The sequence below is a fragment of the Semicossyphus pulcher genome, unplaced genomic scaffold, assembly GCF_022749685.1.
Source record: "Semicossyphus pulcher isolate SPU_LCO1_2020_fin unplaced genomic scaffold, fSemPul1.0.p SCAF_13, whole genome shotgun sequence".
NCBI classification, from domain to species: domain Eukaryota; kingdom Metazoa; phylum Chordata; class Actinopteri; order Labriformes; family Labridae; genus Semicossyphus; species Semicossyphus pulcher.
The window spans coordinates 1,933,498-2,077,676 of NW_027211637.1; the positions used below are offsets into that span (position 1 = coordinate 1,933,498).

The window sequence follows — 144,179 nt, forward strand, 5'->3', positions numbered from 1 at the left end:
GATTTCTTCGTTTTTTATTTTTAATAAATTTGCTAAAATCTCAAAAAGACTTTTTTCACGTTGTCATTGTGGGATATTGTTTGTAGTATTTTGAGGAAAAAAATAATTTAATCCATTTTGGAATAAGGCTGAAACATAACAAAATGTGGAAAAAGTGAGGTGCTGTGAATACTTTCCGGATGCACTCTATATACACACTCTATGTATACTATGATGACAGCGAGGGTAATGACGACTCCTGGCTATCAGTATTATGACTATATATTTCACTGCTAAGGACACTAAAGACTGTAATAACTACCTCTTCAAATGTATTTACTTTTCATCACCACTTTTGTCATGAGTTTCTAGTTTAGTTCTGGTTTTTCTTGTATTTCGGTGTTCAGTTATTATTTCTTGTGTTACCTGTCACTTTGTCCCTTGTCATGAGTTCTCATCGTTTAGTTTTGTATTTACTTTATTCTGTGTTCTTGTCAGTAGTTAGTCTTGTTTAGTTTAGTATTTCACTTGTGTCTTTTTGATTAGATCATTTCGTGTTTTACTTTGTCACCTTGTCTCTCGTGTTGGTCCACTTCCTGCCTTTGTGTTTCCCGCTTGTTTGATGATGTGCCCTGCCCTGATTGTTTTCACCTGCCCCTTGATTGTCTCACCTGTGTCTGATTAGCCTCACCTCCTGAGTTTATTTAGTCTTTGTGCTCCCCTGTCTCGTTGCCAGTTCATTGTCGTCTATCCTGTGGAGTCTATGTCTTTGACCTTCCTGGTGTGTTTTTGTTCCTCGTGTCTCCTCTGGATTATCTTCGTGCCTCCCCTGATTTCCTCGTAGCTCCTCGTTCCCTTGGATTACCTGTTCCTGGTTTTGTTTGTACGTTTTTTGCTCTGTCTTTTGATTTTCCTTTTTGTCTTTTGTTGGAGTTTAGATTTTGTTTTTGCATTTTTGCCTTTTATTTAATTATATCCTTATATCTAAGTCTGCTTCTGGGTCCTCACCTTTTTGTTTAATCTGAAACTTTAGATTTTCTTCATCACTAACAGAATCACAAAGATTTTAAAAATAACTAATACGACAGTAAAGTTTAAAACATGAATAATCTCACAACACACGAGTTCACCCTCAGAATCTCACACTTATGGTGTCTAAGAAAGGCTACTTCTCCTCAGCATGGAGGAGACACGACTGCTCAAAAGAACTTTCACTAATACAAAGTATGACCCTACGAGAACATTAAGAATCTGAAAACACTTCATTCAATAGTCTATCAATCAATCATCATTAATCAAGCCAACAAATAACTTTGAAATGTTTGCAAACAGAACTCGTCCTTAAAGATTACAATATACTCTACTTGCTTTAACTCTCGCTGTGTGCAAGTGCAATGTGCCGTCAGCCTCAAAAGAGGAAGTCAGAGCTTCAGAGCCGTTACGATCGGTAACCAAATATCCAGAACATAATCTGAACATAAGAGTCAGACTGATCGAGTTTCAGCAGTAAAACAACATCAACTGACTTCAACAGAGTTTTATATTTACTGGGATTCTTTTTAAAGAAAATATGTCAAGACAAAGACGAGTACGCACCTTGTTCCCAGATACTGACTGCAGGAGTAACTTTAGTTTCATTTCCAGGCCTTTCACAATAAAAGCTTCCAAAGAAGTGTCTCGTAATTTACAGTATAATGTGTTAATGGTCAATCAAAACACTCCATATGGTTTGAAGACATTCTTATTTAAACTGAAAAACTAAACTAAAATTTAAAAAACACCGTTTATTGGAGGCATTTATAATTAGCTACATACATAATGTGCCATTAATGCTCTTGTTACATTTATCTCTGTTCCCAGCCACTAAAAAAACAACTATGAATATCATCATGTTGATGTAAATGTAGCTGTCAGAAGTGCGTGAATATGACAGATGGTTGATTGAAGGATTATTTTTCGATGGTCACTGAAGTAAACACACGTTACATATTGTGGCGAGCTTGCGTGGACAAGAGAAACGAGATTTTCTCACTTTAAACAACACCTGTGCCCCATACACCGCTTGACTACAGGTGGTGCTGTTTTAATCAAGCCAAAGCCATTTAATACATGGACACAGGTCATTAATCAACACACGAGTCATGGTGGCTACATTGCTAGATAGACTGTAATGCTTTCCTAGCCACACAAACACTGAAAACACATTATATAACACCAACATAACCACAACAATCAAACCATGAACACACTGTCTTTAAAACAACACTTTAAATGTGAACATCAACAGTCCCATAATGCTTTGTGCCTCACGCGACGGCCCCCCTCTGGTCGCTACATAACTCCCATCTGAGGGGTCAGTCGTCCTCGACGATCCCATCACCCAAAAGATAGTCCCTCAAATGTCCAGGATGTCTTCGCTGGCCAACAGGCCGCCTGGGGCCCACAGGAAATGCAACTGGAGGAGAGTCACACTGATCGGTGTGTAGCAGCATAGAAATATATTTATTACTTTGTGCAGTTTGCTGCTTCAATTAATGGAGCGCCACTGGTGGCCAATCATTGAACTAGGGGGAAGCATTTAAGCAGCGACTTCCCCCCTGCCTCTTTCTTTTGCGCTCCCGTCTGCTTCCGGCTGCGACAGAGCGACTGGTGTGCCCCTAACCCTTACGGATGGGATAATACACCCATACCTTGTCCCCAGGCATGAAAGCCTGTCCCCGACACCGTGTGTCGTAGGCCCTCTTCTGCCGCACTCCAGAGTTGGCTTGAGCCTGGTGGGTGTAGTCGTGGACCACTTGCAGGTGATCCTTCAGGCTACGAAAGTAGTCCATTTCTCGTCCCCCGGCAATCTCTGGCTCGGGTGGAGCCCCAAACACCAAGTCCATCGGTGTCCGGAGCTCCCGCCCAAACATGAGGGCAGCAGGTGTGCACTGACTGGACTCCTGAACAGCAGTTCGGTAGGACCACAGAACCAAGGGTAGGTGACGGTCTCAGTCCCGCTGCTGTTGGCTGGTGAGGATGGCGAGCTGAGTGGCTAGGGTGCGGTTGAAACACTCCACCAGCCCGTCGCTTTGAGGGTGGAGCTGTGTTGTCCTTGTCTTGTCCACCCCCAGCCGCCGACAGACCTCACCAAAGACCTGGTACTCCAAGTTTCGCCCTTGGTCGCTGTGGAGTTCAGCTGGGACCACAAAGCAGGCAAACATGTCCTCCACCAACCTCACTGCTGTCGTGGTGGCACTCTGGTCTGACACTGAATACACCTCGGGCCACTTAGTGAAATAATAATACAGAGCCACGAGGATGTAGCGGTTGCCAGCGTCTGTGACAGGGAAAGGCCCCAGGATGTCCACCCTTACTTGCTCCATTGGAGCCCCCACCAAGTACTGCTGCAGTGACACGTGGGAGCGCTGGGTTGGTCCCTTCTGGGCGGTGCAGGGGTCGCAGCATTGCACGTGCAGCTCTACGTCTCGTTGGCAGCCAGGCCAGTAGAACCGCCCCCTGAGGTGGTGAAGTTTCTTGGCATTCCCGTAGTGTCACGCCCCCACCGAGCCATGGACAATCTGGAGAATTTGGGGACGGAGCACACGAGGCACCGACAGCTGAAGCAGGTTGACCCCACGTCCTGGAGCTTGCCACTTCTGGTAGGCCAACCCGTTTTGAAGCTCGAAGTTGCCCCATTGAGAATGGTAGGCTTTTACCTCAGGCCCCAGCGCTGACACCTCTGTCCACTCGGGACGCTGCCCAGTCTCCAGCCAGCCTCTCACCAGTGCTAGGGTCACATCTGCCTTCTGTTGTTGTCTTAGCTGCTGCGTGGTCAATTGGAGCCACCCCTCCTCATGGCTGTCAGGCTGGACGACCGCCACCGTCGGTGTCATCTGGCCCCGTTCTTCTTGCCGCTGGCAGTAGCAGCACTCCAACACTGCACAGGGGCATCTAGAGAGTGCGTCAGCATTGCCATGGTGTTGCCCTGCCCGATGCTCAATTTCAAAGTCATATCCTGAAGGGCCTCCAGCCATCGGGCACCCTGACCTTCAGGGTATTTAAATTTCAGGAGCCAGGTGAGTGAGGCATGGTCGGTGCAGATAAGGAAGTGGCTGCCGTGCAAATACAGACAGAAGTGCCGTTATGCCTGGATCACTGCCAGCAGTTCACGTTGAGTGATGCAGTTGTTCTTTTCTGCCCGACTCAGGGCACGACTGAAGTAGGCCACAGCACGCTCCCCATCTCCTACCCGCTGGGAGAGGATAGCCCCGATCCCCATGTTGCTGGCATCTGTGTCCACGATGAAGGACTGTCCGGCATCGGGGTAGGCCAAAACTGGGGCTTCAGTGAGGGTCGCCCTGAACTGGGCGAAGGCTGCAGCACAGGTGTCATCCCAGTCAAATTGTCTGCCCTTGTCAGTCTGGCGGTGGAGTGGGCTGGCGATGGTGGCGAAGTTCCGGACGAAACGGCGGTAGTATGACGCCAGGCCATGGAAACTCCGCAGCTCGCTGACGTTGGCAGGGGTTGGCCAGTCTCGGACAGAATCCATCTTAGCTGGGTCTGTGGCTACACCACGAGCACTGACCACGTGGCCCAGGAATATTGTCTTGCTCGTCAGCAGGCGACACTTTGCAGGGTTCAGCCGCAGCCCGGCTTGGCGGATGGCAGTGAAGACCTCACAAAGGTTAGACAGGGCTCTGTCAAAATCGTTGGCGTGTACCAGCAGGTCGTCGAGGTACACAACACAACGACTCCGAGGGACATCTTTCAGCACTCTCTCCATCAACCACTCGAAGGTGGCTGGTGCATTGCAGAGTCAGAAAGGCATGATGCGGAACTGCCACAACCCATGCCCGATGGTGAAAGCGGTCTTTGGTCTTGCGTCAGGGGCTAGCTCAACCTGCTGGACCCAGTGATGTAGTCGAGGTGCGTCGTCAATCTAAGGGAGTGGGTAGGAGTCTATTTTTGTGATGGCATTAAGGCGTCGATAGGCCACAGAGAAACCGCCAGCGGCCATCCTTCCTCTTCACCAAGACCGCTGGAGCTGCCCACGGACTGTCAGAGGGCTCGATCACACCAGCTGCAGCCATCTCACAGATCATGTCCTCCGCCGCCTATCGTTTAGTGAAGGTCAGCTGCGTGGGGTGCAGTCGGATGGGCTGGGCAGAGCCGGTATCGATTGCATGTTGGACCAGCACTGTCTGCATGCAATCTTCATCTCTAGCTGCAAAGATGTCAACATAGTCATCGAGGAGGCATTTCAACTGGTGGCGCTGCTGTGGGTCGAGACCATCGCTGCTGCGTTGCCATAAGTTGTGTATGGCCTCAGTCTTCTCGGCTGAGGGAAGGACAGCAGGCTCAACTGTCGGGGCTTGGGCAGGCTGTGGTGGTTTAGGGCTTCTGGTGGTGGTGGTGCCGATGGGTGTGCTGGTGTGAAGCTTGGACGGTGGTCTGGGCTGCTGAGTTGCGTTGAAGCACAGGGGTTCTGTGCCTGCAGGGCTGGCGCCGCTTGGCGACTGGCACGGTGGTCTTTAGGTCTGGTCTTCTTCTCTTGACCGATCTCAAGTGCCAATGTCTCTGTGCCAAGCATGATGGTTTTCTTCTGCACATTAACTATGGCTCCCCAGCGGGTCAGCAGATCCAGACCAATGGTGCACGGGTCCTGGATTTAAGCGAGCCAGAACTCATGCACCAGCTCCTGGTCTCCAGCCTGGACTCGCAGTGACTTCTTCCCTCTCATGCCAGCCTTTTGTCCTGTCACTGTTGTCATCTGGGTGTGGGTTGAAGCCCATGCCCCTGAGAGTTGACCGGAGGATACCAGGTCGTACCAGGGAAATGGTAGCCCCAGAGTCTACCAGGGCCCGGCAGGGCTTACCGTCAAGTTGGCAGTTCAGATACAGTCCAGAGGTGTGACCTAAGCGGCCAACCTGTGTGTATTGACCTTGGAGGGGGACTGAAGACTGGAGTGGTGGGCCCCTCACTAGACCATCCTGCTGCCATTTCCCGCCAGCTGGGGGCTCTGGCTTTCGGTGCTGGTGCTGGGCAGTTGCAGGCTATGTGGCCAGGTTCATCACACCGGTAACAGCGATCGTTCTGCCGGGGTGAACGTCACCGGGATGGTGGAGGCCATTGCTGACACTGTCGTGGTGAAGGCTGAACCTGGCAAAGCTCTGCTGCCTCCTCCTCGTAGTCGACCAACCTGACAAGTGATCGGAGAGCAGGGGCCTTCTGCTGGGTAGGTCGAGTGGACAGTACAGCCTCGGCCCATTCAGCTTCATGGAGAGCCTCGCTGAGAGATTGGAGCATGGCGAGGTGAACATGCTGGCGCAGCGGCTCTGGTGTCATCCGCACATCTGCTGCGAAGGTGCCCAGGGTCTCTCCCTCTTGACAGTGGCGACTGGCTAGTTGCTCTCTGCTCTGCTCAGTGAGTCTTCGCCCAAATCGCCTCTCCAGCGCCATGGTCAGGGCCTCTAGATTCTGCTGCTCTGCTGGGGCTAGGTCGAGGAGCACCTGCAGCGCCTTGCCCTCAAAGGACAGAGCCAGGTGAACAGCAGCTTCTTCATTGCTCCAGTTGCTGTGCCATGCCGCTAGTTGGACTTGTGAGAGGTACAGCTCCAGCTGCGTCATCCCATTGTGGCTGGTGTTGTAGGCACAGCTGCAGGGTGCAACAGGCTGGGCATGGAGACCGGTGTTGATGGCAGCTCGTTAGCAGCAGCCGCAGCAATGGGCAGTTGAAGCTCAGCGTCGGCAGTAAGTAACAGCAATCCTCTGGTGTTATCATTTTCATCCTGTAGGGGGCGATGGAGCCGTGGTGCACTGGAGCCATCCGGACGTGCTGGGATACTTCCACCTCTGGTAGACTCCATCTGTGGTCTCCCCAGTTGCTGACGTGTCTGCTCAATAGCTAGCTCCAGGTCTTGAATTTCTCTCTCCATTCTGAAGTCTGACATGACTGAAATCCCACTTCTGACACCAATGTGGTGGGTTAGCGTGGACAAGAAAGTTAGAAGACAGAGATTTTCTGACTTTAAACAACACCTCTGCCCCATACTCTTCTCAACAACAGGTGGTGCTGTTTAAAACAAGACAAAGCCATTTAATACATGGACACAGGTCATTAATCAACACGAGTCATGGTGGCTACATTGCTAGATAAACTGTAATGCTTTCCTAGCCACACAAACACTGAAAACACATTATATAACACCAACATAACCACAACAATCAAACCATGAACACACTGTCTTTAAAACAACACTTTAAAACAATGTGAGCATCAACAGTCCCATAATGCTTTGTGCCTCACGCGACGGCCCCCCTCTGGTCGCTACAATATTTACATGGAGTACTTTAAGTATTCAGAAATACAGAATACGGAAATAAATGCAGACAGAATTAAATAAATAGGGAAATAATGAAAAACTGATATAAATTTAAATAGAAAGAATCAATTGTCAATCAAGTAAATATTGAAATAAATGAATACAAAAATAAGGATAAAATAAATAAAAACATTACATTTTTCAGATTTCTGAATATATTTATTTATTCTTTAATGAATATGAACATTTATTTGACAATTGAGGCTTTCATTTTTACATTTCTGTCTTTATTATTTTGTTTACTTATTTATTTATTTGAGATATTTATTTGTTTTTGATTATGGCAGTTTCAGTCCTTCATAGATCAGATCTTTTTACATTATAAAATTCTCTGTTATATATATATTATACCTGAACACTTCCCCCTCATGTGACGAATGTAAACGCACACTTCCTCATCAGCTTTGGTGCTGCCCTAATTTAGCCTCCTTCTGGTGCCTTGTATTCGACTATATATCAGCAGCGTTCAATAGAACTATTGATCCAGACCCACTTCTTGCCTTCTTTGGTTCAGTAGCGACAAACCCGTGTATTGACAAAGGACGAGCTGTTTCCCTCTGCACATCGCTGGCCAAATGCCTTATTCTTCAACTGTGGAGGTCAGAGGGCGGTCCTTCATTTCAGCGACGGCTCAGAGATCTGGGAAATATGTTACATTTAGAGAGAGTGTGTTACAAGCTGGACAACAGAGACATTCTTGAAGTATGGCAACCCCTGGTGGACAAAAAGACGACCACCTCCAACACAACTCTCTCTTAAGCCACGTCACTACGCATCTGAATTTAGGAGACTACTAGATATTGGTTCTGTAATTACACTTTATCTAAATAGAGCGGTCTTTGACCTCACTTTGTAATATGCTGACTTATTTTTTTATTCTTTATTACTTGATATTATTATTGCATCTATTATTAATGGTGTAGTAGGTTACATTATTAAAACTAACAAACTGTCACTTCAAATATGCAGTCGTACATGAGAGAGATAATCTGTGAAAAACATCATGTTCCTCTGGCTCCTCCGACTGCTCCTAATGGCATTTGCAAGAACCCAACACTCCCGAAACACAACAACCAATCAGAGCAGAGCAGTCAATCGGGCTGCTGTCAATCACACGCTGCGCAGCAGCACAGTCAAGATCAATTTCTTCAGTGTGCGCAGCGTCAGCCTGTTTGTGTCCACAAAGGCTGAAAAACAACCACCAGGAATGAAAAGCTGCCCATCCCTCCATCGCCAAATACGGCTTCTACTACAAGAACCTTTACACCGAAGAAGACAGAAGAGGAAAAGGCAAGGTAAAAAGAAAGAGTTGGACCGAGACAGAAACAAAACAGCGTTAACACTGGAGCAGCATTTCTGAGGTGGAGGGAGCTACGGGACCTGAGAGGATTATAAAGTGATGCTGAGTTAGACAGTTACCCCAGCTTGATTTATGCTGTATTTGCTTTCAAAAAACGTCTCCACAATCCTAAGATGTCTGCGGTTACTGTGACTTTACGTTGGTGTTGCAGTCGGGCTAACGTTAGCTTGTTCCCACTGGTGCTGCTGTATGGCGTTTTTTCATGGCAGAGTGGCTGAAAATATCTCTGTGAAGTGCCCAGGCAGGGTTACTTTCAGGTTACCAGGTTAGTTCTGTGTGCCTGTGCTCGCACAGCTAAATGTTCACAACATCAGTGAGTTACTGCTTAGTTGGCTCTGTTGTTTTTTCCACAGTCTCTGTTAGCAAACTAAGTGCTGCTGGTTTTGCCAAATAAAATTAGCTGTAGATTGCCAGTGTTTCCGCTAGGATTTTTTTCAGCAGCTGGGGGGGGGTAAATTAATTGATCGCAATTACTCGCATATATCAATGATTTCTGTGAGAAGCACACTTCCACACTCTAATTGTTCTCTTTTCTTCACTGTATTAAGTTTTAATTCACAATCTACTTTAATCTGATCCCTTTGCTTTGCTTCAGTCCCCCAACCCACCTGCACCTCTGCTCTCGGCATAGCTGCTGGCCCCGCCCCCCTCTTTCTGTCTGCTTTGTTGACTGCCTTCATCAGCAGTCTGTTTAATTAAGTTACAAAACTTAAATATTTTCTATCGCAATTCAAAACAGCACGTGAGCTGCGTGTGCACGAGGGAGGTTATTAATGACGTAGCGATCAAAAAGATCATCCATCGTTACCAAATGACATCGGCAAACGACTGTTTATTTGGAGCGGACATCTCCGTCGTTTAATTGCAACTTCAGGACACGTTATAGAAATCTGAAGCAGCGGCGGTAATAATTTTATTAATTATTTAATTTCAAAATGTATGTAGCGGAAACACTGGATTACCGTTCACAGTAAAAATACTGATTTCCGCTGGATTGATGTGTCTCTGCTTCGATTGTGTTGGTGGTGTAATACAGCGGCTGCACTTGTTGTCATTTCACGTTTTTATTGGTGTGTCCGCCATATTGTATATCTGGCTTATTCAGCTGCTGTGGTTACTAGCCTGCGCGCTCAACGGACAGTTCCTCACGTTGGTGACGATCAGCTGGAGGGTTCGTCCTGGTCGAGGCAGAGCATCTGGATAGAGAGACGAGAAGAGGAAAACATGAGAAAGAGTCAGGATGACACGATCGGACTCATTAAAGACAGATTAAAAGTCAGGATAGCTGCTCAGCGCTGACTTCAAAGTTCACTTCGTGTCACACAGAAGAACAGAGAGACTCACAGCAAAAACCTTCTTTAAGATGTTGTTCAGAACCAGCGTGAGTAACGTAAAGACTTTAAGACACAACGTGACATTAAACAGCTTTAAATCCAACTTCTGTTCATGAACAAGATGCTAACATTAAACAAGATCTGCTGCTTCAAAATAACAATGAAATGCAATTTAAACATTCTTCAGATTGACTGTCTGACAATAAAATCATTTGATATATTTCTCTATGTGAACACAATGTGGAAATAAGGGAACCAAATGGCTCACATGGAAAACCAACGTCTCTGAACGGTCACATTAATAAAGTCTGTTTGAGCCATGTTAGCATCACACCGTCTGTTTCCCATAATAACACTGAACATGACTATCCAGAGACACTTTTACATACAACGTAGTCTACTTGTTTCTTTACTCAACCAAATCAAATTCAACTAAAACATAAAAACACATCATAAATATTTAGCTCCGTGCGTACCTTCATTACTGTCAATCCCGAACAATAAAACATGCTAATCATGCTAACTCTGGCATCCACATACAAACAGCAGGCCCGGGTTGACCTCACTGACGTCAGACGTCTGTCTCTATGGCGCGTGCAACAACAACTTTTGCGTTTTTAAAAAAAAACACTGAACGGTCGCCATGTTTGACCAAAACTTTCAATTTTACACTTCACAAACCCCCAAAACATGAACAATTACACTTTTTACACACGTTTCTCTCAGTAAATTCTAAACACTGTATATAATATTATTTAGAAACAGTCTATCGTAAAATAATTGTCTATAAATATGATTATATGATTTTACATATAAATAGTGGACAAATATTTCGACTAACAGTGAAATTAACTTAAATTCACCTTTACACATACCGTAGTAATTTGCTATTACAGCACATCAGAATCTTGTGTTCTATGTAATATAAATACAGAGCGAACATGTGTCTTACCATAGCGCTCATCCAGCAGGCGGAAGATGTCGATGGTCAGCAGGTGCTTCTCTCGTCGGAATCCGGGGGCCATTTCTTCGTCTCCTGACAGCTTCTTGGAATCTTCCAGATGATGGTCGAAGTCTTCTTGATGAAAGTTTGTAATCTCCAAATAAATCTCCAAAAAATCGAGCTCGTTCAAGTGTCTCTTGTTCTGCGCTCAGGTTTGGAAAGGAATTAGAATTATTGTGACCTCTGCTTTTATAGGGGCCCCTGAACACGTCAGGCCTCACCATGACGACCAGCGATATGAAAAATAATAGCCCAATATTATTAATATTATTCATAAGAAAATACATTTCGTTCTACAAATAATACTTAATTAGATGATACTAAAGTAAATAAAACCTGATTATATTAGAACCAAATCGATTACGCTTACTCACTGGCCAATAGGCCTGGATTAATAAGTAATTGATTTGTGGGCGATCGTAATAACAAAACAAAATAATACAATCAAAATCATGATTTTGATCAAATTGTGTGTTGATGCTATATGTGTTGAATTAATAACATCGTCACTGTTTTTCTCTTATTATCATTGTGTGGGTCAATAGCTACATAGGCATCAATATGGAAATATGGAAAAACCTGACATCGGATGTAGAAGTTATATTCCTTTTATGGTTCAAATATTAGGCTGTGAGTATTTCTTAGCAGCGCCTTCAGGGGTCTGTAAAGAGTCATCAGAGCAAAGAAAGGCCTTCAGTTTAGGACAATAACCGTGTGAGATATGGAGCTGCTAATACTCAAATTTTAAACCTTAAAACGAAATAACTTTTACTTCTCTGTGATCACGTCATCTGATTTAAAAACGTAGAATAAAAGCGGAACGACAAACAAAACATGACTGAAGATGTTTTTGTGATTCCAGTGAAATGTTATCACCAACTCACCAAACCGGAAAAGGAAACATTATTTGGTGTATAAAGGCTCATATATTTTATCAGATGTATAAACGTCCTCTATTAGGTATTTTTTGAACGATAGCCTAATTTTTATAAGTACTGGATAAAATAAAAAAACCCAAACAAATCCATCCTCAATGTAACAGAGTTAGGAATAACCTTTATTGTGGAATTTCTGCAACATTGATGTGACTGTATTGTTGATGTTGCTCTGTCGCCACCTGGTGGATCAAAAGCGCAACTGCATGGGTAGGGCTCCGTGTTGTACTGTGAACAGTACTTACCTCAGCAAAGGAAAAATCTCATGAGCTGAAGGTGGGTGCGTGGTTGCAATGGTGCAGTCGGTGTTTAAATGTTTGCTTTAAAACAGTTGCATTGCTCAAACCCTGAATTGAAGCCAAAACGGCCCTTCTAATGTTTTCGGCTAATTCGGCTGGGAAGATAGGCCACTCCACCATGCAGGTCAGACCGCTGAGCCAGAGAGCCAGAGAGCCAGCGAGTAGCAGTAAGGAAGCGGCTGGGGCGATGGATGGATGTATAGATGGATGTATAGTTGGATGGATGGATGTATAGTTGGATGTATAGATGGATAGATGTATAGTTGGATGTATAGATGGATGTATAGATGGATGGATGTATAGTTGGATGGATGGATGTATAGTTGGATGTATAGATGGATGGATGTATAGTTGGATGTATAGATGGATGGATGTATAGTTGGATGTATAGATGGATGTATAGATGGATGGATGTATAGTTGGATGGATGGATGTATAGTTGGATGTATAGATGGATGGATGTATAGTTGGATGTATAGATGGATGGATGTATAGTTGGATGTATAGATGGATGGATGTATAGATGGATGTATAGTTGGATGTATAGATGGATGGATGTATAGTTGGATGAATAGATGGATGGATGTATAGATGGATGGATGTATAGTTGGATGTATAGATGGATGGATGTATAGTTGGATGTATAGTTGGATGAATAGACAGACAGACAGATGGATGTACTTTATTGGTCCCAAACTGGGAAATCAAAAATCAATTTTCTAGGCTACGACCAATAAAAACTTTGTTATATAAAACTAAAATAAATTAAAGCCAGATTATATTAGGACCAAATCGATTACAGTCACTCACAGACCAATAGGCCTGGATTAATAATTAATAATTAAATGGGCTTCATTTGTTTTTTAAAGTGGACTTTCGTTATAACAAAACATAATAATTAAATTAGTATAATAACATGATTATAAAATTGTGCTCTGATATGTAAAAAACGTAATAATGAATTGAATTGAATGATTTTTTTATGTCTTGCTATTTAATTATCAGCCCGTGTGGATCAATACATAGACCTATGTGTTTTACAGCACAAGTGAAAAATATGGTAAATATGGCAAATTTTATGGAAACATTATTATTTTTTTGTTCCTCAGTATCCTGACGTGTCTGATGAACACTGCAGCAGGTTGATGGCTCAAATATAGCTTAATAATACGTATTTTCACTAAGTATAGCCCAGTTTTAGCAACTCACTACGCTTCCGAGGCTGGCGACTAGCGCGCCGAAGCTAACAACCCACTGGATCGGTTACTGGACAGGCTGGTAATTCGGAAGCTCATGACCAGCCTAGCCAGTCGCCAAGCCAATGGGTTGCTATGTTAAACGCATGACTTGCCACCCTGGTCGAATGAACAGGCGGCCAGTTAACGGCCTGCACTGCGCTGACTTATCACTGGCCAGATCAATAGCTGGCTTCGGCAAGGACATAGCCTCCTTCGGCCTCTCAATAGTCTTAATTTTGTCCTTTTCCCTGCACCATACTGTTTAACACGAGGACTTGTTACCTTTCAGTCTGCAGTCAAACACACGATAAATCCACATCAGACACTTTTAAGATTCAAGAAAGAGACTTTTATTGATGCAGTGATATTTAAACACAGAGTGGACTCAGAGAGAGAAACACAGAGTGAAGAGAAGCATCAGAAAAACATTCAGAACAACAAAAACAAAGTGATATTAAAGTCTGTTCCTCACAAGAACTCAGTGACGGCTCGCTGCTCTGTTACACAACAGGTAAAAATCCTTTATTTCAAATAAGACATTTAATTTAACGTCCTCTCTTCCTCCGCGCTGTGTTTCTGATCATGCTTCAGTGTTTATGTCGTCTGTGTTTGCTGTTCATGCCTTTGTTTCTCTTTTCTTGCAGCACGTTTCCCTTCAGACTTTATGTGTTTTGGTTTCTGCATGGTTTCTGTTTCTGCTGCTGTTTTCCTCTGATGGAAGAGCTTCAGGCCGCTGGAGCACGTTTGCCCGTGTCGGCCTCTGTACAAATGTGCACTCGGACTCAGGTTTGAACTGATTTGAATTTGGGGTCAAAGGTCAAAGATTACTGTGACCTCTCAAATAGGATATAAACTTCAACTCGACTGGTTGATGATATTTGCAGCATAATATTACATCATATAAGATTGTAATAACTTGTAAACCACAGCAGCAGAGAGGATATATTTATAGATGCTGTTCTTGGTGTGGACGGCTCTTAAGGCTGGATTTTAAAGCTGCTATTTACAGAAGCCCTGAGCGAACATGCCTCGTACATTTCATTTACTCTGTTTTCCCGTGATAACGACTCATTTCAGTTGTTTCCTGGAGGTCACCGTAACGTCAGATGATCATAACTCGTATCACCAATCGAACATAGAAACAGGCTGAACTTCCCTCATCAGTGTGGGCGATGGCAGCATGGCATGTCCTGCTCTGTAATTATAGAAGAACATAAAAACAATCCCAGGTACCTTTTCAGCGCTGTAGCCAGGCTGACAGAGAGTCACAGCTCCATTGAGCCATGTTTTCCTATAGCCCTCAGCAGTGATGATTTCATGAGCTTCTTTAATGACAAAATCCTGAAGATTAGAGACTCTGTAACCTGCTGCCCTTAACTGGTGCAGATGTATCTTTGGAAACTGCTCAAAAACCTGATGTTTACACTGTTTGTCTCCAATTGACCTTCCTGAGCTAAATTCTCTAATCACTCCGTCTAAACCATCGACCTGTCTTTTAGACCCGATTCCAACCAAGCTGCTGAAGGAAGTCTTTCCCTCAATTAGCACCTCTTTACTAGATATGATCAATATGTCTTTATCGACAGGCGATGTACCACAGTCTTTTAAACTAGCTGTAATGAAACCTCTGCCCTAGATGGCATCATCCTGGCCTCCAGCACTACTGTTAGGAATCTGGGAGTTCTGTTTGATCAGGATATGTCCTTCATCTCCCACAGAAAACAAATATCAAGGACAGCCTTCTTTCACCGTCACAACAAACATCAGACACATCCTGTCTCAACACGATGCAGAAAAACTCGTCCATGCATTCGTTACTTCCAGGTTGGATTATTGTAACTCGTTACTATTAGGCTGCCCTAATAAGTCACTAAAAACTCTGCAGCTGGTACAAAATGCTGCAGCACGTGTGCTGACAAGAACTAGGAAGAGAGATCACATCTCTCCTGTATTAGCCTCTCTGCACTGGCTTCCTGTGAAATCTAGAATAGAATTTAAAATCCTTCTTCTTACTTACAAAGCTCTTAATGGTCAGGCACCATCATATCTTAAAGAGCTCATAGTGCCATATTACCCCTCTAGAACATTGCGCTCCCAGGATGCAGGCCTGCTTGTGGTACCTAAAGTCTGTAAGAGTAGTGTTGGAGGTAGAGCCTTCAATTACCAGGCCCCCCTCCTCTGGAACAATCTACCAGTCAAGGTCCGGGAGGCAGACACCCTCTCTTCTTTTAAGAGTTAAAACTTTCCTCTTTGATAAAGCTTATAGTTAGGGCTGGCTCAGGCTGGGACCAGCCCAGAGTTATGCTGCTATAGGTTTAGACTGCCGGGGGGATCTGACACACCGAGCTTCTCTCTCTCTCTCTCTCTCTCTCTCTCTCTCTCTGTCTCTCTCTCTCTCTGTCTCTCTCTCTCTCTCTCTGTCTCTCTCTCTCTCTCTCTCTCTCTCTCTCTCATATTAATGCAGCTCATTAACTCTGTGTCTTCTTGTCCCATTAACGTTACTAACCATATATCTTCCTGGGAGTTCTTGCGCTCCCTTGTCTCGTAGGTTCTGCTGCTGACCGGCTCGACTCAGTCTGCAACACCTACTAACATCAGACTTCCCCATAGTATCATTATTGTTGCTGCTAATGCTAATAGTAGACCTGCTGACTTCAAGTGTTACAATTACTATTATCAGCCTTTCATCATGTCTCTGCTGTTCTTGCTAATCTTCACACTAGTGTACCACTATTATTGGCATCATAACCATAAGTATGTATTAGCTGCTGTTGCTGTAACAAGGACATATGTTGTTGCTGCTCTCTCTGCCTGTCTCTATCCTGCATCTCCTTCTGTCCCATGTTCGTCCCATCCAGTCTCTTCAGATGTTCAACATGAGTCTGGTTCTGCTCGAGGTTTCTGCCTGTTAAAGGAAGTTGTTCTGCCACTGTGCTGGATGTTGCTACGTGCTGCTCATGGTGATTCATGTTGGGTCTCTCTCTAAATAACATAAAGAGTCGGTCTAGACCTGCTCTTCTTGTAAAGTGTCTTGAGATAACTCTGGTTATGATTTGGCGCTATACAAATAACATTTGATTTGAATTTGATTTAATATCACAGCGAGCAGCCTGTTGTTCTGTTTTCTACATCGACACTAAATGATCCGTTATCACGAGAGAACCAGCTTTGTTCTCTGGAGATAACCAGATAAAGAAGTCGAGATCTTCAGCAAACAACTGAAATGACTCGTCATCGTCTGTATGAGACGTGACTGTGGTTCATGTGCTGCTGACACATTAAAGCTGCTGCAGAAGGTGAAAAACAAGAAAGCAAAAGAACAAGAAAATAAACAGATGAATATAAAATAAGACTTTGTGTTTATAACAGACTGTTGAAGGACCCACTTTGTGTTTGTGTTTATAGTGTGTGTGTTTGTAGCATGAGTGACAACCTCAGCTGACGTCAGCTCAGCTTCATGGAGAGAAATGAAACAATTCTCTGCTTCACAAACACGAGAGCTGAACACTGAGTCTGCTGCACGACCTCTGCTTGACCTCTCTGATGGACCAATCACTGTGTGACGGTAAACTGTCTGCATGTTCAGGTTTGTTCTGTCACCTCCTGAGGAGAGAAGAGATTTATTTATAACAGGAACATTTTATAAAACCTGACAGAGTCAGTCAGTGAACATGTCAGAGGAACACTCTGCTGTCTCACCAGCTCTCTGATGATACGTCTGAGAAGCATCTGTTCCTTTAAGAGAAATATTAATGAGTGAGTGACATAATTTAATTATTTCACTGTTAAATGGATTGAGAGTAAAAAGAGAAGAAAACATACCTGTTCCAGAGTTTCTGCTTTTCTTTTGTTTTCTGTAATAAAACATAAACAATGAATAAAAACTTGATGATGTCACAGACAGTATTATCTATTAAAACATTTTTTTATTTTTTTATTGACCCAAAGAAAATCTTACTTTTGTTTCGAAGTCTTTTTATCTTCACTACGAGAGCCACGACAACTGCAATGAACAACAAAGTCCCGACTGTCACTAATATCCCGGCTGTATTCAGTCCTCCACATTGAGCATCAGTTGAATCAGTTCCTGGTTCCAGCAGCTGTCGTAACTTTGATTCACACCTGTAATGACAGAGGGACATTTATTAGAGGAACACCTGTAGGAGCTCATGGACTCATGAAGGTGTGTCCCTGTCTGATGTGAAGCTTCACTCACTGTGTGTGTGGCCGACAAGATGTAAACGTCCCATCTGAAAACACAGCACATTTATTAAAGTGAGATTTTGTCTCATGAATGTTTTAATATAATCATATCAGTGTGTCCAGTTTTATACCAGAGGATCTAAAAATGTGAGAATATCAGAACTCTTTCTGTGACAGTCGTCAACACCAGAGAGCAGAAGAAGTTTTCTTTGAAAGATAACTGACACAGAACTGATCTGAGAAACATGAACTCATTATGTATTTTATGGAGGACACTGACTGAGATTCAGCTTCTCCTGCTTCAGTCACACAATCACCTTCCACTGTTCTGAGCTCAGGCAGGAGCATGTTTGAAACATCACACACTGTTCAACCTGAAACATATCAGCTAACAGGGAAAGTTCACAGTCTGGGGAACAGTGTGTGTTTGCTTTGTTGCAGAGTGCAGAGCTGGTTAGCCTAGCTTAGCATAAAGACTGGAGTCAGTGACTAAATGGGGCCTTTTGGTTCCAACAGAGAATTCAAAGTTTGATGAAGTCTGATTTGTGCCTCTGGATGTTCTTCTCAACAGCGACACTGTGGGAGCTCCTGGTTATCGTGGTGTTTAAAGCAATCTGCTGTTTCACACTGAGATAAAAATATGTCTGAGAAATGAAGATTAACTGACGGTCTTATCAAACTCAAACTCACCTCTCTGACTGATGCAGTAAAATCCTTCCAGTGGTTCACAAACTGTGTCTGATGTTTGGGTACATGACGTCTTTATCCTCATACCAGAACCTGTCAGCACACACACAGAGGTTATTATGGACCGACTTGACCCATCAGCCAAACACACCTGGCAGATATCTTCTCTTCTATATAAGGTAAGGCTATGCTCAACTCAAATAGTTTCTGTGAATTTTATTTTATTTTATTTTACCAGGAAATTTTCCCATTGAGATGCAAGATCTGTTTTACAAGGGAGTCCTGGCCAAATCGGCAGCATAAAAAGTTTCACACAAAACAGAAACAGATTTAAGACAGCAACATAAAAGTTTCAAATACAGAACAATCAACTGACTGAAAACAGCAACATAAACGTTTCAAGTGCTGAGCAGGCAACTGACTAAGACAGGCAAGCAAATTCATCAACCAATAGCTCAATAGCATTCAGCACTAGGACATTTGCATTTACTGATCAAACGCTCCTTCATTCGGCTTTTAAAGACTTCCAAGTTAATTAATTTCTCCAGTTTGAGGTGACCCTGTAGCTGGAACCATGATGAGGGAGCAAAGACATTAAAAGCACTTTTACCAAAGACAGATCAAGTTCGAGGAATGACAAACATGACATGTCCATGTGACCGAAGGATGTGGCCACTGAAAGTTTTAGGAGACAGTAGAGAACATCAGTAAGAAGGCAGTTCATGTAGTATCGCCTTGTAAAGGAAGATGTACCAATGTTCCATCCTGCAATTATGTAATGAAGACAAGCCAACTTTCTCATACAAGATGCAGTGATGGTGCAGAAACCCAGACCACACACGAATCGCAACGCTGCATGATACACTGAGTCCAGCGTTTTCAGTGAAGATGAGGTAGCGTGCATATAAAGAATGTCACCGTGGTCAATAACTGATAAGAATGTTGCTTGAATGAGTTTTTTTCTTGCAACAAGAGAAAAACAGCTTTTGTTTCTATAGAAGAACCCTAATTTCACTCTCAGTTTTTTTGTGAGGCTCTCAATATGATTATTAAAAGACAGGTTTTCCTCTAGTAAGAAACCCAGATATTTATATGTTGTCACACGTTCAATAACCTCGTCCTTAGATGTCGTAATCTGATTCTGACCTTCTGTTCCAGTCCGTTTTGACCTTGAGAAGCACATCATCGTCTTATTTGGGTTAAGAACAAGTCTGAATTTCCAAAGATTTCTTTGTATAGTATTAAAAGCGGCTTGAAGTCATTAATTGCACAAGTTAAGGAAGACGAAGAAGTATATGCAGCAAACATCTGAGCTATAACTCAGATCATTCACATTTAGTTGTGGAACCAAAACAGGCTCAAATGTTTCAGAATATTGACCCAAAAAACAGCTCCTCTCGTATCTGAACACTCGTTGGACAGAGAACACGGATCTTTGATTCAGGCAGTCACAGCGTTTAGCTCAGCAGCTGCTCTTTAGCTCTCTGTCTGTTTAACCTGCTTTGTTTGGTGTCGCTTAGTGTTCCACTCAGGTTTGGAAAATATTATTATCATCATATTATATCATATTATATTATCAGAAATGTACCTGCATCACAGTCTCTACAGAAGAAGCACTGCATACGGTCAGTAGGCTGGTTCATGAAGGTTCCCTCAGTGCAGGGCAGACAGGAGGTGCTACTGGACTCTGAGCTACAATCAGTTTGAACTTCACTTCCTGTTAAAAAAAAAGAGATATAAATATATTTTTTAAGTCATAAGCATATATATATATATATATATACACACATATATATATATCCCTTTAATTTTCAGGTGGCTCTTACCAGGAGGACACTTGAGACAGCATCTATTTCCTATCTTATACTCAGATTGATCACATGTGAGAGCATGACCTCTGAAGACATTCAGCACGAGCATCTGTGAAGAGAAGAGAAGAGAAGAGAAGAGGAGAGAAGAGAAGAGAAGAGAAGAGAAGAGAAGAGAAGAGAAGAGAAGAGAAGAGAAGAGAAGAGGAGAGAAGAGAAGAGGAGAGGAGAGAAGAGGAGAGGTTTTCAAAATCCCTTTATTTAACCACTGCAGGGAAAAAAACAAAACACTGTCACCTCATCAAATGAGGTCCTCAAAAATACATTAAAACTTTCACTGAAATACCAAAATCAAAAATGAACCATCAGCTCTCCATCGCCCCCCACAGAGCAAAGAACCCCCCCAACAGCCCACATGTGCCTGAAGGCCTGCAGATTGTCCATCATGTGGTAGTAAGAGTACTCCACCCTCAGCCTGGCCTTCAACAGTCCCTTCAGAACCGGTACCAGCTCCACACTGCCAGCGCCCTCAGTCCGGTTCCTGCGAGTCAGCCAGATGGCCAGCTTGGCAGAACCAGAAACAAAGTTCAGCAGAGTACAAATGGTTTTCTTCCTGGCGCTGTATTTCGGGCCAAAAATAAACAAAACAAATGAGAAGTCCTCCCCGAGACCCTGAAACCACCTTTTTAAAAGTTCAAACAGTTCTGAAAGCCGAGGACACTGAACAAATAAGTGAGCCAACGTTTCCACCTGTGAGCAAAAAATGCACCCCTCCCCCAGCTCCGGATCAAGGTGCGCTCTGTATCTGTTCGTAGCTATTTGCCCGTGAACAATCCTCCACTGGAGGTCTGCTGTCCGCTTTTCAACGGGCAGCTTGTACAGGGACCGCCAGCTGCCCTTCGGGGAAATGTCTGGACCAAAAACCTCAGTCCACCTCGACTCCTTTAGACCTGCCAGAGAGCGCAGGTTCAGCACTTTGACACAGGCCTGGTACACAGCTTTCTTCCCCACATCTCAAAACTTGTCCAGGTGGGGGGTTGTGATAGAGAGCAGCTGGCCTCCTCCTTCCTGCCACTCTCCTACAGCTGGGGTGATGGAAAGAGAGGGGAAACAGTACTCGCTCTCCTCGCTCCATTGGTCATACAGAGTCCTGTCTCTTACAAACCTTCTGGAAGGCTGTGGCAGGGCAGCACAGACCTCCTCCACCACTCTTTTGATCAGCCTGACTGATGTGATGCTGCTGTTCCTCCTCAGTGTTTCAACAGATTCAGCCGTCATCTTCATCAGATGGCCCAGTTTGGTACAGCCGGCCTCTCTGAAACCAGCTCTCAGGCTGGCAGACTGCAGCGTTTCTGTTCATATGAGAGTGTTGAAGAACAAGGGTTCCTCAAACAGCCACATGCCCGGAATCTCATTTGTGGCACGTGTGATTTTAAAGATGTGCCACGCCTGCAGTACCGAGCTGTAAAAAGGTGTGAGTCGAGTAACGTCCACGTCCTTGGGTTGTAGGAGGAAAAGCTGCTTGTCATAACCCAAGCGCCCAGCTCTCCTCAGCAGTAATCGAGCTGTGCCAAACCAGCTTGGGCCACAGTCGTAGAGCAGCCTCTGTGCAGTCCGGAGTCTAAACGAAGCAATTTTTGCCTGGATGTTGATCAGTCCTTGGCCTCCCTCAACCACAGGCAGGTAGAGGGCTGCTGCTCGGACCCAGTGCCGTCCAGACCAGAAGAGGTCCAGGATGGCTCTCTGTATGTCCTCCACCAGTCCTTTTGGTGGCGTCAAAGCAACAAGTCTGTGCCAAAGAGTCGAGGCGACCAAGTTGTTGGCGACCAGAACTCTTCCCCTATATGACAACTGGGGTAGCAAATATTTCCATTTAGACAACCGAGCGCACACTTTCTCCTTCACTCCCTCCCAGTTCTTCATTTGGAGGCCCTCATTGCCCAAAAAAACTCCCAGCACCTTAAGCCCCTCCTTCCCCCACTCAAGTCCCCCAGGCAGACTGGGCACTGCCCGACCCCTCCACTGTCCCACCAACAACGCTTCACTTTTTGCCCAATTCACCCGTGCAGATGAGGCCTTCTCATATAGGGACAGGGTATCCCGCAAACACTGAACGTCCCCCTGGCTGGAGACAAAAACATAGACATCATCTGCATAAGCAGAGACAGTAGGAGAACAATCAAGAGTGCAGGACCCGGGCAGCGAGAGACCACTGAGTCGATCCCTCAACCTAACAAGCAAGGGCTCAATCGCTAAACTAAACAGTTGACCGGAGATAGGGCAACCCTGCCTTATCCCTCGCTGTACAGGAATTGGCCGACTCAGCCCTGCCCCCATCTTCACCATACACTGTGCACCACTGTACAATAGACCAACCCAAGCAAGGAACCCATCACCAATACCATAAGCCCTCAGTGCAGAAAACAAATACGTGTGATCCACCCTATCAAACGCTTTCTCTTGGTCTAAAGAGACAATACCACAGTCCACATCATACAATTTACAAACATCAAAAGCATCCCGAATAAGAAAAATATTATCCATGATCGTCCTGTCAGGAACACAATAAGTCTGATCAGAATGAACAATAATTCCAAGGATGTCTTTTAGTCTGTTTGACAACGCTCTGGACAGAACCTTGTAGTCTGCACATAGCAGGGCAACTGGCCTCCAGTTCCTCAGTAAGGCCAAGTCTCCCTTTTTGGGCAGCAGGGAAAGCACTGCTCGCTGACAAGAAACAGGGAGAGATCCTGTTTTAAAACACTCCATAAAAACACTGTGCAGATCAGGTCCAAGGGTATTCCAAAACCGCTGATAAAAATCAGTGGAGAGACCATCGATCCCTGGTGCCCGTCCTGATGACAGCTGACCGACAGCCACTGTCAGCTCCTCCAGAGTCAGCTCAAGGTCCAGGGCAGCTTTCTCCTCCGAGCTGAGCTGAGGAAGTCCTTCCAGGAGCTCCTCACGACACTCCATGTTGCACTGCTCTGCCCCAAAGAGGTCAGCGTAGAACTCCATGGCGTGGCTCCTCATCTCGCCCGGGCTGGTGGTCACTCTGCCTCCTGGAAGCTTCAGGCAGGTCATCTGCTTCCGCTGCGCCACCGACCTCTCCAGATTGAAGAAGAATGAACTTGGGGCGTCCATGTCTTTGAGCTGCAGGAAGCGAGACCTGACAAGAGCCCCCTTCACTCTCTCCTGCAGGAAGGAGCTCAGTTCCAGCCTCTTCTCTCGCAGCAGCTGACCAGTAGTAGGGTCTGAGTCTCTATGTAAACCCTTTTCAATGGTTTTAATGCTGGCTTCAAGACCCTGAACTGCTGCCTTGATCTTAGCAGTGGAATGAGAGGTATACTGCTGGCAAAACACACGAATTTGCGCCTTACCAACCTCCCACCACAGCTTCAAAGAACTAAAATCTGCTTTTTTAATTTTCCACTGCTGCCAAAAAAGCTCGAAGCTCTGACAGAAAAATCTGTCTTGCAGTAGCTGGTTATTAAAAAGCCAGTAGGATTTAACTCTTTCACCTGGCGAAAGAATCAAGGCAGCGCTGACAAGATGGTGGTCAGAGAAACCGACCGGACTAATGCTGCTATGTGCTAACCTCGAGCTGAGGCTTTGTGAAATGTATATCCTGTCTAATCTGGCTGCACTCACCCTGTTATTGCTGACCCTCACCCATGTGTACTGTCTGGACTGTGAATGTTTAACCCTCCATGTGTCGAGCAGATCCAGATGTGTTGTGATGTTTTTAAGGTTCTGAGATGACTGTGGATGGGGTTCCTCACCTATCCTGTCCATAGTGAAATCTAATGTACAGTTAAAATCCCCCCCCAAAATGAATTGATCCTGATGATAATTTGTGAGTTCATTTTTCAGTCGGTTAAAAAACTCTACTCTTTCTGCTCCTTGATTTGGAGCATGTAAGTTAACAAAGCACAAGACAGAGTCCTCTATCACTGCCCTGAATATTAACAGTCGACCCTTCACCACTTCAGTGGAGGATAAGATGGTAGCATTCACATTTGTTTTAAACAGAGTAGCTACCCCCGCACTAAGGTTAGTGCCATGACTAAGGAGACATGGACCCTCCCACCATGACCTCCACTCTGTCTCATCCCTTGGATTTGAATGTGTCTCCTGTAAAAACAACACATCAACCCTTTTTTGATTAGAGGTTTCAGAAACCAAAGCCCTTTTCTGCCCGTCTCTGCCACCGTTAATGTTTAGAGACCCTATTTTTAGGTTTCTCATGGAGAGGTCGAGAAGGAGAATAAGACAAGATGAAACAACCAAACAGTACAAAGAGGAAAACACCGTGCAATACATGATCATGTTAGCTGACCTCTTTTGGTCCTTAAACCAGTTCTTCCTTTTGTTGCCTTTCTCAGGGTTGTAATGTGTTTTTTAAGGCGGAAGCGCTTCTTTTCATCCAGCAGGTCAAAACCAACAAGCTTTTTCAATACATCAACAGACCTGATGAACTTACCAGTGTCACTGAAGTAATCACTCACTTTCACAGACTTTTTGAATGTTTCATCAAGAAATCTGTTTATCTCCTCTAATGAATAGAGTTCTACATTTCTGTTAGGCGTCTCAGCAATAGATACAGATTCTGACTCAGAGTCATACTCCATGTCTTCTCCATCACATGACGCCTGGCTGTTAAACACACTTTGTCCTTCTGTGGTAATCTCACTGTGACCTCCTTCTGCAACACTGGTAGAGGCTGCTTCCCTAACATGCACTGCTGACTGCAGCCTGCTCACATTCTCAGGAAGCGCCCGCCGCATCCGCGGGAACAGAGCCGCTCGCCGCATCCGCGGGAGCGGAAGCGCCCTCCGCGTCGGCGGGGACGGAGCCGCTCGCCGCGCCCGCGGGAGCGGAAGCGCTCACCGCGTCCGCAGGGACGGAGCCGCCCGCCGCGTCCACGGGAGCGGAAGCGCCCGCCGCGTCCGCGGGGACGGAGCCGCTCGCCGCACCGTCGGAGCGCACCTCCCCTCGCTGTTTATGCGGACAGGCAAAGCGTTTGTGTCCGACATCTCCACACTCAAAACACTTCATTTGTCCTGAGCTAGCGTACACCATACATGTACCATCACCGTGCTTCACTCTGAATGACACCTCCAGTGTTTGTGCAGGTGAATCCAGGAACATGAACACCTGCCTCCTCAGAGACTGGACATGCTTCAGCTTCGGATCTTTACATCCCAGAGTCACGGTTTTAAACACGCTCGCAAATTTGCCGAACCTTCGGAGCTCGTTCTCCAACAACACATTTGGTATGAACGGCGGAACACCGGAGACGGTGATCCGCGTGGAGGGAACTGACAGCGGGGAAACTTGTACAAAGATCTGCCTGATGAACACACCAGCTTCTATCAGTCGATATACAAGCGGCTCTTCCGTCAAAAATACAACCACCGCTTTATTCATTCTGGATGCGAATGACAGTTTGTCGTGGCCTACCTGCTCACCCACAGCCAGCAGAACCTCCTCCACTGCGGTGCTACTGTCCGGCGGGACGATCCGCACTCCCTGCTGGATAGACGGAGGTGGCGTCTCGGAGGACGCCATTCCTCCCGAAAAAAACACCTCACAAACAACTAATTCACTTACCCAACACTCGGTACAAAGTATCAAAATAAGCCGCCTACCTGACCATGCACATACAGATGGGAAACACAGGGAGACCCGAAAACTGGGACAGCAAACAATTCAAACTTTCTGCCACTCGCACTTCCTACCACCACCACCACTCACACTCACACACCACCGGAACCAGAAAGGAGAGGAGAGGAGAGGAGGAGAGAGAGGAGGAGGAGAGAAAAGAAGAGAAGAGAAGAGAAGAGAAGAGAAGAGAAGAGAAGAGAAGAGAAGAGAAGAGAAGAGAGGAGAGGAGAGTGTGGTGTCAGTGAAACATGAAAATCTGGATAGAAATCAGACCGAACTTAGTGTCTGTGTTGAACCCGTGCAGACACCCAGACAGTCAAATGGTCATTAAATGTACAGAAACACGTCCAGTACAGTTCAAATATCAGCTCAGCTCTATTCTACATTAAAGTCAGTAACTGTCATCATCACACCTTTGCAGGTGAGAGACAATGAGCTGCTCATCACTCAGTGTGTTGATGAAAAACACCTTCGGTTCTTCAGTTCATTTCTGTGTTTAACTTTCTTTGAACTTTAGATGGAAAAGAAAAAGATAAAAAAATCTCTGTAATAATAAAATCTTTTACCAGCAGTGATGCAGCTGACCAAAGAGTCCCTCTGAACATCGTTGTATCGTCAGGATCACAGTTTTCATGAAGACGTCTTCTCACTGAGATCTGAGACGGAGGGAGACGCTGATCACGACACCACCTGGGAACAGAGAGAGAAAATATTCATTCACACTTTTTTATTTAAGACAAATGAACTCTGAACTTTGGTCCGGTCCAAAGCCTGGAGGCTACAGTTCAGCCTGGCTTGGAGCAGCTTTCTGAGCTGTTGGTCATTAAATGTTTGTCCATTTTTCTCTTCTCCTTCCTTTGCATCCCAAATTGATGCAAAAGTAGTCAAAAAAAAATCAATTAATTAGATTCATTGTTGGAATCACCTGACAGCAACAGTTTTGATATGATGTGCACATGCGCACATACCTGGGTGGCACAACAAACCCTCTACCCTGCTGCTGAAAACAATCCTAGAGGAAACACTGCTTTCCCATGCGCCATTAGGCCTTTCTCATTTCTCTATTTTGTGCCTCCTCGCTCCTCGCTCCTCCTGCCTGTGACCCGGAAATCGATTTCAGCACGCCATCTTGAAGGATGTCTCAGTTCATAAAATGCATCTCGAGGAGAGAGGATCGAGGATCGAGGAACCGGCACCGTGACGTAAAAAGAGGCGTGAAACACAGCTGGAATATACAAACCACGGCGGGAGCCTGGGACACCTGTTCCGTCTGAGCAGGTATTCTCCGCGGCGTGTCTCACATTTAACAGAGTGCACACCAGACTAACTCACAGCATGTCCACAAGTTTCTATTTCTTCATCACAACCAGAAGACAAATTGTGTCCTACAAAATAAGGACAGGTGTAGGCCTGGGCTTTTTATTTTATTTTAAGCTTCCACAGCCTGATGTTCAGGCATCGACTGTTTTTGAGCAGAAACAAAACATTTTGGCGCGAGGCACAGCAGGTAACTCATTAATTATTTAAATCTGCAGACACGCCGTCAGGTCCGGACATGTTTATTAAAGTTCTGTGTGCTGACCATCAAAGAAAGGTCGGCTGTAAATGTTTATTTCCTTATTGTTGCTGCTGGATCACACGGCTGTATGCTCGCGGGTGCATAAAACAGACACTGGACAGTTAATATCTGTGGGCACGATTGTTGGTGCCACGTAGTTATGCTTGAGGGTTATAATAAATGTTCCTCTTATTTGTGTGAGTGTGTGTTAAATTAAAAAATAAACATGTATGACATCCGTACATTCGCGTCACATTCTGCCACTTTGTGAAGTGAATTAAAGGTAATTTGTCATAAACACTGTTCTGCTGACAGAGTCCTTCATTTTTGGCCCCCGGTTCATGACACCGTGTTGTTTTTGTAGGGTAAAACTTTTTGGCCCTGGCATCTCACCGGAACTACTTACTCTACGTTCGGAACCAGACAGAAGTCCGACCACGGCACTCGGTGAGTAAGCTAATAGTTTTGCATTCGCTACACTACTGGCAAGTATTTCATACAACTGGGGGTCAAAAAATCCCAACTATCCCTTTAAGCAACTTTCTGACTGCTAACATGTCAAGTTTGAAAGCTCTCTGAGCTTCTGTTATGAATCTATGAGTTTACATGTCTCAACTACCATACGACCAGGCTATACTTGGTGCTGTTTTTGGTGTATATAACAATATCTATCAATTTAAACAAAATATTTTTATACAAGAATCCATTTCATGTATGGGAGACCTAAGTCTGCTGCAACAGCCCGAATGATTTCGATCAGAAGAAAGGAGCTGCAAATTCAGAAACAATGTAAATGGGGCGGCTGTGGCTCAGTGGTAGAGTCGGTCGTCTTTCAATCGGCAGGTGGGAGGTTCGATCCCCAGCTCCCTCAGGTTCGATCCCCAGCTCCTCAGGCTACATGTCGAAGTGTCCTTGGGCAAGACACTGAACCCCAAATTGCTCCCGGAACTCATCCAGAAATCCAAGCCATCCACCTGTCAACTGGACCCCCTCCCTACACAACTTGTTAAAACGTGCCTCCCGTCTCTGGTCCCCCTCATTTCTGCCATCATCCGCTCCTCTCTCATCACTGGAACTGTCCCTACATCCTTCAAAACTGCTGCCATTACCCCAATTCTGAAAAAACCTGGCGCCGACCCCTCCAACTTCAACAACTTCCGTCCAATCTCCAATCTACCCTTCATCTCCAAAATCCTCGAAAAAACAGTTGCCTCCCAACTCCATTCTCACCTATCCCACAATAACCTGTATGAACAGTTCCAGTCCGGTTTCCGCCCACCCCATAGCACTGAAACAGCACTCATCAAAATCACCAATGACCTCCTTATGGCAGCTGATTCTGGACTCCTCACCATCCTCATCCTCCTCGACCTTAGTGCAGCCTTCGATACCATCTGTCACACCACCCTCCTCAACAGGCTATCTTCCATTGGCATCACCTACACTCCATTAGACTGGTTCACATCTTACCTCTCTGGCCGCACTCAGTTCATTCAACTCAAGTCCTTTAAATCCACTCCTTCCTCCGTCACTACAGGTGTGCCCCAGGGCTCTGTCCTGGGGCCCCTCCTCTTCATCATCTACCTCCTTCCCCTCTGCAATATCTTCCGCAAATTTAACATTCAGTTCCACTGTTATGCAGATGACACCCAGCTCTACCTCACCACTTCACCCTCGTCCACTCTCCCGCCGACCTCCCTCACTGACTGCGTCTATGAAACAAAAACCTGGTTCACCCTAAACTTTCTTAAATTAAACAGTGACAAAATCGAAGTTTTCCTCATTGGCACTAAATCCACTCTATCCAAAACCAGCAGCTTCTCCCTCACTATAGATAACTCCTCCATTTCACCCTCCACCCAGGTTAAGAGTCTGGGTGTCATCCTCGACAGCACACTATCCTTTCAATCACACATCAATAACATTACCCGGTCTGCCTACTTCCACCTACGAAACATCAATCGTTTCTGCGCCTCCCTCACCCCCCACACTGCCGCCATCCTTGTCCACAGTCTCGTCACTTCCCGTCTGGATTACTGTAACTCCCTCCTCTTCGGCCTCCCTCACAAATCCATCCATAAACTTTAACTGGTCCAGAATTCAGCTGCCCGTATCATTACTCGAACCCCCTCCATCCACCACATCACTCCTGTCCTCCAACAGCTCCACTGGCTCCCGGTTCAGTTCCATATTCAATTCAAAGTCCTCCTGTTAACATTCAAGGCCATCCACAACCTCGCCCCCCCATATCTGTCCGACCTAACTCCATGTTCCCACTCCCTCCCGCTCCCTCAGATCCTCTTCCTCCTTACACCTGTCTGTCCCCTCCGCCCGTCTCACCACGATGGGGAGCAGAGCATTCAGCCGCTCTGCTCCCCATCTCTGGAATTCATGACCACCCCAACTCAGAAACATCGATTCATTCCCCGATTTTAAATCACAACTCAAAACACATCTGTTTAACTCTGCCTATTCCACATGACGCTAATTGCTTTGTCACTTATTGTTTTTTTTGTTTTGTTTTTGTTTTTTTGTTTTTTTCTCTCTCTTTTAATGTGTATTTTGTGTGTATATATATATATCTATATATATCTATGTACGGTGTCCTTGAGTGCCGAGAAAGGCGCATTCAAATAAAATGTATTATTATATTATTGTTATAAGTCACTTGTTGGCTTAAAACAGTCAGGTTGAACTGGAATGCTATGTTACACACATGTTTGATTGAAAATGATTTTGCACAGAACCCTGCAGATCACTGTGTATACAAAAGAAAACCACGATGAAAAGGTAATACTGATCATAGCAGCTAGTAACGAGAATATACTGAAGAGTGTGTCATGTCTCCTCATTTTCCTTCAGTTAAGTTATTATTTTTGTCTCGTTCTTTCATGTTTTGTCATTTCCTGTTTTATTTTGAAAGTAACCCTGTTCCATCTTGTTTCAGATCACTTTACTTCCTGCCCCTGTGTTTCCTGCATCTGGTGATTGTCTGGCCCCTCCCTAATCGGTTTCACCTGTCATTCCCTTCCTCATTCCCTTCCTCATTCCCTTTAGTTTTGTTAGATATAGGTCTTTTGGTTTTGTTCTGTGTTTAATTCCTTTCATGTGAGATTTTCGGTTTATCAGAAGTCGGGTTTGATATCAGGGTTCAGAGTTCAGGTTTTCTTATTATTACCTTTGTGCTTTGGTCTGTGAATTAGTTGTAAATAAATATATTTTATTTACTTTGATTGCTGGTCTGTTGTCGTGCTTTTGGGTTCACATTTGTCTAGGCAGATCGTTACAGAGTGTAAAGAGCATGCTCAATGAAAGGTTTCAACATGAAAGACTTAGGACAGTTGAAACATTTTCTGGGAATAGATTTTGACCAAACAGAAGGTCAGGTCAAAATGTCACAAAAGAGATATGTGAGAAAGATATTGGAGAGGTTTGAAATGCAGGATTGCAGGTCTAGAGACCCCATGTGAGCCAAAACTTGAGTACACAGAAAATGCTGAGAAAATGAAAGATCCACGGAAGTATAGAGAAGCAGTGGGAATTTAAATTTACTTGTCCACATGCAGGAGACCAGATATATATTTTGTGGTCAGTAAACTATCTCAGCACTTTGCTGAACCAACAGAAGAACACTGGAACACAGTTAAACACGTGTTCAGATACCTCAAAGGTACTGCAGAACAGGAGTTATTCTTCAAAAGAGATTACACAGAGAAACTAGGTCTAAGAGTGTACAGTGATGCTGACTGGGCATCAGATGTAACAGACAGGCGCAGTACATCAGGATATTGTGTTAGTCTAAGTAAAGGGAGCTCTTTGATCTTATGGAAAACGAGGAAACAACCGACAGTAGCATTATCGACCTGCGAGGCAGAATACATGTCCCTAACGTCGGCTATACAGGAGTGTATTTATTTGGAACAGCTACTCAAAGGTAGTGACAAATACCAATATGCACAAACAAGTGTATGAAAACAACCAAGGTACTATATCATTAGCCAGAAACCCAGTGGACGGACAACGGTGCAAGCATATTGATATTAAGTACCATTTCATAAGGGAAACTGTAAACAATGGAAAAGTAATCTTGGAATACTGTCCTACTGAACAAAGGATTGCCGATTTAATGACAAAGCCAGCTACAAAGCGAAAACTAAAGAAGTCTGCTCAGGACATGTTTGGCACTTAAAAGTGCACAAAGAGTGTGTGTTCATATTGTTAAGGTAAAGGAGAAACTTTATTTCTGTTTTGTTTCTGTATAACCTCGTGAGCTAAGAGCGAGTGGGGGTGTTAAATGGTGTCACTAAATGGCGCCCTCGCTCAATGTATTGTACTGTTCTGTTTAAGATTACACATGTGCATGCAGATGTGATGTCACGTTCTGTGCCCCCCTGTTATGTTGATGAAGAGGAGAGCAGGCACGGCACCTGCAGTTCTGTTTTTATGCCAGTGTATTAAGATGAATCCTCCAGTACTGGCCCCAAATAAATATGCCAATGGCTAAAGAATAGAGACCGAGTTAAGCTTTGCTTATCCTCTACACGGAAGTCGACAGCTACACACTCCAATGCTCTACAACTTCAACACGTAGTGTCTTCAGTGCTCAGACGCTTACAGAGTGCTGTTAGGAGAAAAGGTGATGTCACACAGCGGTGAACATGCTCCTGTCCCAACTTTTTTGGAATGTGTTGAAGGCATCAAATTTAGAATGTGTGTATATTTAAAAAAACAAACAAAGTATATCAGTTTGAACATTAAATGTCTTTGTGTTGCATTCAATTGAATTAAGGGTTAAAAGGATTTGTAAATCACTTTATTCTGTTTTTGTTCTCATTTGTCATAAACGTTTTTGTACTCTTTACTGACTTTCACTCTTGCTGTGCACAAGTTTCAACAAGTTTCCACTCGACTTCACTCGACGAAGCTTTTTTTCCCACAGGTTTTCCACTTTAGACCCTGACTCATTCCAGATATCTTGTCCCATACAATCACAGTGCATGTTAACATATAATAAAACAAACAACTACTGACTTCAACAGAGTTTTATATTTACTGTGATTCTATTTAAAGAATATAAGGAAAGGAAAAGACGAGTACGCACCTTGTTACATGGAGGCTGACTGCCAGAGTGTCTTTCTTTCAGTTTTCTGTCCTTTCACAATAAAAGCTTCCGAAGAAGAAATTTGTAATCCAGGCTGTGATGTGATAATGGTGAATCAAAACAAACCGTTTAATGGAGGCATTTATACATAATATTACATATTAGTACTCATGTTACATTTATGTTACAGTGTTATTTATCAGATGCTTTTGTATTTAATACAACACGAGCAACGATCAAGACAGGAGAGAACAAAGTCAGTAAGAGCCAACAAACAGCTTCAGGTGTGATCGGACTCTGGTGCTGACAGGCAGAGCACAGGGCGTATATCTTTATCTTTTAAAATCATCATCAGGAACATCAACAAGGTCAATACAGTAATCATCAGCATCATGAATCTACTAATCAACAGAAACCACATCCTCAATGTCATCATCATCAATAGCATCAATATCATGAAGGTCAGAGGTGATGATGAAAGAGCTGGGCGAAAGGGACTCTGCAGACTCAATGGAGTTTGGTAACTCGTTCCACCACCGGGGGAATACTGAGAGAAAGAGTCTCGCTAGTGACTTAGATTTAGAGATGTCGGCAAGGCATGACAAGATCCGTCGTGTCGTCTGGTGGGAATGACAGGAAGAGCTGGGTATCGACTGCATAGCAATAGTATGAGAAACCATGGGAGCGCATGATTGCACCAAGTGAGGTGGTATATATTGAAAAGAGAAGGGGACTGACCCTTGAGGCACCCCTGTGGATAAGCTGTGGGGTTTGGACACTTCTCCTTTCCAAGATACTCTGAAAGATCTCCCTGAGAGGTAGGACATGAACCAGAGGAGGGCAGATCCTGAGATACCAAGCTCAGAGAGAGTGGAGAGGAGGATTTGGTGGTTCACTGTGTCAAAGGCGGCTGACAGATTTAGCAGCAATAGAGCCGAGGACTGTCCGGCAGCTTTAACCAGACGCAGTGATACTGTTACCGACAGTAGTGCTGTTTCTGTAGAGTGGCCCCGCTTAAACACAGACTAATTTGGGTCCAACAGATTGTTCTCGGACAGGAAGTCAGAGACTTGATTAAAAACTGTGCGCTCAAGTATTTTTGACAGGAAGCGTAGAAGTGAAACTGGTCTGTAGGGTTTTGGGCTGAGTTTGATAATAAGATACTTAGTTAATGTATTAAAACCTATTTTGAACAAAGCAGGATGCTTTTATTCTGAAGGCAGGGAAACTAGAAACTGTTTTGTTTTGTGTTTTTAGTAGATACAAGAAACTGTTTTTTTTAATTTGTCATGCAGAGCTCTGTGACATTTCCTCAGTCCTGTGAGGTGATATGATTTGTCAACCTTTTGGGGGAATATGGCTGCATTAAAACCATAGGCTGCAGAAACAGAAACTATTTGAAACAAAAAGAGGCTGAAAGATCAAAGAGGCATGACCACTTCCTGTATACAGTGTAAGGTAGGCGGGGCCAGTCTCAGCAGGCCGAGGGAACAAACACAGGCTGCAGGCGTCTTGTTCTTTGCTGGAACGGAAAAATAATCCATAAATAAAACTTGTGATGCTGATTTGGAAAATGGAGTTATTAATTTCTCTGTGTTGTTTGTTCCTAAAGTTTCTTCGTGGTTATTGTTCATTATTTATTCTGAGGACAAATCACCACTTCAGTGTTTAATGTTTAACCCTTTGCTTCATCTGTTGGTGGTCACAATGACAGGTCACTGTCAGTCCTCACAGAGACCTCTGGCTGTTAGAATCAGCTGACACTTTAATGTTTATCAGTGGGACTTACAACAATGATAGAAATCTATTCACTCTTCCATCTTAAATCATGTGCGCAGATATTTTTCCATGAATTCATAAACTTTAGTTTCACATCTCATAAAATGTAAAGATGGTCAGATTAAAGTTCAGCATGCTGCTGTTGGCTCTTTACAGTGGAGCAGGTCCATAATAACCTCTGTGTGTGTGCTGACAGGTGCTGGTTTGAGGATAAAGACGTCATGCACCAAGAAATCAGACACAGTTTGTGAAACACTGGAAGGATTTTACTGCACAGTCTCTGCAGAGGGCGGCTGTGCAGCAGCACAGAGACACAAGAGCTGCAGACCAGGACAACACATCAGTCAGAGCGGTTGGTGTTCATGTCTGATTAAGATTATTGGTGAAGTTTTCTCCTCACAGCTGCAGGTGGTGATTTCTGACGTCTGCAGCAGGAAAGAAGCACCAAAATAAATCTGTGCTAAAGATTAGTGCGGAGAAATTCATGGTTTCAAACATGAAGCTGGTTAGTTATTAAAAAGTGCATCTAGAGTCATATAAATATAATTTAAAGAGATTAAGTTGCAAAGAAAAACTAAACCTAAGATTCTACATTAGCTCCATGTTGGTTTTTCTTTGGCTCCGTTCAGTTAAAAATTCCTCCTGAGAAACGATGTGAAAATGAGCAGAGTTTGTGTTCTCTGTTGAGAAGGTGAAAAGAAATAACAGTCAGTGTGAAAGTGAACAAAAACCCTGATTTTATCTTGCATGAAGTACAACCCAAACAGGTCTGACCTGTCTATCCTTAAAACCAGTGGCGGCTGGTGAAAAATATTCTAGGTGTGGCTGTGCTGTGCCATACTCAGTTTTTAACAACCATCCCACTATGACAGTTTTAAAAAGTAAAGACGGGGAGCAAAATAGTGCATTAAATGGCTACATCCAGCTAGCCAAGCCTTTCTGGTGTACCAGTTGGGAGAAAATCCTCTGGTGTAGGTTTTACCTTTTTCACTCGCTTGTTGGTTGATTTTAGTATCTGGCTGATCCGGTCCAGTTTCTTTAATCCCTAATTTTTCACTTAAACTTCTCCTCTCGAACAGATTTTGAAGAGGAGAGTGTACAGAGTTGTTTGCGGTGTCAGCGTCCATCATTGTCATTTCCATCACTCATAGACTGATCAGACTTCAACCACCGAGACTAACCGAATTTACCCGAACCTCCGGGGATTATTTTCAATGACGCTGATTGGCCAAATTCACGTTCATATGCGCGTATCTTGCCCCAGCAACAGTCCCTGATTGGCTACTCGTCTCTGCTTTAGGGGCGCTGGAAAAAGCGCCCCTAAAGCAGAGATGACACACACTCTCCAATAGGGAGGCCGGCGCCCTAGCGCCCTCTATTGGCCAGCCGCCACTGCTTAAAACACAGGAGAGGTGGACTGAGAGCCGGAGGAGACTGAATGACGTTTAACAAACTGCTCCTGTCTCCCTCCCTCCTCTCACTTTGTTCCCCTTCATGCTGTGACCTCTCTCTGTCTCTGGCAGTAATAATAATATCTATAATAAAAACAGGCTGATATATGCCTGATGTTGAGAAGGTGTCATCATGTTGTTCATCCAGCAGGGGGCGCTCTGGCTCTGATATTCCCTCTCTGTAAACACATCTTTAATCTGTGAGTTTCTCCCCTTTAAACTGATTTGGTCTCAAAAATCTTTTATCAGTAGGGCTGTGATTTCTAAAGAGCTTTTTAATGCAATTTGTGTTTAAAGAAAAATCCTATAAAACCAGACAGGGCGGATAAATGTGGAGTAAAGACCATTAAATATCAGAAATATTCTCACGTTGATCATTTTTTTTGTGTTCTGATGCTGAACAAAAAGAGACTGTAGGGAAGCAAAATGTTTCAGACAAACTAAACTTTTAAGTCGTTTGCATTCAGTGACTCAGTGAACTTCTTTATTCTCACTTCTTCCCTGATTACTGTGTCCAGCTGTGCTGCGGCGCTCTTTACTTCCTGTTGAACACGACGACCTGTCACCTTTTTAGTCAAACACACGATAAATCCACATCAGACACTTTTAAGATTCAAGAAAGAGACTTTTATTGATGCAGTGATATTTAAACACAGAGTGGACTCAGAGAGAGAAACACAGAGTGAAGAGAAGCATCAGAAAAACATTCAGAACAACAAAAACAAAGTGATATTAAAGTCTGTTCCTCACAAGAACTCAGTGACGGCTCGCTGCTCTGTTACACAACAGGTAAAAATCCTTCATTTCAAATAAGACATTTAATTTAACGTCCTCTCTTCCTCCGCGCTGTGTTTCTGATCATGCTTCAGTGTTTATGTCGTCTGTGTTTGCTGTTCATGCCTTTGTTTCTCTTTTCTTGCAGCACGTTTCCCTTCAGACTTTATGTGTTTTGGTTTCTGCATGGTTTCTGTTTCTGCTGCTGTTTTCCTCTGATGGAAGAGCTTCAGGCCGCTGGAGCACGTTTGCCCGTGTCGGCCTCTGTACAAATGTGCAGACTCAGGTTTGAACTGATTTGAATTTGGGGTCAAAGGTCAAAGATTGCTGTGACCTCTCAAATATGATATAAACTTCAACTCAACTGGTTGATGATATTTGCAGCATAATATTACATCATATAATATTTTAATAACTTGTAAACCACAGCAGCAGAGAGGATATATTTATAGATGCTGTTCTTGGTGTGGACGGCTCTTAAGGCTGGATTTTAAAGCTGCTATTTACAGAAGCCCTGAGCGAACATGCCTCGTACATTTCATTTCGTTTTCCCGTGATAACGACTCATATCAGTTGTTTCCTGGAGGTCACCGTAACGTCAGATGATCATAACTCGTATCACCAATCGAACATAGAAACAGGCTGAACTTCCCTCATCAGTGTGGGCGATGGCAGCATGGCATGTCCTGCTCTGTAATTATAGAAGAAAATAAAAACAATCCCAGGTACCTTTTCAGCGCTGTAGCCAGGCTGACAGAGAGTCACAGCTCCATTGAGCCATGTTTTCCTATAGCCCTCAGCAGTGATGATTTCATGAGCTTCTTTAATGACAAAATCCTAAAGATTAGAGACTCTGTAACCTGCTGCCCTTAACTGGTGCAGATGTATCTTTGGAAACTGCTCAAAAACCTGATGTTTACACTGTTTGTCTCCAATTGACCTTCCTGAGCTAAATTCTCTAATCACTCCGTCTAAACCATCGACCTGTCTTTTAGACCCGATTCCAACCAAGCTGCTGAAGGAAGTCTTTCCCTCAATCAGCACCTCTTTACTAGATATGATCAATATGTCTTTATCGACAGGCGATGTACCCCAGTCTTTTAAACTAGCTGTAATGAAACCTCTGCCCTAGATGGCATCATCCTGGCCTCCAGCACTACTGTTAGGAATCTGGGAGTTCTGTTTGATCAGGATATGTCCTTCATCTCCCACAGAAAACAAATATCAAGGACAGCCTTCTTTCACCGTCACAACAAACATCAGACACATCCTGTCTCAACACGATGCAGAAAAACTCGTCCATGCATTCGTTACTTCCAGGTTGGATTATTGTAACTCGTTACTATCAGGCTGCCCTAATAAGTCACTAAAAACTCTGCAGCTGGTACAAAATGCTGCAGCACGTGTGCTGACAAGAACGAGGAAGAGAGATCACATCTCTCCTGTATTAGCCTCTCTGCACTGGCTTCCTGTGAAATCTAGAATAGAATTTAAAATCCTTCTTCTTACTTACAAAGCTCTTAATGGTCAGGCACCATCATATCTGAAAGAGCTCATAGTGCCATATTACCCCTCTAGAACATTGCGCTCCCAGGATGCAGGCCTGCTTGTGGTACCTAAAGTCTCTAAGAGTAGTGTTGGAGGTAGAGCCTTCAATTACCAGGCCCCCCTCCTCTGGAACAATCTACCAGTCAGGGTCCGGGAGGCAGACACCCTCTCTTCTTTTAAGAGTTAAAACTTTCCTCTTTGACAAAGCTTATAGTTAGGGCTGGCTCAGGCTGGGACCAGCCCAGAGTTATGCTGCTATAGGTTTAGACTGCCGGGGGGATCTGACACACCAAGTCTCTCTCTCTCTCTCTCTCTCTCTCTCTCTCTCTGTCTGTCTGCCTCTCTCTCTCTCTCTCTCTCTCTCTCTCTCTTATATTAATGCAGCTCATTAACTCTGTGTCTTCTTGTCCCATTAACGTTACTAACCATATATCTTCCCGGGAGTTCTTGCGCTCCCTTGTCTCGTAGGTTCTTCTGCTGACCTGCTGTAAAGTGTCTTGAGATAACTCTGGTTATGATTTGGCGCTATACAAATAACATTTGATTTGAATCTGATTTAATATCACAGCGAGCAGCCTGTTGTTCTGTTTTCTACATCGACACTAAATGATCCGTTATCACGAGAGAACCAGCTTTGTTCTCTGGAGATAACCAGATAAAGAAGTCGAGATCTTCAGCAAACAACTGAAATGACTCGTCATCGTCTGTGTGAGACGTGACTGTGGTTCATGTGCTGCTGACACATTAAAGCTGCTGCAGAAGGTGAAAAACAAGAAAGCAAAAGAACAAGAAAATAAAAAGATGAATATAAAATAAGACTTTGTGTTTATAACAGACTGTTGAAGGACCCACTTTGTGTTTGTGTTTATAGTGTGTGTGTTTGTAGCATGAGTGACAACCTCAGCTGACGTCAGCTCAGCTTCATGGAGAGAAATGAAACAATTCTCTGCTTCACAAACACGAGAGCTGAACACTGAGTCTGCTGCACGACCTCTGCTTGACCTCTCTGATGGACCAATCACTGTGTGACGGTAAACTGTCTGCATGTTCAGGTTTGTTCTGTCACCTCCTGAGGAGAGAAGAGATTTATTTATAACAGGAACATTTTATAAAACCTGACAGAGTCAGTCAGTGAACATGTCAGAGGAACACTCTGCTGTCTCACCTGCTCTCTTCTGATACGTGCGAGATACCTCTGTTCATTTAAGAGAAATATTAATGAGTGAGTGACATCATTTAATCATTTCACTGTTAAATGGATTCAGTCAGTGAACATGTCAGAGGAACACTCTGCTGTCTCACCTGGTCTCTGATGATACGTCTGAGAATCCTCTGTTCCTTTAAGAGAAATATTAATGAGTGAGTGACATCATTTAATTATTTCACTGTTAAATGGATTGAGAGTAAAGAGAGAATAAAACATACCCGGTCTCTTCTCCCTGTAATAAAACATAAACAATGAATAAAAACTTGATGATGTCACAGACAGTATTATCTATCAAAACATGATCAAGTTTTTATTGACACAAAGAAAATCTTACTTTTGATTTGAAGTCTTTTTATGAGAGCCACGACAACTGCAATGAACAACAAAGTCCCAACAACACAAACTATCAGTGCTATCCCAGCTGTATTCAGTCCTCCACATTGAGCATCAGTTGAAACAGTTCCTGGTTCCAGCAGCTGTAGATACTTTAATCCACACCTGTAATGACAGATGGACATTTATTAGAGGAACACCTGTACGAGCTCATGAACTCATGAAGGTGTGTCCATGTCTGATGTGAAGCTTCACTCACTGTGTGTGTGGCCGACAAGATGTAAACGTCCCATCTGAAAATGTTCCACCTCCGCAGTCAGAGCAATCAGTGACTCTCTGTGACGTTCCTGCACACAGCACATTTATTAAAACCAGTTCAAATGAGATTTTAGACGTGATTTTGTCTCATAATTTTATCATTAGAAATAAAACTCACCTTTCTGTTTGATGTATTGTCCTGGTCTGCAGCGTGTGTTACTCCGTGCTGCTGCACAGCTGTCCTCTGCAGAGTCTGTGCAGTAAAATCCTTCCAGTGGTTCACAAACTGTGTCTGATGTTTGGGTACATGACGTCTTTATCCTCACACCAGAACCTGTCAGCACACACACAGAGGTTATTATGGACCTACTCGACCCATCAGCCAAACACACCTGGCAGATATCTTCTCTTCTATATAAGGTAAGGCTACATCTATAAGGAAGGTAAGGACGTAGAGCAGGGATGCTTTAGCTCAACTCAAATAGTTTCTCACAGGACAAAAAGTTCCTACAAAGTCAAACAGACGGAGACAAACTGAGCTGCTGTGAATGCAGCAAACATCTGAGCTATAACTCAGATCATTCACATTTAGTTGTGGAACCAAAACAGGCTCAAATGTTTCAGAATATTGACCCAAAAAACAGCTCCTCTCGTATCTGAACACTCGTTGGACAGAGAACACGGATCTTTGATTCAGGCAGTCACAGCGTTTAGCTCAGCAGCTGCTCTTTAGCTCTCTGTCTGTTTAACCTGCTTTGTTTGGTGTCGCTTAGTGTTCCACTCAGGTTTGAAAAATATTATAATAATATTATATTATATTATATTATATTATGTTATATTATCAGAAATGTACCTGCATCACAGTCTCTACAGAAGAAGCACTGCATACGGTCAGTAGGCTGGTTCATGAAGGTTCCCTCAGTGCAGGGCAGACAGGAGGTGTTACTGGACTCTGAGCTACAATCAGTTTGAACTTCACTTCCTGTTTAAAAAAAAGAGATATAAATATATTTTTTAAGTCATAAGCATATATAAATATATATATATATATATATATATATCCCTTTAATTTTCAGTTGGCTCTTACCAGGAGGACACTTGAGACAGCATCTATTTCCTATCTTATACTCAGATTGATCACATGTGAGAGCATGACCTCTGAAGACATTCAGCACGAGTAGCTGTGGAGAGGAGAGAAGAGAAGAGAAGAGGAGAGAAGAGGAGAGGAGAGGAGAGAGGAGAGGAGAGGAGAGGAGAGGAGAGGAGAGGAGAGGAGAGAGTTTGGTGTCAGTGAAACATGAACATCATCCCTCAGTGTGTCGATGAAAAACACCTTCAGTTCTTCAGTTTATTTCTGTGTTTTATTTTCTTTGAACTTTAGATGGAAAAGAAAAAGACAAAAAAATCTCTGTAATAATAAAATCTTTTACCAGCAGTGATGCAGCTGACCAAAGAGTCCCTCTGAACATCGTTGTATCGTCAGGATCACAGTTTTCATGAAGACGTCTTCTCACTGAGATCTGAGATGGAGAGAGACGTTGATCACGACACCACCTGGGAACAGAGAGAGAAAATATTCAATCACACTTTTTTATTTAAAACAGAACAACTAAACAGAATTAATTTGTTTATCAAATAAAGTTAAGTATCAGCCTTAACTAATGAGGATGATGACACTTAAGAGAAGCCACTTAAAGGGGTTTCATTATTAAAGGGTTCATATTACCTGAAGTAAACACAACGTGACGAGGAGGGGCAGTTATCTTCATCACTAAACAGATTCACCCCTTCATTTTATCAGGTCCAACGGTGTTAAAAACCTCTTTAAGAAAAACTCGAGGCTGTCATGTGGGATATGATTTCAGATAAAAATGGACACAGACTCAAAAGTGCTAAAATAACTGTGTCCTACGCGCATGTAGAATACGGTCTGGCTGGGTGATTTGTTGCCTAACATCCATAACTTTACTTGTAAATGAGATGAAAAACTTCTCACATATCTCTTGAGAGGTGTAGCCCAGGTAGTCAGGGCAGCCATTGTTTAGTCATTATATTTATTTAATTTGAATAAAGATCAGTTTAAAAGAGTTAAACGTCTCTAACAGACATGACTTAGAATAAATACCCGTATTTTAGCACCATCTGCTGGCGTAACTTGGTAAGGGACCTAGTGTTCAGGATAACCTCAAACTCAATGGACCCGTCGTTTCCCGGCTGGGAAAGACCCGGGTAATTATCGCCTCGGCTCTGATCGGCATTGATGGGCACATAAAACCTGTGTCATCGTGCTAATCTCCGCCCCCGTTCTGGCGCGATGCTATGCTCTGCCTGTAACTTCTGTGACTCCTCGTCATCTCAGCTCGAAATTCCGCCCGTCTCCGTCCGAGCAGCGCTCGAACTTTGTTCCAAATTTTACCGTGCTGAGTTTGATACACAGACTGAATGAGTAATAGATACAATAAAGACCTAACCATCGTAACATCGTCGCACGGTGACGCATCAGAAAGGGACCGAAAGCAGTATACTCCACTGGCAATGGGAAAGAGACAATCAGCATTTATAAGCGCCGCTTACCCACTTATAAAGCGGGTCTTCCCGGGTCTGAAAAACTCGCATCAACGTGTTAATTTCGGTTGGAAAAGGGTTTCTGACACAGGTCGAGGGAGTAGGACACATAGATGACAGATCGTTGAGCTAGTAGCCATCATGATAGGAACTGAAAAGTGAGATTAAGATTGATTAACTCAGAATAAACACAGACCACGCTGTGGTTTTATGTAGACAGATGAGAGAGTGAAACATTTGCAGCAGGGAGTGGACTTCTCTGTATCAGCGGCGGACATATTGATTTTCCGGTGAGTTAGCTACTAGCCAAAACTGCAATTTAGGCCCGCTAGTGTGTTAGTATTTATGTAACTGTGACTTGAAGATTGTTAAATAAAAACCCATCGGGATGAGATAAAAATATCATTTAAGTTGGAGTGATAAACAAAAAGCCTGTTTCCACTTTATTAAGTCGAATTTCAAATGTAGCCTCAGAGTGTGAGTAAACGTCCCTATTAAGCTCACGTAGCCGACCATATAAGCAACTTCTGAGTCATCATCATTTTGTGCTGTGTCATGTTTCTTCATATTAAGCTGTTTTTTTACCTACATGCCAGTTGTATTTTTAAGCCAATCAGATTTGCTGATCTTGAGTTAGGGACGTTTATTAATTATGGCCCAATCCCAATCTCCACACTCTCGGACTCACAGACTTTGAGGTGCGTTCCCGGTAAGTGCGTGAGGTTCTCTGATGCCGACTTTTCAGCGGTAAATTACGGACTTTCCGTGAGTCCGCATTTCTGCTGGCTTTCCTGTGGGACTTACCCAGGGTTCATAGCGAACTTGGTGACGTATACAAACGTGATAGTCCAGCCCCCCACTAAATGTAAACAAATGTTCGTACATTGAAGTCGTATTCAATAAAGTTTGACCAAAAAATGATAATAAATGTAAACAATGCGAGCATGGACGGGAACCGCAAATACATTTATCTGTAAACAATTAGATAACATGAAAGCCTTTCTGACTTTTGATAGTTTGTTAAATAAAGCTTATCTTATCTTAAATATGTAAACACTGTAAGACACACACACACACACACACACACACACACACACATGCTGCAGGTCGCCTTTTTTTCTTATTAGATTTAATGGCCCATCTGGTTTACAGGCAATGTGATGCCATGATTGTGCGACCCATTCCTCATTTTTATGCTGTTCTCAAACCCTCACAGACTCACGCACTGCACGCCTGACGCCATTAAAGTCCGTGAGTGTTCAGTGCTCAGGCTTCAGGGAGGAGATTGGGATTGGGTCAATGTGTGACATGTGCCGGCTGAGCTGAGAAGAAGCTGCAAAAAACACGTTGGTCCTGTGGGTACCCTCAGAAAAACACATATTAAAAGAAATATTAATATTGTTTTATTTTGAAATCAAAATATGAGTTTTAGCATGCTAGCTAACCAACAACATAGTGCTGCCATGCAGGAGCTACACAGAATGGTTCATTGCAATGACATAAAGCATGACAAGCATGTATAGTTTCCATTTGTGTATGCAGTTGATATTATTATAATTAAATGTTTATTAAATGTGTATTTTTATCTTAGTTGTTTTTTAAATTAACATCATCATCATCATCATCATCAGGTGGGTTAAATGGGACACGAGCAGAACAATCACACTGGTTGGGGTGGATGTAAATGAGTGTAGTTAATTACTTCTCTGTATGATCCATTTTAAATGTTTATGTTATGTTAGTCCACCATATATAGATTATTATTATTATTATTATTATTATTATTATTATTATTATATTCATAACATTGTTTATTTAAGGTCATGTAGGGAAGATAAAATATTCAGTCTTTATCCATAAAATCACTGATGTACCCTTTAAGCCCGGCTGACTGTGTTTCAATGGGGATGTTCTTCCTCTTGTTCAGCTCAGTTCCCTAATTCAGATCATTGGCCTCATTTTTAAATCTTTACTTTCAGATCAGTTTTAGCAAGATGACTGAAACCAGGAGAAACTAAACCTACACACAGCGTGAAGCAGTCTATTATGAGGTTAAGCAGGCCAGTTAGATTAAGCTGTGTTTACTAGCTATGTTAAAAATAACTATTCTTTAATTGCTATTGAGAGGTAAGAGATTACAGATTTGATAGATCAAGTTTGTATTGTTACATTTAAAATATGTAATTATTTATTTATCAGTAAATCATGAAGTGGGCTTATTGGGAACACACATGGGCTCATTCGGTACCCATTAAGCCCATTCCAGACTTTGGACAGGTTTCCTTAAATTAAATAATAAAAACATTAAAAAGTTGTATAAATGATCTAAACTTCATATGAGAGATAAATGTTTCATTTCATCTGCAATTTTATTTCTTAAATTGTGGCAATATATATATGTATATATATATATATATATATATACGTATATATTTGCATATATAATGTCTGCAAACAGGTTTTGGTGGGCTTAAAGGGACGATTACCCTAATACAGGTGGTAAGCTAACTAAGCTAGCAGGTAATATTTCATGATAACTGTTGTTATTTCTTTGGATCAAACGGACTGATTGTAAATGAGTCCATATTTCATTTTCAAGTAATTCATGGTTAAAATGTGACGTTATTAACGATGAATGTAGTTTAAAAAACGTGAATTGTAGTGAATGTTGAGAGTTCAAATGTTTACTAAATGAAAAGATTGACGAACAGATTAAAGTGGGTAAATTTGAGTGACTGTTCTGCACATTTGTGAGCTGTTGTTTTCTGATTCAGAGCCCAGCAGTTGAGGTACGAGTCCCCGCCATTCTACGGCCTCCTGCTCATCAGCTTCATATATTTCATCACATCCACATCCTGCATCTTCTTTTAACATCTCTGAGAAATCTGGATGGACAGTCATCTGTTCTAATGGTTGGGTAGGAACTCATACAAACACATGGAGACTGAGTCAAACAGAAAAAGGAGAAACTATTTCATATTGTGTTTTTGGTTTAATAAGAGACGGTTTTACTCTCCTGGGTGTAATTTGTTTAAAATTTGTTCTAAAAAGAGTTTTTTAAAAAAGGAATACACTAGAGGACAAGAGGTGGTGAATGTGAAACTAAATATCACGGGTTGTTGTTCAAATAAATAAACACTAAGAGGAAGAATAAACTAGACTAAAATAAAGAAGAATGAACAAACAATACAGTAAGTGTATAAAAAAGAAGAAGAAGCTGAAACATGGTCTTTTAAATCAACCGTAAAACCTTCCTGACAGCCAGGGTAAAGGGAGGGCATGCACGGGGAGACAGGAGGGGGGGGTTTGGCTGTGGCCGTGTTTGTGCGCAAGTAAAGTCACGTGCGTGGAGAGGAACGGACCGTTAATATCTGATTATGATCCTACCAAAACATGTTGTATCTTACACTGAAAACACGTTCCATCTATTATTTATTCAATCATTTATAAACCAATTATCAATCATCTGCAAACAAAAAAGCCAACAAACAACTTGGTAACGTTTTTAAAGAGAACTTTTTCTCAAAGATCTTTGAAATGTCTCCTGGTTTTCACTGTGAGCGCTTCTGTTAACTAAAAGATCAACACCCAAGATTCTTTAACTGACTTTAAGGAAGCAACGATCTGACTCGACTTCTCTCGACGAAGCTTTTTTATGTTCTTCAGGATTTCCTCTTCAGACCCGGACTCATTCCAGATATCTTGTCACATAAACTGACACCGTCACAGTGCATGTTAATTTATAATAACGAGTATGACATAAAAAAACGTGACTTCAGACTTAAAAGAGAAACTCTGAGCGTTTCACAACTATTGTATGTTCTGCAACCGAATATCCAGAACATTTCTGACACATATCACACTCAGACTGTTTCAGCTTTTAAACAACAACGACTGACTCCAACAGTGTTTCATATTTACTGTGATTCTATTTACAGAAAAACTCAAGACAAAGACGAGTACGCACCTTGTTACTCGGAGGCTGACCACAGGAGTGACTTTAGTTTCTTTTTGAAAGGAAAGATCCTTTCACAACAAAAGCTGGCCAATCAGAACATTTTTCTGGTTTTACGTCATTTCAACTGGAGTGGAGGGAAAAATTAATAAAGACACTGTTTAACGAAGGAATTTATACGTGTCATAAGTTGTTACATTCATTTCCTGTTTTCAGCAGGTTTTAACAGAGCATTTATGGAACTGGTAATAATATGCTATAATATGATATGATACATAAAATAGGATATATTATAATATAATATAGATGATATCACACCGAACAGAAGTCACAGATGTACATGTATATTCTAGTTTCCAGGCAGTAGCACACAAAAGGCCAAAGAGTGAACAGTGCAAAGATAATACGTCCAGGTCAGTGTTTGTAGGTTTGTGCAGATGTGTTGTACAGTCTGACTGCAGCAGGTAAGAAAGACCTCCTGTGTCTCTCTGTGGAACAGCGAGGGTGGAGGAATCTGTGGCTGAAGTTTCTCCTCAGATTATCCAGCATGTTCCAGAGGGCGGGAGTCATTGTCCATAACGGTGAACTGTATCTCCAGTATTCTGGCCTCGACCACCTCTTCCAGTCTGACCATCTGCAGGCCCACAGCAGACTCAGCCTTCTTCATCAGTTTCTTCAGTCTGTTGGCGTCCTTTGTTGTGATGCTGAACCCCAGCACACAGCAAAGAAGATCGGGCTCGTAACAACAGACTGATAAACATGAGGAGCATTTCGCTGCAGACGTTAAAGAACCTGAGCCTCGTCAGGAAGTGAAGCTGACTCAGGCCCCTCCCATACACAGCGTCCGTGTTGGTGGACCACCCCAGTCTATCATCCAGGTGCACACCCAGGTACCTGTAGGACCTGACGATCTCCACGTCGTTCCCACTGATGCAGACTGGAGAAAGAGAGGTCTTCTTTTTGTCTGAGGTCCATCTCCTTTGTTTCCCACATTCAGCTGCAGGTGATTTTCCACACACCACCTCACAAACTGCTGCAGCGGTGCATAAATATGACACATGGTTGGTTGAAGGATTCATTTTCTGAAGGTGACCTGAAGAAGACACCTGTCCTGTCCCTGTGTTAAAGCTTTAATACGTGTTACATTTTTAGTTTGAAATGCTGCATATTGATGTATTTTCATTATTTTTGCAGAGTTTGATGATAAGTGAACAAATCAGCATGCTTTTATTGTGAAGGTGGGCATGGTGAAACCTGAAACTTCTGTCTGTCAAATTCTTCTAAACAAGAGGCTGCGACCACTTCCTGTATACAGTGTGAGGTAGGCGGGGCCAGTCTCAGCAGGCCGAGGGGAACAAACACAGTCTGCAGGCTTCTTTCTTCTTTTTGCTGGAACGGAAAAATAATCCATAAATAAAAATTGTGATTCTGATGTGGAAAATGGAGTTTTTATTTTCTCTGTGTTATGTGTTCCTAAAGTTTCTTAGTGGTTTTAGTTTCAGATTTCAGATCACTTTTGTATCCTTTTCAAAGTTGCTTGGACGCTCAACAAGTAGCTGGTTTAAAATGAGTCAAAAATCGTTCAGTGTGTGCAGGCACATCTGACAAGCTTATTGCCAGATATACTAACCCCTTCGAGAGTACCGGGTCACATTCTTATTTGTCTCGTCTTCCCTGTCTTTGTGTGGTGATCTGCTCAATAATTTGAACCCATCAGTGACATGAACTATGGACGACATTTCACCTATAAAAACAAAACAGATTCTGGTCAAATTAAAGCACCTTGGCTGAATATGGAAAGAGTGAGGATGTTACAATGTTACAATTTCATGTAGCAGACGCTTTTGTTCAAAGCGACGCACATCTGAGAGTTAATACAACACAAGCAACGATGGGGACAGGAGGGAACGAAGTCAGCAAGAGCCTACAAACAGCTTCAGTATGATCAGACACCGGTGCTGACAGGCAGTGTATAGGGTGTTTTTTAAAAAATGTTTTCATAGTAATCAGCATCAGCAACATCAACAAGATCAGTATAGTCATCATCATCATCATGAAAATCCTAGTCAACATAAACTACATCCTCAATGTCTTCAAGGTCAGAGGTGTTCATAAAGAGCTGGGTCTTTAGCTTCTTCTTAAAGGTGAAAGGGACTCTGCGGACCGACTGGAGTTTGGTAGCTCGTTCCACCACCGGGGGGCGACAGAGGAGAAGAGTCTAGTTAGAGACATAGGGCCCTGTTGTGATCACTCGCTTTCTAAAATCTCTTCACTGGCTCCCAGTAAAACAAACATTACGATTTTGAAATACTTGTCATTGTTTTTAAATCTATGCACGGCTTAGCTGCTTCCTACATTGGTCACTGAATACACACTGAACAGATCCCTTAGATCATCCAGTAACGGTCTCCTCATTACACCTAATTAACTCTAAATCTGCTCATGGCGCCTTCGGTCATTATGGTCCTACTGTGTGGAATTCTCTACCAGTTGAATTATGATTGACTAAAACTGTGCCTTCTTTTAAAAGTAGACTTAAAACTCAAAAGCTTTTCACCAGGTTTGAAGTAGACTCGTTGGGAAGGGTTCGGGTGTTTGTGTTTGGTTGATCGTGTGTCTGCTGATTGTTGCCGGTTTGTGTCATGTGGGTGGGTCTCGAGTGGGGTGTGCCGGGTTTTCCATTGTCTGTGCTTTTTGTATCTGTTTTCTGTGCATAGTGTCTTTTTGTTTTATTTTCCTGTTTTATATGCTTGTCATGTATGATTTTGACCTGTTTTTAATCTTAAGCACATTGAGTCCGTGCCTTTCGTATGAAATGTGCTCTATAAATAAACTTGATTTGATTTGATATGAATGTTTTAATCTACCCTTTGCTTCAGATCTCTGGCTGTTAGAATCAGCTGACACTTTAATGTGTAATTTCTTTAAACAATAATAAGACTTTTGTTTTTTCAGTGGGACTTGCAGTAATGTTAGAAATCAAATGTCATTCTGTGTACGAGTGACCAACCTCTTAAATCTTAAATCATGTGTGCAGATTTTTTTACATTAATTCAGAAAATTTAAAGATGGTCAGATTAAAGTTCAGCATGTTGCTGTTAGTTCATTAAACACAGTCAAAGTGGAGTAGGTCCATAATAACCTCTGTGTGTGTGCTGACAGGTTCTAGTGTGAGGATAAAGACGTCATGCACCAAGAAATCAGACAGTTTGTGAAACACTGGAAGGATTTTACTGCACAGTCTCTGCAGAGGGCGGCTGTGCAGCAGCACAGAGACACAAGAGCTGCAGACCAGGACAACACATCAGTCAGAGCGGTTGGTGTTCATGTCTGATTAAGATTATTGGTGAAGTTTAAGTTCAGGGGAACTTTCTCCTCACAGCTGCAGGAGTTGATTTCTGACGTCTGCAGCAGGAAAGAAGCACCAAAATAAATCTGTGCAAGAAGACATTCAACTAAATTACAAACCACTTCCTTGGTAAAGATAAAAAGTAGTTTATTTTGTAAAGTGTGAAAAAAACGTTCAGCATGATTTTTACAAACTCTGAAGAATCCTTTTGATTCATATTTAATGCAGCCTAAAAAAGATTAATTCACAATTGAGATTGTCAGAGGAACATTGTCTTCATCATCTTGGATCCTTTAAAGTTCAACAATGTCTCATATATATTTATGTACACACACACACACACACACACACACACACACACACACACAAAGACTATGAACACTACTACATAAACATCATAACGTGCTTTTTAAAGTGGTTCAAAAGAAGACAGTTTCTGCCCTGATCTCTAAAGGTGCTTTTCGACAGCAGGAACTTTCCCCAGAAACTAGGAACCTTTTTAGGAACTCTGTGCGTTTCAACAGCAGGAACCAGGGTCTAAATTTAGTTCCAGGGTAATTGACTTACCCCCTGAAAAGTCCCTGCTCAGGGGGTAGAACTTTCCAAAGGTCCAGGAACTTTCAGGGCGGGGCCTGCAGGGCCTGCAGTGCTGATTGGTTGAGTATTCACAGTTTTATTTAACCCACTAGGGCTGCATGATATTGGAAAAAACATACATAGCGATATCTTTTTGTTTGTTTTGCGATATTCATTGCAATATTGCGACAGGCAGAATCAAAAACAAAGTCAAAGCCGGAACAAAATTTCTGACAGACAGCTCGATGCTCCGCCTCTCAGTGTTTTGTGAGTAATCCTGACACTTCTTAAAGCAACAGGTGGTCAGTGTACAGAGGCCAGGATTAAAACATGTGATTAATGGTGGACATGTCTGAATAACTTCTCATGTGAAGTCTTGGTTTGTATGAAGACAGAAATGAAGACGTGGACCGTCCTGAACACGCAGGTCACACAAACATTCTGATGATGATCGAGCACATGAAGACATTTCTTTTACATGTCACTCTGTTCAAACGTTACGACAACAGACGCATTACTTTAACATTAAGTACAATGAAAGTTTCCTGAGTAAAGATAATTAATCTCAACATGTATTTACATAATTTACAGACAAAAAACTGAGTGACACCAAATAACCTCAGCTGACGTCAGCTCAGCCTCATGGAGAGAAATGAAACAATTCTCTGCTTCACAAACACGAGAGCTGAACACTGAGTCTGCTGCACGACCTCTGCTTGACCTCTCTGATGGACCAATCACTGTGTGACGGTAAACTGTCTGCATGTTCAGGTTTGTTCTGTCAGCTCCTGAGGAGAGAAGAGATTTATTTATAACAGGAACATTTTATAAAACCTGACAGAGTCAGTCAGTGAACATGTCAGAGGAACACTCTGCTGTCTCACCTCCTCATCTTCTGATACGTATGAAATATTTTCAGGTGTTGTCACGTTTGAATCCATCTGTGCTTTTAAGAAAAATATTAATGAGTGAGTGACATCATTTAATTATTTCACTGTTAAATGGATTGAGAGTAAAGAGAGAAGAAAACATACCTGATCATGAATTTCTTCTTCTCTTTCTCTCCCTGTAATAAAACATAAACAATGAATAAAAACTTGATGATGTCACAGACAGTATTATCTATCAAAACATGATCAAGTTTTTATTGACACAAAGAAAATCTTACTTTTGTTTCGAAGTCTTTTTATCTTCACTACGAGATGCAATACAACTGATGAAATGAACAAAAGAATAGAGACTATAATAATTATCCCGGCTGTATTCAGTCCTCCACATTGAGCATCAGTTGAAACAGTTCCTGGTTCCAGCATCTGTAGTAACTTTGATCTACACCTGTAATGACAGAGGGACATTTATTAGAGGAACACCTGTCGGAGCTCATGAACTCATGAAGGTGTGTCCCTGTCTGATGTGAAGCTTTACTCACTGTGTGTGTGGTCGACAAGATGTAAACGTCCCATCTGAAAATGTTCCACCTCCGCAGTCAGAGCACTCAGTGTCTCTCTGTGACGTTCCTGCACACAGCACATTTATTAAAACCAGTTCAAATGAGATTTTAGACGTGATTTTGTCTCATAATTTTATCATTAGAAATAAAACTCACCTTTCTGTCTGATGTATTGTCCTGGTCTGCAGCGTGTGTAACTCCGTGCTGCTGCACAGCTGTCCTCTGCAGAGTCTGTGCAGTAAAATCCTTCCAGTGGTTCACAAACTGTGTTTGATGTTTGGGTACATGACGTCTTTATCCTCACACCAGAACCTGTCAGCACACACACAGAGGTTATTATGGACCTACTCGACCCATCAGCCAAACACACCTGGCAGATATCTTCTCTTCTATATAAGGTAAGGCTACATCTATAAGGAAGGTAAGGATGTAGAGCAGGGATGCTTTAGCTCAACTCAAATAGTTTCTCACAGGACAAAAAGTTCCTACAAAGTCAAACAGACGGAGACAAACTGAGCTGCTGTGAATGCAGCAAACATCTGAGCTATAACTCAGATCATTCACATTTAGTTGTGGAACCAAAACAGGCTCAAATGTTTCAGAATATTGACCCAAAAAACAGCTCCTCTCGTATCTGAACACTCGTTGGACAGAGAACACGGATCTTTGATTCAGGCAGTCACAGCGTTTAGCTCAGCAGCTGCTCTTTAGCTCTCTGTCTGTTTAACCTGCTTTGTTTGGTGTCGCTTAGTGTTCCACTCAGGTTCTAGAAATACTATATTATATTATATTATATTATATTATATTATATTATATTATGTTATATTATCAGAAATGTACCTGCATCACAGTTTCTACAGCTGAAGCACTTTGTACGGCCAGTAGGCTGGTTCATGAAGGTTCCCTCAGTGCAGGGCAGACAGGAGGTGTGACTGGACTCTGTGCAATCTCTATAAACTAGAAATCCTGTAAAAACAGATTTTTTTTTAAATTGTTAAGTATACGGGTGATTTGAACACACACACACATATATATGTATATATATATGTGTGTGTGTGTGTGTGTGTGTGTGTGTGTGTGTGTGTATATTGATTTATATGTGTATTATACACATACACACTACCAGTCAAAGGTTTGGGCACATTTTCTCATACAAGTGAATGGGAAAGTGTGTCCAAACCTTTGACTGGTAGTGTGTGTATATATATACACACACACACACATACAAATACAAACACATACACACACTATATCAATCTGGTGGATCCTACCAGGAGGACACTTGAGACAGCATCTATTGTCTATCTTATACTCAGATAGATCACATGTGAAATGACCTCTGAAGACATTCAGCACGAGTATCTGTGGAGAGGAGAGGAGAGGAGAGGAGAGGAGAGGAGAGGAGAGGAGAGAAGAGAAGAGAAGAGAAGAGGAGAGGAGATAAGAGGAGAGGAGAGGAGAGAAGAGGAGAGGAGAGGAGAGGAGAGGAGAGAAGAGACAGTTTGGTGTCAGTGAAACATGAAAATCAAACACCTGGACAGAATACAGCTTCTGCCTACCTGAACGCCCTCATCCAGGTCTACACTCCCTCTCGCCCACTACGCTCTGCCAATGACGCCTGGTGCTTTTCATTACATTAATTTGCGCATCCTCGCGTCCTCTCTCCTCTGCTGACCCAAAAATGTTTCCCCCTCCGCCATGATGGAGGATCTCTCTAAAATGCAGAGAGGAGGCTCTGAGCGAGGGTACACAGGTGGATCCTACGTGGAAGTGTTTTAACCAAAGACGTGACGTGATATATATACACATATATGTATATATATATATATAAATATATATTCATATATACAGGGCATCCGGAAAGTATTCACAGCGCTTCACTTTTTCCACGTTTTGTTATGTTTCAGCCTTCTTCCAAAATGGATTAAATTCATTTTTTTCCTCAATTCTTCACACAATACACCATAATGACAACGTGAAAAAAGTTCTTTTGAGATTTTAGAAAATTTATTACAAATAAAAAACTAAGAAATCACATGTACATAAGTATTCACAGCCTTCGCTCGATACTTTGTTGATGCACCTTTGGCAGCAATTACAGCCTCAAGTCTTTTTGAATTAGATGCCACAAGCTTGGCACACCTCTCTTTGGGCAGTTTCGCCCATTCAACTTTGCAGCACCTCTCAAGCTCCATCAGGTTGGATGGGGAGCGTTGGTTCACAGCCATTTTCAGATCCCTCCGGAGATGTTCAATCGGGTTCAAGTCTGGGCTCTGGCTGGGCCACTCGAGGACATTCACTGAGTTGTCCTGAAGCCTCTCCTTTGATATCTTGGCTGTGTGCTTAGGGTCGTTGTCCTGCTGAAAGATGAACCGTCGCCCCAGTCTGAGGTCAAGAGCGCTCTGGAGCAGGTTTTCATCCATGTCTCTGTACATTGCTGCATTCATCTTTCCCTCTATCCTGACTAGTATCCCAGTTCCTGCTGCTGAAAAACATCCCCAAAGCATGATGCTGCCGCCACCATGCTTCACTGTAGGGATGGTATTGGCCTGGTGATGAGAGGTGCCTGGTTTCCTCCAAACATGACGCCTGGCATTCACGCCAAAGAGTTCAATCTTTGAACATCAGAATTTTGTTTCTCATGGTCTGAGAGTCCTTCAGGTGCATTTTGGCAAACTCCAGGCGGGCTGCCGTGTGCTTTTAACTAAGGAGTGGCTTCAGTCTGGTCACTCTACCATACAGGCCTGATTGATGGATTGCTGCAGAGATGGTTGTCCTTCTGGAAGGTTCTCCTCTATCCACAGAGGAACGCTGCAGCTCTGACAGAGTGACCATCGGGTTCTTGGTCACCTCCCTGACTAGGGCCCTTCTGCCCCGATCGCTCAGTTTAGACGGCCGGACAGCTCTAGGAAGAGTCCTGGTGGTTCCGAACTTCTTCCATTTACAGATGATGGAGGTCACTGTGCTCATTGGGACCTTCAAAGCAGCAGAAAAGTTTCTGTACCCTTCTCCAGATTTGTGCCTCGAGACAATCCTGTCTCGGAGGTCTACAGACAGTTATTTTGACTTCATCCTTGGTTTGTGCCCTGACATGCACTGTCAAGTGTGGGACCTTATACAGACAGGTGTGTGCCTTTCCAAATCATGTCCAATCAACTGAATTTACCACAGGTGGACTCCAATTAAGCTGTAGGAACATCTCAAGGATGATCGGTGGAAACAGGATGCACCTGAGCTCAATTTTGAGCTTCACGGCAAAAGCTGTGAATACTTATGTACATGTGATTTCTTCGTTTTTTATTTTCAATAAATTTGCTAAAATCTCAAAAAGACTTTTTTCACGTTGTCATTGTGGGATATTGTTTGTAGTATTTTGAGGGAAAAAATAATTTAATCCATTTTGGAATAAGGCTGAAACATAACAAAATGTGGAAAAAGTGAAGCGCTGTGAATACTTTCCGGATGCACTCTATATACACACTCTATGTATACTATGATGACAGCGAGGGTAATGACGACTCCTGGCTATCAGTATTATGACTATATATTTCACTGCTAAGGACACTAAAGACTGTAATAACTACCTCTTCAAATGTATTTACTTTTCATCACCACTTTTGTCATGAGTTTCTAGTTTAGTTCTGGTTTTTCTTGTATTTCGGTGTTCAGTTATTATTTCTTGTGTTACCTGTCACTTTGTCCCTTGTCATGAGTTCTCATCGTTTAGTTTTGTATTTACTTTATTCTGTGTTCTTGTCAGTAGTTAGTCTTGTTTAGTTTAGTATTTCACTTGTGTCTTTTTGATTAGATCATTTCCTGTTTTACTTTGTCACCTTGTCTCTCGTGTTGGTCCACTTCCTGCCTTTGTGTTTCCCGCTTGTGTGATGATGTGCCCTGCCCTGATTGTTTTCACCTGCCCCTTGATTGTCTCACCTGTGTCTGATTAGCCTCACCTCCTGAGTTTATTTAGTCTTTGTGCTCCCCTGTCTCGTTGCCAGTTCATTGTCGTCTATCCTGTGGAGTCTATGTCTTTGACCTTCCTGGTGTGTTTTTGTTCCTCGTGTCTCCTCTGGATTATCTTCGTGCCTCCCCTGATTTCCTCGTAGCTCCTCGTTCCCTTGGATTACCTGTTCCTGGTTTTGTTTGTAAGTTTTTTGCTCTGTCTTTTGATTTTCCTTTTTGTCTTTTGTTGGAGTTTAGATTTTGTTTGTGCATTTTTGCCTTTTATTTAATTATATCCTTATATCTAAGTCTGCTTCTGGGTCCTCACCTTTTTGTTTAATCTGAAACTTTAAACTTTATCTTTATTTCCTCTCCTCCCCCCCTTATTTATTTATACCTTCATAAACTATTAGAATTGGTCATGGTTCATCATTTCCCTGCACTACCTGTCAAACATTCTTCACACAATAAAATAATAATAATAATAATAATAATAATAATTTCACCAGCAGTGATGCAGCTGACCAAGGATTCCATGTGAACATTGTAAACGTTTTCATGGGCTGAAGACGTCATGTCACAGTTTGGATGAAGGGAGACGTTGATCACAACACCACCTGGGAACAAAAAGAAACACATATTCATTCAACTTGTTTTTTATTTTGGACAAATTAACTCTGAACTTTGGTCCACAGCAACATTATAAACTAAACCGATTTCATTTCTACGAAGTCTCAAAGTTCAGATAAAGTTTAGTATCAGCTGTATCTGCCTTAACTGACGATGATGATGATGATGAATCCCTGAAGAGAAGCCACATTAAAGGGGTTTCGATGTTAAAGGGTTCATATTACCTGAGGTAAACAAGAATCAGGGGGAGGAGGGGGGGGGGGGGGGCAGATTTTCTTCATCACTAACAGAATCACAAAGATTTTAAAAATAACTAATATGACAGTAAAGTTTAAAACATGAATAATCTCACAACACACAAGTTCACCCTCAGAATCTCACACTTATGGTGTCTAAGAAAGGCTACTTCTCCTCAGCATGGAGGAGACACGACTGCTCAAAAGAACTTTCACTAATACAAAGTATGACCCTACGAGAACATTAAGAATCTGAAAACACTTCATTCAATAGTCTATCAATCAATCATCATTAATCAAGCCAACAAATAACTTTGAAATGTTTGCAAACAGAACTTGTCCTTAAAGATTACAATATACTCTACTTGCTTTAACTCTCGCTGTGTGCAAGTGCAATGTGCCGTCAGCCTCAAAAGAGGAAGTCAGAGCTTCAGAGCCGTTACGATCGGTAACCAAATATCCAGAACATAATCTGAACATAAGAGTCAGACTGATCGAGTTTCAGCAGTAAAACAACATCAACTGACTTCAACAGAGTTTTATATTTACTGGGATTCTTTTTAAAGAAAATATGTCAAGACAAAGACGAGTACGCACCTTGTTCCCCAGATACTGACTGCAGGAGTAACTTTAGTTTCATTTTCAGGCCTTTCACAATAAAAGCTTCCAAAGAAGAGTCTCGTAATTTACAGTATAATGTGTTAATGGTCAATCAAAACACTCCATATGGTTTGAAGCCATTCTTATTTAAACTGAAAAACTAAAATAAAATGTAAAAAACACCGTTTATTGGAGGCATTTATAATTAGCTACATACATAATGTGTCATTAATGCTCTTGTTACATTTATCTCTGTTCCCAGCCACTAAAACAACAACTATGAATATCATCATGTTGATGTAAATGTAGCTGTCAGAAGTGCGTGAATATGACAGATGGTTGATTGAAGGATTATTTTTCGATGGTCACTGAAGTAAACACACGTTACATATTGTGGCGAGCTTGCGTGGACAAGAGAACGAGATTTTCTCACTTTAAACAACACCTGTGCCCCATACACCGCTTGACTACAGGTGGTGCTGTTTTAATCAAGCCAAAGCCATATAATACATGGACACAGGTCATTAATCAACACATGAGTCATGGTGGCTACATTGCTAGATAGACTGTAATGCTTTCCCAGCCACACAAACACTGAAAACACATTATATAACACCAACATAACCACAACAATCAAAACATGAACACACTGTCTTTAAAACAACACTTTAAATGTGAACATCAACAGTCCCATAATGCTTTGTGCCTCACGCGACGGACCCCCTCTGGTCCCTACATAACTCCCATCTGAGGGGTCAGTCGTCCTCGACGATCCCATCACCCAAAAGATAGTCCCTCAAATGTCCAGGATGTCTTCGCTGGCCAACAGGCCGCCTGGGGCCCACAGGAAATGCAACTGGAGGAGAGTCACACTGATCGGTGTGTAGCAGCATAGAAATATATTTATTTATTTATGCAGTTTGCTGCTTCAATTAATGGAGCGCCACTGGTGGCCAATCATTGAACTAGGGGGAAGCATTTAAGCAGCGACTTCCCCCCTGCCTCTTTCTTTTGCGCTCCCGTCTGCTTCCGGCTGCGACAGAGCGACTGGTGTGCCCCTAACCCTTACGGATGGGATAATACACCCATACCTTGTCCCCAGGCATGAAAGCCTGTCCCCGACACCGTGTGTCGTAGGCCCTCTTCTGCCGCACTCCAGAGTTGGCTTGAGCCTGGCGGCTGTAGTCGTGGACCACTTGCAGGTGATCCTTCAGTCTACGAAAGTAGTCCATTTCTCTTCCCCCACCAATCTCTGGCTAGGGTGGAGCCCCAAACACCAAGTCCATCGGTGTCCGGAGCTCCCCCCCCACCCCCAGCCGCCGACAGACCTCACCAAAGACCTGGGACTCCAAGTTTCGCCCTTGGTCGCTGGTGAAAGCGGTCTTTGGTCTTGCGGCAGGGGCTAGCTCAACCTGCTGGACCCAGTGATGTAGTCGAGGTGCGTCGTCAATCTGAGGGAGTGGGTAGGAGTCTATTTTTGTGATGGCATTAAGGCGTCGATAGTCCACACAGAACCGCCAGCGGCCATCCTTCCTCTTCACCAAGACCGCTGGAGCTGCCCACGGACTGTCAGAGGGCTCGATCACACCAGCTGCAGCCATCTCACAGATCATATCCTCCGCCGCCTGTCGTTTAGTGAGGGTCAGCTGATGGGGGTGCAGTCGGATGAGCTGGGCAGAGCCGGTATCGATTGCATGTTGGACCAGCCCTGTCTGCCTGCAATCTTCATCTCTAGCTGCAAAGATGTCAACGTAGTCATCGAGGAGGCATTTCAACTGGTGGCGCTGCTGTGGGTCGAGGCCATCGCTGCTGCGTTGCCATAAGTTGTGTATGGCCTCAGTCTTCTCGGCTGAGGGAAGGACAGCAGGCTCAACTGTCGGGGCTTGGGCAGGCTGTGGTGGTGTAGGGCTTCTGGTGGTGGTGGTGCCGATGGGTGTGCTGGTGTGAAGCTTGGACGGTGGTCTGGGCTGCTGAGTTGCGTTGAAGCACAGGGGTTCGGAGCCCCAAACACCAAGTCCATCGGTGTCCGGAGCTCCCGCCCAAACATGAGGGCAGCAGGTGTGCACTGACTTGACTCCTGAACAGCAGTTCGGTAGGACCACAGAACCAAGGGTAGGTGACGGTCCCAGTCCCGCTGCTGTTGGCTGGTGAGGATGGCGAGCTGAGTGGCTAGGGTGCGGTTGAAACGCTCCACCAGCCCGTCGCTTTGAGGGTGGAGCGGTGTTGTCCTTGTCTTGTCCACCCCCAGCCGCCGACAGACCTCACCAAAGACCTGGGACTCCAAGTTTCGCCCTTGGTCGCTGGTGAAAGCGGTCTTTGGTCTTGCGGCAGGGGCTAGCTCAACCTGCTGGACCCAGTGATGTAGTCGAGGTGCGTCGTCAATCTGAGGGAGTGGGTGGGAGTCTTTTTTTGTGATGGCATTAAGGCGTCGATAGTCCACACAGAATGGCCAGCGGCCATCCTTCCTCTTCACCAAGACCGCTGGAGCTGCCCACGGACTGTCAGAGGGCTCGATCACACCAGCTGCAGCCATGGGCAGTTGAAGCTCAGCGTCGGCAGTAAGCCAAGTTTCGCCCTTGGTCGCTGTGGAGTTCAGCTGGGACCACAAAGCAGGCAAACATCTCCACCACCAACCTAGGTCGAGTGGAGAGTACAGCCTCGGCCCGTTCAGCTTCATGGAGAGCCTCGCTGAGAGATTGGAGCATGACTAGGTGAACATGCTGGCGCAGCAGCTCTGGTGTCAGCTCCTCTTGAGCAGCTGCGCTGAACTGCGGTTAACCATGCTGGGCGTGCAGCTGCACATCTGCTGCGAAGGTGCCCAGGGTCTCTCCCTCTTGACAGTGGCGACTGGCTAGTTGCTCTCTGCTCTGCTCAGTGAAGAGTCTTCGCCCAAATCGCCTCTCCAGCGCCATGGTCAGGGCCTCTAGATTCTGCTGCTCTGCTGGGGCTAGGTCGAGGAGCACCTGCAGCGCCTTGCCCTCCAAGGACAGAGCCAGGTGAACAGCAGCTTCTTCATTGCTCCAGTTGCTGTGCCATGCCGCTAGTTGGACTTGTGAGAGGTACAGCTCCAGCTGCGTCATCCCATTGTGGCTGGTGTTGTAGGCACAGCTGCAGGGTGCAACAGGCTGGGCATGGAGACCGGTGTTGATGGCAGCTCGTTAGCAGCAGCCGCAGCAATGGGCAGTTGAAGCTCAGCGTCGGCAGTAAGTAACAGCAATCCTCTGGTGTTATCATTTTCATCCTGTAGGGGGCGATGGAGCCGTGGTGCACTGGAGCCATCCGGACGTGCTGGGATACTTCCACCTCTGGTAGACTCCATCTGTGGTCTCCCCAGTTGCTGACGTGTCTGCTCAATAGCTAGCTCCAGGTCTTGAATTTCTCTCTCCATTCTGAAGTCTGACATGACTGAAATCCCACTTCTGACACCAATGTGGTGGGTTAGCGTGGACAAGAAAGTTAGAAGACAGAGATTTTCTGACTTTTAACAACACCTCTGCCCCATACTCTTCTCAACAACAGGTGGTGCTGTTTAAAACAAGACAAAGCCATTTAATACATGGACACAGGTCATTAATCAACACGAGTCATGGTGGCTACATTGCTAGATAAACTGTAATGCTTTCCTAGCCACACAAACACTGAAAACACATTATATAACACCAACATAACCACAACAATCAAACCATGAACACACTGTCTTTAAAACAACACTTTAAAACAATGTGAGCATCAACAGTCCCATAATGCTTTGTGCCTCACGCGACGGCCCCCCTCTGGTCGCTACAACATTTACATGGAGTACTTTAAGTATTCAGAAATACAGGATACGGAAATAAATGCAGACAGAATTAAATAAATAGGGAAATAATGAAAAACTGATATAAATTTAAATAGAAAGAATCAATTGTCAATCAAGTAAATATTGAAATAAATGAATACAAAAATAAGGATAAAATAAATAAAAACATTACATTTTTCAGATTTCTGAATATATTTATTTATTCTTTAATGAATATGAACATTTATTTGACAATTGAGGCTTTCATTTTTACATTTCTGTCTTTATTATTTTGTTTACTTATTTATTTATTTGAGATATTTATTTGTTTTTGATTATGGCAGTTTCAGTCCTTCATAGATCAGATCTTTTTACATTATAAAATTCTCTGTTATATATATATTATACCTGAACACTTCCCCCTCATGTGACGAATGTAAACGCACACTTCCTCATCAGTTTAGGTGTTGCCCTACTTGAGCCTCCTTCTGGTGCCTTGTATTCGACTATATATCAGCAGCGTTCAATAGAACTATTGATGCAGACCCACTTCTTGCCTTCTTTGGTTCAGTAGTGACAAACCCGTGTATTGACAAAGGACGAGCTGTTTCCCTCTGCACATCGCTGGCCAAATGCCTTATTCTTCAACTGTGGAGGTCAGAGGGCGGTCCTTCATTTCAGCGACGGCTCAGAGATCTGAGAAATACATTTAGAGAGAGTGTGTTACAAGCTGGACAACAGAGACGTTCTTGAAGTATGGCAACCCCTGGTGGACAAAAAGACGACCACCTCCAACACAACTCTCTCTTAAGCCACGTCACTACGCATCTGAATTTAGGAGACTACTAGATATTGGTTCTGTAATTACACTTTATCTAAATAGAGCGGTCTTTGACCTCACTTTGTAATATGCTGACTTATTTTTTTATTCTTTATTACTATTTTATTACTTGATATTATTATTGCATCTATTATTAATGCTGTAGTAGGTTACATTATTAAAACTAACAAACTGTCACTTCAAATATGCAGTCGTACATGAGAGAGATAATCTGTGAAAAACATCATGTTCCTCTGGCTCCTCCGACAAGAACCCAACACTCCCGAAACACAACAACCAATCAGAGCCGAGCAGTCAATCGGGCTGCTGTCAATCACACGCTGCGCAGCAGCACAGTCAAGATCAATTTCTTCAGTGTGCGCAGCGTCAGCCTGTTTGTGTCCACAAAGGCTGAAAAACAACCACCAGGAATGAAAAACTGTCCATCCCTCCATCGCCAAATACGGCTTCTACTACAAGAACCGTTACACCGAAGAAGACAGAAGAGGAAAAGGCAAGGTAAAAAGAAAGAGTTGGACCGAGACAGAAACAAAACAGCGTTAACACTGGAGCAGCATTTCTGAGGTGGAGAGAGCTACGGGACCTGAGAGGATTATAAAGTGATGCTGAGTTAGACAGTTACCCCAGCTTGATTTATGCTGTATTTGCTTTCAAAAAACGTCTCCACAATCCTAAGATGTCTGCGGTTACTGTGACTTTACGTTGGTGTTGCAGTCGGGCTAACGTTAGCTTGTTCCCACTGGTGCTGCTGTATGGCGTTTTTTCATGGCAGAGTGGCTGAAAATATCTCTGTGAAGTGCCCAGGCAGGGTTACTTTCAGGTTACCAGGTTAGTTCTGTGTGCCTGTGCTCGCACAGCTAAATGTTCACAACATCAGTGAGTTACTGCTTAGTTGGCTCTGTTGTTTTTTCCACAGTCTCTGTTAGCAAACTAAGTGCTGCTGGTTTTGCCAAATAAAATTAGCTGTAGATTGCCAGTGTTTCCGCTAGGATTTTTTTCAGCAGCTGGGGGGGGGGTAAATTAATTGATCGCAATTACTCGCATATATCAATGATTTCTGTGAGAAGCACACTTCCACACTCTAATTGTTCTCTTTTCTTCACTGTATTAAGTTTTAATTCACAATCTACTTTAGTCTGATCACTTTGCTTTGCTTCAGTCCCCCAACCCACCTGCACCTCTGCTCTCGGCATAGCTGCTGGCCCCGCCCCCCTCTTTCTGTCTGCTTTGTTGACTGCCTTCATCAGCAGTCTGTTAAATTAAGTTACAAAACTTAAATATTTTCTATCGCAATTCAAAACAGCACGTGAGCTGCGTGTGCACGAGGGAGGTTATTAATGACGTAGCGATCAAAAAGATCATCCATCGTTACCAAATGACATCGGATTGATGTGTCTCTGCTTTGATTGTGTTGGTGGTGTAATACAGCGGCTGCACTTGTTGTCATTTCACGTTTTTACTGGTGTCTCCGCCATATTGTATATCTGGCTTATTCAGTTGCTGTGGTTACTAGCCTGTGCGCTCAACGGACAGTTCCTCACGTTGGTGACGATCAGCTGGAGGGTTCGTCCTGGTCGAGGCAGAGCATCTGGATAGAGAGACGAGAAGAGGAAAACATGAGAAAGAGTCAGGATGACACGATCGGACTCATTAAAGATTAAAAGTCAGGATAGCTGCTCAGCGCTGACTTCAAAGTTCACTTCGTGTCACACAGAAGAACAGAGAGACTCACAGCAAAAACCTTATTTAAGATGTTGTTCAGAACCAGCGTGAGTAACGTAAAGACTTTAAGACACAACGTGACATTAAACAGCTTTAAATCCAACTTCTGTTCATGAACAAGATGCTAACATTAAACAAGATCTGCTGCTTCAAAATAACAATGAAATGCAATTTAAACATTCTTCAGATTGACTGTCTGACAATAAAATCATTTGATATATTTCTCTATGTGAACACAATGTGGAAATAAGGGAACCAAATGGCTCACATGGAAAACCAACGTCTCTGAACGGTCACATTAATAAAGTCTGTTTGAGCCATGTTAGCATCACACCGTCTGTTTCCCATAATAACACTGAACATGACTATCCAGAGACACTTTTACATACAACGTAGTCTACTTGTTTCTTTACTCAACCAAATCAAATTCAACTAAAACATAAAAACACATCATAAATATTTAGCTCCGTGCGTACCTTCATTACTGTCAATCCCGAACAATAAAACATGCTAATCACGCTAACTCTGGCATCCACATACAAACAGCAGGCCCGGGTTGACCTCACTGACGTCAGACGTCTGTCTCTATGGCCTCTAGGTCTACAGCCTATTCTGTGAAAATAGAATACTATTCCGAGCATGTTTAAGATTAACCTGAAGCGCCAAGTAAGGCGGAATGATCTGCGCATGCCTGAATGTTGAGAAAAATGAAAGCAGTGGCAGACTTTCGCAGAGGAAATAGATCCTTCACTATTCTGTTAGTTTAACAGAATCCTGCTGAAAACGATCAAAAACAAGCCACTAAACAAACTAAGGAACACGAAAGACGGTTCAAAGATTTCATGTGAAAAGGTGCCCTACAATGGCATGATATTCATAATACTTTCAGTTTTTAGTATTATTAAATGAATCAAAATAGTTGCCATTTCATTTTCTGTAAATTAACTGATAGATTTATTAACTCATCATTTAAGCAGCATTAGTACAAACTGTTGAGTTTAGTTTGAAACAAAACGTCATACCGTATTTTACAAGTTCTTTTAGTGTTTTACGCACAAATATCTGAATATGTTAGTGATCTAAAATCAGCCTCTCGCTGCCGATATAGCACCATATCAGATATAGTTATGTGTCATCCATCCATCCTTCCAGCAAAGGCTCATATATTTTATCAGATGTATAAACGTCCTCTATTAGGTATTTTTTGAACGATAGCCTAATTTTTATAAGTACTGGATAAAATAAAAAAACCCAAATAAATCCATCCTCAATGTAACAGAGTTAGGAATAACCTTTATTGTGGAATTTCTGCAACATTGATGTGACTGTATTGTTGATGTTGCTCTGTCGCCACCTGGTGGATCAAAAGCGCAACTGCATGGGTAGGGCTCCGTGCTGTACTGTGAACAGTACTTACCTCAGCAAAGGAAAAATCTCATGAGCTGAAGGTGGGTGCGTGGTTGCAATGGTGCAGTCGATGTTTAAATGTTTGCTTTAAAACAGTTGCATTGCTCAAACCCTGAATCGAAGCCAAAACGGCCCTTCTAATGTTTTCGGCTAATTCGGCTGGGACGACAGGCCACTCCACCATGCAGGTCAGACCGCTGAGCCAGAGAGCCAGAGAGCCAGCGAGTAGCAGTAAGGAAGCGGCTGGGACGATGGATGGATGTATAGTTGGATGTATAGATGGATGTATAGTTGGATGTACGTATAGATGGATGGATGTATAGTTGGATGTATAGATGGATGGATGTATAGTTGGATGTATAGATGGATGTACGTATAGATGGATGGATGTATAGATGGATGTATAGTTGGGTGTATAGATGGATGGATGTATAGATGGATGTATAGTTGGATGTACGTATAGATGGATGGATGTATAGTTGGATGTATAGATGGATGGATGTATAGTTGGATGTATAGATGGATGGATGTATAGTTGGATGTATAGTTGGATGTACGTATAGATGGATGGATGTATAGATGGATGTATAGTTGGGTGTATAGATGGATGGATGTATAGTTGGGTGTATAGTTGGATGAATAGACAGACAGACAGATGGATGTACTTTATTGGTCCCAAACTGGGAAATCAAAAATCAATTTTCTAGGCTACGACCAATAAAAACTTTGTTATATAAAACTAAAATAAATTAAAGCCCGATTATATTAGGACCAAATCGATTACAGTCACTCACAGACCAATAGGCCTGGATTAATAATTAATAATTAAATGGGCTTCATTTGTTTTTTAAAGTGGACTTTCGTTATAACAAAACATAATAATTAAATTAGTATAATAACATGATTATAAAATTGTGCTCTGATATGTAAAAAACGTAATAATGAATTGAATTGAATGATTTTTTTATGTCTTGCTATTTAATTATCAGCCCGTGTGGATCAATACATAGACCTATGTGTTTTACAGCACAAGTGAAAAATATGGTAAATATGGCAAATTTTATGGAAACATTATTATTTTTTTGTTCCTCAGTATCCTGACGTGTCTGATGAACACTGCAGCAGGTTGATGGCTCAAATATAGATTAATAATATGTATTTTCACTAAGTATAGCCCAGTTTTAGCAACTCACTACGCTTCCGAGGCTGGCGACTAGCGCGCCGAAGCTAACAACCCACTGGATCGGTTACTGGACAGGCTGGTAATTCGGAAGCTCATGACCAGCCTAGCCAGTCGCCAAGCCAATGGGTTGCTATGTTAAACACATGACTTGCCACCCTGGTCGAATGAACAGGCGGCCAGTTAACGGCCTGCACTGCGCTGACTTATCACTGGTCAGATCAATAGCTGGCTTCGGCAAGGACATAGGCTCCTTCGGCCTCTCAATAGTCTTAATTTTGTCCTTTTCCCTGCACCATACTGTTTAACACGAGGACTTGTTACCTTTCAGTCTGCAGTCAAACACACGATAAATCCACATCAGACACTTTTAAGATTCAAGAAAGAGACTTTTATTGATGCAGTGATATTTAAACACAGAGTGGACTCAGAGAGAGAAACACAGAGTGAAGAGAAGCATCAGAAAAACATTCAGAACAACAAAAACAAAGTGATATTAAAGTCTGTTCCTCACAAGAACTCAGTGACGGCTCGCTGCTCTGTTACACAACAGGTAAAAATCCTTTATTTCAAATAAGACATTTAATTTAACGTCCTCTCTTCCTCCGCGCTGTGTTTCTGATCATGCTTCAGTGTTTATGTCGTCTGTGTTTGCTGTTCATGCCTTTGTTTCTCTTTTCTTGCAGCACGTTTCCCTTCAGACTTTATGTGTTTTGGTTTCTGCATGGTTTCTGTTTCTGCTGCTGTTTTCCTCTGATGGAAGAGCTTCAGGCCGCTGGAGCACGTTTGCCCGTGTCGGCCTCTGTACAAATGTGCACTCGGACTCAGGTTTGAACGGATTTGAAATTGGGGTCAAAGGTCAAAGATTGCTGTGACCTCTCAAATATGATATAAACTTCAACTCGACTGGTTGATGATATTTGCAGCATAATATTACATCATATAAGATTGTAATAACTTGTAAACCACAGCAGCAGAGAGGATATATTTATAGATGCTGTTCTTGGTGTGGACGGCTCTTAAGGCTGGATTTTAAAGCTGCTATTTACAGAAGCCCTGAGCGAACCTGCCTCGTACATTTCATTTACTCTGTTTTCCCGTGATAACGACTCATTTCAGTTGTTTCCTGGAGGTCACCGTAACGTCAGATGATCATAACTCGTATCACCAATCGAACATAGAAACAGGCTGAACTTCCCTCATCAGTGTGGGCGATGGCAGCATGGCATGTCCTGCTCTGTAATTATAGAAGAAAATAAAAACAATCCCAGGTACCTTTTCAGCGCTGTAGCCAGGCTGACAGAGAGTCACAGCTCCATTGAGCCATGTTTTCCTATAGCCCTCAGCAGTGATGATTTCATGAGCTCCTTTAATGACAAAATCCTAAAGATTAGAGACTCTGTAACCTGCTGCCCTTAACTGGTGCAGATGTATCTTTGGAAACTGCTCAAAAACCTGATGTTTACACTGTTTGTCTCCAATTGACCTTCCTGAGCTAAATTCTCTAATCACTCCGTCTAAACCATCGACCTGTCTTTTAGACCCGATTCCAACCAAGCTGCTGAAGGAAGTCTTTCCCTCAATCAGCACCTCTTTACTAGATATGATCAATATGTCTTTATCGACAGGCGATGTACCACTGTCTTTTAAACTAGCTGTAATGAAACCTCTGCCCTAGATGGCATCATCCTGGCCTCCAGCACTACTGTTAGGAATCTGGGAGTTCTGTTTGATCAGGATATGTCCTTCATCTCCCACAGAAAACAAATATCAAGGACAGCCTTCTTTCACCGTCACAACAAACATCAGACACATCCTGTCTCAACACGATGCAGAAAAACTCGTCCATGCATTCGTTACTTCCAGGTTGGATTATTGTAACTCGTTACTATCAGGCTGCCCTAATAAGTCACTAAAAACTCTGCAGCTGGTACAAAATGCTGCAGCACGTGTGCTGACAAGAACGAGGAAGAGAGAGCACATCTCTCCTGTATTAGCCTCTCTGCACTGGCTTCCTGTGAAATCTAGAATAGAATTTAAAATCCTTCTTCTTACTTACAAAGCTCTTAATGGTCAGGCACCATCATATCTTAAAGAGCTCATAGTGCCATATTACCCCTCTAGAACATTGCGCTCCCAGGATGCAGGCCTGCTTGTGGTACCTAAAGTCTCTAAGAGTAGTGTTGGAGGTAGAGCCTTCAACTACCAGGCCCCCCTCCTCTGGAACAATCTACCCGTCAGGGTCCGGGAGGCAGACACCCTCTCTTCTTTTAAGAGTTAAAACTTTCCTCTTTGATAAAGCTTATAGTTAGGGCTGGCTCAGGCTGGGACCAGCCCAGAGTTATGCTGCTATAGGTTTAGACTGCCGGGGGATCTGACACACCAAGCTTCTCTCTCTCTCTCTCTGTCTGTCTCTCTCTCTCTCTCTCTCTCTGTCATATTAATGCAGCTCATTAACTCTATTTCTTCTTGTCCCATTAACATTACTAACCATATATCTTCCCGGGAGTTCTTGCGCTCCCTTGTCTCGCTGTCTGCTGCTGACCGGCTCGACTCAGTCTGCAACACCTACTAACATCAGACTTCCCCATAGTATCATTATTGTTGCTGCTAATGCTAAAAGTTGAAGCATGCTCTAATATCTAAATAGGTAAGGGGAAGGGGGGTTTTAAGAAAAAATTGTTCCTATTTTTTCTTTCCTTCTAAAAGCAGGACGCCCTCAGAAGCGTCACAAAAACTGAGGCTTTCCCGTCGGCGACGACACGTTCATTAATCTGTCGCCGTAGTGCTCACGGATCACTACTGGGACTATGCTAGCGGGCCCTTAGCCCTCAGGGAAAAATACGGCTAGTTTCTCTGTCCCTTGGTCCGGTCCCTACCGTGAAACCCCTAAAGGCTTTCTAAAGGTGCTCTCTGCCCTGTGTGTGTGTGTGTGTGTGTCTATAAATCAGTAATGTCGCCGTAGTGTGAATCTCATGAGCTTACCTCGGGGGCGTAACGGAGTCCTTTGAAGAAAACCTTTCTCACTTCTGTTTTAATACCACTCACTCTGAAACCAAAACTCCCTCCAAAGGATTTCTTAAAGTTTTACATGCCTTTATTTGTTCACTCGGTTATAAATATATAAATAATAAAAAAGAAAAAGAAAAAGTTAAAAACTCAAATTTGTCAGAACTGGTCTGGTTCTGTTTTCAGATGCCTTTAAAGAAGGCTGATAATTTAGGAGTTGGACAATTTGGATGCAGTTTAAGAAACCTTAAATTACATTCTATCTATCAGCTAAATTTGGGAGTCTCTGGCGGGCATTGATTATTCACAAAACCTCGAGTCCTGTTTAGGTTTGTCTACCAAGAGATACCATGCAAACCCTCGAAAGGCGTGTTGTCGCCAGGAGCTTACGAGCATCCCCGTTATGGCAGGCCCAACAGTTGTCAAAGTCTTGCTTCAAATCTAAATTACGCCAGAAGTTCAAGTCACAAACGGACAAGAGTCAGATTTAAAGTTTTTCAGACTATCTGCTTTACCTCTTCCTGCGAATGGAGAATCTCTGAGAGACGGGTAGGCATGTCCTGAGGAGAGTGGAGCGGGGAGTGAGCCCCGATCTCCGGACATTTGCCTTTATATAGGCCTCTGCACAAAAGCTGGAATTTCCCAGCTCCTGCACCTGCAAGTTCAAGAGGCCCGTTCACGTGAGGTGAGGTGCACGCGGCCCGTCCACGTGAGGTAAGGGACACTTTTCCAGCCTACCCATAACTATTGGCCAACCTGAGCCCTACCCCACGTGGGCCAGCTGCGACCGGGGAGCCAATCATAAATCTGTTCACAGACAAGACCAGTTTCAACAACTCTGCGACCCACAAATAAGGACTCAAAGAGAGGTTCTCCAACAACTTAATAAATGTAAGCATACATGATAAATGTTTAACAATACATAGTCAAAAGTCCAATAAATGGATATATGACATGGTTACATGAGTACATTAAAGTACATTGACAGAAAAATCAACATGCAGATTGATGAAGAGACTAAAGTAACTACTAGAAGGAGAATAGTAGCACAAATCATTGATTAAAAGTCAAGGTTAAAATAATTCCTTGCAATTCACAATTCACCAATAATTTGTGTTAATAAAAAGTCTCATAATCGAGTAATACTCCAAAATAATATGTAATCAAACATCATTCTATTTTTCCAGTTAAGAAATCAGATAATAATCCATTAATTAATAAACTCATATTATAAGTTGTGAGCTATAAGCTACACAGTGAGTTTACAATGTTCAAACTTAAACGCACACATATAATAAATCTAAAGTTAAAAGACCAAGAGAGCAAAGGCTACAGTACATAAAGCTTGCTGGCTATAATGTTAAAGGCTGACATACAGTCAGTGTAACTGAGGGAAAACAGGATATAAATCAAGAATAGGATCTTTAAAGACTCAACTGCAGTAATTCTCAAGACACTCGACTAAGAGCATCAGAGGCCAACATGGCAGTAAAACTTAAAGCATACATGTTAGACTCTGACACCTCAAGAGGAGTACAAGAGGAGCAGATCTAAGATCATACAGAGAACATAAAAGTGATATATTCTCAAGACTCAAACGTGCACTAGTTATTCATAACAAGTGTTCTGGCTACTCTTTCATGCCAGTGTAAGCTTATGGAGATTTCCTCCTTATCATTTGTTTTTGTTATTTTTAACTTGTTATTTATATAGTCCCATAAGGGACATGGGCGAAATGCAGGAGTCCAAAGACATGTAACTCATTACTTCCTACATAAACGCTCATTTAAAAAAGATTTAATTATAGTATTCAAATGTTAACAACAATTGCATTTAATTTTACCTGTCCTGTCTAACAAATTACTATTATCAGCCTTTCATCATGACTCTGCTGTTCTTGCTTATCTTCACACTAGTGTACCACTATTATTGGCATCAATATTTATTTGAGGACTTTCAGTCAGGATTTAGAGTCCACCATAGCACTGAGACAGCCCTTGTGCGAGTTTCAAATGATCTACTTACTGCTTCAGACAGAGGACTTCTCTCTGTACTCGTCCTGTTAGATCTTAATGCCGCTTTTGACACGATAGACCATCACATCCTGTTACAGAGATTAGAACATTTAATTGGCATTACAGGCTCTGCACTAAGTTGGTTTAAATCTTATCTATCAGATCGATCTCAGTTTGTTAATGTTCATGATGTGTCCTCTATGCAAACCAAAGTTAGTCATGGAGTTCCACAAGGTTCTGTGCTCGGACCGATTCTTTTTACCTTATATATGCTTCCTCTGGGTAATATCATGAGGAAACACTCCATTAATTTTCATTGTTATGCAGATGATACTCAATTATACTTATCTATGAAGCCAGATGAAACCAATCAGCTATCTAAACTAGAAGCATGCCTTAAGGACATAAAGATCTGGATGACTAGAAACTTTCTGCTACTTAATTCAGACAAAACTGAAGTTATTGTGCTCGGCCCAAAACACCTTAGAGACTCTTTCTCTAATGATATAGCTGCCCTAGATGGCATCAGCCTGGCATCCAGCACTACTGTTAGGAATCTGGGAGTTCTGTTTGATCAGGATATGTCCTTCATCTCCCACATAAAACAAATATCAAGGACAGCCTTCTTTCATCTTCGCAACATAGCAAAAATCAGACACATCTTGTCTCAAAACGATGCAGAAAAACTCGTCCATGCATTCGTTACTTCCAGGTTGGATTATTGTAACTCGTTACTATCAGGCTGCCCTAATAAGTCACTAAAAACTCTGCAGCTGGTACAAAATGCTGCAGCACGTGTGCTGACAAGAACGAGGAAGAGAGAGCACATCTCTCCTGTATTAGCCTCTCTGCACTGGCTTCCTGTAAAATCTAGAATAGAATTTAAAATCCTTCTTCTTACTTACAAAGCTCTTAATGGTCAGGCACCAACATATCTTAAAGAGCTCATAGTGCCATATTACCCCTCTAAAACATTGCGCTCCCAGGATGCAGGCCTGCTTGTGGTACCTAAAGTCTCTAAGAGTAGTGTTGGAGGTAGAGCCTTCAATTACCAGGCCCCCCTCCTCTGGAACAATCTACCAGTCAAGGTCCGGGAGGCAGACACCCTCTCTTCTTTTAAGAGTTAAAACTTTCCTCTTTGATAAAGCTTATAGTTAGGCCTGGCTCAGGCTTGGACTAGCCCAGAGTTATGCTGCTATAGGTTTAGACTGCCGGGGGGATCTGACACACCAAGCTTCTCTCTCTCTCTCTCTCTCTCTGACTCTCTGACTCTCTCTCTCTCTCTCTCTCTTCCTCTCTCTCTGACTCTCTCTCTCTCTCTATCTGTCATATTAATGCAGCTCATTAACTCTGTATCTTCTGGTCCCATTAACATTACTAACCACATATCTTCCCGGGAGTTCTTGTGCTCCCTTGTCTTGAAGGTTCCTGAGGATCGTTGCTGCAGACCACCTGCTGCTGTGGACCTGCTCGACTGCAACAACTACTAACATCAGCCTTCCCCATAGTATCATTATTGTTGCTGCTAATGCTAATAGTAGACCTGTTGACTTCAACTGTTACAATTACGATTACCTCAGCCTTTATCATTACTCTGCTTCTCTCGCTAATTTATTTATTTATTTATTTATTTAGCCAATCTTCACCCTAGTCTACCACTATTATTGGCATTGTAACCATAAGTATGTGTCTGTTGTTGTTCATGTAACAAGAACATATGTTGTTGTTGCTCTCTTTGCCTGTCTCTATCCTGCATCTCCTTCTATCCCATTTTCGGCCCATCCAGTCGAGGCAGATGGCTGTTCAACATGAGTCTGGTTCTGCTCGAGGTTTCTGCCTGTTAAAAGGAAGTTTTTCCTTGCCAATGTGCCGAATTGCTAAGTGCTACTCATGGTGGATTGATGTTGGGTCTCTCTCTAAATAACATAAAGAGTCGGTCTAGACCTGCTCTTTCTGTAAAGTGTCTCGAGATAACCCTGGTTATGATTTGGCGCTATACAAATAAAATATGATTGATTGATTGATTGATCATAACCATGAGTATGTATTAGCTGTTGTTGTTGTAACAAGAACATATGTTGTTGCTGCTCTCTCTGCCTGTCTCTATCCTGCTTCTCCTTCTGTCCCATGTTCGGCCCATCCAGTCTCTTCAGATGTTCAACATGAGTCTGGTTCTGCTCGAGGTTTCTGCCTGTTAAAGGAAGTTGTTCTGCCACTGTGCTGGATGTTGCTACGTGCTGCTCATGGTGATTCATGTTGGGTCTCTCTCTAAATAACATAAAGAGTCGGTCTAGACCTGCTCTTCTTGTAAAGTGTCTTGAGATAACTCTGGTTATGATTTGGCGCTATACAAATAACATTTGATTTGAATCTGATTTAATATCACAGCGAGCAGCCTGTTGGTCTGTTTTCTACATCGACACTAAATGATCCGTTATCACGAGAGAACCAGCTTTGTTCTCTGGAGATAACCAGATAAAGAAGTCGAGATCTTCAGCAAACAACTGAAATGACTCGTCATCGTCTGTATGAGACGTGACTGTGGTTCATGTGCTGCTGACACATTAAAGCTGCTGCAGAAGGTGAAAAACAAGAAAGCAAAAGAACAAGAAAATAAACAGATGAATATAAAATAAGACTTTGTGTTTATAACAGACTGTTGAAGGACCCACTTTGTGTTTGTGTTTATAGTGTGTGTGTTTGTAGCATGAGTGACAACCTCAGCTGACGTCAGCTCAGCTTCATGGAGAGAAATGAAACAATTCTCTGCTTCACAAACTCGAGAGCTGAACACTGAGTCTGCTGCACGACCTCTGCTTGACCTCTCTGATGGACCAATCACTGTGTGACGGTAAACTGTCTGCATGTTCAGGTTTGTTCTGTCAGCTCCTGAGGAGAGAAGAGATTTATTTATAACAGGAACATTTTATAAAACCTGACAGAGTCAGTCAGTGAACATGTCAGAGGAACACTCTGCTGTCTCACCTGCTCTCTGATACGTGTGTGAATCCTCTGGAACTTTAAGAGAAATATTAATGAGTGAGTGACATCATTTAATTATTTCACTGTTAAATAGATTGAGAGTAAAGAGAGAAGAAAACATACCAGATCATGAATTTCTTCTTTTCTTTCTCTCTCTGTAATAAAACATAAACAATGAATAAAAACTTGATGATGTCACAGACAGTATTATCTATCAAAACATGATCAAGTTTTTATTGACACAAAGAAAATCTTACTTTCGTTTCGAAGTCTTTTTATCTTCAGTGCGAGATACACTACAGCTGATAAAATAAGCACAAGATCAGTGACTATAATAATTATCCCAGGTGTATTCAGTCCTCCACATTGAGCATCAGTTGAAACAGTTCCTGCTTTCAGCAGCTGTAGTAACTTTGATTCACACCTGTAATGACAGAGGGACATTTATTAGAGGAACACCTGTCGGAGCTCATGAACACATGAAGGTGTGTCCATGTCTGATGTGAAGCTTCACTCACTGTGTGTGTGGCTGACAAGATGTAAACGTCCCATCTGAAAATGTTCCACCTCCGCAATCTGAGCAATCGATGACTCTCTGTGACGTATCTGCACACAGCACATTTATTAAAACCAGTTCAAATGAGATTTTAGACGTGATTTTGTCTCATAATTTTATCATTAGAAATAAAACTCACCTCTCTGTCTGATGTATTCTCCTGGTCTGCAGCTTGTGTAACTCCGTGCTGCTGCACAGCTGTCCTCTGCAGAGTCTGTGCAGTAAAATCCTTCCAGTGGTTCACAAACTGTGTTTGATGTTTGGGTACATGACGTCTTTATCCTCACACCAGAACCTGTCAGCACACACAGAGGTTATTATGGACCTACTCGACCCATCAGCCAAACACACCTGGCAGATATCTTCTCTCTAATGAGTGCACTTCTATATAAGGTAAGGCTACATCTATAAGGAAGGTAAGGATGTAGAGCAGGGATGCTTTAGCTCAACTCAAATAGTTTCTCACAGGACAAAAAGTTCCTACAAAGTCAAACAGACGGAGACAAACTGAGCTGCTGTGAATGCAGCAAACATCTGAGCTATAACTCAGATCATTCACATTTAGTTGTGGAACCAAAACAGGCTCAAATGTTTCAGAATATTGACCCAAAAAACAGCTCCTCTCGTATCTGAACACTCGTTGGACAGAGAACACGGATCTTTGATTCAGGCAGTCACAGCGTTTAGCTCAGCAGCTGCTCTTTAGCTCTCTGTCTGTTTAACCTGCTTTGTTTGGTGTCGCTTAGTGTTCCACTCAGGTTTGGAAAATATTATATTATATTATGTTATATTATCAGAAATGTACCTGCATCACAGTCTCTACAGAAGAAGCACTGCATACTGTCAGTAGGCTGGTTCATGAAGGTTCCCTCAATGCAGGGCAGACAGGAGGTGCTACTGGACTCTGAGCTACAATCAGTTTGAACTCGACTTCCTGTTTAAAAAAAACCAGATATAAATATATTTTTTAAGTCATAAGCATATATATATATATATATGTATATATATATATATGTATATATATACACATATATATATATCTCTTTAATTTTCAGGTGGCTCTTACCAGGAGGACACTTAGGACAGCATCTATTTCCTATCTTATACTCAGATTGATCACATGTGAGAGCATGACCTTTGAAGACGTTCAGCACGAGCATCTGTGAAGGGAAGAGGAGAGGAGAGAAGAGAAGAGAAGAGAAGAGAAGAGAAGAGAAGAGAAGAGAAGAGAAGAGAAGAGAAGAGGAGAGAAGAGAAGAGAAGAGAAGAGAAGAGAAGAGAAGAAAAGAGAAGAGAAGAGAAGAGAAGAGAAGAGAAGAGAAGAGGAGAGAAGAGGAGAGAGTTTGGTGTCAGTGAAACATGAACATCATCCCTCAGTGTGTTGATGAAAAACACCTTCAGTTCTTCAGTTCATTTCTGTGTTTTATTTTCTTTGAACTTTAGATGGAAAAGAAAAAGACAAAAAAATCTCTGTAATAATAAAATCTTTTACCAGCAGTGATGCAGCTGACCAAAGAGTCCCTCTGAACATCGTTGTCTCGTCAGGATCACAGTTTTCATGAAGACGTCTTCTCACTGAGATCTGAGATGGAGGGAGACGTTGATCACGACACCACCTGGGAACAGAGAGAGAAAATATTCATTCACACTTGTTGTATTTTAAACCGAACAACTAAACAGAATTAATATGTTTATCAAATAAAGTTAAGTATCAGCCTTAACTAATGAGGATGATGACACTTAAGAGAAGCCACTTAAAGGGGTTTCATTATTAAAGGGTTCATATTACCTGAAGTAAACACAACGTGACGAGGAGGGGCAGTTATCTTCATCACTAAACAGATTCACCCCTTCATTTTATCAGGTCCAACGGTGTTAAAAAGCTCTTTAAGAAAAACTCGAGGCTGTCATGTGGGATATGATTTCAGATAAAAATGGACACAGACTCAAAAGTGCTAAAATAACTGTGTCCTACGCGCATGTAGAATACGGTCTGGCTGGGTGATTTGTTGCCTAACATCCATAACTTTACTTGTAAATGAGATGAAAAACTTCTCACATATCTCTTGAGAGGTGTAGCCCAGGTAGTCAGGGCGGCCATTGTTTAGTCATTATATTAATTTAATTTGAATAAAGATCAGTTTAAAAGAGTTAAACGTCTCTAACAGACATGACTTAGAATAAATACCCGTATTTTAGCACCATCTGCTGGCGTAACTTGGTAAGGGACCTAGTGTTCAGGATAACCTCAAACTCAATGGACCCGTCGTTTCCCGGCTGGGAAAGACCCGGGTAATTATCGCCTCGGCTCTGATCGGCATTGATGGGCACATAAAACCCGTGTCATCGTGCTAATCTCCGCCCCCGTTCTGGCGCGATGCTATGCTCTGCCTGTAACTTCTGTGACTCCTCGTCATCTCAGCTCGAAATTCCGCCCGTCTCCGTCCGAGCAGCGCTCAAACATTGTTCCAAATTTTACCGTGCTGAGTTTGATACACAGACTGAATGAGTAATAGATACAATAAAGACCTAACCACCGTAACATCGTCGCACGGTGACGCATCAGAAAGGGACCGAAAGCAGTATACTCCACTGGCAATGGGAAACGAGACAATCAGCATTTATAAGCGCCGCTTACCCACTTATAAAGCGGGTCTTCCCGGGTCTGAAAAACTCGCATCAACGTGTTAATTTCGGTTGGAAAAGGGTTTCTGACACAGGTCGAGGGAGTAGGACACATAGATGACAGATCGTTGAGCTAGTAGCCATCATGATAGGAACTGAAAAGTGAGATTAAGATTGATTAAATCAGAATAAACACAGACCACGCTGTGGTTTTATGTAGACAGATGAGAGAGTGAAACATTTGCAGCAGGGAGTGGACTTCTCTGTATCAGCGGCGGACATATTGATTTCCCGGTGAGTTAGCTACTAGCCAAAACTGCAATTTAGCCCCGCTAGTGTGTTAGTATTTATGTAACTGTAACTTGAAGATTGTTAAATAAAAACCCATCGGGATGAGATAAAAATATCATTTAAGTTGGAGTGATAAACAAAAAGCCTGTTTCCACTTTATTAAGTCGAATTTCAAATGTAGCCTCAGAGTGTGAGTAAACGTCCCTATTAAGCTCACGTAGCCGACCATATAAGCAACTTCTGAGTCTTCATCATTCTGTGCTGTGTCATGTTTCTTCATATTAAGCTGTTTTTTTACCTACATGCCAGTTGTATTTTTAAGCCAATCAGATTTGCTGATCTTGAGTTAGGGACGTTTATTAATTATGGCCCAATCCCAATCTCCACACTCTCGGACTCACAGACTTTGAGGTGCGTTCCCGGTAAGTGCGTGAGGTTCTCTGATGCCGACATTTCAACGGTAAATTACGGACTTTCCGTGAGTCCGCATATCTGCTGGCTTTCCTGTGGGACTTACCCAGGGTTCATAGCAAACTTGGTGACGTATACAAACGTGATAGTCCAGCCCCCCACTAAATGTAAACAAATGTTCGTACATTGAAGTCGTATTCAATAAAGTTTGACCAAAAAATAATAATAAATGTAAACAATGCGAGCATGGACGGGAACCGCAAATACATTTATCTGTAAACAATTAGATAACATGAAAGCCTTTCTGACTTTTGATAGTTTGTTAAATAAAGCTTATCTTATCTTAAATATGTAAACACTGTAAGACACACACACACACACACACACACACACACACGCTGCAGGTCGCCTTTTTTTCTTATTAGATTTAATGGCCCATCTGGTTTACAGGCAATGTGATGCCATGATTGTGCGACACATTCCTCATTTTTATGCTGTTCTCAAACCCTCACAGACTCACGCACTGCACGCCTGACGCCATTAAAGTCCGTGAGTGTTCAGTGCTCAGGCTTCAGGGAGGAGATTGGGATTGGGTCAATGTGTGACATGTGCCGGCTGAGCTGAGAAGAAGCTGCAAAAAACACGTTGGTCCTGTGGGTACCCTCAGAAAAACACATATTAAAAGAAATAATAATATTGTTTTATTTTGAAATCAAAATATGAGTTTTAGCATGCTAGCTAACCAACAACATAGTGCTGCCATGCAGGAGCTACACAGAATGGTTCATTGCAATGACATAAAGCATGACAAGCATGTATAGTTTCCATTTGTGTATGCAGTTGATATTATTATAATTAAATGTTTATTAAATGTGTATTTTTATCTTAGTTGTTTTTTAAATTAACATCATCATCATCATCATCATCAGGTGGGCTTAAATGGGACACGAGCAGAACAATCACACTGGTTGGGGTGGATGTAAATGAGTGTAGTTAATTACTTCTCTGTATGATCCATTTTAAATGTTTATGTTATGTTAGTCCACCATATATAGATTATTATTATTATCATTATTATTATTATTATATTCATAACATTGTTTATTTAAGGTCATGTAGGTAAGATAAAATATTCAGTCTTTATCCATAAAATCACTGATGTACCCTTTAAGCCCGGCTGACTGTGTTTCAATGGGGATGTTCTTCCTCTTGTTCAGCTCAGTTCCCTAATTCAGATCATTGGCCTCATTTTTAAATCTTTACTTTCAGATCAGTTTTAGCAAGATGACTGAAACAAGGAGAAACTAAAACTACACACAGCGTGAAGCAGTCTATTATGAGGTTAAGCAGGCCAGTTAGATTAAGCTGTGTTTACTAGCTATGTTAAAAATAACTATTCTTTAATTGCTATTGAGAGGTAAGAGATTACAGATTTGATAGATCAAGTTTGTATTGTTACATTTAAAATATGTAATTATTTATTTATCAGTAAATCATGAAGTGGGCTTATTGGGAACACACATGGGCTCATTCGGTACCCATTAAGCCCATTCCAGACTTTGGACAGGTTTCCTTAAATTAAATAATAAAAACATTAAAAAGTTGTATAAATGATCTAAACTTCATATGAGAGATAAATGTTTCATTTCATCTGCAATTTTATTTCTTAAATTGTGGCAATATATAATATATATATATATATATATATATATTTGCATATATAATGTCTGCAAACAGGTTTTGGTGGGCTTAAAGGGACGATTACCCTAATACAGGTGGTAAGCTAACTAAGCTAGCAGGTAATATTTCATGATAACTGTTGTTATTTCTTTGGATCAAACGGACTGATTGTAAATGAGTCCATATTTCATTTTCAAGTAATTCATGGTTAAAATGTGACGTTATTAACGATGAATGTAGTTTAAAAAACGTGAATTGTAGTGAATGTTGAGAGTTCAAATGTGTACTAAATGAAAAGATTGACGAACAGATTAAAGTGGGTAAATTTGAGTGACTGTTCTGCACATTTTGTGAGCTGTTGTTTTCTGATTCAGAGCCCAGCAGTTGAGGTACGAGTCCCCGCCATTCTACGGCCTCCTGCTCATCAGCTTCATATATTTCATCACATCCACATCCTGCATCTTCTTTTAACATCTCTGAGAAATCTGGATGGACAGTCATCTGTTCTAATGGTTGGGTAGGAACTCATACAAACACATGGAGACTGAGTCAAACAGAAAAAGGAGAAACTATTTCATATTGTGTTTTTGGTTTAATAAGAGACGGTTTTACTCTCCTGGGTGTAATTTGTTTAAAATTTGTTCTAAAAAGAGTTTTTTAAAAAAGGAATACACTAGAGGACAAGAGGTGGTGAATGTGAAACTAAATATCACGGGTTGTTGTTCAAATAAATAAACACTAAGAGGAAGAATAAACTAGACTAAAATAAAGAAGAATGAACAAACAATACAGTAAGTGTATAAAAAAGAAGAAGAAGCTGAAACATGGTCTTTTAAATCAACCGTAAAACCTTCCTGACAGCCAGGGTAAAGGGAGGGCATGCACGGGGAGACAGGAGGGGGGGGTTTGGCTGTGGCCGTGTTTGTGCGCAAGTAAAGTCACGTGCGTGGAGAGGAACGGACCGTTAATATCTGATTATGATCCTACCAAAACATGTTGTATCTTACACCGAAAACACGTTCCATCTATTATTTATTCAATCATTTATAAACCAATTATCAATCATCTGCAAACAAAAAAGCCAACAAACAACTTGGTAACGTTTTTAAAGAGAACTTTTTCTCAAAGATCTTTGAAATGTCTCCTGGTTTTCACTGTGAGCGCTTCTGTTAACTAAAAGATCAACACCCAAGATTCTTTAACTGACTTTAAGGAAGCAACGATCTGACTCGACTTCTCTGGACGAAGCTTTTTTACGTTCTTCAGGATTTCCTCTTCAGACCCGGACTCATTCCAGATATCTTGTCACATAAACTGACACCGTCACAGTGCATGTTAATTTATAATAACGAGTATGACATAAAAAAACACGACTTCAGACTTAAAAGAGAAACTCTGAGCGTTTCACAACTATTGTATGTTCTGCAACCGAATATCCAGAACATTTCTGACACATATCACACTCAGACTGTTTCAGCTTTTAAACAACAACGACTGACTCCAACAGTGTTTCATATTTACTGTGATTCTATTTACAGGAAAACTCAAGACAAAGACGAGTACGCACCTTGTTACTCGGAGGCTGACCACAGGAGTGACTTTAGTTTCTTTTTGAAAGGAAAGATCCTTTCACAACAAAAGCTGGCCAATCAGAACATTTTTCTGGTTTTACGTCATTTCAACTGGAGTGGAGGGAAAAATTAATAAAGACACTGTTTAACGAAGGAATTTATACGTGTCATAAGTTGTTACATTTATTTCCTGTTTTCAGCAGGTTTTAACAGAGCATTTATGGAACTGGTAATAATATGCTATAATATGATATGATACATAAAATAGGATATATTATAATATAATATAGATGATATCACACCGAACAGAAGTCACAGATGTACATGTATATTCTAGTTTCCAGGCAGTAGCACACAAAAGGCCAAAGAGTGAACAGTGCAAAGATAATACGTCCAGGTCAGTGTTTGTAGGTTTGTGCAGATGTGTTGTACAGTCTGACTGCAGCAGGTAAGAAAGACCTCCTGTGTCTCTCTGTGGAACAGCGAGGGTGGAGGAATCTGTGGCTGAAGTTTCTCCTCAGATTATCCAGCATGTTCCAGAGGGCGGGAGTCATTGTCCATAACGGTGAACTGTATCTCCAGTATTCTGGCCTCGACCACCTCTTCCAGTCTGACCATCTGCAGGCCCACAGCAGACTCAGCCTTCTTCATCAGTTTCTTCAGTCTGTTGGCGTCCTTTGTTGTGATGCTGAACCCCAGCACACAGCAAAGAAGATCGGGCTCGTAACAACAGACTGGTAAACATGAGGAGCATTTTGCTGCAGACGTTAAAGAACCTGAGCCTCGTCAGGAAGTGAAGCTGACTCAGGCCCCTCCCATACACAGCGTCCGTGTTGGTGGACCACCCCAGTCTATCATCCAGGTGCACACCCAGGTACCTGTAGGACCTGACGATCTCCACGTCGTTCCCACTGATGCAGACTGGAGAAAGAGAGGTCTTCTTTTTGTCTGAGGTCCATCTCCTTTGTTTCCCACATTCAGCTGCAGGTGATTTTCCCCACACCACCTCACAAACTGCTGCAGCGGTGCATAAATATGACACATGGTTGGTTGAAGGATTCATTTTCTGAAGGTGACCTGAAGAAGACACCTGTCCTGTCCCTGTGTTAAAGCTTTAATACGTGTTACATTTTTAGTTTGAAATGCTGCATATTGATGTATTTTCATTATTTTTGCAGAGTTTGATGATAAGTGAACAAAGCAGCATGCTTTTATTGTGAAGGTGGGCATGGTGAAACCTGAAACTTCTGTCTGTCAAATTCTACTAAACAAGAGGCTGCGACCACTTCCTGTATACAGTGTGAGGTAGGCGGGGCCAGTCTCAGCAGGCCGAGGGGAACAAACACAGTCTGCAGGCTTCTTTCTTCTTTTTGCTGGAACGGAAAAATAATCCATAAATAAAAATTGTGATTCTGATGTGGAAAATGGAGTTTTTATTTTCTCTGTGTTATGTGTTCCTAAAGTTTCTTAGTGGTTTAGTTTTTTCCTTATTTATTCTGAGGACAAATCACCACTTCAGTGTTTGATGTTTCAGATAGACGTCGGGATTTCAGATCACTTTTGTATCCTTTTCAAAGTTGCTTGGACGCTCAACAAGTAGCTGGTTTAAAATGAGTCAAAAATCGTTCAGTGTGTGCAGGCACATCTGACAAGCTTATTGCCAGATATACTAACCCCTTCGAGAGTACCGGGTCACATTCTTATTTGTCTCGTCTTCCCTGTCTTTGTGTGGTGATCTGCTCAATAATTTGAACCCATCAGTGACATGAACTATGGACGACATTTCACCTATAAAAACAAAACAGATTCTGGTCAAATTAAAGCACCTTGGCTGAATATGGAAAGAGTGAGGATGTTACAATGTTACAATTTCATGTAGCAGACGCTTTTGTTCAAAGCGACGCACATCTGAGAGTTAATACAACACAAGCAACGATGGGGACAGGAGGGAACGAAGTCAGCAAGAGCCTACAAACAGCTTCAGGTATGATCAGACACCGGTGCTGACAGGCAGTGTATAGGGTGTTTTTTTAAAAATGTTTTCATAGTAATCAGCATCAGCAACATCAACAAGATCAGTATAGTCATCATCATCATCATGAAAATCCTAGTCAACATGAACTACATCCTCAATGTCTTCAAGGTCAGAGGTGTTCATAAAGAGCTGGGTCTTTAGCTTCTTCTTAAAGGTGAAAGGGACTCTGCGGACCGACTGGAGTTTGGTAGCTCGTTCCACCACCGGGGGCGACTGAGGAGAAGAGTCTAGTTAGAGACATAGGGCCCTGTTGTGATCACTCGCTTTCTAAAATCTCTTCACTCCCAGTAAAACAACAATACGATTTTGAAATACTTGTCATTGTTTTTAAATCTATGCACGGCTTAGCTGCTTCCTACATTGGTCACTGAATACACACTGAACAGATCCCTTAGATCATCCAGTAACGGTCTCCTCATTACACCTAATTAACTCTAAATCTGCTCATGGCGCCTTCGGTCATTATGGTCCTACTGTGTGGAATTCTCTACCAGTTGAATTATGATTGACTAAAACTGTGCCTTCTTTTAAAAGTAGACTTAAAACTCAAAAGCTTTTCACCAGGTTTGAAGTAGACTCGTTGGGAAGGGTTCGGGTGTTTGTGTTTGGTTGATCGTGTGTCTGCTGATTGTTGCCGGTTTGTGTCATGTGGGTGGGTCTCGAGTGGGGTGTGCCGGGTTTTCCATTGTCTGTGCTTTTTGTATCTGTTTTCTGTGCATAGTGTCTTTTTGTTTTATTTTCCTGTTTTATATGCTTGTCATGTATGATTTTGACCTGTTTTTAATCTTAAGCACATTGAGTCCGTGCCTTTCGTATGAAATGTGCTCTATAAATAAACTTGATTTGATTTGATATGAATGTTTTAATCTACCCTTTGCTTCAGATCTCTGGCTGTTAGAATCAGCTGACACTTTAATGTGTAATTTCTTTAAACAATAATAAGACTTTTTTTTTTTCAGTGGGACTTGCAGTAATGTTAGAAATCAAATGTCATTCTGTGTACGAGTGACCAACCTCTTAAATCTTAAATCATGTGTGCAGATTTTTTGACATTAATTCAGAAAATTTAAAGATGGTCAGATTAAAGTTCAGCATGTTGCTGTTAGTTCATTAAACACAGTCAAAGTGGAGTAGGTCCATAATAACCTCTGTGTGTGCTGACAGGTTCTAGTGTGAGGATAAAGACGTCATGCACCAAGAAATCAGACAGTTTGTGAAACACTGGAAGGATTTTACTGCACAGTCTCTGCAGAGGGCGGCTGTGCAGCAGCACAGAGACACAAGAGCTGCAGACCAGGACAACACATCAGTCAGAGCGGTTGGTGTTCATGTCTGATTAAGATTATTGGTGAAGTTTAAGTTCGGGGGAACTTTTGTCACGACTGAACAAGGACTTGAACCCAAATGCACGACTCAGGAGGCAAAAGTAGAAAATAAACAAATCTTTAATTATTAAAGAACAACAGAAAATCACTCACAAGGAGGAAAACCTACTAAGAAAACCAAGGGCTTGACAAAGTATCAAAATAAAAGTACAAAACCTGACAAGACGGGCATGGAGCAAATGCTGACAATTCCTGAAGTGATGACGGCACGGAGCTGGTTTACTGGCACACGAGACAAGACGAACTGGGACCAGACAAAGGGAGACACAGACCATATATACACAGGGTAATGGGGAACAGGTGGAAACAATCAGGGCAGGGAAGACAATCAGACTGGCGGGAAAAACACAAGGGGCAGGGCAAGTTACCTGAAACGAGAGGAGAGTAGAATTTCAAAATAAAGCAGGAAACCATAAGACAACATAGACACAAGACATTTAAACACCGCCAGCTTTCTTGGCCATGACAACTTTCTCCTCACAGCTCAGGTGGTGATTTCTGACGTCTGCAGCAGGAAAGAAGCACCAAAATAAATCTGTGCAAGAAGACATTCAACTAAATTACAAACCACTTCCTTGGTAAAGATAAAAAGTAAGTTTATTTTGTAAAGTGTGAAAAAAACGTTCAGCATGATTTTTACAAACTCTGAAGAATCCTTTTGATTCATATTTAATGCAGCCTAAAAAAGATTAATTCACAATTGAGATTGTCAGAGGAACATTGTCTTCATCATCTTGGATCCTTTAAAGTTCAACAATGTCTCATATATATTTATGTACACACACACACACACACACACACACACACACACACACACACACTATGAATACTACTACATAAACATCATAACGTGCTTTTTAAAGTGGTTCAAAAGAAGACAGTTTCTGCCCTGATCTCTAAAGGTGCTTTTCGACAGCAGGAACTTTCCCCAGAAACTAGGAACCTTTTTAGGAACTCTGTGCGTTTCAACAGCAGGAACCAGGGTCTAAATTTAGTTCCAGGGTAATTGACTTACCCCCTGAAAAGTCCCTGCTCAGGGGGTTGAACTTTCCAAAGGTCCAGGAACTTTCAGGGCAGGGCCTGCAGGGCCTGCAGTGCTGATTGGTTGAGTATTCACAGTTTTATTTAACCCACTAGGGCTGCATGATATTGGAAAAAACATACATAGCGATATCTTTTTGTTTGTTTCGCGATATTCATTGCAATATTGCGACAGGCAGAATCAAAAACAAAGTCAAAGCCGGAACAAAAATTCTGACAGACAGCTCGATGCTCCGCCTCTCAGTGTTTTGTGAGTAATCCTGACACTTCTTAAAGCAACAGGTGGTCAGTGTACAGAGGCCAGGATTAAAACATGTGATTAATGGTGGACATGTCTGAATAACTTCTCATGTGAAGTCTTGGTTTGTATGAAGACAGAAATGAAGACGTGGACCGTCCTGAACACGCAGGTCACACAAACATTCTGATGATGATCGGGCACATGAAGACATTTCTTTTACATGTCACTCTGTTCAAGCGTTAAGACAACAGACGCATTACTTTAACATTAAGTACAATGAAAGTTTCCTGAGTAAAAATAATTAATCTCAACATGTATTTACATAATTTACATACATAAAACTGAGTGACACCAAATAACCTCAGCTGACGTCAGCTCAGCTTCATGGAGAGAAATGAAACAATTCTCTGCTTCACAAACACGAGAGCTGAACACTGAGTCTGCTGCACGACCTCTGCTTGACCTCTCTGATGGACCAATCACTGTGTGACGGTAAACTGTCTGCATGTTCAGGTTTGTTCTGTCAGCTCCTGAGGAGAGAAGAGATTTATTTATAACAGGAACATTTTATAAAACCTGACAGAGTCAGTCAGTGAACATGTCAGAGGAACACTCTGCTGTCTCACCAGCTCTCTTCTGATACGTGTGAGAATCCTCTGTTCCTTTAAGAGAAATATTAATGAGTGAGTGACATCATTTAATTTTTTCAGTGTTAAATGGATTGAGAGTAAAGAGAGAAGAAAACATACCAGATCATGAATTTCTTCTTCTCTTTTTTTCCCTGTAATAAAACATAAACACTGAATAAAAACTTGATGATGTCACAGACAGTATTATCTATTAAAACATGATCAAGTTTTTATTGTCAGTACGAAAATCACTACAGCTGATAAAATAAGCACAAGATTAGAGACTATAAACATTATCCCAAGTGTATTCAGTCCTCCACATTGAGCATCAGTTGAAACAGTTCCTGGTTCCAGGATCTGTAGATACTTTAATCCACACCTGTAATGACAGAGGGACATTTATTAGAGGAACACCTGTCGGAGCTCATGAACTCATGAAGGTGTGTCCATGTCTGATGTGAAGCTTCACTCACCGTGTGTGTGGTCGACAAGATGTAAACGTCCCATCTGAAAATGTTCCATCACTGCAGGCGGAGCAATCAATGACTCTCTGTGACGTTCCTGCACACAGCACATTTATTAAGACCAGTTCAAATGAGATTTTAGACGTGATTTTGTCTCATAATTTTATCATTAGAAATAAAACTCACCTCTCTGTTTGATGTATTCTCCTGGTCTGCAGCTTGTGTAACTCCGTGCTGCTGCACAGCTGCCCTCTGCAGAGTCTGTGCAGTAAAATCCTTCCAGTGGTTCACAAACTGTGTTTGATGTTTGGGTACATGACGTCTTTATCCTCACACCAGAACCTGTCAGCACACACACAGAGGTTATTATGGACCTACTCGACCCATCAGCCAAACACACCTGGCAGATATCTTCTCTCTAATGAGTGCACTTCTATATAAGGTAAGGCTACATCTATAAGGAAGGTAAGGATGTAGAGCAGGGATGCTTTAGCTCAACTCAAATAGTTTCTCACAGGACAAAAAGTTCCTACAAAGTCAAACAGACGGAGACAAACTGAGCTGCTGTGAATGCAGCAAACATCTGAGCTATAACTCAGATCATTCACATTTAGTTGTGGAACCAAAACAGGCTCAAATGTTTCAGAATATTGACCCAAAAAACAGCTCCTCTCGTATCTGAACACTCGTTGGACAGAGAACACGGATCTTTGATTCAGGCAGTCACAGCGTTTAGCTCAGCAGCTGCTCTTTAGCTCTCTGTCTGTTTAACCTGCTTTGTTTGGTGTCGCTTAGTGTTCCACTCAGGTTTGGAAAATATTATATTATATTATATTATATTATATTATATTATCAGAAATGTACCTGCATCACAGTCTCTACAGTAGAAGCACTGCATACTGTCAGTAGTCTGGTTCATGAAGGTTCCCTCAGTGCAGGGCAGACAGGAGGTGCTACTGGACTCTGAGCTACAATCAGTTTGAACTCGACTTCCTGTTTAAAAAAAAACAGATATAAATATATTTTTTAAGTCATAAGCATATATAAATATAAATATAAATATATATAAATATATATATATATATATATATACATATATCCCTTTAATTTTCAGGTGGATCTTACCAGGAGGACACTTGAGACAGCATTTATTTCCTATCTTATACTCAGATTGATCACATGTGAGAGCATGACCCCTGAAGACATTCAGCACGAGTAGCTGTGGAGAGGAGAGAAGAGGAGAGGAGAGGAGAGGAGAGGAGAGGAGAGGAGAGGAGAGGAGAGGAGAGGAGAGGAGAGGAGAGGAGAGAGAGTTTGTGTCAGTGAAACAAGAAAATCAAACACCTGGACAGACATCAGACTGAACTTAGTGTCTGTGTTGAACCCGTGCAGACACCCACACAGTCAAATGGTCATTAAATGTACAGAAACACGTCCAGTACAGTTCACATATCAGCTCAGCTCTATTCTACATTAAAGTTAGAAACTGTCATCATTACACCTTTGCAGGTGAGAGACAATGAGCTGCTCATCCCTCAGTGTGTTGATGAAAAACACCTTCAGTTCTTCAGTTCATTTCTGTGTTTTACTTTCTTTGAACTTTAGATGGAAAAGAAAAAGATAAAAAAATCTCTGTACTAATAAAATCTTTTACCAGCAGTGATGCAGCTGACCAAAGAGTCCCTCTGAACATCGTTGTCTCGTCAGGATCACAGTTTTCATGAAGACGTCTTCTCACTGAGATCTGAGATGGAGGGAGACGTTGATCACGACACCACCTGGGAACAGAGAGAGAAAATATTCAATCACACTTTTTTATTTAAAACAAATGAACTCTGAACTTTGGTCCGGTCCAAAGCCTGGAGGCTACAGTTCAGCCTGGCTTGGAGCAGCTTTCTGAGCTGTTGGTCATTAAATGTTTGTCCATTTTTCTCTTCTCCTTCCTTTGCATCCCAAATTGATGCAAAAGTAGTCAAAAAAAATCAATTAATTAATTAATTAGATTCATTTTTTGAATCACCTGACAGCAACAGTTTTGATATGATGTGCACATGCGCACATACCTGGGTGGCACAACAAACCCTCTACCCTGCTGCTGAAAACAATCCTACAGGAAACACTGCTTTCCCATGCGCCATTAGACCTTTCTCATTTCTCTATTTTGTGCCTCCTCGCTCCTCGCTCCTCCTGCCTGTGACCCGGAAATCAATTTCAGCACGCCATCTTGAAGGATGTCTCAGTTCATAAAATGCATCTCGAGGAGAGAGGATCGAGGATCGAGGAGACTTGCCGGAGGAGCTATGAGCGAGGATACACCGGTGTATCCTTTGCGGAAGTCTTTTCGGCACCGTGACGTAAAAAGAGGCGTGAAACACAGGTTGGAATATACAAACCACGGCTGGAGCCTGGGACACCTGTTCCGTCTGAGCAGGTATTCTCCGCGGCGTGTCTCACATTTAACAGAGTGCACACCAGACTAACTCACAGCATGTCCACAAGTTTCTATTTCTTCATCACAACCAGAAGACAAATTGTCTCCTACAAAATAAGGACAGGTGTAGGCGTGGACTTTTTATTTTAAGCTTCCACAGCCTGATGTTCAGGCATCGACTGTTTTTGAGCAGAAACAAAACATAACATTTTGGCGCGAGGCACAGCAGGTAACTCATTAATTATTTAAATCTGCAGACACGCCGTCAGGTCCGGACATGTTTATTAAAGTTCTGTGTGCTGACCATCAAAGAAAGGTCAGCTGTAAAATGTATTTCCTTATTGTTGCTGCTGGATCACACGGCTGTATGCTCGCGGGTGCATAAAACGGACACTGGACAGTTAATATCTGTGGGCATGATTGTTGGTGCCACGTAGTTATGCTTGAGGATTACAATAAATGTTCCTCTTATTTGTGTGAGTGTGTGTGTTAAATTAAAAAATAAACATGTATGACATCCGTACATTCGCTTCACATTCTGCCACTTTGTGAAGTGAATTAAAGGTAACTTGTCATAAACACTGTTCTGCTGACAGAGATCATATAACAGCAGGCTGTAACAGACGATGCAGCTGTGCCACACATCATATTTAATTGACGTCGCTTTTAATGACTGCTCTGAAGCAGGGATGTCTCATGTTGTTAAATGTCTGTTGCCTCGACTCCTCTTCTCCTCGTGTCTCTTCCTCGCCTCCTCCGCTCGCATCTCTGGTGGGAGGGACTAAGACGTGAGGAGAGGAGTCGAGGAAAGGACTCGAGGAGGTACAAACTGAGAAATGAGAAGAGCCTATTGTTGTGTTGACAGTTGCCATGAGAACGCGGACAGGCGGACCCCGGCAGGTGTCAATCAACATGGAATCTGCCACGCCTACACAGTCCTGAGAAATGGTGATAATAGTGATAATGGATTGTTCAAGAGAGAAAATAGTGCAGTATATGAATTCCGCGGACGGTGATTTTGTGCTGGAAATGGATCACCTTTGCCTCCGTGTGTCATGCCTGCCCGTTAGGATAAGTTTTCTTTTATTTTCTCCTCATGTGTCTTGTCTGGTACTTCCTGTTTTATTTTGAAATCACTCACCCCTGTCTCTGTTTCAGGTCTGTGTCCTGCCCCTCCCCCGTCGTGTGCTCACCTGCTCCTGACTGTGCTCTCCCCAGCTGTGTCTCATCACCTTCATTAGCTCATGTATTTTACCCCCTGTCTTCCCCTGTCTCGTTGCCAGTTCGTTTGTACCCTTGTGTCGCGTTCCAGCATTTTGTTCCTAGCTCTCGTGTATGACCTCTGATTCTGACCCTGTTTGCCTTTTCACCTTGCCTTTTGCCTCACGTCTTTTGGATACCTTAGCTTGATTTTTGACTGCCTTTCTTGTGTACCGAACCTTGCCCGGCATTAAAACTGTCCACTGGTCTGAGTTTGCATTTGAGTCCTTCATTTTTGGTCCCCGGTTCATGACACCGTGTTGTTTTTGTAGGGTAAAACTTTTTGGCCCTGGCATCTCACCGGAACTACTTACTCTACGTTCGGAACCAGACAGGAGTCTGACCACGGCACTCGGTGAGTAAGCTAATAGTTTTTCATTCGCTACACTACTGGCAAGTATTTCATACAACTGGGGGTCAAAAAATCCGAACTATCCCTTTAAGCAACTTTCTGAACGCTAACATGTCAAGTTTGAAAGCTCTCTGAGCTTCTGTTATGAATCTATGAGTTTATATGTCTCAACTACCATACGACCAGGCTATACTTGGTGCTGTTTTTGGTGTGTATAACAATATCTATCAATTTAACCAAAATATTTTTATACAAGAATCCATTTCATTTATGGGCAATTGAGCTGCAACAGCCCGAACCATTTCGATCAGAAGAAAGGAGCTGCAAATTCAGAAAAAATGTAAACGGGGCGGCTGTGGCTCAGTGGTAGAGTCGGTCGTCTTTCAATCGGAAGGTTGGAGGTTCGATCCCCAGCTCCTCAGGCTACATGTCGAAGTGTCCTTGGGCAAGACACTCAACCCCAAATTGCTCCCGGTGATATCTGATTGACAGTTGGGCACTTCACGTAGCAGCCTCTGCCATCAGTGTCTGAATGTGTGTGAATGGGTGAATGTGACATGTAGTGTAAAAACCAGCTTTAAGTGGTCGCAAAGACTAGAAAAGCGCTATATAAGTACAGTCCATTTACCACAAATTCACAAGCCAAAGTCCAAATGAAATGCAACGATGGAAATGTGCTGCAAATGAAAAAACCTGCTGCAAAAAGCCAAAATAAATACATTAACATCAAACTGAAAATACAATCTGATACAAAGTCAAAAACAGACAAACCCAGAAAACACATGCAAAAAAAACCTGCAAATACAGCCATCACAACGGAAGTGCTCCAGGCTCCAGGCCTGTAGGGGGCGCTCAGTGTGACAGGTTTATTATTAATGGGAGAGAGAGGGAGACGAGACAGTGAACTTATGGTGTGTTCCATTTACCTCGGAAGTCGGAATTCAGAGGAATGACGTTGACGTCACACCCGAGTTGACAACGTTCCAGTACAATAAGTCGGAAAACCAAGAGATGACCCTCCAGTAAAACAGTTGTTGTGCTTGCTCTCTTGGAATACAGACAACTATACAGAACAAATATGAGGTCCACAACATGTCCACAGGTAGAAATTGGACAGTACTGTGTACGACTGATTTAATGAGACACAAGACAGAAGTGATAATAAACAGTTAATACTACAGATTTCATTTACTGTTGATGCACGGAGCAGCCATCTTTGATTATGAGGTCGGGGTTGGTGAGGTTCCTCCGACTTACTGAGTCGGAAATCCGACCTCAGGGGGCATTCCAGTTGAAATTTCCGACAGGGAACTCGGAAATTCTGACTTCTGAGTACAAATGGAATGCACCATTATTACTTCTCAGACTTTGTAATGTTGGACGCTGCTGGAGCGGAGTCTCTGTTGGTCATGTACTACTGACAACTTTAAAACTTGAGCAAAGAAATCACACAACCTTTGTTGAGACACGGCTCCTGATCAACTGATAGCTTTGCTAAAGTAACCGCTGCTAATTGTAGCTTCCGTTAGCCGTACAGCTAGCAGTGCTTTATGATTACTCTGCCTGGCTCAGCGTCAAACTGTTTAAAGGGAAGATAAATATGTAAAAAGTTATTACGGGCTCCTAGTTATTACGCCTCCAGGCTGAAGAGGAAAAGGACCATCCAGATTGTTATCAGTGCTAAGTTCAAAAGCCAGCATCTGTGATGGTATGGGGGTGTATTAGTGCCCATGGCATCGGTAACTTGCACATCTGCGAAGGCACCATTAATAGTGAGAGGTACATACAGGTTTTGGAGCAACATATGCTTCCATCCAGACAACGTCTTTTTAAGGCACGTCCCTGCTTATTTCAGCAAGACAATGCCAAGCCACATTCTGCAGGTACTAGACTCGCCTGCATGCAGTCCACGCCTGTCTCCCACTGAAAATGTATGGCACATTATGAAGCACAAAATACGACAACAGAAACCCCGACCGTTGAGCAACTTAAAATGAACATCAAGCAAGAATGGGAATAAATTCACTTTCAATACTTCTGTTAAATGGTGTCACTATATGGCACCCTTGCTCAATGTACTGTACTGTTCTGTTTAAGATTACACGTGCGTGCAGATGTGATGTCGTCACGTTCCGTGCCCCCCTGTTATGTTGATGAAGAGGAGAGCAGGCACGGCACCTGCAGTTCTGTTTTTATGCCAGGTTATTAAGATGAAACCTCCAGTACTGGCCCCAAATAAATATGCCAATGGCTAAAGAATAGAGACCGAGTTAAGCTTTGCTTATCCTCTACACGGAAGTCGACAGCTACGCACTCCAATGCTCTACAGGTTATGGGCCCACGTAAAGTTGGACACAAGCTAACAAGGTAGCATTAGTTAGTTTTGCCGGAAGAAGTTTAACGTGAAGTATTAAACGGAGCTTCTGCAAGCTAAAAGGACCAGCTTGGAGATAAGTGAGCGTTTTCTCTGAAGAAGTTTAATGCGATGTATTACGCGGAGACCAATGAGACTGATAAGTAAGCTCAGCTTTGTAAAAGTTTGTCAAGCTAAAGGACCACGCTGAAAGATTGATGCGAGCAAAAAATGGCGTCTAGAGTGACAGGAGTCCTGGCACCACAACTTCTGTTCGACGGATCAGAAGATAAGTATGAACTTTGGGAAACAAGATTTCTAGGCTGCTTACACACTCTGAAGCAAAAGCAGACTATCTTGAATGAGCCCACCGGCGCTACTAAAGAGCGGCTAGCCGAAGATAGAAAGAAAAATGCTGACTGCTATGCCGAGCGAATAAAACTGATAGATGATAAAAGCCTATCGCTGATCAGACACGTCGCTGACACTGGCAGGAAAGATGCTGAGCGAGCATTATTCCGGAAAAAGTAAGCCATGGATGATAAACTTGTACACATCACTGACCAAGCTACGCATGGCAGATAATGAAAGTGTCACTGACAAGAGCAGAGAACACCATAACGGCTCTGCGGGATGCGGGCGAGACTGATGGACTGACTGTAGGCATGATATTAAACGGGCTACCAGACTCTTTCAAGCCACTAGCTGTCCATGTAACACAAAACGAAGATATTGTTACATTCACAGACTTTAACAGAAGACTACGGATCTATGAAAGACCGAGAAAATGAACACGGCAGAACCCACAGATAATGTGATGAAAACGTATGTAAGGCAAGGCCGAGCCCCCACCAAGACACACACCAGCAACAGAAAAGATGAAGATGCCAGCGTGTTATAAGTGTGGACTGAAAGGACACAAGGCAAGAAAGTGTTATCGAAAAGTGTGGTGCAACTACTGCAAAAATAACACACACCAAGAATCCATTTGCAAGAAAAAGGGAGGACGAGATGACATCGGAAAAGGACGAGGAAATCCGATCACTGGAGGAGAACGAGACTTTCAGCCTCATCCATTTGCCACCAGGCAAACAGACCGTGGGGGGCCGATGGGTCTACGCACTCAAAAGTGACATTGATGGATCAGACAAATACAAGGCAAGATTTGTAGCAAAAGGCTACAGCCAAAAACCAGGAATTGACTATGAGGAGACATTCTCACCCACAGCTGATATGACAAGTGTAAGAGTGGTCATGCAAAAGGCGGCACAGGAGAGTCTAGTCTTACACCAAATGGTCCTCTCCAAATACACTCCTCTCATTTTCACCCAACCCCAGGACTCTCTCCCCCCTCACTTGTACACAACCACCTTCTGCAACTCCCTTATGTCCTTTTTCAATTCAAAAATCAAGAATATCCACCAGCACCTTCGTTCAAACCCTCACCTCAGCATCTCAGCCGACTTTCACCCATCCACACACCCTTCTTCCAGCTCCCCACTCTCTCAGAAATCTCAGAACTCATCCAGAAATCCAAGCCATCCACCTGTCAACTGGACCCCCTCCCTACACAACTTGTTAAAACGTGCCTCCCGTCTCTGGTCCCCCTCATTTCTGCCATCATCCACTCCTCTCTCATCACTGGAACTGTCCCTACATCCTTCAAAACTGCTGCCATTACCCCAATTCTGAAAAAACCTGGCGCCGACCCCTCCAACTTCAACAACTTCCGTCCAATCTCCAATCTACCCTTCATCTCCAAAATCCTCGAAAAAACAGTTGCCTCCCAACTCCATTCTCACCTATCCCACAATAACCTGTATGAACAGTTCCAGTCCGGTTTCCGCCCACCCCATAGCACTGAAACAGCACTCATCAAAATCACCAATGACCTCCTTATGGCAGCTGATTCTGGACTCCTCACCATCCTCATCCTCCTCGACCTTAGTGCAGCCTTCGATACCATCTGTCACACCACCCTCCTCAACAGGCTATCTTCCATTGGCATCACCCACACTCCATTAGACTGGTTCACATCTTACCTCTCTGGCCGCACTCATTCAGTTCATTCAACTCAAGTCCTTTAAATCCACTCCTTCCTCCGTCACTACAGGTGTAGTCCTCCTCTTCATCATCTACCTCCTTCCCCTCTGCAATATCTTCCGCAAATTTAACATTCAGTTCCACTGTTATGCAGATGACACCCAGCTCTACCTCACCACTTCACCCTCGTCCACTCTCCTGCCGACCTCCCTCACTGACTGCGTCTCTGAAATAAAAACCTGGTTCACCCTAAACTTTCTTAAATTAAACAGTGACAAAACTGAGGTTCTCCTCATTGGCACTAAATCCACTCTATCCAAAACCAACAGCTTCTCCCTCACTATTGATAACTCCTCCATTTCACCCTCCACCCAGGTTAAGAGTCTGGGTGTCATCCTTGACAGCACACTATTCTTTCAATCCCACATCAATAACATTACCCGGTCTGCCTACTTCCACCTACGAAACATCAATCGTTTCTGCGCCTCCCTCACCCCCCACACTGCCGCCATCCTTGTCCACGGTCTCGTCACTTCCCGTCTGGATTACTGTAACTCCCTCCTCTTCGGCCTCCCTCACAAATCCATCCATAAACTTTAACTGGTCCAGAATTCAGCTGCCCGTATGATTACTCGAACCCCCTCCATCCACCACATCACTCCTGTCCTCCAACAGCTCCACTGGCTCCCGGTTCAGTTCCGTATTCAATTCAAAGTCCTCCTGTTAACATTCAAGGCCATCCACAACCTCGCCCCCCCATATCTGTCCGACCTCCTCCATGTTCCCACTCCCTCCCGCTCCCTCAGATCTTCTTCCTCCTAACACCTGTCTGTCCCCTCCGCCCGTCTCACCACTATGGGGAGCAGAGCATTCAGCCACTCTGCTCCCCGTCTCTGGAATTCATGACCACCCCAACTCAGAAACATCGATTCATTCCCCGATTTTAAATCACAACTCAAAACGCATCTGTTTAAATCTGCCTATTCCACATGACGCTAATTGCTTTGTCACTTTTATTGTTTTTGTTTTTTTCTCTCTCTCTTTTAATGTGTATTTTGTGTATATATATAGATATATATATCTATATATATCTATGTACGGTGTGTTATAAGTCACTTGTTGGCTTAAAACAGTCAGGTTGAACTGGAATGCTATGTTACACACATGTTTGATTGAAAATGATTTTGCACAGAACCCTGCAGATCACTGTGTATACAAAAGAAAACCACGATGAAAAGGTAATACTGATCATAGCAGCTAGTAAGGAGGATATACTGAAGAGTGTGTCATGTCTCCTCATTTTCCTTCAGTTAAGTTACCATTTTTGTCTTGTTCTTTCATGTTTTGTCATTTCCTGTTTTATTTTGAAAGTAACCCTGTTCCATCTTGTTTCAGATCACTTTACTTCCTGCCCCTGTGTTTCCTGCGTCTGGTGATTGTCTGGCCCCTCCCTAATCGGTTTCACCTGTCATTCCCTTCCTCATTCCCTTCCTCACGTCTCCCTTTGTGCTGTGCCAGTTCGTACTTGTCTCCATGTCAGACGTCCCAGCAATTCCCTTGATCCATGTTCCTGTTCATGTTCCAAGTAAGATCTGTGAGAGTTCTGGATTAGAAAGACTTTTTTTTTGTTTCTCAGCATAGAGATTTTCTTTGTTTATTTATTTAGTCTAGTTTTCCTCTATTTAGAGTGATTTTCATTTCTTTATCAGATTTAGGTATTTTGTTTCTAGTTTTCCTGTGTTTAGAGAGAATTTTAGTTTTGTTAGATATAGGTCTTTTGGTTTTGTTCTGTGTTTAATTCCTTTCATGTGAGATTTTCGGTTTATCAGAAGTCGGGTTTGATATCAGGGTTCAGAGTTCAGGTTTTCTTATTATTACCTTTGTGCTTTGGTCTGTGAATTAGTTGTAAATAAATATATTTTATTTACTTTGATTGCTGGTCTGTTGTCGTGCTTTTGGGTTCACATTTGTCTAGGCAGATCGTTACAGAGTGTAAAGAGCATGCTCAATGAAAGGTTCAACATGAAAGACTTCGGACAGTTGAAACATTTTCTGGGAATAGATTTTGACCAAACAGAAGGTCAAGTCAAAATGTCACAAAAGAGATATGTGAGAAAGATATTGGAGAGGTTTGAAATGCAGGATTGCAGGTCTAGAGACCCCATGTGAGCCAAAACTTCAGTACACAGAAAATGCTGAGAAAATGAAAGATCCACGGAAGTATAGAGAAGCAGTGGGAATTTAAATTTACTTGTCCACATGCAGGAGACCAGATATATATTTTGTGGTCAGTAAACTATCTCAGCACTTTGCTGAACCAACAGAAGAACACTGGAACACAGTTAAACACGTGTTCAGATACCTCAAAGGTACTGCAGAACAGGAGTTATTCTTCAAAAGAGATTACACAGAGAAACTAGGTCTAAGAGTGTACAGTGATGCTGACTGGGCATCAGATGTAACAGGCGCAGTACATCAGGATATTGTGTTAGTCTAAGTAAAGGGAGCTCTTTGATCTTATGGAAAACGAGGAAACAACCGACAGTAGCATTATCGACCTGCGAGGCAGAATACATGTCCCTAACGTCGGCTATACAGGAGTGTATTTATTTGGAACAGCTACTCAAAGGTAGTGACAAATACCAATATGCACAAACAAGTGTATGAAAACAACCAAGGTACTATATCATTAGCCAGAAACCCAGTGGACGGACAACGGTGCAAGCATATTGATATTAAGTACCATTTCATAAGGGAAACTGTAAACAATGGAAAAGTAATCTTGGAATACTGTCCTACTGAACAAAGGATTGCCGATTTAATGACAAAGCCAGCTACAAAGCGAAAACTAAAGAAGTTTGCTCAGGACATGTTTGGCACTTAAAAGTGCACAAAGAGTGTGTGTTCATATTGTTAAGGTAAAGGAGAAACTTTATTTCTGTTTTGTTTCTGTATAACCTCGTGAGCTAAGAGCGAGTGGGGGTGTTAAATGGTGTCACTAGATGGCGCCCTCGCTCAATGTATTGTACTGTTCTGTTTAAGATTACACATGTGCATGCAGATGTGATGTCACGTTCTGTGCCCCCCTGTTATGTTGATGAAGAGGAGAGCAGGCACGGCACCTGCAGTTCTGTTTTTATGCCAGTGTATTAAGATGAATCCTCCAGTACTGGCCCCAAATAAATATGCCAATGGCTAAAGAATAGAGACCGAGTTAAGCTTTGCTTATCCTCTACACGGAAGTCGACAGCTACACACTCCAATGCTCTACAACTTCAACACGTAGTGTCTTCAGTGCTCAGACGCTTACAGAGTGCTGTTAGGAGAAAAGGTGATGTCACACAGCGGTGAACATGCTCCTGTCCCGACTTTTTTGGAATGTGTTGAAGGCATCAAATTTAGAATGTGTGTATATTAAAAAAAAAAACTAAGTATATCAGTTTGAACATTAAATGTCTTTGTGTTGCATTCAATTGAATTAAGGGTTAAAAGGATTTGTAAATCACTGTATTCTGTTTTTATTCTCATTTGTCATAAACGTTTTTGTACTCTTTACTGACTTTCACTCTTGCTGTGCACAAGTTTCAACAAGTTTCCACTCGACTTCACTCGACGAAGCTTTTTTTCCCACAGGTTTTCCACTTTAGACCCTGACTCATTCCAGATATCTTGTCCCATACAATCACAGTGCATGTTAACATTTAATAAAACAAACAACTACTGACTTCAACAGAGTTTTATATTTACTGTGATTCTATTTAAAGAATATAAGGAAAGAAAAAGACGAGTACGCACCTTGTTACATGGAGGCTGACTGCCAGAGTGTCTTTCTTTCAGTTTTCTGTCCTTTCACAATAAAAGCTTCCGAAGAAGAAATTTGTAATCCAGGCTGTGATGTGATAATGGTGAATCAAAACAAACCGTTTAATGGAGGCATTTATACATAATATTACATATTAGTACTCATGTTACATTTATGTTACAGTGTTATTTATCAGATGCTTTTGTATTTAATACAACACGAGCAACGATCAAGACAGGAGAGAACAAAGTCAGTAAGAGCCAACAAACAGCTTCAGGTGTGATCGGACTCTGGTGCTGACAGGCAGAGCACAGGGCGTATATCTTTATTTTTTAATATCATCATCAGGAACATCAACAAGGTCAATACAGTAATCATCAGCATCATGAATCTACTAATCAACAGAAACCACATCCTCAATGTCATCATCATCAATAGCATCAATATCATGAAGGTCAGAGGTGATGATGAAAGAGCTGGGCGAAAGGGACTCTGCAGACTCAATGGAGTTTGGTAACTCGTTCCACCACCGGGGGAATACTGAGAGAAAGAGTCTCGCTAGTGACTTAGATTTAGAGATGTCGGCAAGGCATGACAAGATCCGTCGTGTCGTCTGGTGGGAATGACAGGAAGAGCTGGGTATCGACTGCATAGCAATAGTATGAGAAACCATGGGAGCGCATGATTGCACCAAGTGAGGTGGTATATATTGAAAAGAGAAGGGGACTGACCCTTGAGGCACCCCTGTGGATAAGCTGTGGGGTTTGGACACTTCTCCTTTTCAAGATACTCTGAAAGATCTCCCTGAGAGGTAGGACATGAACCAGAGGAGGGCAGATCCTGAGATACCAAGCTCAGAGAGAGTGGAGAGGAGGATTTGGTGGTTCACTGTGTCAAAGGCGGCTGACAGATTTAGCAGCAATAGAGCCGAGGACTGTCCGGCTGCTTTAACCAGACGCAGTGATACTGTTACCGACAGTAGTGCCGTTTCTGTAGAGTGGCCCCGCTTAAACACAGACTGATTTGGGTCCAACAGATTGTTCTCGGACAGGAAGTCAGAGACTTGATTAAAAACTGTGCGCTCAAGTATTTTTGACAGGAAGCGTAGAAGTGAAACTGGTCTGTAGGGTTTTGGGCTGAGTTTGATAATAAGATACTTAGTTAATGTATTAAAACCTATTTTGAACAAAGCAGCATGCTTTTATTCTGAAGGCAGGGAAACTAGAAACTGTTTTGTTTTTGTGTTTTTCGTAGATACAAGAAACTGTTTTTTTTAATTTGTCATGCAGAGCTCTGTGACATTTCCTCAGTCCTGTGAGGTGATATGATTTGTCAACCTTTTGGGGGAATATGGCTGCATTAAAACCATAGGCTGTAGAAACAGAAACTATTTGAAGCAAAAAGAGGCTGAAAGATCAAAGAGGCATGACCACTTCCTGTATACAGTGTAAGGTAGGCGGGGCCAGTCTCAGCAGGCCGAGTGAACAAACACAGGCTGCAGGCGTCTTGTTCTTTGCTGGAACGGAAAAATAATCCATAAATAAAACTTGTGATGCTGATTTGGAAAATGGAGTTATTAATTTCTCTGTGTTGTTTGTTCCTAAAGTTTCTTCGTGGTTATTGTTCATTATTTATTCTGAGGACAAATCACCACTTCAGTGTTTAATGTTTAACCCTTTGCTTCATCTGTTGGTGGTCACAATGACGGGTCACTGTCAGTCCTCACAGAGACCTCTGGCTGTTAGAATCAGCTGACACTTTAATGTTTATCAGTGGGACTTACAACAATGATAGAAATCAATTCACTCTTCCATCTCAAATCATGTGTGCAGATATTTTTCCATGAATTCATAAACTTTAGTTTCACATCTCATAAATGTAAAGATGGTCAGATTAAAGTTCAGCATGCTGCTGTTGGCTCTTTACAGTGGAGCAGGTCCATAATAACCTCTGTGTGTGTGCTGACAGGTGCTGGTTTGAGGATAAAGACGTCATGCACCAAGAAATCAGACACAGTTTGTGAAACACTGGAAGGATTTTACTGCACAGTCTCTGCAGAGGGCGGCTGTGCAGCAGCACAGAGACACAAGAGCTGCAGACCAGGACAACACATCAGTCAGAGCGGTTGGTGTTCATGTCTGATTAAGATTATTGGTGAAGTTTTCTCCTCACAGCTGCAGGTGGTGATTTCTGACGTCTGCAGCAGGAAAGAAGCACCAAAATAAATCTGTGCTAAAGATTAGTGCGGAGAAATTCATGGTTTAAAACACGAAGCTGGTTAGTTATTAAAAAGTGCATCTAGAGTCATATAAATATAATTTAAAGAGATTAAGTTGCAAAGAAAAACTAAACCTAAGATTCTACATTAGCTCCATGTTGGTTTTTCTTTGGCTCCATTCAGTTAAAAATTCCTCCTGAGAAACAATGTGAAAATGAGCAGAGTTTGTGTTCTCTGTTGAGAAGGTGAAAAGAAATAACAGTCAGTGTGAAAGTGAACGAAAACCCTGATTTTATCTTGCATGAAGTACAACCCAAACAGGTCTGACCTGTCTATCCTTAAAACCAGTGGCGGCTGGTGAAAAATATTCTAGGTGTGGCTGTGCTGTGCCATACTCAGTTTTTAACAACCATCCCACTATGACAGTTTTAAAAAGTAAAGATGGGGAGCAAAATAGTGCATTAAATGGCTACATCCAGCTAGCCAAGCCTTTCTGGTGTACCAGTTGGGAGAAAATCCTCTGGTGTAGGTTTTACCTTTTTCACTCGCTGGTTGGTTGATTTTAGTATCTGGCTGATCCGGTCCAGTTTCTTTAATCCCTAATTTTTCACTTAAACTTCTCCTCTCGAACAGATTTTGAAGAGGAGAGTGTACAGAGTTGTTTGCGGTGTTAGCGTCCATCATTGTCATTTCCATCACTCATAGACTGATCAGACTTCAACCACCGAGACTAACCGAATTTACCCGAACCTCCGGGGATTATTTTCAATGACGCTGATTGGCCAAATTCACGTTGATATGCGCGTATCTTGCCCCAGCAACAGTCCCTGATTGGCTACTCGTCTCTGCTTTAGGGGCGCTGGAAAAAGCGCCCCTAAAGCAGAGATGACACACACTCTCCAATAGGGAGGCCGGCGCCCTAGCGCCCTCTATTGGCCAGCCGCCACTGCTTAAAACACAGGAGAGGTGGACTGAGAGCTGGAGGAGACTGAATGACGTTTAACAAACTGCTCCTGTCTCCCTCCCTCCTCTCACTTTGTTCCCCTTCATGCTGTGACCTCTCTCTGTCTCTGGCAATAATAATAATATCTATAATAAAAACAGGCTGATATGTGCCTGATGTTGAGAAGGTGTCATCATGTTGTTCATCCAGCAGGGGGCGCTCTGGCTCTGATATTCCCTCTCTGTAAACACATCTTTAATCTGTGAGTTTCTCCCCTTTAAACTGATTTGGTCTCAAAAATCTTTTATCAGTAGGGCTGTGATTTCTAAAGAGCTTTTTAATGCAATTTGTGCTTTAAGAAAAATCCTATAAAACCAGACAGGGCGGATAAATGTGGAGTAAAGACCATTAAATATCAGAAATATTCTCACGTTGATCATTTTTTTGTGTTCTGATGCTGAACAAAAAGAGACTGTAGGGAAGCAAAATGTTTCAGACAAACTAAACTTTTAAGTCGTTTGCATTCAGTGACTCAGTGAACTTCTTTATTCTCACTTCTTCCCTGATTACTGTGTCCAGCTGTGCTGCGGCGCTCTTTACTTCCTGTTGAACACGGCGACCTGTCACCTTTTTAGTCAAACACATGATAAATCCACATCAGACACTTTTAAGATTCAAGAAAGAGACTTTTATTGATGCAGTGATATTTAAACACAGAGTGGACTCAGAGAGAGAAACACAGAGTGAAGAGAAGCATCAGAAAAACATTCAGAACAACAAAAACAAAGTGATATTAAAGTCTGTTCCTCACAAGAACTCAGTGACGGCTCGCTGCTCTGTTACACAACAGGTAAAAATCCTTCATTTCAAATAAGACATTTAATTTAACGTCCTCTCTTCCTCCGCGCTGTGTTTCTGATCATGCTTCAGTGTTTATGTCGTCTGTGTTTGCTGTTCATGCCTTTGTTTCTCTTTTCTTGCAGCACGTTTCCCTTCAGACTTTATGTGTTTTGGTTTCTGCATGGTTTCTGTTTCTGCTGCTGTTTTCCTCTGATGGAAGAGCTTCAGGCCGCTGGAGCACGTTTGCCCGTGTCGGCCTCTGTACAAATGTGCACTCGGACTCAGGTTTCAACTGATTTGAATTTTGGGTCAAAGGTCAAAGATTACTGTGACCTCTCAAATATGATATAAACTTCAACTCGACTGGTTGATGATATTTGCAGCATAATATTACATCATATAATATTGTAATAACTTGTAAACCACAGCAGCAGAGAGGATATATTTATAGATGCTGTTCTTGGTGTGGACGGCTCTTAAGGCTGGATTTTAAAGCTGCTATTTACAGAAGCCCTGAGCGAACCTGCCTCGTACATTTCATTTACTCTGTTTTCCCGTGATAACGACTCATTTCAGTTGTTTCCTGGAGGTCACCGTAACGTCAGATGATCATAACTCGTATCACCAATCGAACATAGAAACAGGCTGAACTTCCCTCATCAGTGTGGGCGATGGCAGCATGGCATGTCCTGCTCTGTAATTATAGAAGAAAATAAAAACAATCCCAGGTACCTTTTCAGCGCTGTAGCCAGGCTGACAGAGAGTCACAGCTCCATTGAGCCATGTTTTCCTATAGCCCTCAGCAGTGATGATTTCATGAGCTTCTTTAATGACAAAATCCTAAAGATTAGAGACTCTGTAACCTGCTGCCCTTAACTGGTGCAGATGTATCTTTGGAAACTGCTCAAAAACCTGATGTTTACACTGTTTGTCTCCAATTGACCTTCCTGAGCTAAATTCTCTAATCACTCCGTCTAAACCATCGACCTGTCTTTATTCCAACCAAGCTGCTGAAGGAAGTCTTTCCCTCAATTAGCACCTCTTTACTAGATATGATCAATATGTCTTTATCGACAGGCGATGTACCACAGTCTTTTAAACTAGCTGTAATGAAACCTCTGCCCTAGATGGCATCATCCTGGCCTCCAGCACTACTGTTAGGAATCTGGGAGTTCTGTTTGATCAGGATATGTCCTTCATCTCCCACAGAAAACAAATATCAAGGACAGCCTTCTTTCACCGTCACAACAAACATCAGACACATCCTGTCTCAACACGATGCAGAAAAACTCGTCCATGCATTCGTTACTTCCAGGTTGGATTATTGTAACTCGTTACTATCAGGCTGCTCTAATAAGTCACTAAAAACTCTGCAGCTGGTACAAAATGCTGCAGCACGTGTGCTGACAAGAACTAGGAAGAGAGAGCACATCTCTCCTGTATTAGCCTCTCTGCACTGGCTTCCTGTGAAATCTAGAATAGAATTTAAAATCCTTCTTCTTACTTACAAAGCTCTTAATGGTCAGGCACCATCATATCTGAAAGAGCTCATAGTGCCATATTACCCCTCTAGAACATTGCGCTCCCAGGATGCAGGCCTGCTTGTGGTACCTAAAGTCTCTAAGAGTAGTGTTGGAGGTAGAGCCTTCAATTACCAGGCCCCCCTCCTCTGGAACAATCTACCAGTCAGGGTCCGGGAGGCAGACACCCTCTCTTCTTTTAAGAGTTCAAACTTTCCTCTTTGATAAAGCTTATAGTTAGGGCTGGCTCAGGCTGGGACCAGCCCAGAGTTATGCTGCAATAGGTTTAGACTGCCGGGGGGATCTGACACACCGAGCCTCTCTCTCTCTCTCTCTCTGTCTGTCTGTCTCTCTCTCTCTCCCTCTGTGTCTCTCTCCCTCTCTCTCTGTCATATTAATGCAGCTCATTAACTCTGTGTCTTCTTGTCCCATTAACGTTACTAACCATATATCTTCCCGGGAGTTCTTGCGCTCCCTTGTCTCGCTGTCTGCTGCTGACCGGCTCGACTCAGTCTGCAACACCTACTAACATCAGACTTCCCCATAGTATCATTATTGTTGCTGCTAATGCTAAAAGTTGAAGCATGCTCTAATATCTAAATAGGTAAGGGGAAGGGGGGTTTTAAGAAAAAATTGTTCCTATTTTTTCTTTCCTTCTAAAAGCAGGACGCCCTCAGAAGCGTCACAAAAACTGAGGCTTTCCCGTCGGCGACGACACGTTCATTAATCTGTCGCCGTAGTGCTCACGGATCACTACTGGGACTATGCTAGCGGGCCCTTAGCCCTCAGGGAAAAATACGGCTAGTTTCTCTGTCCCTTGGTCCGGTCCCTACCGTGAAACCCCTAAAGGCTTTCTAAAGGTGCTCTCTGCCCTGTGTGTGTGTGTGTGTGTGTCTATAAATCAGTAATGTCGCCGTAGTGTGAATCTCATGAGCTTACCTCGGGGGCGTAACGGAGTCCTTTGAAGAAAACCTTTCTCACTTCTGTTTTAATACCACTCACTCTGAAACCAAAACTCCCTCCAAAGGATTTCTTAAAGTTTTACATGCCTTTATTTGTTCACTCAGTTATAAATATATAAATAATAAAAAAGAAAAAGAAAACGTTAAAAACTCAAATTTGTCAGAACTGGTCTGGTTCTGTTTTCAGATGCCTTTAAAGAAGGCTGATAATTTAGGAGTTGGACAATTTGGATGCAGTTTAAGAAACCTTAAATTACATTCTATCTATCAGCTAAATTTGGGAGTCTCTGGCGGGCATTGATTATTCACAAAACCTCGAGTCCTGTTTAGGTTTGTCTACCAAGAGATACCATGCAAACCCTCAATAGGCGTGTTGTCGCCAGGAGCTTACGAGCATCCCCGTTATGGCAGGCCCAACAGTTGTCAAAGTCTTGCTTCAAATCTAAATTACGCCAGAAGTTCAAGTCACAAACGGACAAGAGTCAGATTTAAAGTTTTTCAGACTATCTGCTTTACCTCTTCCTGCGAATGGAGAATCTCTGAGAGACGGGTAGGCATGTCCTGAGGAGAGTGGGGCGGGGAGTGAGCCCCGATCTCCGGACATTTGCCTTTATATAGGCCTCTGCGCAAAAGCTGGAATTTCCCAGCTCCTGCACCTGCAAGTTCACGAGGCCCGTCCACGTGAGGTGAGGTGCACGCGGCCCGTTCACGTGAGGTGAGGTGCACGCGGCCCGTCCACGTGAGGTGAGGGACACTTGTCCAGCCTACCCATAACTATTGGCCAACCTGAGCCCTACCCCACGTGGGCCAGCTGCGACCGGGGAGCCAATCATAAATCTGTTCACAGACAAGACCAGTTTCAACAACTCTGCGACCCACAAATAAGGACTCAAAGAGAGGTTCTCCAACAACTTAATAAATGTAAGCATACATGATAAATGTTTAACAATACATAGTCAAAAGTCCAATAAATGGATATATGACATGGTTACATGAGTACATTAAAGTACATTGACAGAAAAATCAACATGCAGATTGATGAAAAGACTAAAGTAACTACTAGAAGGAGAATAGTAACACAAATCATTGATTAAAAGTCAAGGTTAAAATAATTCCTTGCAATTCACAATTCACCAATAATTTGTGTTAATAAAAAGTCAACATAATCGAGTAATACTCCAAAATAATATGTAATCAAACATCCTTCTATTTTTCCTAGTTAAGAAATCAGATAATAATCCATTAATTAATAAACTCATATTATAAGTTGTGAGCTATAAGCTACACAGTGAGTTTACAATGTTCAAACTTAAACACACACATATAATAAATCTAAAGAAAAAGACCAAGAGAGCAAAGGCTACAGTACATAAAGCTTGCTGGCTATAATGTTAAAGGCTGACATACAGTCAGTGTAACTGAGGGAAAACAGGATATAAATCAAGAATAGGATCTTTAAAGACTCAACTGCAGTAATTCTCAAGACACTCGACTAAGAGCATCAGAGGCCAACATGGCAGTAAAACTTAAAGCATACATGTTAGACTCTGACACCTCAAGAGGAGTACAAGAGGAGCAGATCTAAGATCATACAGAGAACATAAAAGTGATATATTCTCAAGACTCAAACGTGCACTAGTTATTCATAACAAGTGTTCTGGCTACTCTTTCATGCCAGTGTAAGCTTATGGAGATTTCCTCCTTATCATTTGTTTTTGTTATTTTTAACTTGTTATTTATATAGTCCCATAAGGGACATGGGCGAAATGCAGGAGTCCAAAGACATGTAACTCATTACATCCTACATAAACGCTCATTTAAAAAAGATTTAATTATAGTATTCAAATGTTAACAACAATTGCATTTAATTTTACCTGTCCTGTCTAACAAAGTAGACCTGCTGACTTCAAGTGTTACAATTACTATTATCAGCCTTTCATCATGACTCTGCTGTTCTTGCTAATCTTCACACTAGTGTACCACTATTATTGGCATCATAACCATGAGTATGTATTAGCTGCTGTTGTTGTAACAAGAACATATGTTGTTGCTGCTCTCTCTGCCTGTCTCTATCCTGCTTCTCCTTCTGTCCCATGTTCGGCCCATCCAGTCTCTTCAGATGTTCAACATGAGTCTGGTTCTGCTCGAGGTTTCTGCCTGTTAAAGGAAGTTTTTCTGCCACTGTGCTGGATGTTGCTACGTGCTGCTCATGGTGATTCATGTTGGGTCTCTCTCTAAATAACATAAAGAGTCGGTCTAGACCTGCTCTTCTTGTAAAGTGTCTTGAGATAACTCTGGTTATGATTTGGCGCTATACAAATAACATTTGATTTGAATGTGATTTAATATCACAGCGAGCAGCCTGTTGGTCTGTTTTCTACATCGACACTAAATGATCCGTTATCACGAGAGAACCAGCTTTGTTCTCTGGAGATAACCAGATAAAGAAGTCGAGATCTTCAGCAAACAACTGAAATGACTCGTCATCGTCTGTGTGAGACGTGACTGTGGTTCATGTGCTGCTGACACATTAAAGCTGCTGCAGAAGGTGAAAAACAAGAAAGCAAAAGAACAAGAAAATAAACAGATGAATATAAAATAAGACTTTGTGTTTATAACAGACTGTTGAAGGACCCACTTTGTGTTTGTGTTTATAGTGTGTGTGTTTGTAGCATGAGTGACAACCTCAGCTGACGTCAGCTCAGCTTCATGGAGAGAAATGAAACAATTCTCTGCTTCACAAACACGAGAGCTGAACACTGAGTCTGCTGCACGACCTCTGCTTGACCTCTCTGATGGACCAATCACTGTGTGACGGTAAACTGTCTGCATGTTCAGGTTTGTTCTGTCACCTCCTGAGGAGAGAAGAGATTTATTTATAACAGGAACATTTTATAAAACCTGACAGAGTCAGTCAGTGAACATGTCAGAGGAACACTCTGCTGTCTCACCTGCTCTATTCCGATAAGGCTGAGAATCCCCCGTTCCTTTAAGAGAAATATTAATGAGTGAGTGACATCATTTAATTATTTCACTGTTAAATAGATTGAGAGTAAAGAGAGAAGAAAACATACCAGATCATGAATTTCTTCTTTTCTTTCTCTCTCTGTAATAAAACATAAACAATGAATAAAAACTTGATGATGTCACAGACAGTATTATCTATCAAAACATGATCAAGTTTTTATTGACACAAAGAAATACTTACTTTGTTTTTGAAGTCTTTTTTGCTTCAGTGCGAGATACAGTACAGCTGATAAAATAAGCACAAGATTAGAGACTATAAACATTATCCAAAATGTACTCAGTCCTCCACATTGAGCATCAGTTGAATCAGTTCCTGCTTTCAGCAGCTGTAGATACTTTGATTGACACCTGTAATGACAGAGGGACATTTATTAGAGGAACACCTGTCGGAGCTCATGAACTCATGAAGGTGTGTCCCTGTCTGATGTGAAGCTTCACTCACTGTGTGTGTGGTCGACAAGATGTAAACGTCCCATCTGAAAATGTTCCATCACTGCAGGCGGAGCAATCAATGACTCTCTGTGACGTTCCTGCACACAGCACATTTATTAAAACCAGTTCAAATGAGATTTTAGACGTGATTTTGTCTCATAATTTTATTATTAGAAATAAAACTCACCTCTCTGTCTGATGTATTCTCCTGGTCTGCAGCTTGTGTAACTCTGTGCTGCTGCACAGCTGCCCTCTGCAGAGTCTGTGCAGTAAAATCCTTCCAGTGGTTCACAAACTGTGTTTGATGTTTGGGTACATGACGTCTTTATCCTCACACCAGAACCTGTCAGCACACACACAGAGGTTATTATGGACCTACTCGACCCATCAGCCAAACACACCTGGCAGATATCTTCTCTCTAATGAGTGCACTTCTATATAAGGTAAGGCTACATCTATAAGGAAGGTAAGGATGTAGAGCAGGGATGCTTTAGCTCAACTCAAATAGTTTCTCACAGGACAAAAAGTTCCTACAAAGTCAAACAGACGGAGACAAACTGAGCTGCTGTGAATGCAGCAAACATCTGAGCTATAACTCAGATCATTCACATTTAGTTGTGGAACCAAAACAGGCTCAAATGTTTCAGAATATTGACCCAAAAAACAGCTCCTCTCGTATCTGAACACTTGTTGGACAGAGAACACGGATCTTTGATTCAGGCAGTCACAGCGTTTAGCTCAGCAGCTGCTCTTTAGCTCTCTGTCTGTTTAACCTGCTTTGTTTGGTGGCGCTTAGTGTTCCACTCAGGTTTGGAAAATATTATTATCATCATATTATACTATATTATATTATGTTATATTATCAGAAATGTACCTGCATCACAGTCTCTACAGTAGAAGCACTGCATACGGTCAGTAGGCTGGTTCATGAAGGTTCCCTCAGTGCAGGGCAGACAGGAGGTGTGATTGGACTCTGAGCTGCAATCAGTTTGAACTCGACTTCCTGTTTAAAAAAAAGAGATATAAATATATTTTTTAAGTCATAAGCATATATATATATATATCTCTTTAATTTTCAGGTGGATCTTACCAGGAAGACACTTAGGACAGCATCTATTTCCTATCTTATACTCAGATTGATCACATGTGAGAGCATGACCTCTGAAGACATTCAGCACGAGCATCTGTGGAGAGGAGAGGAGAGGAGAGGAGAGAGCAGGAGAGGAGAGGAGAGAGTTTGGTGTCAGTGAAACATGAACATCATCCCTCAGTGTGTTGATGAAAAACACCTTCAGTTCTTCAGTTTATTTCTGTGTTTTACTTTCTTTGAACTTTAGATGGAAAAGAAAAAGACAAAAAAATCTCTGTAATAATAAAATCTTTTACCAGCAGTGATGCAGCTGACCAAAGAGTCCCTCTGAACATCGTTGTCTCGTCAGGATCACAGTTTTCATGAAGACGTCTTCTCACTGAGATCTGAGATGGAGGGAGACGTTGATCACGACACCACCTGGGAACAGAGAGAGAAAATATTCAATCACACTTTTTGTATTTTAAACCGAACAACTAAACAGAATTAATTTGTTTATCAAATAAAGTTAAGTATCAGCCTTAACTAATGAGGATGATGACACTTAAGAGAAGCCACTTAAAGGGGTTTCATTATTAAAGGGTTCATATTACCTGAAGTAAACACAACGTGACGAGGAGGGGCAGTTATCTTCATCACTAAACAGATTCACCCCTTCATTTTATCAGGTCCAACGGTGTTAAAAACCTCTTTAGGAAAAACTCGAGGCTGTCATGTGGGATATGATTTCAGATAAAAATGGACACAGACTCAAAAGTGCTAAAATAACTGTGTCCTATGCCCATGTAGAATACGGTCTGGCTGGGTGATTTGTTGCCTAACATCCATAACTTTACTTGTAAATGAGATGAAAAACTTCTCACATATCTCTTGAGAGGTGTAGCCCAGGTAGTCAGGGCAGCCATTGTTTAGTCATTATATTTATTTAATTTGAATAAAGAACAGTTTAAAAGAGTTAAACGTCTCTAACAGACATGACTTAGAATAAATACCCGTATTTTAGCACCATCTGCTGGCGTAACTTGGTAAGGGACCTAGTGTTCAGGATAACCTCAAACTCAATGGACCCGTCGTTTCCCGGCTGGGAAAGACCCGGGTAATTATCACCTCGGCTCTGATCGGCATTGATGGGCACATAAAACCCGTGTCATCGTGCTAATCTCCGCCCCCGTTCTGGCGCGATGCTATGCTCTGCCTGTAACTTCTGTGACTCCTCGTCATCTCAGCTCGAAATTCCGCCCGTCTCCGTCCGAGCAGCGCTCAAACATTGTTCCAAATTTTACCGTGCTGAGTTTGATACACAGACTGAATGAGTAATAGATACAATAAAGACCTAACCACCGTAACATCGTCGCACGGTGACGCATCAGAAAGGGACCGAAAGCAGTATACTCCACTGGCAATGGGAAACGAGACAATCAGCATTTATAAGCGCCGCTTACCCACTTATAAAGCGGGTCTTCCCGGGTCTGAAAAACTCGCATCAACGTGTTAATTTCGGTTGGAAAAGGGTTTCTGACACAGGTCGAGGGAGTAGGACACATAGATGACAGATCGTTGAGCTAGTAGCCATCATGATAGGAACTGAAAAGTGAGATTAAGATTGATTCAGAATAAACACAGACCACGCTGTGGTTTTATGTAGACAGATGAGAGAGTGAAACATTTGCAGCAGGGAGTGGACTTCTCTGTATCAGCGGCGGACATATTGATTTCCCGGTGAGTTAGCTACTAGCCAAAACTGCAATTTAGCCCCGCTAGTGTGTTAGTATTTATGTAACTGTGACTTGAAGATTGTTAAATAAAAACCCATCGGGATGAGATAAAAATATCATTTAAGTTGGAGTGATAAACAAAAAGCCTGTTTCCACTTTATTAAGTCGAATTTCAAATGTAGCCTCAGAGTGTGAGTAAACGTCCCTATTAAGCTCACGTAGCCGACCATATAAGCAACTTCTGAGTCTTCATCATTTTGTGCTGTGTCATGTTTCTTCATATTAAGCTGTTTTTTTACCCACATGCCAGTTGTATTTTTAAGCCAATCAGATTTGCTGATCTTGAGTTAGGGACGTTTATTAATTATGGCCCAATCCCAATCTCCACACTCTCGGACTCACAGACTTTGAGGTGCGTTCCCGGTAAGTGCGTGAGGTTCTCTGATGCCGACATTTCAACGGTAAATTACGGACTTTCCGTGAGTCCGCATATCTGCTGGCTTTCCTGTGGGACTTACCCAGGGTTCATAGCAAACTTGGTGACGTATACAAACGTGATAGTCCAGCCCCCCACTAAATGTAAACAAATGTTCGTACATTGAAGTCGTATTCAATAAAGTTTGACCAAAAAATAATAATAAATGTAAACAATGCGAGCATGGACGGGAACCGCAAATACATTTATCTGTAAACAATTAGATAACATGAAAGCCTTTCTGACTTTTGATAGTTTGTTAAATAAAGCTTATCTTATCTTAAATATGTAAACACTGTAAGACACACACACACACACACACACACACACACGCTGCAGGTCGCCTTTTTTTCTTATTAGATTTAATGGCCCATCTGGTTTACAGGCAATGTGATGCCATGATTGTGCGACACATTCCTCATTTTTATGCTGTTCTCAAACCCTCACAGACTCACGCACTGCACGCCTGACGCCATTAAAGTCCGTGAGTGTTCAGTGCTCAGGCTTCAGGGAGGAGATTGGGATTGGGTCAATGTGTGACATGTGCCGGCTGAGCTGAGAAGAAGCTGCAAAAAACACGTTGGTCCTGTGGGTACCCTCAGAAAAACACATATTAAAAGAAATAATAATATTGTTTTATTTTGAAATCAAAATATGAGTTTTAGCATGCTAGCTAACCAACAACATAGTGCTGCCATGCAGGAGCTACACAGAATGGTTCATTGCAATGACATAAAGCATGACAAGCATGTATAGTTTCCATTTGTGTATGCAGTTGATATTATTATAATTAAATGTTTATTAAATGTGTATTTTTATCTTAGTTGTTTTTTAAATTAACATCATCATCATCATCATCATCATCAGGTGGGCTTAAATGGGACACGAGCAGAACAATCACACTGGTTGGGGTGGATGTAAATGAGTGTAGTTAATTACTTCTCTGTATGATCCATTTTAAATGTTTATGTTATGTTAGTCCACCATATATAGATTATTATTATTATCATTATTATTATTATTATATTCATAACATTGTTTATTTAAGGTCATGTAGGGAAGATAAAATATTCAGTCTTTATCCATAAAATCACTGATGTACCCTTTAAGCCCGGCTGACTGTGTTTCAATGGGGATGTTCTTCCTCTTGTTCAGCTCAGTTCCCTAATTCAGATCATTGGCCTCATTTTTAAATCTTTACTTTCAGATCAGTTTTAGCAAGATGACTGAAACCAGGAGAAACTAAAACTACACACAGCGTGAAGCAGTCTATTATGAGGTTAAGCAGGCCAGTTAGATTAAGCTGTGTTTACTAGCTATGTTAAAAATAACTATTCTTTAATTGCTATTGAGAGGTAAGAGATTACAGATTTGATAGATCAAGTTTGTATTGTTACATTTAAAATATGTAATTATTTATTTATTAGTAAATCATGAAGTGGGCTTATTGGGAACACACATGGGCTCATTCGGTACCCATTAAGCCCATTCCAGACTTTGGACAGGTTTCCTTAAATTAAATAATAAAAACATTAAAAAGTTGTATAAATGATCTAAACTTCATATGAGAGATAAATGTTTCATTTCATCTGCAATTTTATTTCTTAAATTGTGGCAATATATAATATATATATATAATATATATATATAATATATATATATAATATATATATATATATATATATATATATATATATATATTTTTGCATATATAATGTCTGCAAACAGGTTTTGGTGGGCTTAAAGGGACGATTACCCTAATACAGGTGGTAAGCTAACTAAGCTAGCAGGTAATATTTCATGATAACTGTTGTTATTTCTTTGGATCAAACGGACTGATTGTAAATGAGTCCATATTTCATTTTCAAGTAATTCATGGTTAAAATGTGACGTTATTAACGATGAATGTAGTTTAAAAAACGTGAATTGTAGTGAATGTTGAGAGTTCAAATGTGTACTAAATGAAAAGATTGACGAACAGATTAAAGTGGGTAAATTTGAGTGACTGTTCTGCACATTTTGTGAGCTGTTGTTTTCTGATTCAGAGCCCAGCAGTTGAGGTACGAGTCCCCGCCATTCTACGGCCTCCTGCTCATCAGCTTCATATATTTCATCACATCCACATCCTGCATCTTCTTTTAACATCTCTGAGAAATCTGGATGGACAGTCATCTGTTCTAATGGTTGGGTAGGAACTCATACAAACACATGGAGACTGAGTCAAACAGAAAAAGGAGAAACTATTTCATATTGTGTTTTTGGTTTAATAAGAGACGGTTTTACTCTCCTGGGTGTAATTTGTTTAAAATTTGTTCTAAAAAGAGTTTTTTTAAAAAGGAATACACTAGAGGACAAGAGGTGGTGAATGTGAAACTAAATATCACGGGTTGTTGTTCAAATAAATAAACACTAAGAGGAAGAATAAACTAGACTAAAATAAAGAAGAATGAACAAACAATACAGTAAGTGTATAAAAAAGAAGAAGAAGCTGAAACATGGTCTTTTAAATCAACCGTAAAACCTTCCTGACAGCCAGGGTAAAGGGAGGGCATGCACGGGGAGACAGGAGGGGGGGGTTTGGCTGTGGCCGTGTTTGTGCGCAAGTAAAGTCACGTGCGTGGAGAGGAACGGACCGTTAATATCTGATTATGATCCTACCAACACATGTTGTATCTTACACTGAAAACACGTTCCATCTATTATTTATTCAATCATTTATAAACCAATTATCAATCATCTGCAAACAAAAAAGACAACAAACAACTTGGTAACGTTTTTAAAGAGAACTTTTTCTCAAAGATCTTTGAAATGTCTCCTGGTTTTCACTGTGAGCGCTTCTGGTAACTAAAAGATCAACACCCAAGATTCTTTAACTGACTTTAAGGAAGCAACGATCTGACTCGACTTCTCTGGACGAAGCTTTTTTATGTTCTTCAGGATTTCCTCTTCAGACCCGGACTCATTCCAGATATCTTGTCACATAAACTGACACCGTCACAGTGCATGTTAATTTATAATAACGAGTATGACATAAAAAAACGTGACTTCAGACTTAAAAGAGAAACTCTGAGCGTTTCACAACTATTGTATGTTCTGCAACCGAATATCCAGAACATTTCTGACACATATCACACTCAGACTGTTTCAGCTTTTAAACAACAACGACTGACTCCAACAGTGTTTCATATTTACTGTGATTCTATTTACAGGAAAACTCAAGACAAAGACGAGTACGCACCTTGTTACTCAGAGGCTGACCACAGGAGTGACTTTAGTTTCTTTTTGAAAGGAAAGATCCTTTCACAACAAAAGCTGGCCAATCAGAACATTTTTCTGGTTTTACGTCATTTCAACTGGAGTGGAGGGAAAAATTAATAAAGACACTGTTTAACGAAGGAATTTATACGTGTCATAAGTTGTTACATTTATTTCCTGTTTTCAGCAGGTTTTAACAGAGCATTTATGGAACTGGTAATAATATGCTATAATATGATATGATACATAAAATAGGATATATTATAATATAATATAGATGATATCACACCGAACAGAAGTCACAGATGTACATGTATATTCTAGTTTCCAGGCAGTAGCACACAAAAGGCCAAAGAGTGAACAGTGCAAAGATAATACGTCCAGGTCAGTGTTTGTAGGTTTGTGCAGATGTGTTGTACAGTCTGACTGCAGCAGGTAAGAAAGACCTCCTGTGTCTCTCTGTGGAACAGCGAGGGTGGAGGAATCTGTGGCTGAAGTTTCTCCTCAGATTATCCAGCATGTTCCAGAGGGCGGGAGTCATTGTCCATAACGGTGAACTGTATCTCCAGTATTCTGGCCTCGACCACCTCTTCCAGTCTGACCATCTGCAGGCCCACAGCAGACTCAGCCTTCTTCATCAGTTTCTTCAGTCTGTTGGCGTCCTTTGTTGTGATGCTGAACCCCAGCACACAGCAAAGAAGATCGTGCTCGTAACAACAGACTGGTAAACATGAGGAGCATTTCGCTGCAGACGTTAAAGAACCTGAGCCTCGTCAGGAAGTGAAGCTGACTCAGGCCCCTCCCATACAAAGCGTCCGTGTTGGTGGACCACCCCAGTCTATCATCCAGGTGCACACCCAGGTACCTGTAGGACCTGACGATCTCCACGTCGTTCCCACTGATGCAGACTGGAGAAAGAGAGGTGTTCTTTTTGTCTGAGGTCCATCTCCTTTGTTTCCCACATTCAGCTGCAGGTGATTTTCCCCACACCACCTCACAAACTGCTGCAGCGGTGCATAAATATGACACATGGTTGGTTGAAGGATTCATTTTCTGAAGGTGACCTGAAGAAGACACCTGTCCTGTCCCTGTGTTAAAGCTTTAATACGTGTTACATTTTTAGTTTGAAATGCTGCATATTGATGTATTTTCATTATTTTTGCAGAGTTTGATGATAAGTGAACAAAGCAGCTTGCTTTTATTGTGAAGGTGGGCATGGTGAAACCTGAAACTTCTGTCTGTCAAATTCTTCTAAACAAGAGGCTGCGACCACTTCCTGTACACAGTGTGAGGTAGGCGGGGCCAGTCTCAGCAGGCCGAGGGGAACAAACACAGTCTGCAGGCTTCTTTCTTCTTTTTGCTGGAACGGAAAAATAATCCATAAATAAAAATTGTGATTCTGATGTGGAAAATGGAGTTTTTATTTTCTCTGTGTTATGTGTTCCTAAAGTTTCTTAGTGGTTTTAGTTTCAGATTTCAGATCACTTTTGTATCCTTTTCAAAGTTGCTTGGACGCTCAACAAGTAGCTGGTTTAAAATGAGTCAAAAATCGTTCAGTGTGTGCAGGCACATCTGACAAGCTTATTGCCAGATATACTAACCCCTTCGAGAGTACCGGGTCACATTCTTATTTGTCTCGTCTTCCCTGTCTTTGTGTGGTGATCTGCTCAATAATTTGAACCCATCAGTGACATGAACTATGGACGACATTTCACCTATAAAAACAAAACAGATTCTGGTCAAATTAAAGCACCTTGGCTGAATATGGAAAGAGTGAGGATGTTACAATGTTACAATTTCATGTAGCAGACGCTTTTGTTCAAAGCGACGTACAACTGAGAGTTAATACAACACAAGCAACGATGGGGACAGGAGGGAACGAAGTCAGCAAGAGCCTACAAACAGCTTCAAGTATGATCAGACACCGGTGCTGACAGGCAGTGTATAGGGTGTTTTTTAAAAAATGTTTTCATAGTAATCAGCATCAGCAACATCAACAAGATCAGTATAGTCATCATCATCATCATGAAAATCCTAGTCAACATAAACTACATCCTCAATGTCTTCAAGGTCAGAGGTGTTCATAAAGAGCTGGGTCTTTAGCTTCTTCTTAAAGGTGAAAGGGACTCTGCGGACCGACTGGAGTTTGGTAGCTCGTTCCACCACCGGGGGCGACTGAGGAGAAGAGTCTAGTTAGAGACATAGGGCCCTGTTGTGATCACTCGCTTTCTAAAATCTCTTCACTGGCTCCCAGTAAAACAACAATACGATTTTAATATACTTGTCATTGTTTTTAAATCTATGCACGGCTTAGCTGCTTCCTACATTGGTCACTGAATACACACTGAACAGATCCCTTAGATCATCCAGTAACGGTCTCCTCATTACACCTAATTAACTCTAAATCTGCTCATGGCGCCTTCGGTCATTATGGTCCTACTGTGTGGAATTCTCTACCAGTTGAATTATGATTGACTAAAACTGTGCCTTCTTTTAAAAGTAGACTTAAAACTCAAAAGCTTTTCACCAGGTTTGAAGTAGACTCGTTGGGAAGGGTTCGGGTGTTTGTGTTTGGTTGATCGTGTGTCTGCTGATTGTTGCCGGTTTGTGTCATGTGGGTGGGTCTCGAGTGGGGTGTGCCGGGTTTTCCATTGTCTGTGCTTTTTGTATCTGTTTTCTGTGCATAGTGTCTTTTTGTTTTATTTTCCTGTTTTATATGCTTGTCATGTATGATTTTGACCTGTTTTTAATCTTAAGCACATTGAGTCCGTGCCTTTCGTATGAAATGTGCTCTATAAATAAACTTGATTTGATTTGATATGAATGTTTTAATCTACCCTTTGCTTCAGATCTCTGGCTGTTAGAATCAGCTGACACTTTAATGTGTAATTTCTTTAAACAATAATAAGACTTTTGTTTTTTCAGTGGGACTTGCAGTAATGTTAGAAATCAAATGTCATTCTGTGTACGAGTGACCAACCTCTTAAATCTTAAATCATGTGTGCAGATATTTTTACATTAATTCAGAAAATGTAAAGATGGTCAGATTAAAGTTCAGCATGTTGCTGTTAGTTCATTAAACACAGTCAAAGTGGAGTAGGTCCATAATAACCTCTGTGTGTGCTGACAGGTTCTAGTGTGAGGATAAAGACGTCATGCACCAAGAAATCAGACAGTTTGTGAAACACTGGAAGGATTTTACTGCACAGTCTCTGCAGAGGGCGGCTGTGCAGTAGCACAGAGACACAAGAGCTGCAGACCAGGACAACACATCAGTCAGAGCGGTTGGTGTTCATGTCTGATTAAGATTATTGGTGAAGTTTAAGTTCAGGGGAACTTTCTCCTCACAGCTGCAGGAGTTGATTTCTGACGTCTGCAGCAGGAAAGAAGCACCAAAATAAATCTGTACAAGAAGACATTCAACTAAATTACAAACCACTTCCTTGGTAAAGATAAAAAGTAGTTTATTCTGTAAAGTGTGAAAAAAACGTTCAGCATGATTTTTACAAACTCTGAAGAATCCTTTTGATTCATATTTAATGCAGCCTAAAAAAGATTAATTCACAATTGAGATTGTCAGAGGAACATTGTCTTCATCATCTTGGATCCTTTAAAGTTCAACAATGTCTCATATATATTTATGTACACACACACACACACACACACACACACACACACACACACCCACACACACACACTATGAACACTACTACATAAACATCATAACGTGCTTTTTAAAGTGGTTCAAAAGAAGACAGTTTCTGCCCTGATCTCTAAAGGTGCTTTTCGACAGCAGGAACTTTCCCCAGAAACTAGGAACCTTTTTAGGAACTCTGTGCGTTTCAACAGCAGGAACCAGGGTCTAAATTTAGTTCCAGGGTAATTGACTTACCCCCTGAAAAGTCCCTGCTCAGGGGGTAGAACTTTCCAAAGGTCCAGGAACTTTCAGGGCAGGGCCTGCAGGGCCTGCAGTGCTGATTGGTTGAGTATTCACAGTTTTATTTAACCCACTAGGGCTGCATGATACTGGAAAAAACATACATAGCGATATCTTTTTGTTTGTTTTGCGATATTCATTGCAATATTGCGACAGGCAGAATCAAAAACAAAGTCAAAGCCGGAACAAAAATTCTGACAGACAGCTCGATGCTCCGCCTCTCAGTGTTTTGTGAGTAATCCTGACACTTCTTAAAGCAACAGGTGGTCAGTGTACAGAGGCCAGGATTAAAACGTGATTAATGGTGGACATGTCTGAATAACTTCTCATGTGAAGTCTTGGTTTGTATGAAGACAGAAATGAAGACGTGGACCGTCCTGAACACGCAGGTCACACAAACATTCTGATGATGATCGAGCACATGAAGACATTTCTTTTACATGTCACTCTGTTCAAGCGTTAAGACAACAGACGCATTACTTTAACATTAAGTACAATGAAAGTTTCCTGAGTAAAGATAATTAATCTCAACATGTATTTACATAATTTACAGACAAAAAACTGAGTGACACCAAATAACCTCAGCTGACGTCAGCTCAGCTTCATGGAGAGAAATGAAACAATTCTCTGCTTCACAAACACGAGAGCTGAACACTGAGCCTGCTGCACGACCTCTGCTTGACCTCTCTGATGGACCAATCACTGTGTGACGGTAAACTGTCTGCATGTTCAGGTTTGTTCTGTCAGCTCCTGAGGAGAGAAGAGATTTATTTATAACAGGAACATTTTATAAAACCTGACAGAGTCAGTCAGTGAACATGTCAGAGGAACACTCTGCTGTCTCACCTCCTCATCTTCTGAATCGTATGAAATATTTTCAGGTGTTGTCGCATTTGAATCCATCTGAGCTTTTAAGAGAAATATTAATGAGTGAGTGACATCATTTAATTATTTCACTGTTAAATGGATTGAGAGTAAAGAGAGAATAAAACATACCTGATCATGAATGTCTGCTTCTCTTTCTCTTCCTGTAATAAAACATAAACAATGAATAAAAACTTGATGATGTCACAGACAGTATTATCTATCAAAACATGATCAAGTTTTTATTGTCACAAAGAAAATCTTACCAGTGAGACATCTTTTTATCTTCTTTCTGAAAACACTGCAACTGTACATATAAACAAAAGCCCAACACAAACTATCAGTGCTATCCCGGCTGTATTCAGTCCTCCACATTGAGCATCAGCTGAAACAGTTCCTGCTTTCAGCAGCTGTAGATACTTTGATTGACACCTGTAATGACAGAGGGACATTTATTAGAGGAACACCTGTCGGAGCTCATGAACTCATGAAGGTGTGTCCATGTCTGATGTGAAGCTTCACTCACTGTGTGTGTGGCTGACAAGATGTAAACGTCCCATCTGAAAATGTTCCATCACTGCAGGCGGAGCAATCAATGACTCTCTGTGACGTTCCTGCACACAGCACATTTATTAAAACCAGTTAAAAGGAGATTTTAGACGTGATTTTGTCTCATAATTTTATTATTACAAATAAAGATTGATTGTAACTGACGGTCTTATGAAAAAACTAAAGTTAAACTCACCTTTCTGACTGATGTATTGTCCTGGTCTGCAGCTTGTGTAACTCCGTGTTGCTGCACAGCTGTCCTCTGCAGAGTCTGTGCAGTAAAATCCTTCCAGTGGTTCACAAACTGTGTTTGATGTTTGGGTACATGACGTCTTTATCCTCACACCAGAACCTGTCAGCACACACACAGAGGTTATTATGGACCTACTCGACCCATCAGCCAAACACACCTGGCAGATATCTTCTCTCTAATGAGTGCACTTCTATATAAGGTAAGGCTACATCTATAAGGAAGGTAAGGATGTAGAGCAGGGATGCTTTAGCTCAACTCAAATAGTTTCTCACAGGACAAAAAGTTCCTACAAAGTCAAACAGACGGAGACAAACTGAGCTGCTGTGAATGCAGCAAACATCTGAGCTATAACTCAGATCATTCACATTTAGTTGTGGAACCAAAACAGGCTCAAATGTTTCAGAATATTGACCCAAAAAACAGCTCCTCTCGTATCTGAACACTCGTTGGACAGAGAACACGGATCTTTGATTCAGGCAGTCACAGCGTTTAGCTCAGCAGCTGCTCTTTAGCTCTCTGTCTGTTTAACCTGCTTTGTTTGGTGGCGCTTAGTGTTCCACTCAGGTTCTAGAAATACTATATTATATTATATTATATTATATTATATTATATTATGTTATATTATCAGAAATGTACCTGCATCACAGTTTCTACAGCTGAAGCACTTTGTACAGTACGTAGGCTGGTTCATGAAGGTTCCCTCAGTGCAGGGCAGACAGGAGGTGTGACTGGACTCTGTGCAATCTCTATAAACTAGAAATCCTGTAAAAACAGATTTTTAAAAAATTGTTAAGTATACGGGTGATTTGAACATACATACACACACACACACATACACACACACACATATAAATGTATATATATATGTGTGTGTGTGTGTGTGTGTATATTGATTTATATGTGTATTATACACATACACAGTACCAGTCAAAGGTTTGGGCACATTTTCTCATACGAGTGAATGGGAAAGTGTGTCCAAACCTTTGACTGGTAGTATATATATATATATACACACACACACATACATACATACAAATACAAACACATACACACACTATATCAATCTGGTGGATCCTACCAGGAGGACACTTGAGACAGCATCTATTGTCCATCTTATACTCAGATAGATCACACGTGAGAGCATGACCTCTGAAGACATTCAGCACGAGTATCTGTGGAGAGGAGAGGAGAGGAGAGGAGAGGAGAGGAGAGGAGAGAAGAGACAGTTTGGTGTCAGTGAAACATGAAAATCAAACACCTGGACAGAATACAGCTTCTGCCTACCTGAACGCCCTCATCCAGGTCTACACTCCCTCTCGCCCACTACGCTCTGCCAATGAAGCCTGGTGCTTTTCATTACATTAATTTGCGCAGCCTCGCGTCCTCTCTCCTCTGCTGACCCAAAAATGTTTCCCCCTCCGCCATGATGGAGGATCTTTCTAAAATGCAGAGAGGAGGCTCTGAGCGAGGGTACACAGGTGGATCCTACGTGGAAGTGTTTTAACCAAAGACGTGACGTGATATATATACACATATATGTATATATATATATAAATATATATTCATATATACAGGGCATCCGGAAAGTATTCACAGCGCTTCACTTTTTCCACATTTTGTTATGTTTCAGCCTTCTTCCAAAATGGATTAAATTCATTTTTTTCCTCAATTCTTCACACAATACACCATAATGACAACGTGAAAAAAGTTCTTTTGAGATTTTAGCAAATTTATTACAAATAAAAAACTAAGAAATCACATGTACATAAGTATTCACAGCCTTCGCTCGATACTTTGTTGATGCACCTTTGGCAGCAATTACAGCCTCAAGTCTTTTTGAATATGATGCCACAAGCTTGGCACACCTCTCTTTGGGCAGTTTCGCCCATTCAACTTTGCAGCACCTCTCAAGCTCCATCAGGTTGGATGGGGAGCGTCGGTTCACAGCCATTTTCAGATCTCTCCAGAGATGTTCAATCAGGTTCAAGTCTGGGCTCTGGCTGGGCCACTCAAGGACATTCACTGAGTTGTCCTGAAGCCTCTCCTTTGATATCTTGGCTGTGTGCTTAGGGTCGTTGTCCTGCTGAAAGATGAACCGTCGCCCCAGTCTGAGGTCAAGAGCGCTCTGGAGCAGGTTTTCATCCATGTCTCTGTTCATTGCTGCATTCATCTCTCCCTCTATCCTGACTAGTATCCCAGTTCCTGCTGCTGAAAAACATCCCCACAGCATGATGCTGCCGCCACCATGCTTCACTGTAGGGATGGTATTGGCCTGGTGATGAGAGGTGCCTGGTTTCCTCCAAACATGACGCCTGGCATTCACGCCAAAGAGTTCAATCTTTGAACATCAGACCAGAGAATTTTGTTTCTCATGGTCTGAGAGTCCTTCAGGTGCATTGTGGCAAACTCCAGGCGGGCTGCCGTGTGCTTTTAACTAAGGAGTGGCTTCAGTCTGGTCACTCTACCATACAGGCCTGATTGATGGATTGCTGCAGAGATGGTTGTCCTTCTGGAAGGTTCTCCTCTCTCCACAGAGGAACGCTGCAGCTCTGACAGAGTGACCATCGGGTTCTTGGTCACCTCCCTGACTAGGGCCCTTCTGCCCCGATCGCTCAGTTTAGACGGCCGGACAGCTCTAGGAAGAGTCCTGGTGGTTCCAAACTTCTTCCATTTACAGATGATGGAGGTCACTGTGCTCATTGGGACCTTCAAAGCAGCAGAAAAGTTTCTGTACCCTTCTCCAGATTTGTGCCTCGAGACAATCCTGTCTCGGAGGTCTACAGACAGTTATTTTGACTTCATCCTTGGTTTGTGCCCTGACATGCACTGTCAAGTGTGGGACCTTATACAGACAGGTGTGTGCCTTTCCAAATCATGTCCAATCAACTGAATTTACCACAGGTGGACTCCAATTAAGCTGTAGGAACATCTCAAGGATGATCGGTGGAACCAGGATGCACCTGAGCTCAATTTTGAGCTTCACGGCAAAAGCTGTGAATACTTATGTACATGTGATTTCTTCGTTTTTTATTTTTAATAAATTTGCTAAAATCTCAAAAAGACTTTTTTCACGTTGTCATTGTGGGATATTGTTTGTAGTATTTTGAGGGAAAAAATAATTTAATCCATTTTGGAATAAGGCTGAAACATAACAAAATGTGGAAAAAGTGAAGCGCTGTGAATACTTTCCGGATGCACTCTATATACACACTCTATGTATACTATGATGACAGCGAGGGTAATGACGACTCCTGGCTATCAGTATTATGACTATATATTTCACTGCTAAGGACACTAAAGACTGTAATAACTACCTCTTCAAATGTATTTACTTTTCATCACCACTTTTGTCATGAGTTTCTAGTTTAGTTCTGGTTTTTCTTGTATTTCGGTGTTCAGTTATTATTTCTTGTGTTACCTGTCACTTTGTCCCTTGTCATGAGTTCTCATCGTTTAGTTTTGTATTTACTTTATTCTGTGTTCTTGTCAGTAGTTAGTCTTGTTTAGTTTAGTATTTCACTTGTGTCTTTTTGATTAGATCATTTCCTGTTTTACTTTGTCACCTTGTCTCTCGTGTTGGTCCACTTCCTGCCTTTGTGTTTCCCGCTTGTTTGATGATGTGCCCTGCCCTGATTGTTTTCACCTGCCCCTTGATTGTCTCACCTGTGTCTGATTAGCCTCACCTCCTGAGTTTATTTAGTCTTTGTGCTCCCCTGTCTCGTTGCCAGTTCATTGTCGTCTATCCTGTGGAGTCTATGTCTTTGACCTTCCTGGTGTGTTTTTGTTCCTCGTGTCTCCTCTGGATTATCTTCGTGCCTCCCCCGATTTCCTCGTAGCTCCTCGTTCCCTTGGATTACCTGTTCCTGGTTTTGTTTGTAAGTTTTTTGCTCTGTCTTTTGATTTTCCTTTTTGTCTTTTGTTGGAGTTTAGATTTTGTTTGTGCATTTTTGCCTTTTATTTAATTATATCCTTATATCTAAGTCTTCTTCTGGGTCCTCACCTTTTTGTTTAATCTGAAACTTTAGATTTTCTTCATCACTAACAGAATCACAAAGATTTTAAAAATAACTAATATGACAGTAAAGTTTAAAACATGAATAATCTCACAACACACGAGTTCACCCTCAGAATCTCACACTTATGGTGTCTAAGAAAGGCTACTTCTCCTCAGCATGGAGGAGACACGACTGCTCAAAAGAACTTTCACTAATACAAAGTATGACCCTACGAGAACATTAAGAATCTGAAAACACTTCATTCAATAGTCTATCAATCAATCATCATTAATCAAGCCAACAAATAACTTTGAAATGTTTGCAAACAGAACTCGTCCTTAAAGATTACAATATACTCTACTTGCTTTAACTCTTGCTGTGTGCAAGTGCAATGTGCCGTCAGCCTCAAAAGAGGAAGTCAGAGCTTCAGAGCCGTTACGATCGGTAACCAAATATCCAGAACATAATCTGAACATAAGAGTCAGACTGATCGAGTTTCAGCAGTAAAACAACATCAACTGACTTCAACAGAGTTTTATATTTACTGGGATTCTTTTTAAATAAAATATGTCAAGACAAAGACGAGTACGCACCTTGTTCCCAGATACTGACTGCAGGAGTAACTTTAGTTTCATTTCCAGGCCTTTCACAATAAAAGCTACCGAAGAAGAGTCTCGTAATTTACAGTATAATGTGTTAATGGTCAATCAAAACACTCCATATGGTTTGAAGCCATTCTTATTTAAACTGAAAAAATAAAATAAAATGTAAAAAACACCGTTTATTGGAGGCATTTATAATTAGCTACATACATAATGTGCCATTAATGCTCTTGTTACATTTATCTCTGTTCCCAGCCACTAAAAAAACAACTATGAATATCATCATGTTGATGTAAATGTAGCTGTCAGAAGTGCGTGAATATGACAGATGGTTGGTTGAAGGATTATTTTTCGATGGTCACTGAAGTAAACACACGTTACATATTGTGGCGAGCTTGCGTGGACAAGAGAAACGAGATTTTCTCACTTTAAACAACACCTCTGCCCCATACTCTTCTCAACAACAGGTGGTGCTGTTTAAAACAAGACAAAGCCATTTAATACATGGACACAGGTCATTAATCAACACGAGTCATGGTGGCTACATTGCTAGATAAACTGTAATGCTTTCCTAGCCACACAAACACTGAAAACACATTATATAACACCAACATAACCACAACAATCAAACCATGAACACACTGTCTTTAAAACAACACTTTACAACAATGTGAGCATCAACAGTCCCATAATGCTTTGTGCCTCACGCGACGGCCCCCCTCTGGTCGCTACAACATTTACATGGAGTACTTTAAGTATTCAGAAATACAGGATACGGAAATAAATGCAGACAGAATTAAATAAATAGGGAAATAATGAAAAACTGATATAAATTTAAATAGAAAGAATCAGTTGTCAATTAAGTAAATATTGAAATAAATGAATACAAAAATAAGGATAAAATAAATAAAAACATTACATTTTTCAGATTTCTGAATATATTTATTTATTCTTTAATGAATATGAACATTTATTTGACAATTGAGGCTTTCATTTTTACATTTCTGTCTTTATTATTTTGTTTACTTATTTATTTATTTGAGATATTTATTTGTTTTTGATTATGGCAGTTTCAGTCCTTCATAGATCAGATCTTTTTACATTATAAAATTCTCTGTTATATATATATTATACCTGAACACTTCCCCCTCATGTGACGAATGTAAACGCACACTTCCTCATCAGTTTAGGTGTTGCCCTACTTGAGCCTCCTTCTGGTGCCTTGTATTCGACTATATATCAGCAGCGTTCAATAGAACTATTGATCCAGACCCACTTCTTGCCTTCTTTGGTTCAGTAGTGACAAACCCGTGTATTGACAAAGGACGAGCTGTTTCCCTCTGCACATCGCTGGCCAAATGCCTTATTCTTCAACTGTGGAGGTCAGAGGGCGGTCCTTCATTTCAGCGACGGCTCAGAGATCTGGGAAATATGTTACATTTAGAGAGAGTGTGTTATAAGCTGGACAACAGAGACGTTCTTGAAGTATGGCAACCCCTGGTGGACAAAAAGACGACCACCTCCAACACAACTCTCTCTTAAGCCACGTCACTACGCATCTGAATTTAGGAGACTACTAGATATTGGTTCTGTAATTACACTTTATCTAAATAGAGCGGTCTTTGACCTCACTTTGTAATATGCTGACTTATTTTTTTATTCTTTATTACTGTTTTATTACTTGATATTATTATTGCATCTATTATTAATGCTGTAGTAGGTTACATTATTAAAACTAACAAACTGTCACTTCAAATATGCAGTCGTACATGAGAGAGATAATCTGTGAAAAACATCATGTTCCTCTGGCTCCTCCGACAAGAACCCAACACTCCCGAAACACAACAACCAATCAGAGCCGAGCAGTCAATCGGGCTGCTGTCAATCACACGCTGCGCAGCAGCACAGTCAAGATCAATTTCTTCAGTGTGCGCAGCGTCAGCCTGTTTGTGTCCACAAAGGCTGAAAAACAACCACCAGGAATGAAAAACTGCCCATCCCTCCATCGCCAAATACGGCTTCTACTACAAGAACCGTTACACCGAAGAAGACAGAAGAGGAAAAGGCAAGATAAAAAGAAAGAGTTGGACCGAGACAGAAACAAAACAGCGTTAACACTGGAGCAGCATTTCTGAGGTGGAGGGAGCTACGGGACCTGAGAGGATTATAAAGTGATGCTGAGTTAGACAGTTACCCCAGCTTGATTTATGCTGTATTTGCTTTCAAAAAACGTCTCCACAATCCTAAGATGTCTGCGGTGACTGTGACTTTACGTTGGTGTTGCAGTCGGGCTAACGTTAGCTTGTTCCCACTGGTGCTGCTGTATGGCGTTTTTTCATGGCAGAGTGGCTGAAAATATCTCTGTGAAGTGCCCAGGCAGGGTTACTTTCAGGTTACCAGGTTAGTTCTGTGTGCCTGTGCTCGCACAGCTAAATGTTCACAACATCAGTGAGTTACTGCTTCGTTGGCTCTGATGTTTTTTCCACAGTCTCTGTTAGCAAACTAAGTGCTGCTGGTTTTGCCAAATAAAATTAGCTGTAGATTGCCAGTGTTTCCGCTAGGAGGGGGGGGTAAATTAATTGATCGCAATTACTCGCATATATCAATGATTTCTGTGAGAAGCACACTTCCACACTCTAATTGTTCTCTTTTCTTCACTGTATTAAGTTTTAATTCACAATCTACTTTAATCTGATCCCTTTGCTTTGCTTCAGTCCCCCAACCCACCTGCACCTCTGCTCTCGGCATAGCTGCTGGCCCCGCCCCCCTCTTTCTGTCCGCTTTGTTGACTGCCTTCATCAGCAGTCTGTTAAATTAAGTTACAAAACTTAAATATTTTCTATCCCAATTTAAAACAGCACGTGAGCTGCGTGTGCACGAGGGAGGTTATTAATGACGTAACGATCAAAAAGATCATCCATATTTACCAAATGACATCGGTAAACGACTGTTTATTTGGAGCAGACATCTCCGTCGTTTAATTGCAACTTCAGGACACGTTATAGAAATCTGAAGCAGCGGCGGTAATAATTTTATTAATTATTTAATTTCAAAATGTATGTAGCGGAAACACTGGATTACCGTTCACAGTAAAAATACTGATTTCTGCTGGATTGATGTGTCTCTGCTTCGATTGTGTTGGTGGTGTAATACAGCGGCTGCACTTGTTGTCATTTCACGTTTTTACTGGTGTCTCCGCCATATTGTATATCTGGCTTATTCAGTTGCTGTGGTTACTAGCCTGTGCGCTCAATGGACAGTTCCTCACGTTGGTGACGATCAGCTGGAGGGTTCGTCCTGGTCGAGGCAGAGCATCTGGATAGAGAGACGAGAAGAGGAGAACATGAGAAAGAGTCAGGATGACACGATCGGACTCATTAAAGACAGATTAAAAGTCAGGATAGCTGCTCAGCGCTGACCTCAAAGTTCACTTCGTGTCACACAGAAGAACAGAGAGACTCACAGCAAAAACCTTATTTAAGATGTTGTTCAGAACCAACGTGAGTAACGTAAAGACTTTAAGACACAACGTGACATTAAACAGCTTTAAATCCAACTTCTGTTCATGAACAAGATGCTAACATCAAACAAGATCTGCTGCTTCAAAATAACAATGAAATGCAATTTAAACATTCTTCAGATTGACTGTCTGACAATAAAATCATTTGATATATTTCTCTATGTGAACACAATGTGGAAATAAGGGAACCAAATGGCTCACATGGAAAACCAACGTCTCTGAACGGTCACATTAATAAAGTCTGTTTGAGCCATGTTAGCATCACACCGTCTGTTTCCCATAATAACACTGAACATGACTATCCAGAGACACTTTTACATACAACGTAGTCTACTTGTTTCTTTACTCAACCAAATCAAATTCAACTAAAACATAAAAACACATCATAAATATTTAGCTCCGTGCGTACCTTCATTACTGTCAATCCCGAACAATAAAACATGCTAATCACGCTAACTCTGGCATCCACATACAAACAGCAGGCCCGGGTTGACCTCACTGACGTCAGACGTCTGTCTCTATGGCGCGTGCAACAACAACTTCTGCGTTTTAAAAAAAAAACACTGAACGGTCGCCATGTTTGACCAAAACTTTCAATTTTACACTTCACAAACCCCCAAAACATGAACATTTACACTTTGCACACACGTTTCTCTCAGTAAATTCTAAACACTGTATATAATATTATTTAGAAACAGTCTATCGTAAAATAATTGTCTATAAATATGATTATATGATTTTACATATAAATAGTGGACAAATATTTTCGACTAACAGTGAAATTAACTTAAATTCACCTTTACACATACCGTAGTAATTTGCTATTACAGCACATCAGAATCTTGTGTTCTATGTAATATAAATACAGAGCGAACATGTGTCTTACCATAGCGCTCATCCAGCAGGCGCAAGATGTCGATGGTCAGCAGGTGCTTCTCTCGTCGGAATCCGGGGGCCATTTCTTCGTCTCCTGACAGCTTCTTGGAATCTTCCAGATGATGGTCGAAGTCTTCTTGATGAAAGTTTGTAATCTCCAAATAAATCTCCAAAAAATCGAGCTCGTTCAAGTGTCTCTTGTTCTGCGCTCAGGTTTGGAAAGGAATTAGAATTATTGTGACCTCTGCTTTTATAGGGGCCCCTGAACACGTCAGGCCTCACCATGACGACCAGCGATATGAAAAATAATAGCCCAATATTATTCATATTATTCATAAGGAAAATACAGTTCGTTCTACAAATAATACTTAATTAGATGATGCTAAAGTAAATAAAACCTGATTATATTAGAACCAAATCGATTACGCTTACTCACTGACCGATAGGCCTGGATTAATAAGTAATTGATTTGTGGGCGATCGTAATAACAAAACAAAATAATACAATCAAAATCATGATTTTGATCAAATTGTGTGTTGATGCTATATGTGTTGAATTAATAACATCGTCACTGTTTTTCTCTTATTATCATTGTGTGGGTCTAAAGCTACATAGGCATCAATATGGAAATATGGAAAAACCTGACATCGGATGTAGAAGTTATATTCCTTTTATGGTTCAAATATTAGGCTGTGAGTATTTCTTAGCAGCGCCTTCAGGTGTCTGTAAAGAGTCATCAGAGCAAAGAAAGGCCTTCAGTTTAGGACAATAACCGTGTGAGATATGGAGCTGCTAATACTCAAATTTTAAACCTTAAAACGAAATAACTTTTACTTCTCTGTGATCACGTCATCTGATTTAAAAACGTAGAATAAAAGCGGAACGACAAACAAAACATGACTGAAGATGTTTTTGTGATTCCAGTGAAATGTTATCACCAACTCACCAAACCGGAAAAGGAAACATTATTTGGTGTATAAAGGCTCATATATTTTATCAGATGTATAAACGTCCTCTATTAGGTATTTTATGAACGATAGCCTAATTTTTATAAGTACTGGATAAAATAAAAAAACCCAAACAAATCCATCCTCAATGTAACAGAGTTAGGAATAACCTTTATTGTGGAATTTCTGCAACATTGATGTGACTGTATTGTTGATGTTGCTCTGTCGCCACCTGGTGGATCCAAAGCGCAACTGCATGGGTAGGGCTCCGTGCTGTACTGTGAACAGTACTTACCTCAGCAAAGGAAAAATCTCATGAGCTGAAGGTGGGTGCGTGGTTGCAATGGTGCAGTCGATGTTTAAATGTTTGCTTTAAAACAGTTGCATTGCTCAAACCCTGAATTGAAGCCAAAACGGCCCTTCTAATGTTTTCGGCTAATTCGGCTGGGACGATAGGCCACTCCACCATGCAGGTCAGACCGCTGAGCCAGAGAGCCAGAGAGCCAGAGAGTAGCAGTAAGGAAGCGGCTGGGACGATGGATGGATGTATAGTTGGATGTATAGATGGATGGATGGATGGATGTATAGATGGATGTATAGATGGATGTATAGTTGGATGTATAGATGGATGGATGTATAGTTGGGTGTATAGATGGATGTATAGTTGGATGAATAGACAGACAGACAGATGGATGTACTTTATTGGTCCCAAACTGGGAAATCAAAAATCAATTTTCTAGGCTACGACCAATAAAAACTTTGTTATATAAAACTAAAATAAATTAAAGCCCGATTATATTAGGACCAAATCGATTACAGTCACTCACAGACCAATAGGCCTGGATTAATAATTAATAATTAAATGGGCTTCATTTGTTTTTTAAAGTGGACTTTTGTTATAACAAAACATAATAATTAAATTAGTATAATAACATGATTATAAAATTGTGCTCTGATATGTAAAAAACGTAATAATGAATTGAATTAAATGATTTTTTTATTTCTTGCTATTTAATTATCAGCCCGTGTGGATCAATACATAGACCTATGTGTTTTACAGCACAAGTGAAAAATATGGTAAATATGGCAAATTTTATGGAAACATTATTATTTTTTTGTTCCTCAGTATCCTGACGTGTCTGATGAACACTGCAGCAGGTTGATGGCTCAAATATAGATTAATAATACGTATTTTCACTAAGTATAGCCCAGTTTTAGCAACTCACTACGCTTCCGAGGCTGGCGACTAGCACGCCGAAGCTAACAACCCACTGGATCGGTTACTGGACAGGCTGGTAATTCGGAAGCTCATGACCAGCCTAGCCAGTCGCCAAGCCAATGGGTTCCTGTGTTAAACACATGACTTGCCACCCTGGTCGAATGAACAGGCGGCCAGTTAACGGCCTGCACTGCGCTGACTTATCACTGGCCAGATCAATAGCTGGCTTGGGCAAGGACATAGCCTCCTTCGGCCTCTCAATAGTCTTAATTTTGTCCTTTTCCCTGCACCATACTGTTTAACACGAGGACTTGTTACCTTTCAGTCTGCAGTCAAACACACGATAAATCCACATCAGACACTTTTAAGATTCAAGAAAGAGGCTTTTATTGATGCAGTGATATTTAAACACAGAGTGGACTCAGAGAGAGAAACACAGAGTGAAGAGAAGCATCAGAAAAACATTCAGAACAACAAAAACAAAGTGATATTAAAGTCTGTTCCTCACAAGAACTCAGTGACGGCTCGCTGCTCTGTTACACAACAGGTAAAAATCCTTTATTTCAAATAAGACATTTAATTTAACGTCCTCTCTTCCTCCGCGCTGTGTTTCTGATCATGCTTCAGTGTTTATGTCGTCTGTGTTTGCTGTTCATGCCTTTGTTTCTCTTTTCTTGCAGCACGTTTCCCTTCAGACTTTATGTGTTTTGGTTTCTGCATGGTTTCTGTTTCTGCTGCTGTTTTCCTCTGATGGAAGAGCTTCAGGCCGCTGGAGCACGTTTGCCCGTGTCGGCCTCTGTACAAATGTGCACTCGGACTCAGGTTTGAACTGATTTGAATTTTGGGTCAAAGGTCAAAGATTGCTGTGACCTCTCAAATATGATATAAACTTCAACCTGACTGGTTGATGATATTTGCAGCATAATATTACATCATATAAGATTGTAATAACTTGTAAACCACAGCAGCAGAGAGGATATATTTATAGATGCTGTTCTTGGTGTGGACGGCTCTTAAGGCTGGATTTTAAAGCTGCTATTTACAGAAGCCCTGAGCGAACATGCCTCCTACATTTCATTTACTCTGTTTTCCCGTGATAACGACTCATTTCAGTTGTTTCCTGGAGGTCACCGTAACGTCAGATGATCATAACTCGTATCACCAATCGAACATAGAAACAGGCTGAACTTCCCTCATCAGTGTGGGCGATGGCAGCATGGCATGTCCTGCTCTGTAATTATAGAAGAAAATAAAAACAATCCCAGGTACCTTTTCAGCGCTGTAGCCAGGCTGACAGAGAGTCACAGCTCCATTGAGCCATGTTTTCCTATAGCCCTCAGCAGTGATGATTTCATGAGCTTCTTTAATGACAAAATCCTAAAGACTAGAGACTCTGTAACCTGCTGCCCTTAACTGGTGCAGATGTATCTTTGGAAACTGCTCAAAAACCTGATGTTTACACTGTTTGTCTCCAATTGACCTTCCTGAGCTAAATTCTCTAATCACTCCGTCTAAACCATTGACCTGTCTTTTAGACCCGATTCCAACCAAGCTGCTGAAGGAAGTCTTTCCCTCAATTAGCACCTCTTTACTAGATATGATCAATATGTCTTTATCGACAGGCGATGTACCCCAGTCTTTTAAACTAGCTGTAATGAAACCTCTGCCCTAGATGGCATCATCCTGGCCTCCAGCACTACTGTTAGTGTGGCAGGTTGAGTGCTGCTCCACCTCCACTCAATCAATACCACCTGTGCCTGATTGCGCAGCGGTGCCACCTGTCATTAGTCGCGCTTTCGCGGGTGCGCACACTATTGCCTGGCGTTCACTGAGAGAGGGCTTGCTGGCGTGCTCCGGTTGTTTGCCCTGAGCGGGATTTGTACGGTAGGCGAGTGTTGCTATACTTATAGACTGATTTTATTGTGCATCATGGTGTTACAGCTGCGGTGATTTTGTGGCTCCACAGCGTCGTCGGCCGTGTTGATTGGTGCCGTTTTGTGAGGAGGTTGAGGAGTGTGGAGTCTGCTCTCTGCCCTCACCAGGAAACCGTGAAGGTGTTTTGGGCCAGGGGTTAAGCTCTCTTCGCTCAGGTATAAGCTGGCTCTTTTGTTACCGACGTCTGCTGGCTTATTGTCCTCGTGTTGAATTTGTCCTGCTCTCTGTCCTGCTGTAGCTGTTGAGGCCACAGTTTGTCTCTCCTCTTCCCCCTGCGCTCTGTGTGGGGCTGCGCTGCCACGGCTCGGTGACGCGGACTACCAGCTGGGCATCGTGAAGGACGGCTGTCCACGGCCCCCCAGCCCTGGTGCGGTCGCTTCGTCTCCGCCGTCTTCTGCTGCTGCTGTGTGGTCTACATGTGGATTAAAGGGACACAGTAATTCTGCCGTGTGCCCACGCAGCTCCGGGTTTTCCATCCCACCACAACTCTTATTGATTTGATTAATTCCTTTCTGTCTTCGTTTATTTGGGTTTATTCGTTTGGGTTAAATATTTTCTTTTGTGGTTTATTTAGTTTAATATTCAGCTGTTGGGTTCGTGTGCTTATTGAAAGGGAATATTATTCCTGGTCCCTGCTCACAGCTGAGTTTTTGGTGTTAAGTTTCTTTTTGTTCATTATTATCGTGTTACTTTGTTTTCTTATAGATTCGTATTTGGTCTCTATCATTTAATTAGTTAGTAGGTTTATTTCTTTGTCTGTTGGGTGTGAGTGTGCGTGGTGTAGTATCATTCTGTTTTAACTGTACAGTCCATCTGCCTGAGTGTCCCATCACACGTGGTATTATAATTTTGTTTTCTTCTTTCCAGGACAGGAGCGGGTGTAGCGTGCGGCAGACTCCCCCGGTGGTGGTTCCCCTCTCACTTCCCTGAATTTGGTGTGGCATGTGGTGGTTAGCAGTGGGTTTATTTTGTTGGTTGCTTTGCTTTAGTCTGTCTGCCAAGCTAAGCCTTAGCCCTGTTCCTGCCATTTGTTTATGCTTTTACCACAATTTACAGTGCTTTATTATTTTGACACTCAGGCCGTGCATTTGTGACATCTTTGTGTTCTTTTAGACCTATTCAATTATTTTAATTAATAAAACTTATTGTATGTGGAAGTCCGTCTCTCGTCCTCTGTAAACATATTGGTGTAACGAACCTGTGTGCTCTTCTAAAGTAAGAGTGGTTATTGTATTTCCTGGGGTGCAATTCCCCAGGTGGCGTTGCCTGGCTATTCTCGACTCTTCTCACACCCTCCCTTCGGCCACATTAGGAATCTGGGAGTTCTGTTTGATCAGGATATGTCCTTCATCTCCCACAGAAAACAAATATCAAGGACAGCCTTCTTTCACCGTCACAACAAACATCAGACACATCCTGTCTCAACACGACGCAGAAAAACTCGTCCATGCATTCGTTACTTCCAGGTTGGATTATTGTAACTCGTTACTATCAGGCTGCTCTAATAAGTCACTAAAAACTCTGCAGCTGGTACAAAATGCTGCAGCACGTGTGCTGACAAGAACGAGGAAGAGAGCACATCTCTCCTGTATTAGCCTCTCTGCACTGGCTTCCTGTGAAATCTAGAATAGAATTTAAAATCCTTCTTCTTTCTCTCTCTCTCTCTCTCTCTCTCTCTCTCTCTCTCTCTCTCTCTCTCTCTCTCTCTCTCTCTCTCTCTCTCTCTCTCTCTCTCTCTCTCTGTCTGTCTGTCATATTAATGCAGCTCATTAACTCTGTGTCTTCTTGTCCCATTAACGTTACTAACCATATATCTTCCCGGGAGTTCTTGCGCTCCCTTGTCTCGCTGTCTGCTGCTGACCGGCTCGACTCAGTCTGCAACACCTACTAACATCAGACTTCCCCATAGTATCATTATTGTTGCTGCTAATGCTAAAAGTTGAAGCATGCTCTAATATCTAAATAGGTAAGGGGAAGGGGGGTTTTAAGAAAAAATTGTTCCTATTTTTTCTTCTCCTTCTAAAAGCAGGACGCCCTCAGAAGCGTCACAAAAACTGAGGCTTTCCCGTCGGCGACGACACGTTCATTAATCTGTCGCCGTAGTGCTCACGGATCACTACTGGGACTATGCTAGCGGGCCCTTAGCCCTCAGGGAAAAATACGGCTAGTTTCTCTGTCCCTTGGTCCGGTCCCTACCGTGAAACCCCTAAAGGCTTTCTAAAGGTGCTCTCTGCCCTGTGTGTGTGTGTGTGTGTCTATAAATCAGTAATGTCGCCGTAGTGTGAATCTCATGAGCTTACCTCGGGGGCGTAACGGAGTCCTTTGAAGAAAACCTTTCTCACTTCTGTTTTAATACCACTCACTCTGAAACCAAAACTCCCTCCAAAGGATTTCTTAAAGTTTTACATGCCTTTATTTGTTCACTCAGTTATAAATATATAAATAATAAAAAAGAAAAAGAAAAAGTTAAAAACTCAAATTTGTCAGAACTGATCTGGTTCTGTTTTCAGATGCCTTTAAAGAAGGCTGATCATTTAGGAGTTGGACAATTTGGATGCAGTTTAAGAAACCTTAAATTACATTCTCTCTATCAGCTAAATTTGGGAGTCTCTGGCGGGCATTGATTATTCACAAAACCTCGAGTCCTGTTTAGGTTTGTCTACCAAGAGATACCATGCAAACCCTCGAAAGGCGTGTTGTCGCCAGGAGCTTACGAGCATCCCCGTTATGGCAGGCCCAACAGTTGTCAAAGTCTTGCTTCAAATCTAAATTACGCCAGAAGTTCAAGTCACAAACGGACAAGAGTCAGATTTAAAGTTTTTCAGGCTATCTGCTTTACCTCTTCCTGCGAATGGAGAATCTCTGAGAGACGGGTAGGCATGTCCTGAGGAGAGTGGGGCGGGGAGTGAGCCCCGATCGCCGGACATTTGCCTTTATATAGGCCTCTGCGCAAAAGCTGGAATTTCCCAGCTCCTGCACCTGCAAGTTCACGAGGCCCGTTCACGTGAGGTGAGGTGCACGCGGCCCGTCCACGTGAGGTGAGGGACACTTGTCCAGCCTACCCATAACTATTGGCCAACCTGAGCCCTACCCCACGTGGGCCAGCTGCGTCCGAGGAGCCAATCATAAATCTGTTCACAGACAAGACCAGCTTCAACAACTCTGCGACCCACAAATAAGGACTCAAAGAGAAGTTCTCTAACAACTTAATAAATGTAAGCATACATGATAAATGTTTAACAATACATAGTCAAAAGTCCAACAAATGGATATATGACATGGTTACATGAGTACATTAAAGTACATTGACAGAAAAATCAACCATGCAGATTGATGAAAAGACTAAAGTAACTACTAGAAGGAGAATAGTAGCACAAATCATTGATTAAAGTCAAGGTTAAAATAATTCCTTGCATTTCACAATTCACCAATAATTTGTGTTAATAAAAAGTCAACATAATCGAGTAATAATCCAAAATAATATGTAATCAATCATCATTCTATTTTTCCAGTTAAGAAATCAGATAATAATCCATTAATTAATAAACTCATATTATAAGTTGTGAGCTATAAGCTACACAGTGAGTTTACAATGTTCAAACTTAAACACACACATATAATAAATCTAAAGAAAAAGACCAAGAGAGCAAAGGCTACAGTACATAAAGCTTGCTGGCTATAATGTTAAAGGCTGACATACAGTCAGTGTAACTGAGGGAAAACAGGATATAAATCAAGAATAGGATCTTTAAAGACTCAACTGCAGTAATTCTCAAGACACTCAACTAAGAGCATCAGAGGCCAACATGGCAGTAAAACTTAAAGCATACATGTTAGACTCTGACACCTCAAGAGGAGTACAAGAGGAGCAGATCTAAGATCATACAGAGAACATAAAAGTGATATATTCTCAAGACTCAAACGTGCACTAGTTATTCATAACAAGTGTTCTGGCTACTCTTTCATGCCAGTGTAAGCTTATGGAGATTTCCTCCTTATCATTTGTTTTTGTTATTTTTAACTTGTTATTTATATAGTCCCATAAGGGACATGGGCGAAATGCAGGAGTCCAAAGACATGTAACTCATTACATCCTACATAAACGCTCATTTAAAAAAGATTTAATTATAGTATTCAAATGTTAACAACAATTGCATTTTATTTTACCTGTCCTGTCTAACAAAGTAGACCTGCTGACTTCAAGTGTTACAATTACTATTATCAGCCTTTCATCATCTGGTTATGATTTGGCGCTATACAAATAACATTTGATTTGAATCTGATTTAATATCACAGCGAGCAGCCTGTTGTTCTGTTTTCTACATCGACACTAAATGATCCGTTATCACGAGAGAACCAGCTTTGTTCTCTGGAGATAACCAGATAAAGAAGTCGAGATCTTCAGCAAACAACTGAAATGACTCGTCATCGTCTGTATGAGACGTGACTGTGGTTCATGTGCTGCTGACACATTAAAGCTGCTGCAGAAGGTGAAAAACAAGAAAGCAAAAGAACAAGAAAATAAAAAGATGAATATAAAATAAGACTTTGTGTTTATAACAGACTGTTGAAGGACCCACTTTGTGTTTGTGTTTATAGTGTGTGTGTTTGTAGCATGAGTGACAACCTCAGCTGACGTCAGCTCAGCTTCATGGAGAGAAATGAAACAATTCTCTGCTTCACAAACACGAGAGCTGAACACTGAGTCTGCTGCACGACCTCTGCTTGACCTCTCTGATGGACCAATCACTGTGTGTCTGTAAACTGTCTGCATGTTCAGGTTTGTTCTGTCACCTCCTGAGGAGAGAAGAGATTTATTTATAACAGGAACATTTTATAAAACCTGACAGAGTCAGTCAGTGAACATGTCAGAGGAACACTCTGCTGTCTCACCTGCTCTATTCCGATACGTGTGTGAATCCTCTGGAACTTTAAGAGAAATATTAATGAGTGAGTGACATCATTTAATTATTTCACTGTTAAATAGATTGAGAGTAAAGAGAGAAGAAAACATACCAGATCATGAATTTCTTCTTTTCTTTCTCTCTCTGTAATAAAACATAAACAATGAATAAAAACTTGATGATGTCACAGACAGTATTATCTATCAAAACATGATCAAGTTTTTATTGACACAAAGAAAATCTTACTTTCGTTTCGAAGTCTTTTTATCTTCAGTGCGAGATACACTACAGCTGATGAAATAAGCACAAGATCAGTGACTATAATAATTATCCCAGGTGTATTCAGTCCTCCACATTGAGCATCAGTTGAATCAGTTCCTGCTTTCAGCAGCTGTAGTAACTTTGATTCACACCTGTAATGACAGAGGGACATTTATTAGAGGAACACCTGTCGGAGCTCATGAACACATGAAGGTGTGTCCCTGTCTGATGTGAAGCTTCACTCACCGTGTGTGTGGCTGACAAGATGTAAACGTCCCATCTGAAAATGTTCCACCTCCGCAATCTGAGCAATCGATGACTCTCTGTGACGTTCCTGCACACAGCACATTTATTAAAACCAGTTCAAATGAGATTTTAGACGTGATTTTGTCTCATTATTTTATTATTAGAAATAAAACTCACCTTTCTGTTTGATGTATTGTCCTGGTCTGCAGCTTGTGTAACTCCGTGCTGCTGCACAGCTGTCCTCTGCAGAGTCTGTGCAGTAAAATCCTTCCAGTGGTTCACAAACTGTGTTTGATGTTTGGGTACATGACGTCTTTATCCTCACACCAGAACCTGTCAGCACACACACAGAGGTTATTATGGACCTACTCGACCCATCAGCCAAACACACCTGGCAGATATCTTCTCTCTAATGAGTGCACTTCTATATAAGGTAAGGCTACATCTATAAGGAAGGTAAGGATGTAGAGCAGGGATGCTTTAGCTCAACTCAAATAGTTTCTCACAGGACAAAAAGTTCCTACAAAGTCAAACAGACGGAGACAAACTGAGCTGCTGTGAATGCAGCAAACATCTGAGCTATAACTCAGATCATTCACATTTAGTTGTGGAACCAAAACAGGCTCAAATGTTTCAGAATATTGACCCAAAAAACAGCTCCTCTCGTATCTGAACACTCGTTGGACAGAGAACACGGATCTTTGATTCAGGCAGTCACAGCGTTTAGCTCAGCAGCTGCTCTTTAGCTCTCTGTCTGTTTAACCTGCTTTGTTTGGTGTCGCTTAGTGTTCCACTCAGGTTTGAAAAATATTATTATCATCATATTATACTATATTATATTATATTATATTATCAGAAATGTACCTGCATCACAGTCTCTACAGAAGAAGCACTGCATACTGTCAGTAGGCTGGTTCATGAAGGTTCCCTCAATGCAGGGCAGACAGGAGGTGTGATTGGACTCTGAGCTACAATCAGTTTGAACTCGACTTCCTGTTTAAAAAAAAACAGATATAAATATATTTTTTAAGTCATAAGCATATATATATATATATATATATATATATACACACATATATATATATCTCTTTAATTTTCAGGTGGCTCTTACCAGGAGGACACTTAGGACAGCATCTATTTCCTATCTTATACTCAGATTGATCACATGTGAGAGCATGACCTCTGAAGACATTCAGCACGAGCATCTGTGGAGAGAAGAGAAGAGAAGAGGAGAGGAGAGGAGAGGAGAGAGCGGAGCGGAGCGGAGCGGAGCGGAGAGTTTGGTGTCAGTGAAACATGAACATCATCCCTCAGTGTGTTGATGAAAAACACCTTCAGTTCTTCAGTTTATTTCTGTGTTTTACTTTCTTTGAACTTTAGATGGAAAAGAAAAAGACAAAAAAATCTCTGTAATAATAAAATCTTTTACCAGCAGTGATGCAGCTGACCAAAGAGTCCCTCTGAACATCGTTGTATCGTCAGGATCACAGTTTTCATGAAGACGTCTTCTCACTGAGATCTGAGACGGAGGGAGACGTTGATCACGACACCACCTGGGAACAGAGAGAGAAAATATTCAATCACACTTTTTGTATTTTAAACCGAACAACTAAACAGAATTAATTTGTTTATCAAATAAAGTTAAGTATCAGCCTTAACTAATGAGGATGATGACACTTAAGAGAAGCCACTTAAAGGGGTTTCATTATTAAAGGGTTCATATTACCTGAAGTAAACACAACGTGACGAGGAGGGGCAGTTATCTTCATCACTAAACAGATTCACCCCTTCATTTTATCAGGTCCAACGGTGTTAAAAACCTCTTTAAGAAAAACTCGAGGCTGTCATGTGGGATATGATTTCAGATAAAAATGGACACAGACTCAAAAGTGCTAAAATAACTGTGTCCTACGCGCATGTAGAATACGGTCTGGCTGGGTGATTTGTTGCCTAACATCCATAACTTTACTTGTAAATGAGATGAAAAACTTCTCACATATCTCTTGAGAGGTGTAGCCCAGGTAGTCAGGGCGGCCATTGTTTAGTCATTATATTTATTTAATTTGAATAAAGAACAGTTTAAAAGAGTTAAACGTCTCTAACAGACATGACTTAGAATAAATACCCGTATTTTAGCACCATCTGCTGGCGTAACTTGGTAAGGGACCTAGTGTTCAGGATAACCTCAAACTCAATGGACCCGTCTTTTCCCGGCTGGGAAAGACCCGGGTAATTATCGCCTCGGCTCTGATCGGCATTGATGGGCACATAAAACCCGTGTCATCGTGCTAATCTCCGCCCCCGTTCTGGCGCGATGCTATGCTCTGCCTGTAACTTCTGTGACTCCTCGTCATCTCAGCTAGAAATTCCGCCCGTCTCCGTCCGAGCAGCGCTCGAACTTTGTTCCAAATTTTACCGTGCTGAGTTTGATACACAGACTGAATGAGTAATAGATACAATAAAGACCTAACCATCGTAACATCGTCGCACGGTGACGCATCAGAAAGGGACCGAAAGCAGTATACTCCACTGGCAATGGGAAAAGAGACAATCAGCATTTATATGCTTATTAAGCGGGTTTTCCCGGGTCTGAAAAACTCGCATCAACGTGTTAATTTCGGTTGGAAAAGGGTTTCTGACACAGGTCGAGGGAGTAGGACACATAGATGACAGATCGTTGAGCTAGTAGCCATCATGATAGGAACTGAAAAGTGAGATTAAGATTGATTAAATCAGAATAAACACAGACCACGCTGTGGTTTTATGTAGACAGATGAGAGAGTGAAACATTTGCAGCAGGGAGTGGACTTCTCTGTATCAGCGGCAGACATATTGATTTCCCGTTGAGTTAGCTACTAGCCAAAACTGCAATTTAGCCCCGCTAGTGTGTTAGTATTTATGTAACTGTAACTTGAAGATTGTTAAATAAAAACCCATCGGGATGAGATAAAAATATCATTTAAGTTGGAGTGATAAACAAAAAGCCTGTTTCCACTTTATTAAGTCGAATTTCAAATGTAGCCTCAGAGTGTGAGTAAACGTCCCTATTAAGCTCACGTAGCCGACCATATAAGCAACTTCTGAGTCTTCATCATTCTGTGCTGTGTCATGTTTCTTCATATTAAGCTGTTTTTTTACCCACATGCCAGTTGTATTTTTAAGCCAATCAGATTTGCTGATCTTGAGTTAGGGACGTTTATTAATTATGGCCCAATCCCAATCTCCACACTCTCGGACTCACAGACTTTGAGGTGCGTTCCCGGTAAGTGCGTGAGGTTCTCTGATGCCGACTTTTCAACGGTAAATTACGGACTTTCCGTGAGTCCGCATATCTGCTGGCTTTCCTGTGGGACTTACCCAGGGTTCATAGCAAACTTGGTGACGTATACAAACGTGATAGTCCAGCCCCCCACTAAATGTAAACAAATGTTCGTACATTGAAGTCGTATTCAATAAAGTTTGACAGAAAAATGATAATAAATGTAAACAATGCGAGCATGGACGGGAACCGCAAATACATTTATCTGTAAACAATTAGATAACATGAAAGCCTTTCTGACTTTTGATAGTTTGTTAAATAAAGCTTATCTTATCTTAAATATGTAAACACTGTAAGACACACACACACACACACACACACACACACACGCTGCAGGTCGCCTTTTTTTCTTATTAGATTTAATGGCCCATCTGGTTTACAGGCAATGTGATGCCATGATTGTGCGACCCATTCCTCATTTTTATGCTGTTCTCAAACCCTCACAGACTCACGCACTGCACGCCTGACGCCATTAAAGTCCGTGAGTGTTCAGTGCTCAGGCTTCAGGGAGGAGATTGGGATTGGGTCAATGTGTGACATGTGCCGGCTGAGCTGAGAAGAAGCTGCAAAAAACACGTTGGTCCTGTGGGTACCCTCAGAAAAACACATATTAAAAGAAATAATAATATTGTTTTATTTTGAAATCAAAATATGAGTTTTAGCATGCTAGCTAACCAACAACATAGTGCTGCCATGCAGGAGCTACACAGAATGGTTCATTGCAATGACATAAAGCATGACAAGCATGTATAGTTTCCATTTGTGTATGCAGTTGATATTATTATAATTAAATGTTTATTAAATGTGTATTTTTATCTTAGTTGTTTTTTAAATTAACATCATCATCATCATCATCATCATCATCAGGTGGGCTTAAATGGGACACGAGCAGAACAATCACACTGGTTGGGGTGGATGTAAATGAGTGTAGTTAATTACTTCTCTGTATGATCCATTTTAAATGTTTATGTTATGTTAGTCC

At 41.9% G+C, this 144,179-nt stretch overlaps 4 protein-coding genes, 1 long non-coding RNA gene and 1 pseudogene across 5 annotated transcripts; all 6 read right to left on the reverse strand.

Moving 5' to 3' along the window:
* Positions 1 to 17,718: 17,718 nt before the first annotated feature.
* Positions 17,719 to 32,550, reverse strand: LOC138589476 (tumor necrosis factor receptor superfamily member 14-like). Its single transcript, XM_069659773.1, has 6 exons — positions 32,537 to 32,550; positions 26,444 to 26,567; positions 20,229 to 20,322; positions 19,991 to 20,119; positions 18,406 to 18,495; positions 17,719 to 17,762 (listed from the first exon to the last, which is right to left on the reverse strand). The coding sequence occupies exons 2-6, from the start codon at positions 26,480 to 26,482 to the stop codon at positions 17,725 to 17,727; spliced, it is 390 nt and encodes a 129-aa protein (XP_069515874.1). The 5' UTR covers positions 26,483 to 26,567; positions 32,537 to 32,550; the 3' UTR covers positions 17,719 to 17,724.
* A 5,118-nt stretch (positions 32,551 to 37,668) lies between these two features.
* Positions 37,669 to 88,826, reverse strand: LOC138590378 (tumor necrosis factor receptor superfamily member 14-like). The gene is made up of 7 exons (XM_069661007.1): positions 88,707 to 88,826; positions 88,178 to 88,271; positions 87,917 to 88,045; positions 87,239 to 87,394; positions 87,062 to 87,149; positions 39,735 to 39,793; positions 37,669 to 37,745 (listed from the first exon to the last, which is right to left on the reverse strand). Exons 1-7 carry the CDS (start codon positions 88,743 to 88,745, stop codon positions 37,669 to 37,671), a joined length of 642 nt encoding a protein of 213 aa, XP_069517108.1. The 5' UTR covers positions 88,746 to 88,826.
* Positions 74,349 to 81,272, reverse strand: LOC138590304 (tumor necrosis factor receptor superfamily member 14-like). Its single transcript, XM_069660916.1, has 7 exons — positions 81,254 to 81,272; positions 76,172 to 76,295; positions 75,746 to 75,839; positions 75,485 to 75,613; positions 74,819 to 74,974; positions 74,642 to 74,729; positions 74,349 to 74,547 (listed from the first exon to the last, which is right to left on the reverse strand). The coding sequence occupies exons 2-7, from the start codon at positions 76,208 to 76,210 to the stop codon at positions 74,349 to 74,351; spliced, it is 705 nt and encodes a 234-aa protein (XP_069517017.1). The 5' UTR covers positions 76,211 to 76,295; positions 81,254 to 81,272.
* Positions 84,807 to 86,761, reverse strand: LOC138590187 (uncharacterized). Its single transcript, XR_011307936.1, has 3 exons — positions 86,709 to 86,761; positions 86,586 to 86,621; positions 84,807 to 86,489 (listed from the first exon to the last, which is right to left on the reverse strand). It is a non-coding gene; the product is annotated as an uncharacterized lncRNA (long non-coding RNA).
* Positions 88,827 to 108,802: 19,976 nt separating the features above from the next.
* Positions 108,803 to 110,741, reverse strand: LOC138590381 (tumor necrosis factor receptor superfamily member 5-like). Its single transcript, XM_069661009.1, has 7 exons — positions 110,622 to 110,741; positions 110,326 to 110,419; positions 110,110 to 110,238; positions 109,423 to 109,578; positions 109,246 to 109,333; positions 108,985 to 109,151; positions 108,803 to 108,882 (listed from the first exon to the last, which is right to left on the reverse strand). The coding sequence occupies exons 1-7, from the start codon at positions 110,658 to 110,660 to the stop codon at positions 108,803 to 108,805; spliced, it is 753 nt and encodes a 250-aa protein (XP_069517110.1). The 5' UTR covers positions 110,661 to 110,741.
* Positions 110,742 to 116,279: 5,538 nt separating this feature from the next.
* Positions 116,280 to 124,175, reverse strand: LOC138590383 (uncharacterized; annotated as a pseudogene).
* Between the last annotated feature and the right edge of the window lie 20,004 nt (positions 124,176 to 144,179).

Excerpts from the sequence above, each read along its gene's own strand:
- LOC138590381 (XM_069661009.1), bottom strand. The coding sequence starts at position 110,660 with ATGTTCAGAGGGACTCTTTGGTCAGCTGCATCACTGCTG. Across the intron at positions 109,579-110,109 it reads CTGTAGAGACTGTGATGCAG|GTTCTGGTGTGAGGATAAAG; the intron begins GTACATTTCTGA and ends GTGTGCTGACAG. Across the intron at positions 109,334-109,422 it reads AGAATACATCAGACAGAGAG|GAACGTCACAGAGAGTCATT; the intron begins GTGAGTTTTATT and ends TGCTGTGTGCAG.
- LOC138589476 (XM_069659773.1), bottom strand. The coding sequence starts at position 26,482 with ATGTTCAGAGGGACTCTTTGGTCAGCTGCATCACTGCTG. Across the intron at positions 20,120-20,228 it reads CTGTCTCAAGTGTCCTCCTG|GAAGTGAAGTTCAAACTGAT; the intron begins GTAAGAGCCACC and ends TTTTTTTAACAG. Across the intron at positions 17,763-18,405 it reads TTACTGCATCAGTCAGAGAG|ATGGGACGTTTACATCTTGT; the intron begins GTGAGTTTGAGT and ends CTGTGTTTTCAG.
- LOC138590378 (XM_069661007.1), bottom strand. The coding sequence starts at position 88,745 with ATGTTCAGAGGGACTCTTTGGTCAGCTGCATCACTGCTG. Across the intron at positions 87,395-87,916 it reads CTGTAGAGACTGTGATGCAG|GTTCTGGTGTGAGGATAAAG; the intron begins GTACATTTCTGA and ends GTGTGCTGACAG. Across the intron at positions 39,794-87,061 it reads TCTTGTCGACCACACACACG|GTGTGGATTAAAGTATCTAC; the intron begins GTGAGTGAAGCT and ends CTGTCATTACAG.
- LOC138590304 (XM_069660916.1), bottom strand. The coding sequence starts at position 76,210 with ATGTTCAGAGGGACTCTTTGGTCAGCTGCATCACTGCTG. Across the intron at positions 75,840-76,171 it reads GGTCAGCTGCATCACTGCTG|ATGCTCGTGCTGAACGTCTT; the intron begins GTAAAAGATTTT and ends TTCCCTTCACAG. Across the intron at positions 74,730-74,818 it reads AGAATACATCAGACAGAGAG|ATACGTCACAGAGAGTCATC; the intron begins GTGAGTTTTATT and ends TGCTGTGTGCAG.